Source organism: Acartia tonsa, chromosome 12 (genome assembly GCF_053477335.1).
Source record: "Acartia tonsa isolate MP-2025a chromosome 12, ASM5347733v1, whole genome shotgun sequence".
Lineage (NCBI taxonomy): Eukaryota > Metazoa > Arthropoda > Copepoda > Calanoida > Acartiidae > Acartia > Acartia tonsa.
In genome coordinates, this window is record NC_137271.1 from 33,365,448 (window position 1) to 33,509,626 (window position 144,179).

At 31.2% G+C, this 144,179-nt stretch overlaps 1 protein-coding gene across 1 annotated transcript; it reads left to right on the forward strand.

Moving 5' to 3' along the window:
- The first annotated feature begins 27,049 nt into the window (after positions 1–27,049).
- On the forward strand, positions 27,050–117,079 carry LOC145334600 (uncharacterized). The gene is made up of 13 exons (XM_080180119.1): positions 27,050–27,332; positions 63,950–64,021; positions 65,716–65,782; positions 85,399–85,475; positions 86,563–86,640; positions 90,075–90,381; positions 101,593–101,687; positions 102,019–102,136; positions 109,497–109,637; positions 113,201–113,298; positions 113,586–114,052; positions 114,561–114,803; positions 115,337–117,079. The coding sequence occupies exons 1-13, from the start codon at positions 27,271–27,273 to the stop codon at positions 115,672–115,674; spliced, it is 2,163 nt and encodes a 720-aa protein (XP_080036245.1). The 5' UTR covers positions 27,050–27,270; the 3' UTR covers positions 115,675–117,079.
- The last annotated feature ends 27,100 nt before the right edge of the window (positions 117,080–144,179 follow it).

Sequence of the window (144,179 nt, forward strand, 5' to 3'; positions counted from 1 at the left end):
ATTTTATAGTGTTGATAGTCTCTGGTAAAATAATTATTTTTAAAAAGGCTTTCTTTTTTTGAAATCACAACAAATATATAAAATTATCTTAGTGATTGTTAACTTTAGCCAATCCCCACCTAAGCTTTACACTACAAAGTTAAAATTAACATGTATAAATTGTAAAGATTTATAAATGGGTGCTGAAGGAAAGACAGATCTGGTATACTCTCTCTCTCTATATGTCTCTTTCATCTCTCTATCTCTTATCCCCATCTCTCTCTCCCCCTCTCTCTATCTTTTACCACCTTCTCTATCTTCCCCTCTCTATATCTCTATTCCCCTCTCTCTCTCCCCCTCACTATTTCTCTATTCCCCTCCCTCTCTATATCTCTCTACCCCTCTCTATACTCTCTTCCCCTCTCTCAATTTGCCCCACTTCCTTAAAATGGCCTAGTTGCCCCTACCCATCCCTATATGTGCTTTGATTCGAGCATGTAAGAGTTCGTATAAGAAATGTTACGAGTCGCCGTCGAGATCTCCTTTGACGCATTTTTAATTTGGGTTACTATTGTGCGACTTCGCTTCATACTCTGCTACGATATCGATGGCGACCTCGCATGCTACCTTTTGCTTGAAAGGACGATTTTCCAACGTTGTTCGCCAAAAAAATAGGTGTTGATTCATGGCGAACAGGATGCGAGGTAGCATAGGACTCGGTACACAAATTGAACGAGCTCGTAGGCGACTCTACGGAGAAATGTCTCGCTGGGTATAAGGGGTAATTTTTTGTATCATCATTGGGGATGTACAAAATTTCTTTGGTAAAAAGTTTATATTATACAAAATAAAATACTTCCTATAACCTGGTTTGTTATGTTCAGTGAAAAAAGGTTATAACCTAACTGTCTGGTTGGCGCGAAGCGCCAAAAAATTTTTTTTGGAGTATTTCTTGATCTTTTTTTTTGAAACTGGGATAGTTTTGCTTTTTGTAGGGTAGGGGGCAAAAAGGGGCATTTTTGTTGACCAGGGGGGGGCAAAATGGGGCATTTTTTAACATTTAGGGGGGGGCAGGGGGGGCGGTTGCTAGGGGGGGGCAGAGGGGGGCGTTTTGGTCGCTAGGGGGGGGCGATTGCCCCAAATGCCCCCTTCGGTTTGCACGCCACTGGTTGGTTCATTTATTGATTGTTTAAACAATTCAAGCACATATTGTAATCTACATAAGGAGTAATTCTATATATGTATCTCATGGGGGATGTACATTGTACATCAATTTATCGGTCATTGTCTTATCCTTTTAGATTCCTGCATCGGCATAGTTTTTTTTATAATTTCAAAAAATAGCAAATAAATAAAGGCATATCTATAACACAAAGCAGAATGATGTTTGTCCGTTGGTTTGGAGCTTAAGATCTCGCTAACTGTTGAACTGATTGTGCTTTGCAGTAGTATTTATTACTGGTTTCACCCGATGGTTTAAAGCTATATTTCGGGGGAGTGGGAAAACATCCTGAAAAAAATCTTTATCACTAAAAACAATTATTATGGTTGTGATCTTTATGCTGTTGTAATGAAATGCGGTTCTGACAATTTATTAATGTAATGCATATGTGGAAGTATATGCGCAACGACTATTACCCCCAATGAAGGAAATATGTACATTAGGTATTGGGGGAATTTAATATTTGAGTTTAAACATACTTAAGAACAAACCTCTGTCGGTCAGTCGATTGGTCATAATGAATTGTAAAACTTGAATAACATAATGATTGTCTGTATGTCCGTTATAATCTGGTAAAAGGCTGTACTTATAGTTCAACAAGTTTCCTATTGTCCAAGAGATGGTTTATGACGGGTTTTCTACCTCCAACCTTTTCATATTGACAAAATGGTATCATCTTCTTAGGATATTTTTTTCAATTTTGAAAATTTAAGTTCCCTTCCCCCCCCCCCTTTACAAAACTATATCTCTGGCCGCGGCGCTCGGCCCCATAGTCTATAACCTAACCTAAACTAGTTATCTTTCTCGGCCAGAGTTATAGTTTTGTCAGGAAGGGGGGGGGGGAGTACCAAAATTGAAAAAAAAAACATTTCCAAGAGAATAACGCCGACAAAATTGTCGAATAGACCACCTATATTGTAGAATAGCAACACTACTAAAAAGATAATTTCTGCAATTTATACAAGAATGCATCACAAAAATGTACAACTTTCACATCATATAAAAATGTTTGAACTTTTGAACTAATATATCAAGTTGTGTGTCCAATGAGATCTCGTAAACGGCTTGTGTTATGATTTTCATAGAAGCTTAGTATTGTTCCAGAGCAGGCAATCTTATGAGATTGGATCGGGGAGTATACATAAATCCTTCCCCCCAACCTCTCAGAAATATGACTTTTAGTAAAGGGGAGATGTAACCCCCTTCCTGTGCATAGTGAAAAACATTAAACATTTTTTGATGTGCATTCACTTCCGCACATGTTTCATATTATCAAATCATCAGAGCTGAATAATATAACAACAGCTAAACAGTCTCTTCCCCTTTTGCTTTACTTTATCCATTCAATGGATTTATTATTACTTGGATCTTACACCAGATTATTCTGTATTCTAATAAGGTGAAACTTGTAGCTTGCTAAAATAACTAACCTCCCATACCCTGCCCTCCTGGATGCACGAACTGACCAATAAATGTCAGGGAAAATAGTAATGATATTTTTTCCCTGTCATAATATCCACGTATATTATACATTCATTCATTCAACTCTCATTTATTCGCTATGGTAGCGTTTGGCGATTATGAAACGCTTAACGTATTTAATAATATGTGGAAGTTAATACACATATATTTTAGGGGGGGGGGGAGGGTCATTAAGGCGGCAAGGGAATATGTCATATTTAGAGGCATGTTACACATCAAAAAGGTCAATTTAATAATTCCTAATTGACTTATATTACACATTATATCTCTGGAATTTACTCAATTTGTCCCCAAATTTTTTTTGTGTGGTGGGGGGGATTTAAACTAGCGGCGGTTTTCCTCGTTTGAAATTTGGACAACAAACGATATTTTTCAGTGAAAACGTTTTGTTGATGCTTATGGTAAATTAGGTTAGGTTAAGTAATGGTTTGATTAGCCCTTGTGGGATAGTGCCTTGTAGGAGTGAATTTGTCAGCTAAAGAAAAATCATTTTGCCTTCAACTTATATAATTTTCATTTTTTCAATATTGAATTATTTCATTTTGTAATTGCATTATAATATTAAGATCTACTGCAGTTCACGGTAAAATATTGCTGGTAAGCAATATTTACAAAAATCTATGAATTTTAAAGGCTGCTAGCTGCCAAACGGCTAGTCGTACAGATCATACCCGCACACTATTTTAAGCGGCATAAGAAAGCCTGCAAATAATCTGAAATAGCCAAGATCCAATGATGCACAGGGAAAGCTTCACTGAATAAAAAACGCGTAAAATAGTTCTTTTTCGCGCATTTATCTGCACTGCGAGATAATTATGAATTATTGATTTATGGCTATTCCAGATTATTTGTAGGCCTTCTTATGCCGCTTAAAACATTGTGCGGGCATGATCTGTACGTTCAGCCGTTTGGAAGCTAGCAGCCTTTAAAATTCATAGATTTTTGGAAATATTGCTTACCAGCAATATTTTACCGTGAACTGCAGTAGATCCTATTATTGTATCCTAAAATTTAAAAAAAACAGTAAATTTTGTTTTATTTATATATTTTGCACTTGCTGAAATTATATCTTATCACATAACAAATCTAGGGAAAAGAAAGAGGTGTAGATCATTTTAAGCATCATTGCTATATCCTTCCCTGTTTACAACCGTTCATGATCATTTTTATAATTACAGTCCAGCTTAATAGTTTTTAACAAGGAGTAATTATAAAAACAATATTTTAGATCAGAGGTAGAAAAACGGTTTTTAAAGTCATTAATATTTCTATCTATCTAATATTTATTTCATTATCAAACAGCCTAATTTTCTATCTATTCTATCTATCTGATTAGCTGTTTAAAAGATCTTACTGGACACATACCCACAGTTAAACATTTTATTACTTTAACTCAGGGAGTGAGGGGACATAGGGTTATTTATTACAAAAGTCCCCAAAGTTTTATAATAACGTTTTCATATTCGTTGGCTTTTAATGAATTTTGATTGGTTGGTTCATTAAGTTGATTAACGTCTTGTAATGTACAGTAAGAGTAATTTTGTGTATTAATTTACATCAATTTATCGGCTATTGTCTTATCCCCTTAGATCCCTGGCATAAGCTACTTAAAAACTGCTCTTTAAAAGTTATTCTTTGATTAAACAGACATAAAGATATAAATATTAAATAGGTATTGTGTATAAATAAAACAAATGTAAATACATAATATCATTACACAAAGAATAATAAAGATGATAAAAAAGAAAAGACGTTTCTGCTTTTCAACAAATTTTTTAGTACTTTATGTTGAGTCGAAAATAGATAGATAGCTAACGTATATGAATGATAGATAGATATTTAGATACATCATAAGCTGGTTTTGGTAAGATCTCGGAAACTGCTGGTCTGAATTAAATGTACTTTTCAGAGAAGCTTTGCAAATGTCTTTAGGTGGTTTTAGGCTATTTTCCAGACCTCCTTCACCCTACCCTAAAGGCTAGTGGCGAAAACACCAGAAATATAGAGTAAATTGGAAAACCAGTTTTAAGATATTTTGACGGTTTGGTGGACACTCTTAAAACCTTAATGATGATAGCGTCACACATGAATGTTGATAGTTAATAAGATTATTGGTAAGGTAAACAGATTAACGGGCGGGTTCTAACAACATTTATGATTATACAGAGCATCACAATACTTTTGTGATACTGATGTTATAATATAACTAGTGGCTGTGCCCTTAGAATCTTGGGGCTCCGTATTCGGGGGGAAAGGAATGAGGGGAAAAAGAGACTAAAACCATACCAATAGCATAAAATTCCCTACAATATTTCCTTAACCAAAGTTAAGCTTTTCTGAAATGGAGAACTCAATAACTTAAGTTTCGGACAAAAAACTTTCTACTTTAAATAATAAGATATTCTGCGATATTACTTTCATGAAGCTGTCGGGTTCGACTCTGTACAAAAAAATGTTTCTTATTTCGTCCGTTGTACTAGATGGAACGGATGGACAAACGGTCGAAGTTAATTTTTAGATGTAATGGGAATCTTCACAAGAAATTTTGGGCTTTTTCTGCATTTGACCCAAAAAAATCAAGACTTTTTTATTATCCTAACGGACGAACATTTCGGTATTATAGAATAGTTTTTATACCTAACATACTGTAATTGTAATATAGAAAATTGACTTTAGGTACCATCAAAGAATAAAGACCCAAAGGAATAAAAAAGGCTATAGGGAAAAAATACAATTTTCATAAATTATTTATCTGTTATAATGTCTTTTTCATCTGTTTAGTTGCTCTATAACTCACAATTTCCGTATGTCCTTCTTATGGCCAGCTAGTTATCTATAATACAAAGTCGAAGATGTCTGTCTGTTTGTTTGTAGCGAAGGATCTCGCTAACCGCTGAACCGATTGGGTTCTCCTTTACAGGGTAGCTTGTCATAGATCCCGGGAAGGTTCATTACTATTTTCTTGGGGGGATTGGGGACACACCCAACCCCCCCAAAAAACGAAAAATACCCCCTCCCCCCCCCCAAACATTTTTTTTAAAATTTTTCTTTTAAATCTAAAATACGAAAAATTGGTTTGATTAAACCTCTTGGGGCAAAGCCCCTAGAGGCTATGGGGCGCTAGTGTAACATTATAAACTAAAAAAATAAAGGCTTTTAAAGATATTATCATATTAGTCACGATCGATAAGAAGCATTTATTTTGAAAGAAGTTTGAAAAAGGGTGAGGTGTTGTTTTTCATGTGTTAATGTTTTACCTTGGTATAGGTTATATTTTGAACAGGGTAGCCTGCAGGATTTGAGCACCGCAGGTTTAGGGTCCTTGGCTTAAAAAAACTAAATAATTTGAATCCTGTATTTTGTAAATCATAACTGGGGGTGTTAATCAAATTACATCCATTGTCTTATCCCTTAAGATCCCTGGTGTTTCTAATTCATAACTGCGTAATCAATGATTGATGTCATTCTTGTTTCTTGTATAATGACATGAGGTAACCTCTAAATTACTTGGGATATAATTAGTATCTTTTCTTGATGACGGGCAGATTCAGGGTCTGATTTTGCACAGTATACATTTTGTACATATGAGTGTTTATCAAATATTTAAAAAAGGTTTATATACTTAAATGTACAAAGACAATAGATTTGTAAAATTAAATCTGAATGAATTGATTAGAAGTATTATTTTAGTGACCTTTTACCTTGTACTTTCTTAACTTGCGTACATTTTCAGACATATGAATATCTGTCACACTTTTCTTATATTGGTGTGCCTGTTAGGTTTTTCTCAAGTTTAAAAAAAAGTTTATAAACTTAAATGTACAAAGACAATAGATTTGTAAAATTAAATCTTAATAAATTGATTAGAAGTATTATTTTAGTGACCTTTTACCTTGTACTTTCTTAACTTGCGTACATTTTCAGACATATGGATATCTGTCACACTTTTCTTATATTGGTGTGCCTTTACTTATGTCTAGTTATCACTTAAATGATCTAAATACTTAAAAGAATCAAAATCAATCATTCATCAAACATCAATCATCAATCAATTAAATATTAACTAAAACCATAAAATTTCGCCCGTTCGATTTGTTGTCTGCGTAGGTTGGATGTAATGCTTTGAGACCTGATATTAATATCTGGTTCAGATTTCTTAAAAACTGACGCGTCCCTTGAGGTATAATTAAATTTTAGGTTTTTGTTAATTATTTGCTATTTAGAGTCGTGCTATTTCAATATTTGTTGTGCAGATGTGATCGCGCTCTCCATAGGGTTATGTGTTAATTATTTAGATAGTGAAGGAGTAATTACCAGGGAGGAAGGGGACATTGGACTGTAAATTTTACTGGTACCCAACAGGTAATCTCATTCGTAGGCATATAAACATTGGGTACTTTTATTCTTGCTTGATTTGATGTCTCAAACTAGATGTCCCATTGTTTGAATTGTTAGCTGCGATTAAGGGGATAATTTTGTTCATTATAATTGTGGATGTACATCAATTTATTGTCCGCCGTCTTTTCCCTTAATATCCCGCGTAATTACAGATGTATTTTGTACAGAGGTTAATATTTTTCAGAAGCAAAGCTACTATATATAAGTCTTATTTGGTCATCATCCACACTGAGGCCGAGGACACTAGTTATCCTAAAAAGTAAACTGCACCCCTAGCATATAGTGAGGGAAGGCGGTACTTTTGAAAATAAAACTAAAAATTAAATTAGCCTTAACCCAACATGGGACCTACTTGAAGCTTTTACATTGTAAAGGAGAACCAAATCGGTTCAGTGGTTAGCGAGATGGCGTGGTACAGACGGACCCATTGCATTTAATTGTTTTACAAATAACTACTTTTCATGGATGCTATAATTAATGGCGTTAAATTTATGGTCAAAATTGAATCTAAAACAATCAAGGAACATTATTCCCCCCAAAAAAGTATATTGTTAAAATAATCCAATTTAGGGTTTCTTTATGGTCATCAAAAATACATTTCATATTTTTGGTGTTGAATAATTGAAGAGGGGAGATTTTCAGAGATAAGTAATTTTAGATGTACAGCTCTATAAAATTGGATGTCTGTCTGTATGTAGCTTAAGATCTCTTTTACCGGTTGACCGATATAGTTCTCCTTTACAGTGATCCTTTTTATTGGTCAGGGTGGAGGGATGACTAAAATATTTCCAAAGAAATTGCCCCTGAAAAAAGGCCCCTTCCTACATAATTTGTTTCACTTTTTCTAAATGGAGGGTTAACTTTTCCAAAGTGCGCCTAGAGGCCTCTAGGGGCTTAGCCACAAGATGACTAAATAGTTGCTGTCCTAAATTATTTGTAGAAACTACTATGTTATGATTTTATATCATTATCTGATAAACTTTATATTTAAAAAACCATTAGATATAAAAAATACAGCTCTATAAAATAATTTAATGATAATCATAATTCAAATTTTTTCCCTAATATATTTTAACCTAAAATCAAACATAATTTGGCCACAAAGTTGTATTTTTTCTTAATCTTTTATATAATTGTGTCTGGCTACTATGTAATTTAATAATAGCCTTTTTACTTTTGTAGCAAAGCTTCTCTCTAACTCACTTTATCTCTTCGTATGTCCGTCTGTTTGTATGTCTGACTTGCAAGTAATATGTGATTTACTCAGCTGTTATCAGACATAGACGGCTGATTTTTATGTAAAGATATTAATATCCAATACGCATCTTTTCATTAAATATCCTGTAGTGTTTTAGAGGACTTAGCTATCAAAGAAATTTTTAAATTTTTTTTTGAAGATTCAACTGATCAATGACTGTCAATAATTTTTGTTTGTTTATGGTATTTATGGATGTTGTAACTTGTCACCCATTTTTTTATGGCCATTGTCACTAACACGTTCTAATATTTTATAATTTTTACTAGCATTAAAAAAGTCTTTTCTTTCGTGGATTTTATGTACTTATGTTTGTGATAAATTGCATAAACACTTGATAATGGTTTGGCAATCAAAGGGTGTCAAATTCTTGATTTCCGTTCCGTCTTATATTTCTTGCATAGTAAAGCTGTTTGCTTAATTAGAATAAGTCGATTGTAGTAACCTTTATACTCTTAGGGGACGGGATACTCCACTAGGTTTAATTCAAGTGTATCTCTAAACTAAATCATTGATTGCAAAGCCTTTGTCTGGAAGTCCTCGCTTGTTCATGATAATAAGTTGCGCCTTGTTTTGGGCCACCTACTTTAACCTTTTTTGTCGCAGCTGTTTTCGTAACCATTTTCCAGCATGGCTTCGAAACCATTTAATATCTGCTGGAATACAACCGGTTCTCAGCCATATTGGGAAAAAAATCATGTAGGCATTGTATTACAGACTACTTTCCACGAATATTAAAATAAATATCATAAAATTCATAAAGGAAAGCTATCAGAATGCGCTATATTTGAACCCATGCTGCGCTACTTGACAACATAGTTTTCCTTGTTGTTTTTAAACTTGATCGATTTCAAAAACTTAAAATCTTGATCACATTCATTAGTGATAGCTAATCATTAGTTATATCGCTTGTTAGATTATTTGGAATATTGATATATATTCTATCAAACAAAACTTTAATTGACAAACTTATTTTAAAATAAATATTATCAATTAGCATTAAGAAAACTTTGTCATATTCAATATATAAACTAGTAGCTGCGCCCTTAGCATCTAGATGCTCTGGATTGGAAGGGAAAATCGGCCTAAAACCATCCCAAGACTTAAATTTAAATAAAAAGTCAAAGAAGGGCTAGCAAAATAACATTGAGCATCCTAAGACGTAAATCTGAAAAAAGAATAACCCAAAACCGTGAAGCTAACATAAAATAAAGAACCTAATCGGCTCAGTAGTTATTGAGATTTTAAGCTGCAGACAAAAAAAAACCTTAATACTTTGAATACTAGGATAAACCGTATAGGGTTTGATCTTTGAATAATTTGTTTTTCCAAATACTTCTCTCAATTCTGAATTAGTTATTAGGCTTCCGAAAAATAAAAAAATCGACATTTGCTATAATGCAGGTGACCAATAAGTTAGGGTTGTAGGGATAGGACAATGGACAAAAAAATTTCTTCCAAAAACTTTTATATTTGTAAATTTTACCTTTTTATATAGCTGGTATATTTAATGATAGAAGAATTATCCAATTCCTTCCTTTTATAAGCCATTAAAAGAAATAGAAAGTCGGTCAAAAGTTCACTTTTAGACTGAAAATATATTAATTTTTTACACATCTATAGTCTAATAGTTCAGTCTATTGTAATGCTTTTAGTCTTTTTATTTACTAAGTAATTTTCCCCTTCGTTTTACCACAAATTACTTTTCAACTATTTTCATATTCCCTATTTCTCTGATTTTAACCCTTTTATCGGGGGGGGGGGGGGGGGATTTCCTCTTTATTTATAACACAACAATAACTATATGAGCACGCCCCTTTTCCTCTAACTCTCCCCTTTCTTTCTTATTTGCCTTAACATCTGCATATATTGCAATATTTCTATTAGAGCTACTTTTATTTACTAAGTATATTTGCGATTACTTTTATTTAATGAAATCTTCCAATTTTTAACATTTACAAAACAGCCTGCTTTATTGCATCAAGATCCATGACAGATCTGTATAGGAAATAAACGTCTATAAATGAGCTCGAGTCTTCCAATGGTAAAGTGTTTAAAACTCATAGTGCTCAAATAATCCTCATTAAACTCTCATTGACCAAAGCGATAATAACTTTATCCTATTTGTTTATGGAATGAATTAAGTTTTTCACTTCATGTAGATATTTGAATTACATTGAAGTATTTAATCCTTATTTCATAAATAAAAAATATACGTTCATAATAGAGTAAATCTAAGAAAACTGTAATTTAAAAGAATTTGATTGTGGCAACACTTCCTTTGTGTTAAAATATTAAAACTAAAATTGTAAATATATTAACCCTTTGGTGATGGTAATGTGAAAAAAAATATAACTGAAAAAATCTTTTTAAAATCATTTAAATTAATAAATATTTACTTCTTTCTTTTAGATAGTAATGGCGGGGGAGGAAAATTGTTTTATTGAGAAATAGATATGTACTTATAGAAAACTAGCCAATAGCGATATAGTTATATTGAGCCAACTCTAGTGTACCTATATTACAATAAATCCTAAGTTTTCATTTCGTTTTTGTTGACAATTTTCTAAAACATAAAATACTCGATGTGATACATGTTTATTTTCAATACGGCTCAAAACGACTTTCATCCACCGGAAAATAATCGAATTTTGATGAAAACTGGAAGGTATCAACGTTTTTAAGCCTACAACAATTGAAAACAATATAGTTTGGTCAGTCTATTAATGTCTAATGTTATATTAGATTAATGTTTTCATTAGGTATAAAAGGTTTAGTAAACACGAATTTACATAGTAAACCTTCAAAACAGTAAATTTTTGGGGCAAAAATAACCAAAAAATAATAATAAATTTATTAGTATAGATGTATAATCCAGGCAACTATCTGGATCTGAACTATTATAGGGATACGGTTATGTTAATATTTCCATTACTACTAACTGATTATAGAGCCAATACAACATCGCCCAATGAGTCGAGTTATACATAACTCATGCCCTCTCTATTCTTTTACTTTGATCTTTTAGAAAAAAAAGCTTGCTTGCACGATCTTTGTCTTAAAGTCTTACTTGTTTATGTTAGTGTGTTTCGCACCGGTTTACGGGTCAAGAAATTTTTCCATATTTATTGTCAGGCGACTGATAATGCAGCAGTGGTTACTATTTATGAAAATCTTTAGTTGTAAATAGGTTGGACTCGAACCAATCACCAAAAAAACAAATTAGCTCTTTTCGCCCAATAGCAGAAACATAAAAACACTGTTATACATCTCATGTTTAAATATTTGATTCTCGTATTCCCGTCACTTGATAGCCTGATATCTAGTTGCCGAATGTGTACGCAGTTTCCTGGGTGTTTCCTCATCCTAGCTCAATATTTACTACTAGCTAAAAAAGCTTCAAACTTCAAAAAAAACAAATCAAAATTTAAAAAATTCAAATTTATAATGTATATTGTATAAATCGTTTACACATTCAAATTTTGATTTTTTTAAGGGAAGTTTGAAGATTTGTAGCTAGTAGTAAATATTGAGCGAGGATGAGGAAACACCCAGGAAACTGCGTACACATTCGGCAACTAGATATCAGGCTATCCGTCACTTACATTAGTGAGAACAAGAACATGGTATGTACAATTGTACATAGGAAGCGCAGCAGTTCATCATAATAAGTGATAATATAATGGACGACAAATTATTGTACAACCCCAATGATGCTGAACAAAATTACCCCTTTTATATATAAAATTATAAGTTGGACACTGCTTGTTTGTACCAACCAATCAAGTCTATATACTTGGAAAAGACACATTACAGCATAGAAATGTGATAAATATGTAATCTTAAATAAGTAAAGAGTAGTTTATGCGGTTGTAGCCTTTATAATAAAGTAAAGGATCTTGCTAACCGCTGAACCGATGTGGTTCTCCTTTACAATGTAGCTTCTCCTGGGTCATGGGAAGGTTCATAACTATTTTTTTTTAAAGCGAGGGGGGTACCAACACCTTGCCAAGATAAATCGCCCTCCACTCTCAAAAAAAGTTTTCTTTTGAAACTATAATTTTAAAAAAATTTGGGTCCAATTCAATCACCCCACCGCTTAACTGCTAATAACACATAATATGCATTTTTGATAATTTTTAAACTGATAATCTGCGGAAGTGAATGCACATTGCATGTCCATTATGATTTGACCGGAAAGAAAGTAGCAGCCTTTTGAAGTAAGCCATGGATCTTGAGGGATACGACAATAAACAGTAAACTGGATTAACAAAATTACCACATTGCATTGCAGATAACAATTTTAAAAAAAGCAAGATAAATAAAAGTCCCCAAAGTTTTAGGCCAAAAAATGAAAGAACGTGGATATAAAAATTTGGGTACCAGTATTACTTTTAGTCCAAAGTCTCCTCCCTGACTGGAATTAAGCGGAAGATAGGATTAGTCTAAAGCTATACATCAAATTAAGAATTTCACAAACATGATGAATTGAAAAATTAATATTCCAAAAATTGATAAAAGGAATAGCCAAATAAGGTTTTATAGAAACATATTTTCTTATTTGTCAACATTTCTCTATTTCTCAAATATGGAGGGGACAGTGAAATATATGTAAATTAACACGATCTCTCATTAGTTGGCTTTAATTTGGGAATTTAAATTTAATCTTGATTGGGTTGTACAACCATTCAAAGTAAGGGTAATTTAGTTTATTGGCAGTGGGGTGGGGGGGGGGGGGGGAGGAGGGTTGTACATCAATTTATCATTTATTGTCTTATCTCTAAAGATCCCTGAAATCATGGGAAAATATTTTTTCTCTCATATTTTGGCCATGTTCTGTTTCTGTTTATCCTAGAATTTGTCCAAAAGTCCTTAGCTTTTCCCATTTCCCCTTTAAATTCAAAGTCCAACCTTTATAACATAGATGGACAGATACATCTTATCTGAAAAAGAAACAGCAAAATAGTAAAAAATTTTGAATGAAATAGAAACATGGGATCTACTGCAGTTCACGGTAAAACATTGCTGGTAACGAATATTGCCAAAAATCTATGAATTTTAAAGGCTGCTAGCTGCCAAACGGCTGAACGTACATTAGGAAGGGGACATTGGTAAATTTATTACTCTAGTCTCCAAAGTTTTTTAATATGTTTTCTTATTCATTGGCATAACAACTTTGGGGAAATTATTGAATTTTTATTGGTTGGTTCATTAAGTGTACAAACGTTTTAACCACAGATTGTAATCTAAAGAAGGGGTAATATTTGTGTATTATCATTGGGGTTGTGTATCAATTATCGGCCATGGTATTATACCTTTAAATCCCTCCCTTTTAGCCTTTGGAGCAAACAAAACTTGAATCAATCTTATTATTTTGTCATCCGCGGAAAACTGTTTATATAACAATATATATAAACCTTTCTTTCCAGGACTTCATAATTTCAAGCCACACAGAATGAGTACACAAGGTTTTTTGGAAAAGATTTATAAATGGATTTCATCTCTTTCTCTGAATGTTGATTCCTATCCCTGCGGGGCTGGGGGATGGGCCCACCCCGGATGTATAACTAATTGGTTATAAGCATTTCCTTTCCCTTTCTCTATAATAAATAGGTTCAAACCAATTGACGTTTTATTGAAATACTAAGGGGTGCGCCTCTTTCATCTATGAGATCTGCATGAAAGAAGTATGGATACCAAAATATAGCTTAAAACCATCCAAAGACTTTAATCTAAAAATTAAATAGTCCAATACCATCCCAAAACTTATGTGAATCATCCATAAATAGAGACCTCAATCGGTTCACTAGTTATCAAAATCTTAAGCTACCGACAAAAGAAATTTAAGACTTTACATAATTGGAAAACCATTTTGTCTCAATAGTGATATTTGTAATAGTCAAAATATTTAATAAAATTACCTATACCCTGCATACTAAAGATACAAGAATCAAACCCACTGCTGTAATGTCATGCGATTGGCTTTAATAGATCAAGTACGAAAAGGTCCTATCAAAAGGCAGAGTAAGATCTATCGAATGCTCTTTTCAGCTCACGTGAAGAATCCCATCTTCATTTGAAGAAGACTTTATTTATGGAACCAAGGAACAGGCGTGGAATTCTTCACATGAGCCTTTGTTTTTCCTCACATTTTTACCTAATTTTGCATTAATCTTTTAATGTTTTTTTTTATGAAAGTTCATGAATTTTATAAAAAAAGAAGTATATTATACTGTTAATTTATATAAAAATGTTTGCAGCGTGTTATTACTGTGCTACTTATGAACAGTATTGCAATTGTTATTTCCCATATATTGGTCTGAAAGTCGGAAGTAAAAATTATAATTATTTTGCTTTTTGTCAATTTGCGGTTTTCCTATTTTGATCATTACGTGATTGATTGATTGGACAATATCTAGCAATGCTTCTCTATACACTATAGCTTAGTATTATATGTGTGTAATTTTTTATTCCAGTAAGACTTCTAAACCGATAATCATCCGCTGGATTAGAACCGGTTCTTAGCCATACGGAAAAATCAAATATTACATCGTATAACAGACAATTTTCCACGGAGACTAAAATAAAATTCATAAGATTGAAATCAGTTGTGTTAGCCCAGGACTCCGGCCCCTCTGGGGCTTACAAAACAGGTTTGAATCATATATTTTTTCATTTTAACACACGTGGAAAGCCTTTTATTTATTAAAAGGGGTAATTGTCATTAAAAGAAAAAGATGAACTATTTTTTTATTTATTGGAAAGTTAGAGGCAAATTAATTATCTATCGCATTGTATTACAGACAGCTTTCTGCGGATATTGATATGAAAAATTTGCCCGGTCTAACAAAACTAGTATTCAATTTTATGATTAGTTTTTTAATATATATTGTTAAAAATTGTCTGTAATACTATAGCTATAGATGATTTTCATTATGACTGATAACTGGTTCTAATGCAGCGGATATTAATAGGTTTCGAAGCCATATTTTAATAGTTATTTCTCGCATCGTAATATAAACGGCTTTCCGCGGATATAGAATGTTCAATCAAAGATTAAAACCAGTTTTTTAGCCCCGTGGTGCCGAAGGCACCGGCTAAAAAAACTAGTTTTAATCTTATGATTGTACATTTCTATACTCGTAGAAAACTGGATATAATACGATGCTAGACATAGTTTTTTCGTATTCATGAGAACCGGTTCCTATCCACCGGATTCGAATGAATACGAGCAAACTTATTCCTGAATGAGAAATATCTCCTCTTAAGCTAATAATAAAAAGAAATACGACAATCGCTAAGAGCAGTCAAGGAGTGGTCAAACATGCTATATAGTTATGGGAATCTATGCCTGAAAAATAGCAGTCCTCTATCTTTCATAGCCTATGAGAAAATCTATATTTTGTTATCTCACTCTTTCTGACAGGACGGACAGACCCTAGAGTATCTTGTTGTACTAATAATCAGGACGCAAAACGGTTTTATTTGAAATAGATATTCAATTATTATAAATTTGAGTAACCCATTTTCTGCTAGTTTATGAATTACAAATTAATGAAAAGTAGGAATAAATTAATAGCTAGGTAAAAAGCAAAAATTTAGTGGAGATGCTACTCTATAATTAGATACTTTACGTTCTGTGGCTTTCAAATACATTCTTTTTTTTAATCTAAAATTTACACAAGATTGATTTAGATTGTTTTAATTAGATTGTTAAAATTAGTAAAGAAATAAGGAAGAAATAAAAAAGTTCCTGAATTGGTCCTTAGGTGTCATCTATCTAAAACTAACCTAATCTTTTTCCAAAGATGCGTTAAAGAGTAGGCCTAGCTTACCATATTCTTGCTTCTATAATCAAAATAACATTATCCAACGGCTCTGCCACTAGCCATGTGGGAGTTTAATTTTTTAGAATGGGTAATTTTCTGAGGCTGTATTTGTCCATCATAATAGTTATAAACCTTCCTATGACCTACATTGTAAAGGAGAACCAAATCGGTTTTGCGGTTTTCTAGATACTTTGGTACACACACAGAGAGAGATGCTGTTACTTTTTTAAAAGGTTTGATTACCAATCCAATTTTTCTCTGAAATGAAAATGAGAGGAAGGTTTAATTGTATTTAAATCCTGTAATAATCTAAATCTTCACTAATACCTTTAATCATAATTCAATTAACAATAAAGAAATATTTCAACATATTTTATTACAATTAATATAAATAGATTTAAATTCTATTATATTTTGGAATTGTTCTAGATTGGTGTGAAACATTTCAAAGGTAAAAGTTTTCTACATTTATGATAAGTCTGTTTGTCTATCTGTACCTGCCCAAATTTGGGCTTGTTCTAGTCGTTCGTTTTGATGATTTCTGTAATGATAGTATAGATATGAAGTAAAGAGAGCTAATAATTTAATCTATTTTGGTCATACTTTGAGTTCAGACATATAAGTGATTGCAGAGACAATAAAGAACAATATATATTATACATATAATATAAAGTTGGTTCCCCCATCCTTCCCTAGCTTCTAGGGGATAGTTGGGGAAGGTCGAAAAGGGCCTAAAACCACCCCAAGATATTTATAAAGCTTCCCTGAAAAGTACAACCATTTCAGCATTTTTCGAATTCTTTTGCTTCAGACAAAAAAATTTCTACTTTATATAAGAACTTTGTATTATAGATAAGAATAGGATAGAATAACTGGTAATATCCTCTTAGAACAACTCTGGCCGCAGCGCTCGGCTTCCTAGCCGCAGCGCTTGGCCCCCTTGCCTGCATAGGCGCAGCGCTAAAAATTGGGAGGAGTCGAGATTTATTAACTCCTACTGCTCAATTTGTGTTCTCAGAAAAATGGGTCCTATTCACTAAAGATCTGTCTAATAATGATTTTGAACTAAAGGAGCAGGGGAGTAATGGTACAAGCCCTTCTCCCTTTGGGTATGATCCTCTTAGATTTTTTTTCAATTTTGGTTAATTATAAAAGAAAAATTATATTTCTGTTAACATTTTCTTTTAGCGTTGACAAACCTTAGCAAAATAGTATAAAACCTTTACAAGAAATATATTAAGCTTGCGGTAGCAGTTTCTGAGATATGAATGGACACGCAGACAAGAAACCTGGACAACCAAGTATAGTGTAGTGTAGAAACAACTTTCTGTGCACGCCACTGTAATTGGTTGTCTTCATTTTGTTTTGTGAATTCGGCCCCATCTTATTACATGGTGAAAAATAACAATTATGTGTATATGTGAATTTCTATTGATTGCTAGCTCCTATGTATTCATCAATTCGGTCTCTTTTTGATAATAGATTTATAGTATTATAGAATGGTATTAATTAGGAAAAAGGGTGAAACTGTGCACCCATAATACCCCCCCCCCCCCCCCATCACCACCATCTTTTTTTTAAAGGGAGGGGTTGGGGGTAGTTTTTTTCCAACACTTTTTTCAGTATAACATGACCTATGATAATATATATAAAAAAAAGAAACTACCGACTCCTCCTTATTTTTAGTTTATGTCAAAATTTTAGAATAGGAGGGGGTCTATGAGCGCTCAAAAGGTACTTTGTGTAAAATCGCCTTATACACTTGTTCTACTATTGCTTGAGGGTAAAAGTTGTATTTATAGTTGTATAATATTCTTAATATTTTGGGGGGTTGAGGGACTTCCTTTTCCTACTCTTTTCTTTGGATAAAAATCAATTATCTACATAATAAAGTAGCGTTTTAGGTATGTTCAGTAAGATCTCATAGTAAGTCAACCCCTAAGCCCAAATTTGGGCTTTCAATAGTAACTCTATTAGGACGGTAGCTCTATAATGTAATAATCATGTTAAATATTTATTAGGTTCGCTTTTTTATGGGTTTATGATCTTCATATTTTGAGCTGCGTAGCTACTCTTTAATTACAAGACCAACCGTTACTGTGCGATAAAACGTGAGCATATTATGATTAGACAATGAAACTTCCAATCAACCAAACGCGTAGGAAATTTTCCTGTTAGGTTAAAAAGAGGGTTACATTTTAATAACTCATTTAAGTTTATCATTTAGATTTTTCACCTTTCATTAATTCTTAATTATAAAGATAACAAGCAACTGCGCCCCTAGCCTCTACTTAGATTTTTTTGGGAAAAGTAATACCCTAGTCGGATGAATATGGAATATGTAGAAATACTGATAGGTAGAAATTTGCAGTCAATTTAGGTTGCTAATATGGACCTCATTATTGGTCAGCTTATTCATCCAGTAGGGGGGGAGGAGGGGATGGGCTAATAGGGGTGAATGTTTTGTCATGATATCTAGCTGCACATATCACTTTATTAGAGTACATGAAAATTTGGTACAACATCCAAGTTATATATATCCATTCCTAGTCTGTTCAGTCTAATTTATCGAACATATCAGAAAAACAATACATTTTCTATGTTTTTATGAATCCTTGTTTTTTTTCAATTTTCATGGTACACAATATAACGTGTGTCGGGATTAAATAAATCATTTTTTATATTGATTGTTAAATATTAATATATTACTTTTTGATCTGGATTTTTAATAGAACTGTATAAAGTTTATTAAAATAAACAAAATTACCCCTTGTGTGATTAAAATTATAGGTTGAAAAGTTTGGACATTTAAACCAACCGATCAAGATTTGATAAATTAACCAAACTCTTTAAGTCAAATTATGAGAGAATGTGTTTTTTTTTCTTATTTAATAATTTATTCCTTTAAGAACAAACTATACATAATTAAATCACATAGTCTTGAAATATTAATATATACAGTTAAAAAAAAATAGCACATAAATTGTTCATAACAAGAGATATAATAATATATTGTAAAAAAATTAACTAATTATATTTGGAGACAGTTTGAAAATCAAATACTAAAATATTTTGTGTTGTCTTTATATTTCAAAACAAAATTAATAAATTTTTCAATAAGATATGTTGATATTCCACCTTTATCTAATAATTTTGAACAAATTTGAGCTAAAAGCAATGTCTGAGAAAAATAATTGTTTTCATTCCATCTTGATAGACAAGGTTCTTTACTAATTTTTAGTGCCTTGTCTTTAGCTGCTAAAATGAGCATCGAAATTTGAGTAAAATCGTCACCTTTAAAGCATTCATAATAGATGTTAAAAAGAAAGAAATTTTCTTTAAGAAAATGAACTCAGGACTTTAAGTACCAGTATATACAATAATTTTCAAAGGGTTAAAAATCTATTTTTCATAACGGACATACAGACTCATTTGTTGGTTTTAACAAACAGTGTGTTTCAACAATTAACTTATAAATGGTTAAATTTTGTTTAGCATCATCCATTGGCATGGTCCTTAAGTTACCTAAAATTGTCTTTCTGTGGCCAATAAATTTTACATTTTTAAATAAATTACCAAATTAATATAAAGGGGTTTACAACGACAAAAAATCAATATTTTGTTGATTTTTCATGTAAAGTATTGTGATTCTAATGATTAATTATCCTATTGATTGTTTATGATGAATTTATATGGATAAGGCCAAGAAAAATAAAGTCAATGATTGCTGCCATTGTAGGGGAAGTATTTTAACGACGGACAGACCATAGTTAAAGAGTAGCTGCGCTTCTAAAATTATATATTAATCAAGTAAATTTGATTTTATTGTTATTTATCAATTCAATGATTATGATATTTTCCAAATTTCATTTTCGGCTTCTCTATTCTATAAAATAAATAATAAATAAAGTTTTTTTATAGTTCATCCCTTTTCATGAAGCTTCACATAGGTCCCAGTATGGTTTTAGGCTATAAATCTGGCCCTTTATCACCCTGATAATGTCCCTGAAACCCTAGATGCTAGGGGCGCAGCCTCTACTGACTTTAATATTTGTATATAAATAGCTTAATATGTAAAAAATGTATTATTTTATGCAAACATGACATAAATACTTTTGTATAAATAACATTCACCTGTACATTACATTATAAAACAAGGTTGAAAACATTTATTAAAAGCAAAGCTTTACAGGAATTAAAGAGCTATGGCGATGGCCGATAAATTGACATACATCCCCGTTGATGATAAACAAAATAACCTTTTTTGTAGAATACAATTGAAGTTTGAAACATTTATTATAATGAGTAATATTATCAATTTATCGCTCTTATTGTTGTCTGATCCCGTAAGATTCCTGATCGAAAATATAGGATACTAAAACTATTACACCTTTCTGTTATGATCACGCAATCTTTCTCTGGTTGTGAATGTAAATATTATGCAAGAAACCAAGAATGACAACATCCATTAAGTACCAAGGTTCACCAAAAAGAAGCATTTTATTAACTTTCCAAGAGAGGCTAAAACAAATAGATAGACAATTTGAGACATATATACATGCTCTTTTCATTTGTAATTGGAATTTTTAGTCATCTATTTATAGTAGCAGCCAAAATATCATATTTCATAGAAATTGAATTTACATCATAGACAAAGCGTGACAAATTAGCATGGGAATCTTCGAACAATAATTTTAGGCATCTATCTATGATAGCATCTGAAAAAATCAACTAATGTAAACTATAAAGTAGTCCTTAGATCCTAATATGTCAGGGAAGAAAATCAGCCATTTATCTCTAATAAAAGTCTTGTATGTCACATTTACTCCTAATTACAAACATACAGACATAAGAGTAGCTTCGCTACAAAAAAGGGTATGTGTGTGTATATGATCTTTTTATTTCTTCACCCCTTTCTTCTACTCTCGCTATAATTACAACTTATACACCCCCCCCCCCCTTCCCACCCCCGTCATCCCTTTTTATTAGGATACCTTCACTTCATAGGCACTTAGGTAACTGCCTACCAGGGATAAATATTCTAATTTTTAAAATAAGGAAAAAAATATAATAATATTTTTTTTAAAGCAATCATTAAGTTATTCATCATTATTCAATTTGTATTAGAAGCTGTCAAAAAAAAATATGAACATCCCCTTTTAATTTTACTTCCTTTTTCGCGGTGTTCCAATCTTTCTTTACCCATTTCGTTTCCCTCCTTTTTTTTACTGCTAGTCCCCCTTATTTAAGCAAACAAGGATGGAACATTCTTAATAGCGAAGCTCAACAAAAGATGGGACATCAATGTCGACAAATATGAACAAATTTAATGCTAATGTCATTTCTTTTAAAAGAGCCAAAAAACACTGTCTGTCTGCGTTGGTAAATTTTCTGAAATTACAATCCCTAAAGTGGACATACTTACTTTTAAGACGTAATCATTCAGATGCTTCGCTTTGGCAGTATGTATAATCATTACGGGAATCAAACTTTAAAAAATAAAATAAATAGTATAATTCTATCATGTCGAAATTGGATGTCAAAAATCTAAAAATCCATAGGGTCAAAGTAAATGCTTAAACTTACTGATTATGTTTTTAGAGTTCCAGGTGTAGAATATTACCTTTTTCACAGAGGAATCTTTAAAATCGAAAGAACAATTTTAACATTCATTTTTTACATCCCGAACAAAAGTTCCTTTCGTATGAACAGACGGACCTAAATATAGATTAGCTGCGCTGCTAAAAAAGGGAACGGAACATAGAGGGTGTAGTACCACCACCCGTCTTATCCCATTTGAACCCCCGCCTTCATTAATGCACGGGGTTTTTGATTGAGTATAAAGAAATTCTAAATTGTGTTGGATATGTTGAAACCGGTTTATGATAATAACAATAATAGAAGGGAATTCTCATTATTCGCTCTTTTTTTAAGTGCAACTACAAATCCTAGCGATTTTAAAAGACTAAAAATGATAAAAAGATTTTAGAATGAAATAAGCATAATATTTGAATTGTAAACCTATATATTTAATTACATCCAAGAAAAGCCACAAGGCAAATAAATTAAAGAGTAACTGCACTGTTGATCAAAAATTTTTTGGCTGGAAATCCATAGTTTGAAAATTATAGGACAATTCTAACATGCTTAAATTAATCAATTTATTGCATCATATTATAGACAGCTTTCCACGGTTATTTAGAATGAAAACATATACAAATAAAACCAGTTTTGTCGGCCCTGAGGTGCCTAAGGCCCGTGGTAAAAAAATTAGCATTAATTTTATGATTTTTATTTTAATAATTGTGGAAATTTGATTGTTATACCAATCTAAACATTATTTTTCAGTATTCCATAGAGCCGGTTCTAATCCAGCAGATATAAGTCGGTTTGGAAGCCATACTGGAATAGGTATTTATCTCATTGTATTATAGACAGCTTTCCGTGGTAATTTAGAATGAAAAAATATACAAATAAAACCAGTTTTGTGGGCCCTGAGGTGCCTAAGGCCCATGCTAAAAAATTTAACATTAATTTTGATTAATTAGCATTAATTTTATGATTTTTATTTTAATAATTGTGGAAATTTTACTGTAATACCAAGTTAAACATTATTTTTCAGTATTGCATAGAGCCGGTTCTAATCCAGCGGATATAAATCGGTTTGGAAGCCATACTGGAATAGGTATTTATCGCATTGTATTATAGACAGCTTTCCGCAGTTATTTAGAATAAAAAAATATACAAATAAAACCAGTGTTGTTTGCCCTGAGGTGCCTAAGACCAATGCTAAAAAATTAAACATTATTTTATGATTTCTATTTTAATAATTGGAAATTTGACTGTAAAACGAAGATAAACATGATTTTTCAGTATTGCTTAGAGCCAGTTCTAATCCATCGGATATAAATCAGTTTGAAGCCATACTCGAATAGTTACTGATGTGCCTAAGGCCCGTGGTAAAAAATTAACATTAATTTTATGATTTTTATTTTAATAATTGTGGAAATTTGACTGTAATACGAAGATAAACATGATTTTTCAGTATTGCTTAGAGCCAGTTCTAATCCATCAGATATAAATCAGTTTGAAGCCATACTGGAATAGTTATTTATTGCATTGTATTATAGACAGCTGTCTGCGGATATTAAAATGGAAAATTATAAGATTAAAACCAGTTTTGTGATAAAGGCCTGTGATTGAAAAAACTGATATTATTATCTATGATTTTTTTTTTAGTAATCGTGGGAAAATGTAGAAATTTGACCGTAATACGAAGCTAAACATGATTTTTCAGTATGGCTTAGAACCGGTTCTTATCCAGTGGATATAAATTGGTTTGGAAGTCATACTGGAATAGTTATTTATTGCATTGTATTGTAGACAGCTGTCCACGGATATTAAAATGGAAAATTATAAAATTAAAACCAGTTTTGTGGGCTCCAAATGGCCGAAGGCCTGTGCTAAAAAAACTGACATTATTCTTAAGGATTTTTATTTTAGTAATCATTAGAAAATGTCTGTAATACAATGCTATACATGACTTTTTCAGTATGGCTTAGAACAGGTTCTTATCCAGCGGATATAAATCGGTTTGGAGGCCATACTGGAATAGTTATTTATCACATCATATTATAGACAGCTGTCCACAGATATTAAAATAAAAATACAAGAGTTAAAAACTTAAAAACAAAGTGAAACGAAGCCATTAAATTACTTACAATATTTGTGCCAAATTGTCTGTAATATGATGCATTTCAGTATGACTGAGAACCAATTCTAATCTAGCGGATATAGCCATATAGGTTTATAAAACTTTGGGTACCAAATGTAATTTACAGTCCATTGTTTATTAAAGGTTATGAAACTTTGGGTACCAAGTGTAATTTACAGTCCAATGTTTACAAATGGTTATAAAACTTTGGGTACCAAATGTAATTTACAAACCAATTTTTACAAATGGTTATAAAATTTTGGGTATCAATTAGTCCTGATTTAATATTATTTGCCTTATTTATTATAGGTTTATTAATTGAGAGAAAATTGCCTGTAATATGATGCTTTTCAGTATGGCTGAGAACTGATTTTAATCTAGCGGATATTTATCGGTTGCAAAGCTGTACTGAAAAAATAAAAGATCCCTCATTCATGGTAATATTTACAAGGTAGAACATGTTGTATAGTTAGGTTGCTAATATGGACCTTATTTATTGGTAAGTGGTAAGGGGTTGGGGGCAGACCCACATGGCAGGATTTATGCTAGTTTTGATTTACTAGGTTTAAATTTTGGATCAATTATTTTTTTCCTGTAACAAAATTTACATTAACTTTTCGTGCAAAAATAAACCACTAAAAATAAAGAAAGGAGTCTGAAATTTTTGTGTAGATTCCTTAGGCAAATAAGAATCACAGTTCTATTATGCTTTGTGCCCGATTTTTACGTTTAAACCAATATAGTTATGTAATCTTTGTCCGACGTCCGTAGGTTTTTCGTTTAAATTTCGGATCAATTATTTTTTTTCTTTCACAAAAATAACGTTAACTTTTTGTGCAAAAAAAAACCCCACTTAAAATAAAGATAGGAGTCTGAAATTTTTTGTGTAGATTCTTTAGACAAATGAGAATCGCAGTTTTTTCATGCTTCATGATCGATTTTTACGTTTAAATCCCTTTAATTATGCAATCTTTGTCCGTAGGTACTACATTTAAAAAAGTCTTTTTTTATACTATTAAATAAAAAATGTTGATTGTCTTTGAGTTTCGTTAACTCGTTTGCCTTTCAATGTAGATCGATGAAATTTTAAACATAGCTAGTTAAAGTAGTTGGTAGTCTCTGTATAAAATTTCATTAATATCACATGAATACAAAAAAACTTATTACAATCGTAAAAAACGATACTAAAAACCATAACCCCAAATGAAAATAAAAAAAACATTTTTAAAATAAATTATTTAAGACTGTTCACGTTATCGTCAGCTAAGGGGTTAATACGAGCCCACTTATTGAAACCATTTTTAAGATTTTTCAAGAAAGCAAAAGTGTTCCCTATTTTCAGGCCATAACAGGGAGAGGGAAATGGCCACAAACCGGTTTCAACATATCCAACACAATTCAGAAATTCTTTATACTCAATCGGGTTTTTATTATGCTCCTATGTGCGGATGGGAGCTTTGCAAATCTTTACCCCATTCCCCTCCCTCTCTCTCTCTCTCTCTTTCCCCCACTCTGTCAATCTACGCCCCCTTTATCTCCCTCTTCTTCAAGCAGTGAACATGGAAATCATGGGTGGACGGCAAAATCACAAAATGAACTTTGATGAACATATTAATTTTGTCAATTTTGTAGGCTAGCTAAAATAGGATCAAAGTTATGAATTATTTAATAAGATATACAATTTCTATAAGTTAGAAAATCTCTTGCTAAAAATCTTCATAATAAAGATAGCAAGTAAAATTTGTCTGTTACTTCTAGCCGTGCTTTCAAATTTAATTTTAAGAAAATGGGAATATTTATTTTAAAAACATATTACTACATATTTTCATTTTGCTATTACTCAAATCCTAATCAATTTTATTCACAGTATTTTTGGCCTCTGTCAAATTTAAACTTTTGTCCTTTACGTCATGACATCATAGAAATATTTAAAATTACACCAGCGCCTTTGGCTTATAAGATAAATTTGAAGAATCCCTCAAATTAAGACCTATATCGGTCCAGTAATTAGCTAGAGCTTGATGTACAGATAAACATACATACTTTTTATGCAAAGATTTTGACAAAATAGCAATAAACAATTTTTGCATTAGTAACTCTGCTGGTATCAAATACACCGGTATCCTACCCCCGTCCCCCTCTACTATTTCACTCCACCCCCCCCCCCTCCAAACATGAAACTTCAGTTCCCATTTACTATAAACCTATACCTTTCACACCACCCGTCTCCCCCTCCCCCCTCACTCCCCTTAGTAAAGCCCCGCATTTCCGTCCGAATGAAAAATAAAAACGTAACTTGTGTTACTGTTCAGTAATAAATTATTCTATAGTATAAATAGAGTGTTATAATATTTTTTTGTGAATTTTCACGTTTTTGACCATTAAAGTGAAACTGATTGAAAAAAAGTCACTTGTAGTAGACATTTTATAAATCAAAAGTGATAAAAAATGTGAACTAATGATTTAAGTTGCATCAAAAACTATTTATGAATAAATCTTTGAAAATGTCAAAAAAAAAGCAGTGAAAAGACTTAATTAATATATAAAAGATATTTTTTAAATAAAAAATAAACCTACAAGCATATTTGACAAAGTTACATATAAATGCCAAGGCCCATTGAAAAATAAGCCTGAAAAGATATAAGCATACATATTTGTCCTTGAGACGAAAAACGGTGGTTTTTTCATCCTTATTCAAGCTGTGTGCTGTGCATCTTATCTGTTGTTGTTGTCTTAACTGTGGTTCTGCTGTGGTACAACAACAAAATAACAACATTTGCGGTTGAAACATTATCTTTTTTTCTTCCAGGGATTGTACATTTTTTCATCCTTAAGAAATTACAAAAATGTAAAATAAATAAAAATATGACTAATCTTAATATTCTTAGGTATCCTATTTGATAAAGGGATCAGTTCTTATTTGTTTGTGATGATCTCGAAACCACTGAACCGATTGAGTTCTTCATTTAAGGGACACTTTACACACAAGTATTGAGATGGTTTTATTCCATTTTTCAATTTCATTTTCTATCATGTATAGGTATAAGAGATGGATATAGGGTATTTTCATCTTTCCCCCTAAAATAGGTTCTAGAGGCTATGGTGTTGCCGTCAAGTAAATTTTTAGTTTCAAATCAAAAACACCATAAATTAGATTGAAAAAATGTACATTTTTTTGCAGACGAAAAAAAAACAAAGTTGCAAAAATAACTGAAATGCTCTGAAGCATTAAAAGTGATTTATAAAGAATAATAATAAATAAAAAATACTAAGAGTTATATATAGTTATATCAGATATATAAAAAGAAATATTATAAGTGATATGTAGAGAAAAAAAAAGATAAATATTATCATATTTGAACAGCTGGAAACAAAGTGAATAGAAAAAAATATGATGTCGAAAAAAGTGATTTTATTTTTGTGCTTTTTGCATTCTGCTTTTGCTGATATAAGGTAAGAATTTTATTTTATGTTTTCGCCATGTTTGCATTGTTTGGATTTTGCCCTACTTGTTAGATTTAATTTTGTATGTAAATATCATAAATTAATCATATTCGCAATTATTCAATAACTTTTAATCAGACAGGGTGTTCAAAAAAATGATAAATTATACATATAAATTTATTAGTTATAATACCTATTATATGAAACATGTTGTAGACCAAATATTATTTTAAATCAATCATTTCAAATGATTTATTTGCTAGATATATTGAAATTTAAAAATCAGCTAATAAACAAGCCAAAAATCCCTTTTATATGCCAATTTGTCTTTTATTGGTTTATTTTTTTGTAATACTTTTAAAATAAACAAATATGAAAACACGAAAAACAAATAAAACATGGCCTTATACGTAAAATTGAATATACATACTTACTAAAAGTATTGAATTGCTAGGTATTCCAAAAAAAACATATATTAGTAGTGCTGTTATTCAATAACTAGGTTCTATTCGTACGTCCCAAAACGTCAAAGTAAAGTATCCTATTATTTAAAGTAGCAGGGATTTTTTTTGAACTACTGAACCGAATGGGTTCTCTATTTTAGATAAGATTGACATAGGTCGTTTGATTGTTTAAGACTATTTTATTTTTAGTTCTTTTAGTCTTTTTCTGATCTTCAGTGTAAATTCCTTTTTTTATATTGAATATACTTTCTCTGTTATATAATCCCAAACCTTACAAAAATCTGCTTTTTAACCTATGTGCCTTAAATTCCGCCTTTTTATTACATTATCATATAATTTGAACCGCATTTTATTACAAAAGCACAAATTTATATGCTAGTGTTTCTTCTGGCAAATATAAAACACGACGCAAATGTGAAAATATGCGTAACTGAATAAACACCTAAAAGTTTCCATTTGAAAACTAGTAAAAAATTCATTGTTGACTTTTTGATTTAGCAAATCACGATGAATGTACGAAATTCAGGTTTTTTTTACTACCTCTTAACAAGCCATATAAAAATACATTACATTTCAAAGTGTAATATTTCAAATGAAAATATTATTTTTTACATTTTATTCACGATTTTTTAAATCTTGCCATATTTTAAAGATGTCTGTAGAGGATTTATAATTACTTGGATCTTACACTAGATTATCATGTACCCTAAAAAGTTAAAACTGTGAAATAACGACATCCTTCCACTTTACCCCAACTCCTCTCCTCCTACTGGATGAACGAACTTACCAATAAGTGATGTACATGTTAGCCATCTGATTGAATTGACGCGACTATAATGTCTGTCCACGTATAGTCTATATTTATTTTTTCAAAAGACATCATGTCAGTATTTACCACCTTTATTGTCGATATTTTATCAGTTGTTAGGCTGAAAAAACTAACCGTAAATTAAATTTAAATGGCATCTTTTGAAGACATTATTATTAGATATCTCTATTTCAATAACAATTAAACAATACATTTTAATTGTCATTCTTTTTAATTCATTTATAACTCTCATACTTTATTGACTTGAGTATTTTTCATTTAAACAAGGATGACAACATCCATTAAAGCGAAGCTCTAAAATTAGAAGGAAGGCGATAGAAACAAGAGTTTCAGAAGTGAATAAGTAGAAAATAAATGCAAATATCTAAATAAGATTTAACATACATTTGTTACAAAATTGCGTAAATACAGGTTACATTAAAGGGATAAACTTGATTTGATTATAAAGATGCCACGCTTATAATATTGTACCTTTTTGTCCTAGGAATCATTATTTCAAAAAATGATTAATAGGAAACCTATAGCATCTCAAAAGTTGTTCGAAATTCAATAATTATAAATCATCATCCAGTTATACTTAAGGACTTTCTGATAATGATTATGAAGTTGCTACGCGTTCAAATTGTATTATTCAAAGAATTTGTTCATGTAAAACCCTCAATAAAGAAAAACTTTGCTTTACAATTTTTTCCCCTTTGACTTTAAAATCCAAATTGAACAGAATTAGCAGAACTAATTGAATGATACTTATTTTGTCAAATTGAATTTACTTAAATCTAATTTAAATTAAAAATTCTTAATTAAACAAGAATAAGTAAGTTAGGATGATTAAAAGTCTTATATCAATAATTCTTCTATGATTTTAGAACACCTTTATTTATAGATAAATTAGTACAAAATAAAATTTTGTGATCTGGCTACAATAGTCGTTTCAGCGATGCTTCATTTTTTTAGAACTCACCTCAGAAATCATGATATACATATGTATAATTAAAAGAGAAGCTTCGCTGCTAAACTTATATAAAAACAAGGATGACAACATCCATAAAAGCGAAGCACTGAAACGGTAGGACAAATGGACATTAACAATTGTATAGTGTCAGAACTGAATAATCATAATATAAATTTATAAGAGTCAAAGCAAAATTGTAAGTAAATTTGTTGAAAAACTGCTTGATTTAGGATAATGTTTATGGACATACTTACATTTTTAGGACTTGATTATAGAGTTGCTTCGCTTATTACATTATACTTTGTTGTCCCAGGAATCAATATACCAAAAATCAGATCAATCGGATGATTAGATCACATAAAAATTTGTTGTTAAAAAAGTAAAAAAATCAACATGTTAAAAATGGACGTACGGACATTTTGGTGATTATTATAGAGTTGCTACGCTTTTTAAATCGTACCTAACTATTAAAGGAATCAACATACAAAATTTGAAATCGATAGGACAATTCTAACATGCCTAAATAAACGAAAAAAGCTATCCGTTACGGACGTACGGACGGACGGACGGACGTACGGACGGACCGACCCTAATTATAGAAAAGCATCGCTTTTAATAAATCCATAATTAGTGACTTTATGTTTACTTAGGGGAGCGTAAAATTAAGGTTGTGCATCCAAATCCGTACACTATTAATTCTTCAAGATCCTTATTTTATTTCTAGATAACGAATTGCCTCTATCTTTAGGGATCCAAAGGGATAAGACAAAGGTCGATAGATTAATATACATCCCCAATTATGATACACAAAATTACCTCTGAGTATATTAAAATTAGTGATTGAAACGTGTGAACAAACAAGTTAATGAAACAACCAGTCTAAATTCACTGAAGTCCCCAAAGTTGTTAGGCCAACCAATAAGAAAACGTTATTATCAAACTTGTTCCCTCTTTCTCTGCTCTTTCTTACTAACTCCAATTATTTGCTAATGTGTCTTTCTGAATAAATATGAAACGATGGAAATATGATAATATGCGAAAGTGAACGCACACCTAAATATTAAGTTAGGATGACAAATTAAAAATGAATCATTGCCGTCGTAAAAGTTTTGGAAAATACTGAGATTGACGTGACATGGCATTGAGCTGTAAATTACACTGGTACCCAAAGTTTTATCGCATTGGTTAGCCAAAATCATTGAGTACTTTTTCTTACAAATTCTTTTTTGATTTGTTCAAGGTAGCATTGTCTGAAGTTTTCAACCACCAATGATTTTAATTTGAATAGCTAATTGAGTAATGCTTTTATTTTGTTTTATCATCATTGTGGATGTATATCAATCTATCCGCCATTGTCTTATCCCTTAAGTTCCGAAGTGTCTAGAAAATTGAGTAATATGCCAATATTACAAAAAGAACAAAAATGTTTTCAAAGTCAAATATTGGTCGAATTAAGTCTCAAGTGTTTTTATACAAAGTTGTTTTAACTTTGTTGTTTCTTATTTGTTATAGATGTTTCACTCAAGGCCTAGGTAGATTAAATTCTGTAGATTAAAACTATTTGTTAAAAATTTTAATCCACTTTTTGGAAACACTGCAGTCAACACAATAACACCAAAAATAATTATTTATCGCATCGTATTTTAGACAGCTTTCCGCGGATATTAAAATGTAAAATTATAAGATTAGAACCAATTTTGTTAATTTTGTTTTATTATTTTTATTTTAATATTCGTTGAAAATTTTCTGTAATACGGTGTTATATTTGATGTTTCAGTATGTCTAAGAACCGGATACTAATCGGTTTCGAAGCTATTCTAGAAAAAAATATTTTATTTTAAGCCAAAGATTTAGCATAAAGCCAAAAGTTTTAATGCAATGAAGCATTGAAAAAGTAATCTGTCTAGAACTATTACAAACTTTTACTAAATCATAATTGCATTCCAATATGTGAAATAATTTTCGCATATTGCAAATCAGCAAAGTACTTTATATCGCAAAAAGAAGCAATCCTGTTATATAAAGTAAGTTATATTTGTTTGTCCATTGAAAAACACTTTACCATACAGGGAAAATTCATATTTATCACAGGATGGTTTTAGGCCATTTTAAAAGATATTAAGGTATAAGAAAACGAACTATAGATCTACTTCCCCAATTATTAACAAAATAACTGGAGTACCTTACCTAGTTGCTGGGGATACAGACGCTACAACTAAATAGCATGTTGCTCTGTTGTAATAAATTGCTATTAATTTATATTATGATTTAATTGTGATATATTTAACGGAAGTAATAACACACCACATTTTTTCTAAGTTAGAGACATTTTCTAAAAAAAAAAATAACGCCATGTTGATAATGTGTCAACCATGCACACTTTTATTTAGGCTTTATAATCGACACTATTACAATAACGTCATGTCGGTAATATGTCATCTTTAGACACTTTTTTACAGAACCTTTCACATTTTTCCAACAATAATTTTTATCTGCAGAAACGATAATTCAGTTTATCAAAAATAAGTATGCACATCAAATTCTGTACCATTGTCTTATCCCTTAAGATCCCTGATTATTATAATACTTAACCCTCTCCGTGTATTTGCATGGTTTTCTAATAAAAACTTAATAGACAAACTGTCCTTTTATTGTAGACAATAAAACAAGGATGACAATATCTTTAAAAAGAGACTCTTCAATAATACACAAACAACTATTGAGTGGCATCGTTTTTAAAATTGACAAATTGAAGAAAAAAAAACAGAATTTCTAATATATGGATGTATTTTTATAGGATGTTACATTTACAGAGATGCTTTACTTCGAGCATTGGACCTAATAGTTCTTGAATTAGCCATTCAAGTTAATGGGTCAAAGTATTGATTAAAAATTATAATAAAATTGAATTTGTAAATTGTAGCTAACTGTACCAGGAATCATCGTACAATGTTTAAAATTTCTAGGATGATTCAATAATTTGTGGATGTTGTCATCCTGGTTATGAATGACTTTTAGAAAATTAAAAATGTCTCCCGTTTTAATTAGACAGAATATTAACGGTTCGTTAATTTTACACAGAGATGTATATACCTTCCTACGGTGAAGTTACCAAAGTACCCTGCTAATGTATGTAGGATATACGTGGATATTATGAAAAATTGTTAGTCAATTTAGCTTGCTAACATGGACATAATTTATTGGTCAGTTTGGGATTAGATGGATGGGGGGATTGTTATTTTAGCCAGCTGCAGAGTACATAATAAGATAAAGATTATGATATAATAAATCCAATTACATAATATTTTATCAATGGTAATTTAACAACTATTTTTTTACTAGTATTTAGTGGTTTGTGTCAAAATTGGGTAGGGAGGGAAATAAATAGGCTAAAACCATCCAGTCACCTGTCTGAAGCATAAATCGAGATATCATCTGTTAAGTGAATTTTTAAGGATATTAACCCGTTTTTTTAGACTGCCACTACTGATAAAGTAACAGGTGCTTATTCTTTTTTTAATTTCTGTTTTCTTATCGGGCCTTTTCTATCCCTATCTGTCTAACTGTTGGAATGAAATCTAAAAGTGGAATTCTCATTAAATAACAAAAGGCCCGTTTCTATTTTATTTTGAGAATTACTTTATGGCCATAGGTAGTATCCTGCTTTTTTGTAGCGAAGCTACTCTATAACTGTGATACATTTATGGAGGTAACACTTAGGAGCCATTGGACTGTAAATTTTGTTTTACATATAATCTTGATTAGTTGGTTCAAACAAGCAGAGTTTAAACTTTCCAACAACAAAAAATTTAAATCTACAAAAGGGTTAATTTTGTTTATCATTCATCAATTTAACATTCACTGTCTTATCCCTCAAGATCCCTAGGTACTTCTGTAAGTCATACTGTCGAGAGTAATAGAAATAAAATGTCAACCTTACATACAGACATTTTCAAATTATAGAGATGCTGTTCTGTTAAAAATTGAATAAGGGAAAAATATTTAAATTTTTATCTCCCCCCTTTTTTCTTTTTCTTTTTGAAGTAAATAAATTTACAAATATTTTGAAAGTTTATTGAAATGTAACAAGATTTAGAATAGCATAGCTACTCTATGATTGTATATGCCTGTTTGCCATAGAAATAGTTCGCATTTATAGGATGTATTTTCCTTTTTTCATACCAAAAGTCAGCTATTTTTAAGCTAAATATATAGCTTTTAAACATCTGATTCATCAAGGACGTCCAAGGGGGGGGGGGTAAAGTGGTGATTACACCCCCCCCCCCATTTAAAATTTACCCCCACCTTAGGGGTGCCCCCAAACAATTCCCCCCCCCCAATAAAAAAGCTTGGACGCCCCTGTAATTATGCTTAAAATAATATTTTTGACAAAGTAATGTAATATGATTTTGCTGCACCTCATTTGAATATGACTTTCCTTGTTAGAATCTGAATTAGAATGTAAATATTTTCTCCTTATGAAAATATCGATACATAAAGAAATATGGCAACCGATGTAAAACTATTTTGCATACAAAGTTTTAAACACATTGCATTGGTATTATTTTCTTACCAATGCATTGTATTGTACTGTCTTTATACATTTTTGCGTATCTTGACCATTAATAATTTGATAATCAATTTTTCCATGTATATTGACACTATAACTACATGCACACTTTTTTTTTCATGAACTCGAAAGGGCAATTTTTTTTACTTAAAACGGCATAAGTTTTTTTGAAACTAGGTAATCTTGTTTAATTTTAATTTTTATGGTAAATGTATTTATATCCCTAAAGCAAAGTTGTCTAAGGCAGCAAAAAAGTGACTTGAATTTCAGACACTTTTAGTTCAGTAGTATTTTCAACTTTTTTTAGTGTTTTCATGATGTAACTAATATTCTATACACGACTTTTTGAGCTATTACAATCACCAAATAATAAATATAGAAGTTATAGATCGCTAATCATTTAATTAAAACAACATGGTCACAATGTAGGAATTATCAGATCATGTCTTGGGTTAGTAATTGTACACATTTTTGGTACAAACCGTTAGTTAGTTTTTTGATTTATCTATATAATAAGTAAGCTTTGGAAGAATGAAATAATCTTCTTCACTAGAAATTCCTTTTTAAGTTGTACTGATTTTTTTTTGTCTGATTGACCATCTAGATCAATAAATTTATTCCACAAACATAAGTTTTGTTTCAAATATATTTTAAAATCCTATCCTATGTAAATGATTGCATTACTATAACATCCTTAAAATTAATTTATAACTATAAAATAATTAAGAATATTTTGTCCCTGTTTTGAACGAACACATCACTGGCGAAGAAAATGAGAAATTACTGGGTGAAGTTAATTGACACATTGTGGGCGTACCTAGGCTGGGGGTGGAGCCTAAAGTCAGCGATCACCTCCTTACAACATTATGACAACAGACTCTTACTTACTGAAAACCTACTGTAATACTATAATGTAATGTTTTATGGAAATCGCCCCCAAAAGAAAAAGTAGGAGATAGTATAGGGAAAATATATATTTTTAGAGCAAAAAAAAGAATCTTATAAAGCGTCTAATACGACTCTATGAGTATTTCAGCTAATATAACGCAGTTAGATCAAAATTCGGTTATTTAATCAAAATATGAGTATGCAGTGTATAAACTTATTTTCCAATAATTTTAATCTACGGAAGGGTAATTTAGTACATAATATCCCATAAGTTCCCTATAGCCTGCATAATGGTCAATTTAGAGTTTATTTGTCTTTTGGCTAAAAATTGACTTTTGTTTTGTGGCGTCAAAAAATTTGATTTTTGAGGAGGGAGGGTAAAATTTGAGAACAACCGCGTTAAAGAAATTTAATATTGGGAAGAAAATTTTATATATTGCTTTTCTTATTTTTGATAGAAACAAAATTTTGAATATTGAAAATTCAGTAAAACTGTAATGTTGTTATTATATCAACAAAGAACTATGTTGTGGCTGCAAAATAATAGTATTTTTTTCAGTTTGGAAATATCTAAATGTAAGATGAAATTAGATCAGAAATCAAGACACACACATACAGATATATAGACAAGGGCAATTGTTACCATGAGTTTCGCAACAAAACAACTTTTAGATTATTTATTATTTCAATCTTAAGAATTTAAAGATTTTAAAGAAATACATATTAAAATTAATTTACAGTATGGCCTCGAAACCGGTTAATATCTGCAGGATAATAACCTTTTCTCGACTATGCTAAAAATCCATGTATGACATGGTATTACAGACACTTTTCCATGAACATTAATATAAAAAGCATAAGATTAACACCAGTTTGATAGCCAGGGCTTTCGGTCCTACAGGACTAACAAAACTAGTTTGAATTTTTTAAATTTTCATTTTAATATCCGCTGAAAGTTAATTGTAATACGATACGAATAATGATTATTACGAGATTAGAGACCAAACGGACCTACGGATTTAAAAAGCAGCTTCACTTCCAATATTTACCCCATCATATATGAGATCTAAAAATCTAGAATAAATAAGGGAAAATTGACTATTTTGTGTGTGTTTTCTACAGACTATAGTTAAAATATCATTATCTGGCCGTCTCTCAATCAATACCTATAATCAGAAAATACCAGGGAAGGAAGGGGATATAGGACCGTAATTTTTATTGGTACACAAAGTTTTTTAAACAGGGTCTCTTGTTAATTGGCCTTAAAATTATTATTTAATCGTGAATTGTTGGTTTTCAACTAAAAATTTTTATCTACAGAAGCGGTTAATTTTGTGTATCATCATTGGGCATGTAAATCACTTTGTCATCCATTGTCTTATCCCTTAATAACCCTGATTGAAACAGTTTAGGATATTTTTGCTATAATACTAAAACGCTAAAATCATGAAATTCCAATTAAGCCAACAAAAGAAAATTTTACCATTTTAGAAAATTTTATAGTGGGATGAATTTACTTAATTTATGAGCGAAGATACTCACCAAATGATTATCCGCTAGTTTTTTAAAACCGTTTGTCCGTTAAGATTTTGTTAACCATTGAACTGCATATATTAGGAAAGCTTTATATCTTTCTGGGAATTGATTTAGGCCATTTTAGTTTAAAATTGAAGTCTTGGGTTGGTTTTAGGCAATTCTAATACAGAGTCCTTAGATGCTAGGGGTGCAGCTATTTTTGGAATTTCATAATAAGTAGAAGTAGCCATTGATGACATATTAACGACATGTCATTATGACTAAATTCTGATTTTTTTTTAAAGTTTTACATTTTACATCACCATACATGATTTTACACAGAAATAACTGTTTATGAAATTTAGCAAAAATCCATTCAATTAAATAATATGAATACAGCCCTCCGGGCTTTCCTGAACTACTGTTATCCTTTCACACTTTCCTACGGGGCTCTGGGAATGGGTTAGGTAATCTAAAAAAAGGATTTATTTTTGGCCATGATAAAATGATTACTGGAAAGCTTGTTATTGGCATTAATTTCTATGTAAATAAAAGGTATCAAAAATCTTTGTATAAACTATTAGTTGTATATCAATGAAATGCTTTAAGTTTAAGATGTATCTAATTTTACAGTGTCCAAAGGCATAAAAACTACCTAATATAAAACCATCTCTGTACCATGTTAAAGCCTCATAAAATAAAGAACCCAATTGGTTCAATAGTTCGCTAAAACAACAAAAATTTACTACTTTATAGATCAGAATGTCAAGAATATATATGATTCTTAAAAAGTTAAAAGTTCTGATTTACATTTCATTTTGCATAAAAATTATCCCTAACCGTATCTGTGTCACTGTTTTGGTCAAGCTTTGATAAAATAATTGGTTAATTTTCAATACAGATTGTTCAAATTTTGCCATAAGGGTGTCCTATACTAGTGGGTGTTTTTACACTCCCCCAACTGTATTACAATTTCAAATTATTAGAACTCTGGAAGGAAAGAGAAATAGGACTGTAAATCATATTGGTACCAAAATATGTATTAACAAGTTTACTCATTTGCAAGTTTATGTTGATTTTTATTAACTCTTGGATTTGTAGGTACAAACTAGAAGTGTCCAATAATTTCCAACAACAATTTTAATCTACAGATGGGGACATTTTGTTCATTATAATTAGTAATGTACATAATTGAATCGTCTATTTTCTTATCCCTTAATATCCCTGGACTTACTATATCTACTGTGTCTTTTATAACATATGTAGCTCCAATAATTTGCGTAAGTGAATGCACACCGTTCCAGAAGGTTTTAATTTTGTCTGCGAAACTGTCAAATCTGCAAATTAATTATTTTGCAAAAATGGTTCATATCCGCAAAAAAAAGACATAGCAAAATAGAGCATCATGTAGGATGTTAAATTTTGGGAGTAAATATATGAAATCTTAAGGGATAAGACAATGGACGATTCATTAATGAAAGTCCCCAATGGTGACAAACAAAATCACTCCATCTGTATCAGAAATTATTGGTTTTGACACTTGTCAGCCAATTAAGATTTAATCAGAGTACCTACTACAATTTTTTTTCTTCATAAACTAACAAATAAAACTTTTACTTTGGATACCTTTTATAATTTCCAGTCCAATGTTACCTTACCTTTCTAGTAAAAGTAGTAAAAATTCATGTTATACCTAATCACCAAAAGAATCAAGCATTTAAAATAAACATACTTTTGTTGTGAAGTTACAATTCATTTTAACTAATTTTTTTTATCCTTTTCAGGTATGAAATACAAATTAGTTGCAATAAGATGACGTTTTTGAGATTTTAATAACAGGTGACATTGTAAAAACACACTAGAAGAGAGAGAGAGAGGAAGGCCCGCAGGGTAAAATGACACATACGGTGTTTTTCTCTCCAATAAACACATATACACTTTAATATTATGTTATAATTTGAGATTTTATACAGTAGGTTTGCTTTTAAATTTTCAACCAGTCAAAAATAAAAAAAAAACATTATAGGTATGGGTATTGCTTTGAAATAGCAAGGCTTTAAATTTGAAAAAAATATATAAAATTGAAGAAAAAGTTAAGACACTTCTTGCGGATTTTTAGACAGCTGGTTTTTAATTATTACAACAATTATTAAATATTTAGGTAATTTTACATCTTTTTATTATATCTGCATTCAAATCTTTTTGTATACATATATATACACTAGCGGCTTCGTCCCTAGCCTCTAGGGGCTTTGCCCCAAGAGGTGATCAAAAAAAAAAGATTTTGGCGAAATTCGTAAAAGGACCAAGGAAATCTTCAGCAAAAAAATGGGGGGGATTTTTTGTTTTTGTGGGGGTTGGGGGTGTCCTACCCCCCAAGAAAATAGCCTAAAACCATTACAGGATCAGAAGGTATATACCCTGAAGAGTAGAATCCGATCGGTTCAGTGGTTACCAAGATCTTAAGGGACGGACAGACAGACAGACAGACAGACGGACGGACAGATATCATTCTACATTGTATTATAGATATATGTTTCTTTTACAATAGAGAAGCTACCATATATTTTTCTATTTAGTTCATACGTCTTTTCGTCCATCTGAAAAAGTGATATAAAATAATACCTTTCTCATAACCATATTGATGAAATAAGAATCAAATAGTATAATCTGTTAGATAAGCATCTGAATTTTATTGTGAAGATTATTTTGACTATTCTTCAGCTCATTAATTTATCTTCCTTTGTCCTATATATGCACCCTTTAAATTTCTTATACCTTTAAGGATATGAAACATAGGACATAAGACGGAAGTCCAATGAAAGTTTATGTTTTTCAAATATCGCTAATTTTATTTGTTTTGAAGATAGCAATGTTTTTCTGTCTTAAAAACTAAAGTAACTTTACAAAGAGTCTAAGAAATGAGCCATGTGACGTCATAAAAGTGAGGAAGATGACAGAAAAAGTGGGAAAGAAAACCCCTAAAAGATAAACCCTCATTTTTATGACGTCACTTGGCTGATTTTTGAGACACTTTGTAAAGATACATGTCTCTTATGATCTCTTAGATTATGTACCAATAAATTAATCGACGTACTAACAATAAATAAAGGTTCTCATTGCTGATTTATTATTATTTTACAACCCTGTTTTTCCCTCTTAGACTGCACTAGTTTAAGCTGTATTGGAGGACAACTATGAAAGTTTTAATTACACCATGTTGGACAAATCCATATACACTACTCCTGTTAATCTGTAGTGCTTTTATTGTTTCAACATAGTTTCAGGCAATAATCTCATTCAAATATAAGGTTTTCTGTCTGAATCTAAAGATCTTGGAAAATACTGATCTGAAGCCTAATAAATGTCTTGGGGTGGTTTTAGGCTATTTTACTTACCCTAGAGGTTATAGGGGCGAATTAAATTCTACTTTTACATAAAGTAGAAAGTTTTTTCTCTTAACCGATAAAATTCTCCATGATAGGGAAGATTTACAAAGATATCGGGAGGAGTTTATAAAGTTTTTGGGTGGTTTCAAGAAGTTTTATCTCGTCTTTCGTGGATGCTAGGGTCACAACCAAGAGTATGTAACATATAAGCAAATACCACTTTTATTAAATAACATCCATATAGTCGACATTAACCGTTTGAGATTGTTAGTCAACAGTTTGGTTTAAGGTTAACAGAGTTATGTTACTGCCTAGAGTAATTTGTCACAGCAAAATAAGCAGTAACCCTTGTTATAATCTCACTGTTACATTACACAATGAAATTATCTTAGGTATCTCACTGTGTGTGAAAAAGAAGACCCTCTTTTATATAGGTTCACTTTGGATTAAAAATGGACAAAAAATGATAAATCGGAATATTCTTATGCTTAAGTAAAGCACTGTCAAGACAAAATTGTAGTCATAATGTCATTAAAATATCGTTACGGCGATAATATGTCATCGCCACTTTTATATAATGGACTAAAATTTTCCCTTCTGTAGATTAAATTTATTGGTTAAAAAGTTTTGACACTGCTAAGCTTAACCAACCAATTAAGGTTTAATAAAAGTAGTCAATGTTTTAATCAAGCAAATTAAGAATTGTAATAATTAAACTTTGGGTAACATAATAATAAATTATAGCTAAATGTCCCCTCCCTCCTGTATGGTGTAATAACAGAATAAAATGTATTTTATACCATCTAGAAGTAGGAGACAAATTGATAATAAGCCCCCCTTCCCATCATTTTTTAAGCAATACATAAAGAACTTTGTACTCCTTAATTTTTTTTTTTTGGGGGGGGGAGGGGGAAGAAAATATTTTTTTTTGCACATTCTCATGGCTATGTGCCACTTATATGGGAACTTTGATTTTGTTTTTATAATGAATTTACTGAATATCCTTAACACACACACAAACACACACACCACACTCACACAAACACACCGCGCCCACACTCACAGCCAAGCACACATCCTTATGATTAAAAGGAAATCAGAAAATCATTAACTATCCACCTATCTATTTATCTATCTATCTGTATAAATTAATTTTCCATTATAGTCCAGACTATAATTTTAAAATCATAAGAATGGCCAGTTGAATTCTTTAATCACGATTTTACCCCAAAATGAAACAATAAAAAGAAAAAAAGCTTTTACATTTTTTTGTTAATGATAATCATAATTTAAGCAAATTTATTGTTCTTCTGCATTTAAGATTACAATAATTTGAATCATTATTAATGGGAATCTTCACAAAAAAAGCAGCCTAAAAAATCACGTTTTCCTTTTAGTCTCTCTGACAAACGAACATATCTATAGAGTATCTTCGCTTCTAAAAAGAGTTTTAGCATGTCAAAAAAACAAGCAAAAAATAGGGAAATTTAACAAGGGTAGACCACACAAAACACTTTTTGTTTTAATTAACCAAAACTAACGCTTTGTTCTTTTTATGTTTTTTTTAGTAGCGCAGCTACTCTATAATCAAAGTATGTATGTTAGAAACACTTACGTAAAACTACGTTTTATATTCTGTTTTAATAGGTATAAAAATAGATAAAGAAATACAAAATGATAAAAATTCTAGTTATGCTGTAGAATACTAATATAGTATATTTTATAAATTACTGTCTTATTTTTCCCCGCTTTTTATGGATATAATTATCGTTGTTTTTTTAATTTGTATTTTTTAGTGTACATGTGTCTTTTGTTTAGGGTTTTATGGTGTATGTTTCTTTTTAATTAATGGGTTCTAGGCATATGGTTCTAACTTTTCCGCAAGCCCAAAAAATAATATTTTTAAACTTAACATTTTCTTTTATCATGCGACTGCGCCCCATAAGGTAAAGGGTGTGCAAAAAAATGCGGACTTTTTTAAAATTGAAATTGCGCGGCTTGTGTTAATAGTAGAAATATGTTATGCATATCGTTAGAACCGGTATGAACTCTAGTTTTTGGAAATATAAGAAAGGATCCTGTGCTACGTATAGTTTAGGAGCTACGTGGTGAAATGTCATTATTGCCTTAAAACTTGACTTGCGAGTATATCATTAAAGATTAAATTAAAGGGTATGCATATAAAAATACATACATTTTTAAAATTATAATTGCTCAGCTTTTGTTAATAGTAGAAAAACGTTATGCATACCATTAGAACCGCTATAAACTCTTCTACTATTAACACAAGCCGCGCAATTTCAATTTTAAAAAAGTCCGCATTTTTTTTGCACACCCTTTATATAGGTACGATTTCTCGAAAAGTGAATTGACCCTCCCACTAAATAGATAAAAATCTTTAAATGGACCAGTAAGAAACTTCGGACTAGTGCAGGTTACTCAGATCGTTCGGTACAGACACGCAGATAGACATCCTGTTACTTTAGTATATATAATATAGGAATCATTATAAGCAAAAATATTTCATTATGTTGCATTTTCTTTATAAAATCTAAGCAAAGTCTTTTAGTTAATTGTCTATATTATGATTATTTAGCTGGAGGCTATGTTTAATTAACACTTTCTTATGGTTTTTCTATGAATGAAAAACAACTCTAATAGGGGTGTTTAATATGATTGAGGGTTTATTCACTTCCGCAAATTATAACATCATCTTGATATTTTATCCTTATACTAAAGTAACATAATTTCTGTCTGTTTGTGTGTTTGTGTGTCTGTGTGTTTGTACCGAAGGATCTCGCTAACCGCTAAACCGATCGGGTTCTCCTTAACAGGGTATCTTCTCATAGGTCCCAGGAAGGTTTATAACTATTTTAGGGGAGGGTACCATCACCCTCCCAAGAGAAATCACAATATATCGAAATTTTTCTCTCTCGAATACGTACCATTGCATGGTATCGTAGAATCTTGATAGAGACTCCCACGTAACATTGCAAGGTATCATATTATTTAAAAAAAAAACATCTAAAGTGCCACTAGAGGCCTCTAGGGGCTTAGCCGCTAGTAATCGCATAAAGACACATAATGAAATGGACAAAAGATAGGGTGTTTAGAAGAGTGAAGGAGTAGTTATTTATCTCATCACATAAAGACAGCCTTCCACGGATATCAAAATGAAAAATTTAAGATTAAACCTGTTTTATTAGCCCCTAGTGGCCGAAGGCTCAGGCTATCAAAACTTGTATTAATGTTATGTTTTTTTTATTTTAATATTTATGGAAAATTGTCTGTAATACGATGTTATACATGATTTTTCATTATGGTTGAGAACCTATTCTAATCCAGCGGATAATAATCGGTTTTGAAGCCATTCTGGGGAAGGGAATATTATGATATTTTGTGCTGTTGTAATAATTTGCGTTTCATATTAGTTTCTTATGTGATACACAAGCGTAAGTTAATGCACACCAAATGTTTGTGTGGGGTAATATTTTTGAAAGTTAGAATTTATCAAAATTCCCTGAGGGTGTTTAAATACCCCCCTAATATCATCTTAGTTTAATTTCCCAAAACACTTATGATACACACCCGAGTTACTTTCATATCTTCAGGGGGAGGGATGGGACATTGGACTGTAAATAATACTGGTATCCAAAGTTTTATAAACACGTTCTCTATTCTTTGCCTTTAAAACTTTGGAGACCTTTATAACATCTTCAAACATTTAGTGTTCAAATTTAGGGGTAATTTTTTTATCATAAGTAGAGTGAAGCCCAATTTGTCCCTTGTAAGCCCAATTTGTATCCCTTGTTCCTGATAATAGCACTCATGGTGCAGTCATAAATGAAATAATTAACATTTAATGCCTTAATTTGAGATACCTTGATATTTCAAAATTTACAAACACATTTTGTAAAAATTAATTGAAAAACTAATTTAATTTCTAATGTCTTCAATATGGTATAAAATATGAGTGATAATATCGGTTATTTTTAATAGACAAAAGTAATCATAACTGACTTATTATCGATATGACATTACTTTCTAATACTTATATAATAACATTTTGAAATATCTGGAAGTTTTGAAATTTTGTACCACTCAAAAGAATGGTTTTAGCGCCTTAAGGCGGCAATCTTTGGGTTTACTCACGCCTATATTTTCACCAGCGGGGGGGGGGATATTCTGAAGAACAATTAGTATCTCAATATAAAGATGATATGCCTATAACATTGTGACTAATAGTCCCACGAATTGCTAATTCAAAAAACAAATTGTTAATTTGGTGTAGAAATAGCTAAAAAATTGAATTTTAAAAATGGACATACGGACTCTCTGGTAATGATTGTAGAGTTGCTACGCTTTCTAGACTACAAAATTTGTTAATAGAATTTCCATGTAAGGTTTAAATTTAAAATGACCATTCTAACATGTCTAAATTCCAAAGTTCTTTTTTTTTAAATCAACTTTTTTTTGTGAAAAATAATTACTTTCCCAAAACCATAAAACCATCATAAAAAAAACATCGCGTTATTTTCATTTAATTGTGATACTTTTAATGACACTTTGGTTGTTCTTAGTCATTTCTTTCAATATTACTACTAGCTGCAGCTATCCCCAGTAAAGATAAAGAAAATTGCTTCTTCTGTAGATTAAAATTTTGGTTGAAAAGTTTAAACACTTAAAGTTTTAATTAAGATTTGATAAAAGTACCCAAAGTTTTTAATGGAGGGAGGGGAGAGTTGAGATCCCTCCCCTTTGAACAAAACACTCTAAACATTAGAGTAAAACACTAGAGGTAGAAAGGGTTAAATGACTGTATCTCCCAATCGCAATCGTCTTGTGCAACCTTCCTATTGGGTCATTGAAAAGCAACCAATGGTATTGCTTAAATTAAAACAGCTAAGTAGCAGGAAATTATTTAGAAGCAGACGAAAGAGGTCTTTAAAAAATGAAGGGAGGTAGTTGTCTGTATATACATCTATACTATAGATCTGTTCTCTAAACCATGTCAGTAAGAAAGTTGTTCAGTAAGGATTTTTTTCCCTGGATTTTTTAAATTGTCCAAAAAATCTCATTACCATGCCATAGTGCGGCCCAATTAAAGTAATTCTTTTATACTGTTAATCTTTATTGTGGTCATTTAGATCATAGGAACAGACAGAGATAGGTTATCTAAAAGATAGGGGATATGGCACTTTTAAAAAACTTCACTTTAAAGTGGCAGTTTCTTCACCTTTTTATTATTTTTAATTTTCAGTAAAAAAAATGACTTAAACTGTATATCGATAAATTTAATTTTATAATGAATATCACTGTTTAAGCATTGTAGGGTGCATTTTTATTCTGTAATATTTTTTATACATTAAATTGATTTATTTATTATTTTTAGGTGAGTTTGGAATTCTATAATGCAAAGAAGAACGATATGTCCGTCCGTCTGTTTGTACGCCTAAAGCTTAAGATCTCTGTAACCGCTTAACTGATTATGCTTTACTCTTAATAGAATATAGCTACTGGTCCTGCGGTTTTAGAATTACAAAAATTACACATAAATAAAAAACAGAATGGCAAATCTACGATTTATAGAACACGCTTTGCGTGTTTAAAATGAACAACAAATGAAATTGCCTATAGGGCGTTGAAAACAAAATTACATAAAATTTAGAGTTAATTAAAAAATCAAACAAAAAGTATTGGTTGTCAGTAGGTTACTTTACTGGGTGGCTTGCATAGATCAACCAATCATAACATGTATATTCCCGTTGATGATAAACAAAATTACCTTTTCTGTAGATTAAAATTGTTGGTTGAATACTTTAGTCACTAATAGTTTGGAACCAATATTTAAATCACAAACAAATTAAATTTCTGGGCCAAAGATACGGGTTTATAAAACTTTGGGTACCAGTGTAATTTACAGTCCAATATCCCCTCCCTTCTCTGAAACTTATGAATACTTTTATTATTGTCAAAAATCTATATTTAATTTTTGTTGTAGATATAAGTAAAAAGTTTGTTTATTGATAAAATGATATTGTTTGATGAAGGCTCCTGATTGGTTTTAAATTGGTAATGGGGTGTTTCAACATACTAAGACTATTATTCCAACAACAGAATTATTCCACTTCCTATTACCATTTTCAAATTATAATTTTTAACGCGATTTTTCATTCGTTGGCTTGACAAAATTTGGGGACTTTTATTAAATCTTTATTGTGCTTTACAAACCGTCAGTGTCTTATCTTTTCCACAGTTAGTCAACAAAAGGGTTAATTTGTTTATCGTATTAAGGGTTCGTACATAAATCAATTGTCTATTTTCTTATCTAAGTAACGCTCTTGAACTAAAAGATACTAAACTGGTAAAAAATATCGATTCACAAAAAAAGTCCCATGACTTAATTGGTCTAAAATTTTTCATATTGTCAATACTGCCATGTTTATTTTGTTACTTTTCCTTGTAGTTCTGTTTAATTTGAGAGTAATAGGAAACACAAATTAGATGGGGGAGTAAAAAGCAACTTCCACCCCGCCCACCTCATTTTCTTCCTTGTTTTTTAAGAACAGTTTTTAAACACTTTTTCTATGGATATCTTTTTTTGTAAAATAGGCTTTTCATTCAATATATGCATGACAAAGTATTTCAAAACAGATCATTTTTATCACGTAACACCCTCAAAAAATAGCTTTTAAATATCTTTCCAATTTAAGGAAAATTATATAAAAAAAAATATGAAAATTTAGGAGTACATATAAATTAAGCCTTAAAATTAATACACAATACTTTATTTCACTTATTTGTCCGTCTTTTAAGGTTCTATTCTGTGAAATCAATTCCAGATTTGAATGTATTTTGTAAGACTGAGACTGTTTGTGGCTTGAAACTAGGCTCTGTAATAGGGACAGATATTCTTATAAAGAATGCATTACCTTATACAAATAATTATCTGCTTTCCATAAAAATGAAGGAATGGTTTAGACCCCCTTAAATATTCACATTAAAAACCCGTTATTATATTAAGAATTGAAGGGGGTCAAAAATGTTTTATATTTTTTATTTAAAATTTTGATTGCGCTTCGCACACTTCCTCTCAAAAGTTCTCTATGTTTACTACTTGAATCTTACACCAGATTTTCATGTTTTTAATAAAGTAAAACTTGCAGAGGGCTAAAATATCGGTTTCCCTCTTCTACCCCCTTTATCCTATTCTCTCACCTCGTACTGGATGGACGAACTGACCAATAAACGAGTTCCATGTTAGCAAGCAAGATTGATAAACAATTTTCTCATGTTATAATATCCAAATATATTGTACATTTAATATTAGAATACTTGTCCCTTACCATGATCTTGTTATTTGGCAAGGCGAAATGGAAACAATTACTAACATCTCAAAACTCAATGATATAAGGAATACAGGGCTAAATACTTTCATGTGGAAATAACATTTGTAAAGAAGAATATTTACCCTAAAATGGAATTTCATTAATAATGATTTTGTCTACTTTTGCTTAGCAAGTATTTCATTTTATCATCTAGTTTTTTAAAATATAATAAATTGTCCTGAAAAGAACATTTATTTTGGATTTATTTGCCCTGTAAAGAATTTGGGCCTATGAAATAGTTGGCATAAAAACAGCAAATAACAACAAGTATATCAAATATAACTCTGGCGGTTTCTAAATGTTTTTATCTGTCTAAATTACAGTTTAAAATATGTATTGGGAAGACTTTTTACTGTGTGTTTTAACTTTATAAATATCTATAAGAACCAGCATTCATCTGTACAATTTTAACTAAGAGATAGCCACTTAAACTATGGTGCTTTTATTAAATCAATGTGTTCTTGGAAGTAATGCCTATTTTTTTATATCATTTGGTTTAGAAATTTCAAACATGATAGCTTTATGAAATAAAAACACCTTACATTGACATCAAAGCTTTAAGGTACCCAATTTACTTGTTATGTCATGTTATGATACGCGCACATTCCTGAGATAATATGCTGCGGTATTTGCGCGCGAATTATGTACACAATGTTACGCGGTATTTGCGCGTGCATTTTTATCTATTTTTGTGCATTGTTGACTAAATACAATAAAGTCAATTGTGTAAATATAACCTTTGATTTTTATCATTTTGGAATTTAAAATTAAGTACTCTATAACTGTTTATGTCTGTCAATCGCTACTTCAATTCTACAAAATGACTGTAAAAGATAAGGATAGGGTCCCCAAGGTGTTAGGCATTTGGAGAACCCCCTTTCTTATTTTTATATTTTAACCCTTTTCAGAAATATTGTTATTGCTGCGCTACATGTATAATATTCCATGTTAAAATAACATTTGTTCATGTATAAAATGAATCTATCTATGTATAAGATGTGCTTCAAGCTATCATGTTAAATCCTGACTTTTTTTTGTATATTTACAATTATACGCATATACTTACAGAATAGGGACAACTATTAAAAAAATTTAAAAGAATAGAATACTGCATTTTATCTAGTGATCTTTCTTCAGGGATAAGACAATGGACGATGTCTCTCTCTTTCTCTATCTATCTCTCTCTCTCTCTACCTCTTTTATTCTCTTACTTTATCTCTCTTTCTCTCTCTCTACCTCTCTTATTCGAATTCTCTGTCTGTCTGTCTATCTCTCTCTCTACCTCTCTTTCTCTCTTTCTCTCTCTCTACCTCTCTTTCTCTCTCTCTACCCATCTTTCTCTCTCTTTTCTACCTCTCGCTTTTCTCTCTTTCTCTCTATTTCCCTGTCTATATCTCTTTCTTTCTACAGAAAACTTTGCGGATTTTAGACGTAATCGTCCTTGTTTCAGAGTACTTATTCCCTCATGCACACACACGCACACACACACAATCAAATTGTCATGTTTTGCAAAATATGATTCCGGCATATTACACATATATTATTTGTAACCCAACTAAACAGCAAATATTTATCCATAGCAGCATATTTGCTTAGTGATTTTTGAAAATGTTATAAGTTGCGGAAATGAAGGCACACCCGTGTTTAATCATATGGCATTCACCAAGTTGAACATTTTAAGAGAGAAGAAAAACAGGGGTGTAATCATCCAAAAATGCCTAGAACTAAGGGGACATTAAATTGTATATTGCATGGTCTCCAAAGTTTTATAACACATTCTCACATTCGTTGAGTTAAAACCTTTGAGGACTTGTAAATTTACAGTGCTTATCTTGATCTTGTGATCTTTTACCCCTTAAGTACCCTGAAAATAATGTACTGGCGCTCAGCAGTGCTTGTAGAGTGTTTTTACTTTGAAATAAAAACTTTAAAGGAAGGAAAAGGGGTGAAAAAATTGCATGATTATAAAACAAAAAGTAAGGTCTTAGGCAAGATTTTAAGTAATATTTTTTTTTTCAATTGTTCAATATTAACATAAAGGCCTTTTACACTCGAATATACGTTTTTAAAAGCCCAGCTTTTATACAGCTAGGTTTGTCCGTAAGTTTTATCTTAAAAAATTAGTAAAATATTCGAAGCCATAAAAAATATGGCAAAGATTTGTGCTTCTTTTCATGGCTGTAGACATACTGAAGATTGAAACTATTGGTTAAAAAAATTAGACACTTTTAACGAACCAATCAATTACACACAATTTTTTAGTGAAGGGATGATAAAAACTTTAGGTACCTGCTCAATGTACAGTCCCCTCCCTCCCTAAATTTAGTCAAGTATGTATTGAAATAGATATCCTAGCCCTAACCATAAGATCTAACTGTCAGATTAAAAAGCAAAGACAATCTATTTAATGTTTATTTCAGGAATTTTGCAGTTGTATACAATAAAATTAAAAAGACCACAACCCCATGATTTATTTCCCGTATACAAAAATAGTTGGATGTCTTTTTTATGTCCCTTAGAAAGTGGTATAATTTTGGGATTTTCAGTGATATGATAAATTGATTACCATTCTCAATGATTATAAACAAACTTTCCAAATATCTATCAGCTACTTGTTTGAACCAGCCAATCGAGATTTAACTCAAGTCTCAAAAAGTATTTCAGCCAAAGAATGAGAAACTAAGCATTAAATAAACATACAATTTCAATGGTTAATTCGACCAACAATTTTTTTTCTATATAGATCTACCCTTTTTTTTATCAATACATACTTACATGGACATGTAAAAAAAAGGCCTGTATTTCATCTTTCTGAATTACTGCAAATCTACTTTTTGCAACCAATCTTGCAATGTTAGTTATGTGCATATTTTGACCGTTAATTTAATATGTCTGCAACATTTTAAACAGGGAATTATTTCAGTCTGCTCTGGGACGCGGTGGGAGTAACACACAACATGTGTGCTTCTCTGACCGCTGCACACATTATTTGTGTCAATATTATTTGTTATTTGTGTGATAACAAAATCTTCGTGGATTCCTGATAGGTGCTTTGAAGATAGTGTTGGTAATCGGACACAGATGATTTCTGCCACCAAAAGAAGAAACAGTTTTCTGACTGCCTGCTTTTTTTCCTGCTACATCATCTCAAGCTTTTATTCAAATCTTTAGATTTCCTTTGTTTCCTTTCTTGGAAACATTGTTTGGTAACTTAACCCCATGACGCTTAACTTAGACGCCCGCCAGATGACCTACCTCCCCCCCCCCCCTCCTCCTCACCAACTGTCTCACCACCTCTCTCCCCTCCAAACTTCTGTCAACAACCCCTCCTCATAACTTCAACTACACCTACGTGCCTACAACATCTATAAACCCGCTAGAAATCCTTTGTGTGCTTTTATTATCTATTTTAGTGTGTGTGAAAGGGAAAATATTTTTCCTTTATTCTTGTGCAGATTCCCCCATATTTTATGGGGTATTTTCACCCGCAAAAGCCTAGGGGCGGGTTCGCTTATTACAGTGATACTTTCAAATCCTGGCAAGAACTCTTGTAGTCTTTTTATTATAAGACTACCTTACAATTTTGACTTTTCCTCAATTTTGTAAGTCCCCAAAAGAGCCCAGTAAACTTAAACTGGGACCCTCCACCTCCATAATCTACTCCTGCCCAAAATTCTTGCTATCAATCAAACCAACCAACTCTAACAAACTAAACTCAAACACCAAACCAATTTAAACATTATCAATTTAATTGTGTATTTAGTTTATTATGCTAGTTATTAATATTTTATATGTATAACAGCTAACCCTTAACCTACTAACACATATCTAATTTATTAATTTTTTTAGTTCGTATTTTACTTATTTTATCGTGTATGATTTTTTTCTGTAAGAATAAATCATTTCAACAACAAACAGGGAATTATTTTAATTATTAAGTACATTGCTAAATTTTTTCTTTATAATCAATATAATACTTCTCTATTGAAGGATGTTGTCATTCTTGTTTGAAATTTGGTATATTTATTTATTGAATAGTATTATAGACAGCTTTCCGCGGATATTAAAGCGAAAAGATTAAAACCAGCCCTGTTATCCCTGAGGGGCCGAAAGCTCGGGCTAATAATACGTGTATTAATTTTTCAATATGGCTTCGAAACCGCTTAATATATAATAATTATGATCTTTGATTTGATAATCATGGAAATTTGTCTGTAATACGATACTATACATGGCTTAGTTTGTCTCCAGATGACCTATCCCTGTGTGTGGTATCTAAATGTGATGATAGTGCTAATTTTAAAGTTTTATTCCTTTCCAAGTTTTACTAATTTTACTCCAATTTTAGTTAATCTCTGTCAAACTTGATGGAAGGGTGTGCATATCACATCCGCGTAGGTTTTTGTATAATTTAAATGGATGATTCAAGAAATAAACAGAAGAGAAAGGGGCATTTTGTTGTAAAAATATTCAATTATAAAGATTATCGTAAACATTATTGGATGTTTTCATCGGAGGATTTTTTTCTTCAATGTTTTACAATTCAAAGATTTTTTTTCACAATCTTTTTAGAAACATTGAAAAAAACCTGTAGAAACATTGATAAAACTGATTAGAAAATTTGAAAAAAAAACATTGAAAACTTAATCTTAATAGGAATCGCCAAATCTTTCTAGTGTTTGGAAAAAAAGTTAATATCCCACTGCTAACAAAAAAAACATTGATGATTTGGTATCGTGTTGCTTTTGCAGAACTAGATGCACACCCGATGGAAAACTTGTCAAAAAAAGTTCGCAAATAAAAAAAGAATTCCCTATCAGCAATGAATTGGGAAATATTTTGATTTTAACACAAGGATTATAATGAAATATACTTCAGTAAAATTTTCAACTGCGCCCCTAGCATCTATATTAAAAAATAGCCTAAAACCACACTGAGACTCGAAATAGCAATTTTTTATTTCTTGACCAAAGTAAGGATTCCTTAAATTGAAGATCTTTATCAGTTCAGTGGTTAGCGGGATCTCATCGGGCAAACAAAGAATCTTACAAGATTGTATATTAATATTGTTTTTGTATGTAACATTAATCAAACTATAAGGGACAATACAATGGATCATAAAGTGAAGTACACCTCTTCAAATTGATGGAAAAGTTTGGACACTGCTGGTTCGAACCAACCCATCTAGATCTCATAAAAGTACCCAAAGTTTTAAGCCAACGAATGTGTTTATAAAACTTTTGGTACCAAATGGTTTACAGTCAAATGCACCCTCCCTCCCGGATGACAACTGTTTACTTTTAGCATATTTGCCAAAAGAAAAATATTATTTTTAACAGTATAATTAAAATAAATTTCTCTATTTTGACAATTGAAATTGCAAAGTAAATATTATCAAAATGACATGTAAAATTTTGCTAAGAAAATTGAACTCCATAAATATATACTCTCCTTATTATTGCTTTTCATTATGGAAAATGTTGAGCTACCCTCCTCCAAAATAGTTATAAACCTTCCCTTGACCTACAAGAAGCTTCACTGTAATTATATCGGTCCACAACGGTAAGCGAGATCTTGAGGTACAGAAACCTAGACAGATAGTCAGACAAACATCATGTTACTTTTATATTAGGCTAGTTTAGGTAGTGAGTGGGGAGGAGTATTAGATTTTGATTGGATCATGCCTATATAAAAGCTATTTCTCATAAGTTATTTCTTGCTGCATCTTCTAAATTTCGTTCTTGATTTCATATTCATGTAAACATATAATATATGTTATTATTTATGAAGTTAAGTGTTAAGTTAAGCAAATTCTTTTGTGGGGTTCCGTCACTTTCACCAAAGGGTTATTTGACTGTCATCTTTGATATCTCGGTTAAGATTGAATAGGTTGAGTTTTAAATCTCAGGAAAGCTTACTGTAAGTCCTGGGCTTGTTTTATAAAAAGAAATGTAGACTGTCCTTAAAGTCTGTATCTTTTTTATCTTTTTTAATTTTTTAAGCTTAAATGAAAAAGATAGATATTTATTTCAACACAAGCATACAAAAAAATAGTATTGCATAAATTCACATAGTTTTTGGTACATTCATAACCTGGGTTGACCGTTGCTAAAGCTGAAAATACCAAAAAGAACTTTGTGGTTGACCTTTACTCCCTGCATTTAAAAAAACTTAAACTTGAGCAGGATTTAAGCAAAAGAATTCTGAGATCTTATTTAGAATACACACACACACATCCGTCCATTGTCTCATCCCTGAAAAGTAAACTATTAGCTAGAACTTGTATAGGAAGCATTTAAAAAAGTGTTCTATCACATTCGCATAAATATAAATGGCAAATATTTGATTCCGGTAATATCACATAAACAAAATGAAAATTAGCTCCACAATAGCTAATACAAAAGTTGTAGTTGTAATAATATTGCAGTTCTGAAAGTTTTATAATATAAAAAAAAAACTTTTTGGAGACTGAATTTAACACTCTTTGAACTTGGTTCTATAGTTCTTTAGTAACCTACTATAACAGAAGAATAGCAAGCTATATCAGATTGAAGGTATACTGTGATATGTTTTAATTAAAAATATCTGGAACCATATTCAAGTATGTGTACTTAGTTCTTAGCTAGCAATACTACTACTTAAGTAGTTTTGTTTGTTTATTGTTTATTTGTTTTGTTGTTGTTGAAATGATTTATTCTTACAGAAAAAAATCATACATGATAAAATAAGTAAAATACGAACTAAAAAAATTAATAAATTAGATATGTGTTAGTAGGTTAAGGGTTAGCTGTTATACATATAAAATATTAATAACTAGCATAATAAACCAAATACACAATTAAATTGATAATGTTTAAATTGGTTTGGTGTTTGAGTTTAGTTTGTTAGAGTTGGTTGGTTTGATGATAGCAAGCATTTTGGGCAGGAGTAGATTATGGAGGTGGAGGGTCCCAGTTTAAGTTTACTGGGCTCTTTTGGGGACTTACAAAATTGAGGAAAAGTCAAAATTGTAAGGTAGTCTTACAATAAAAAGACTACAAGAGTTCTTGCCAGGATTTGAAAGTATCACTGTAATAAGCGAACCCGCCCCTAGGCTTTTGCGGGAGAAAATACCCCATAAAATATGGGGGAATCTGCACAAGAATAACAGTTAGGGAGTTGAATCCATTTTTATAGAAGCAGAAATATAATCTATGATTATGGTTTGGACCCTCTAAAACTGTAATATACCCTTCCACTTTCCCCTCTCTTGGTGAAGATATCTTCAACGCCGATACGATTTTTGAAATATAAGATTCCACTTTTGTCTCTCTTGTTGAAGATATCTTCACCAAGAGAGGCAAAAGTGGAATCTTAAATTTCAAAAATCGTATCGGCGTTGAAGATATCTTCACCAAGAGAGGGGAAAGTGGAATCTTACATTTCAAAAATCGTATCGGCGTTGAAGATATCTTCACCAAGAGAAGGGAAAGTAGAATCTTACATTTCAAAAATCGTATCGGCGTTGAAGATATCTTCACCAAGAGAGGGGAAAGTGGAAAGGTAGATTACAGTTTTAGAGGGTCCAAACCATAATCATAGATTATATTTCTGCTTCTATAAAAATGGATTCAACTCCCTAACTGAATAAAGGAAAAATATTTTCCCTATCACACACACTAAAATAGATAATAAAAGCACACAAAGGATTTCTAGCGGGTTTATAGATGTTGTAGGCACGTAGGTGTAGTTGAAGTTATGAGGAGGGGTTGTTGACAGAAGTTTGGAGGGGAGAGAGGTGGTGAGACTGTTGGTGAGGAGGAGGGGGGGGGGGAGGTAGGTCATCTGGCGGGCGTCTAAGTTAAGCGTCATGGGGTTAAATTACCAAACAATATTTCCAAGAAAGGAAACAAAGGAAATCTAAAGATTTGAATAAAAGCTTGAGATGATGTAGCAGGAAAAAAAGCAGGCAGTCAGAAAACTGTTTCTTCTTTTGGTGGCAGAAATCATCTGTGTCCGATTACCAACACTATCTTCAAAGTACCTATCAGGAATCCACGAAGATTTTGTTATCACACAAATAACAAATAATATTGACACAAATAATGTGTGCAGCGGTCAGAGAAGCACACATGTTGTGTGTTACTCCCACCGCGTCCCAGAGCAGACTGACTACTTAAGTAGTAAGTGGGCAAATTGGATGGATGGATAGATAAATAGAAAGATGGATAGATTGATGGACTGATGTATGAATAGGTGGATAAATTTATAGATGAATAGAATGATAAATGGATAGATAGATAGTTATTGATAATTTTAGACTGTTAGATTGACATGCAAATTTAGATAGCTAGATCTTAGATAGATAGAAAGGCAGATGGATAGATAGATAGATATTTTGAAATCTACAGTCTAAATAATTGATAGATTGGTAGAAATTTTTACGATCTAGATGGCTCAGTATTTTAAAAATAGTGAGATAGTTATATACTTTGATAGATAGATAGATAGAAAGACAGTTGGATAGGTAGATAGATATTTATAATTCTAAAGTCTAAACAAATAGATTGATAGCTAGTTATTAGATTTGGATATATTATATTAAGTTAGATAGATAAATAGATAGATAGTTAAATAAGTACGTGATTATTAATTTGCTACTGACCCTATTTCATATAATTTAACTCGAAATTGACCTTCGATTACATATTTGACATGATATTATAATTAGAGCTTCAGGACAATGATTCTTTAATTCAAACTACAAACATTATCAGAATTTATTTTTACTGTAGAATCTCATATTTTCTCTAAATTGATCTTCTTGTATTGACCTAAAGAATATAATCATTATTAAGATAGAATATTCTGTTTTTCAGTATCAATCAACCCCCCCCCCCCCACCAAAAAAATATATATATAACATGTATTTTTGTCAATTGTCATATCCCCATCCCTGAATCACCAATAATTGAAAATCAGTATTTCATGTTAATAATATAAGAGAACAATGATAATTGTATTTAGATCATGTTCAACAAGAACAAACATGTCCAAACTTTGGGTACTTTTATTGAATTTTGTTTGGTTGATTCTAAACCTTTCAATTAGTAAGTTTAATCTACAGAAGGGGTAATTTTGTTTTTCATCATGGGGGTTGTACCTATATCAATTTTTTGTCCATTGTCTTATACCTTAAAATCCCCATACTATACCCTAATTATCACCTATATTATACCAACAGACATAGGTTCATTCAAAGAACTAACACAAAGACAATTGTATTATAGAAAAGCTACACTCCTAATATTAAGCAGGGAGGGAGGGGAGATTACACTGGTCCCAAAAGTTTTATGATCAAGTTTTCTCAATCGTTGGCTTAAAAACATTGGGGACTAAATTTTAATTGGTTGGTTAATTAAGTTGAGTGTTCGAACGTTTCAACCACTAATTGTAATCTACAGTAGTTTTAATTTTATGTATCATCATCGGGGATGTACATCAATTTATCGGCCATTGTCTTATCCCTTTAGATGCCTGATATTAAGTGTAGCATGACATAATTCTATTATAGAATCCTATTACTTTCTTAAAGATTAATAAAGATTAATAATTAGGGGTGGGGATATGTTTTCTATAGAAAGCATTCTAATATTTACGTGGATATCAAGCACATAATTATGTTTAATACTAAACTCATATATCTACCTTAGAACTTTCTTTAAAAATCATGTTTAAACTTTGGTTTTTTGTTGATATCATATCAGAAAAAAAATATTAATTTTGTTATTAAGAATAATTATCTCTATTTGGGAAAATGAGATATTATTGCTATTGTATTTACATTTACATGAAAGCTGGAATCTCATTAAATAGATATACCTATCTCTGATAGGTGGCCATACCTCTTAATTTTTTTTGTAAACCAAATAGTTTAGCATATTTTAATCTGAAATCTCAAGGGATAAGATAATGAATTGAGATCGAGAAATTTTATCTTTTTGTTGTCTAATTATTTGTTGAAAAATATCCAATCAAGAAAATAGAAAAAAAACAATTCCAACATCTGCGAAAATTTATTTTAAAACTTTTGGTACCACAATAGTTTACAATCAAATGTCACCTCCCTCCCTAATTTGTTTGGCTGCTTTACATTTAAAACGATCGGTTATGAAACAACGAATTTTCCTTAATGTAAAAATACTTCGCTTTTAAAAAGGTCAAACGTATTTATGCATATTTCAAACAAGTTATCCTTGATTTTTAGGTGCAATTTCACGTCTGCAAAAATTGTTTTCACAGGCCATCAGTTTTGTAATCAGATAACTAAAGTTTAGCTTAAACTGCCCCTTCATAGTAATGTTAGTCACATCATTAAATATTCCCTATATTTATTTGCTATTGTGTGAAGTTCACAGATTTTTAAAAATTTTGACGGATTTTATGGAACACCGGATTTTTAATCAAATACGAATACGCAAATTTCACTTAATAATATGCGTATTTACATAAGGGAGAGATATATTATCTTTAAAAAAAACTTTCTCATTTAAAAAAAAAATGTAGTTTCTTTTTATTAGTTTTCGCATTTTAAACTAGAATATAATATACATTTTCTTATTTATGAAATTAATCTAACCCCTATTAAATGGTCAAAAAGTGGGCCAGTTAACAGGCTGCATATTAACCATTGGACTTAAAAGCCTGGCGCTTTTAAGTCGTGTCTACTTCTGTTAGCAAAAGGACTTGTTTTTAATATTTATTCCGATGAAAAAATTGTCAAAAATATCAATACTTTAAATAAATCACTAGCAGATACGCACTTATTGACTTTAAGGGCACCTATTTTTAGGACAGTGGGAAATTTTTTTAAATGGCGTTTTTCTTATGAGGGTTAAAATACCCTCCACTAAAATAGAATTTAAAAAAATTTTACTTGGACTTATAAGATGCTTTACTGAAAAGGAGAGCCATAGCTGTCCAGCAGATCATATTTCAGTACAGACAGAGAAACAGACAACATCCTTTTACTTTTATGTAATGATTCCTTTAGTCACCAATAAAAAAACTACCTTAATCTCAATTTCTCTTTTTTGTAGGTATGTAACTTTTTCCTAATGTGAGGTTGAAAACACTCTTTTTACTTACATCGATCCTGGAGGGGAGAGAAAACAGCCTAAACCACCCCAATACTACAATCTAAATAAATGCTGACAGCAAAACTATTTTTTTAAGTTTTCGCGAAACGTCATCTCATTGGTGAACGCGTTGGTATGCGAAAAAAAAATTTGCAAAATATAATTGTGAAAAATGGTTTTGAAAAGGGATACGAGACTTTTTTCAACGCTTATCAGGGTTCATGGATGGTACAATGACTATTAAAATGATCTTTTCTAATTTCCATATTTTTTGTATGGTTTTACGTAATTTTGATGCTTGAAAATTTTTTAAAAAATATTAATTTACTCTACTTTATAAAAAACGCTGTTTATACCTAGTAACTTAATGGAAATTTGTAAAGCTAACCAGTGCAGTGCAGAAATAGTTACTTGTTACTTCATCTGTGTGTATCCTCATTCTATGCTTGAAACTAATTAATCTCCTAGTCCTTTTTCTTATACAGTTTGGAAATGATGGATCTATTCTATTGACTAACAAAACCTATTCACTTTTGTAAACCGAAGCTGCTGTAAACATCATTGATTTCTATAGATCATGAATAAGAAAACCTTACCGTATTTATCTTTTAAACAGTAAAAATATAGATTCCATTTTCAGTGTTATATTGCTTGTTAAAATCGACAAAAAGTAAACATAAATGTATTTTCTAACAGTATATTTTTATTTTCTCGTCAGAATTGTTAAAAATAGGTAGATTATTGGCCCAAAAAGTAAAAAAATTGAAAAGGGCTAATATTTTTTTTTTACTAGAAACTTAGCAAAATGTTTGAAGATTTTCTATTAATTGATTGACAGATTTTTTTGCAAAGTAAAATTTGAATAGTTTCAAGAAATTAGTTTAAATCATGGTCTATTGCTTATGTATGTTAAACTTTCATTGAAAATGAGGACTATTGGAAACATTGAATCATTTTCTCAAAACAGTGATGGTTGAATCTTAAATTTTATTCTATATAATAGTAAAAGAATATCTATATGTCTGGATGTTTACTAAAATCTGCTAAATTGCTGGACCAATTAACCAATTTTTCTAGAAAGTTTATTATTGGTCTAGAGAAGGTTTTAGTCTATTTTTAAAGGAGATATGTAACACCCTAAAGATATGACCCACACAAAAATGGGGACGGGGGGATACTAGTCTTTACTGTTATATAAATTGAATTTATTTAATTTTTCAGAAAATAAGTTCTTATCCTGAAAGTTTATTAAAGATTAAAAGTTATTTGTAAAATCTTCTTTAACTATTTCAAACTTTCACCCTCATCTATCCTATAACCTACATAATTTCAAATTGTAATTTTTTAAATTTTCTTAAAATAATTTTATAGGGGAGTTTATATAGTTGAAGGTCAGCAAGAAAAGGCCAAAAAACAAAAAATTGGCTTTAGTAAAATTTAATCATTTAATTTCAGTTACATTCAATTGATTAATAAATATTTCCTATCATACTAAAAGCAAACAGACGTTCTAAGTCACTTTTTCAATCACGATTGATTTTCTGCTCTTATCTTATTTTTAGATAGGTTTACTTATAGGATATTAATATTTTAAACTGTCAAGGAGAGATAATATGATTTTGAAAATAAATGTAGTAAAATTTAAACTAAACGCACTGAATAAAATAAACATCAAATTACTAGGACATATAGAATTTTATATGACATTCTAAAATGATTTGAAAATAAAATTAATATTAATCTATGTATGTATTTGTTTTGTTGAATCCTTATTCCTAAATGTATCATGTAGGGATAGCTGAATTCATTATTGAAAACACCTTTGAAACATTCTCAGGACAGTGTCAGTTATTTTGGCCTGCAGAAAAGATAGGACTAGACTTTTCATAATGAATTTAAGAATAAAAATAATAGTGGGAAGACCCCCCATCATTTTTTGGGAAAAAGAAGCCCCAAAGGCTTAAGTCCAAAAAATAAGATAAATACAATTTAAGGACATATTTAATTTTAAAACAAAATATTTTTCTGCTCTTTGGTCTAAAAACTAGCTTTTTAGGCAGCCTTGCTCTCAATAAATCATTTAGGCATCACTTTTGGCAAGGAGAGGGTTGATAGTTCTAAAAAAAAGTATCATCTCCCAGTAAATTAAAAATTTAGTTTCTTTAACTGGTTTCTTCACCCAAATTCGTATTATTAACTCTTTGATATTTGTAAGCGTTTTATGGTAGGATATTTGAGTTAAGATTTAGATAGGTTTTACAGAGTCTTTAGATTATTTTATCTGATTTATTATTTCTTTTGCAATAACTGCCCCTTTTCAAGTTATTTTTTATGTGTATTTACTTACGCAAAGTATTTCACATTCGCAAAAATCTGACAATAGCAAATTAATAAATGTTAGTGCTTAATGATGAGAGTGAAGTTTATGGTAACGATCAATTTGTCATTGAGGATTAGTGTAATAAACAAACCAATGCCCCGCCCCCCCCTTCCTGTCAGTTTGTGCTATGATAAAAATATGCTAATGCGCGGAAATATATCCACACCCTTCAGTTTTTGTACCTCGTTGTATATGAAATATTGATTTCAAGCTGAGTTTTTGGAAGTAATAATTCAAACTCAGCAATCTTAAGGGATAAGACAATTGATAAAAATTATGAGAAACAAAATTACCCCTTTTGTTGACTATGTTGTACCAAAAATCTAAATTTAATGAACTAAAAATAACGAATAAATGACCGTTTTTTATAAAACTTTGGGGACTAATATAATTTACAGTCCAATGTCCCATCCTCCCTGATTTATACACGGAAATGAAAAGTGTTCAGAATACATAATTAATTATAGAGTAGCTTCACAACAAATATAAGCTTATTTCTTAGTTCATAGAATCAGAAAATTGGTTGAACCTCAAAAATTTGAATTGTAAAAATATTTTTATTAGATTTGAATTAAAAATAATAGTGTGCATTTATTTCCGCCTAATATCAATTGCTTAGTGTTTCATTTCACAATGAGAAGCAAATACGAGGGAGTGAGGGGACATTGGGGTGTTTTTTACACTAGTCCCCAAACTTTTTTATAACGTTTTTTTACTCGTTGGCTTAAGATCTTTGAAAACTTTATTGAATTTTGCTTAATTTAGTTCAGTGTTCAAATGTTCCATAACTTTTTTTTATATAAAGAAGGGGTAATTTAGTATATCAACAGATGTGATGTAAATCAATTTCATGGCCAATTTCTTTTCCCCTTAGATCCCTGGATTCATTCGGGGGAAGTGATAGCACACTAGAGATAATATTTTGAATCAAAGTTACACGGGTCATTTAACATGAATATTATCATTCATGAACTTTTTTTGTTCAGTTCAAAAGGAAATAAATAGTTAGTGAACTTTTTTATTGTAAAAAGTAAAAACGATTTTTTAATGACATTGAACTCTCGCGACTATAGCGTAACAGATAGCGCATCCGCTCGTCGTTGGGCTGGTGATTGGTTCGAACCTTGTCCATATCAGAGGCAACTTGTTACCATGCACACTTAGAACTTACAGACAAAGGTCGTGTTATTACAGAGTTGGTTGTCTGCAATAGTTGGAATGTTATTGTCATGGGACCTAATGTACAGTTTTGAAACTACCTTGTTTTTAACCGTCCTCAAAGGTATAAATCTTAATTTGCATGATATTTACGTTGATAAAATGTCCATTATTCAATAAAAAAAAAGGTTAATTCTATTGTACTATTTTTTAGAAAATATTCTCTGTATGAGAAAAAAAGAAAAAAATCATGTTTAAATGTATTAATATCCTTTTTACCTTTGGTTAAGTTTTGAGGTTAAATTGCAGATATATATTTAAAGTAGCGGAGCTACTCTGTAACTTTTATATAATTTACTAGTAGCTGTTCCCCAAGCATCTAGAACAAAGGCAGGTGGTAAAAAAATAGCTTAAAACTATCCCTGGACCTTTGTAAGTTTCTCTAAAATTGAGAGCTCAATCTCTTCATTGGTTAGCAAACGGACAAAAAACTTTACTACTTTATATGATGTGATGTGTGTTTGCTACTCTTGGACGCCATTGTTCTGAGTTCTTTTTGCTAAATTTCCTCTATTGATCTGTGGTCGTGTTCCCATATGCTACAGGTTGCTCCAGGTTTTGGTGTACATTCACTTCCACATATGTAGACTACCATGAAATCTTTAGAGTTTTCTTTTATAAAAGTATCATGATCTTTGTCTGTGTGTGTGTGTACCAAAGGATCTCGCTAACAATTTAACCGATATGTTTTACTTACAATGTAACTTTTTGTAGGTTCTGGGAAGGTTTATAACTATTTTTCCCAAGAGATATCGACCCTAAAAAATGACAACCCCCAAAAATTAAACAAAATTTTAATTAAGTGTGGGGGGGAGGTCGATTGATCTTCCTTCCTCCACCTCTAGTGTCCCTTTTGTACTCCAGGGGCGTAGCCTATCCTAATTTTCTAAAATATGAAACCGTAAGTAGGTGTCGTGATATGTGAAAATGAACGTACACTGCTACAAGTGCTTTATTTTTTAAGGACAAGAAAAAGATAAAATTTTAAAAAAATACCTCCAATAGAAAATTTTTGGAATCTGTCTGTACTTTATGTCACGAATGAAAAAAAAAGTATTTATAAAACTTAAGGTACTTATATAATTTACAGTTTAATGTTTTCTCCCTCTCTGGTTCTTCAAAGCATCTTAATTCAAATACTTTTTTTCCTTCCTTGGAAATAATATGGTCATCTAATAAACATTACGTGTGTAATGGCTTGTTTAAAACATTAAAAATGTCTACACGGTTTTAATTGATATTCCACCACGCTGTCTGTCTGTTTGGTTGTATGTATTTCTGTAACGCTTAGTTTTTTTAAATACCTTTGTTGTTTCTGTTTAGGGAGGGTGGTGACACTGGATTGAAAAAAAAAACTATTAAAATACCCAGAGTTTAATAAATTTGCTTTTTCATTTGTTGGCTGAAACTTAGGTTGGTCCCATCTAGCAGTGTCTAAACTTTTCAAACATCAATGTTAAAGAGACGGGGTAATTTTGTGAATCATCATAGGGGGCAACATATAGTAAAATTGACGACCTCTCCATCCCAAAATATCAAACTATTGGGTTTTCCTTTTCAGCTAAGTTGGTTTTAGGCTCTTTTTATTAGATAAGGGCTATGGGCGAATATGCAAATTTACTTAAGAATTTTTAAGGTTTAAACTTTTAAGCCTTTGGAAACATCGCACCTTATGCGGTGATTCTTCGTATTTTTCACAGTAACTTTTCTCCTATTGTCTAGCCCCTACGGGGGGCTCTAACCCTGCGGGGCCAATTACCTAACCCTGTGGGGCAATCACCTAACCCAATTAACCTAACCTAACCTAAAATAACCTATAAAAAGCACTTTTAAAAATGCGACGAATCGCCCCTTCTGGGGCGATGTTACGAAAGGGACTATTCCCGAAAAATCAACTAATATTTTTTTAATTTCAGGATTTTGTCAACAGACCCTGTGTACAATGGGACCATTATCAAGGAAGGAGATTCTACAACTTTAACATGCAGGTATTGTCATTAAATCATGCATTTTATAATTGGTTGTCAGGCGCGGTACTCTCTTGGAGGGAGGGGACAATGAGAGAAACATACAAAATATAAAGTACTTTGAAAGGCTGAAAAGCTTTACTTCAGCAAGACTATACTAAAGATTTTTAGGGATTTTGATAAATCTACAACCTTTCTCCGCCGTATTTACCATCTACATAATAAAGACATTATTTATACTTAAGAAATGGGTGGATGATTATTTTTTCATCCGTTTATATGAAAATGAAAAGTGATTGCACTTATTTGCCGAAAAGTTCACATAATCAGTTCATATTGTTCCAGAGACTAAAATATTCTTAGATTTCTAATAAATAATAATCAGTCAATATTGTTCCATGGACTGAACATATTCCTAGATTTCCAATAAATAATAATCAGCTCATATTGTTACAAAGACTAAAATATTCCATAGATATCTATAAAAATCTTTAAAAAAGGACAAGAAATCATAGATTTTACATATTTGAAAATAAACAGATTATATTGATGCATAAAATACAACAAATTGGAATGTAATGTTAATTCGTTTGCTTAAAATCTTTGGCTCTCTAATTAAGTACTATTCAAAGCCTTAATGTCCATACTTTTCCAAAAAATATGTTAACTACAAGGGACAGACATCCTATTGCTTGATGATTTCTAATCTATGATTTGGCAGAAATGTAAAGTTATGAGAATTTCTCACACTTCCAATCTGGGCTGAAATTATGAAATAATTTTCTCTTGTATCTTTCTATCAGTTATTATCTTTCTTAATTCTGGCTATTCTTCTATCTATTATCTATCTTGAAATTTATATATCTCTGACATGTTTTTACAAGAATAAAGAGGAGGAATTTGTCCTTAAAAAGTTATTTTTTCTCCATTTTTGGGCAAGTTAAAAATTGTATACACTGCGTTATCAAAATGGATGTAAGATTTACGTGGATGTATTGACAATATGTCGTTCATTTAGCTTTCTAAAATAGTCCTCATTTATTGGTCAGTTCATCCATTAGGAAGTGAAGGGGTGAAAGTGGGTGGATGAAGGTTATCGTTATTTTAGCCAGCTGCGAGCATCACTTTATCATAGTTCTTTATAAAAATCTAAAGCAACATCCAAGTAAAGATATATTGGTTGTTATCATTTAAAAATATAATCATCTAAAATGGCGGAAAAGTTGTCCAAAGATAATATCTTGTTTTTATTCTCTTTGACAGCAATATTTTCCTATTTATTTTCCAATAAACATTTCCCCTTGCATGGTGAATGTTGAAATAAAATGTTGAATGGTCTGTTAAACCATATAAAATGATTATCATTGAAATTTGCCAAGAATTTTTCGTTGGTTAAGAATCAAGGATACAGGAATAGGACAAGTAATAGGATGTGTGTTTGTCCGTCTTTCTATGTGTCTGTCTGTGTATACCAAAGATCTTAGCTACCGCTGAAGTAGAGCTTCATATAAGTCCTGGAAAGTTTTTCAACTATTTTATGATATCGCTTAGAAAAAAATGATATCCGCCCAAATATTTTTGTTGTCTTTTTAAAATTTGAGGGTCGCCTTCCCCTTTCCTTCAAGTGCCCCTAGAGACATCAAGGGGGGGTACCCACTAGTTATTGATAAAGTTAAACTCAATTATTTGATATGATCTGTTATTTCATATTTCAGAACGGACAAGAAATGGTTCTTCTGCCTGTGGACGTCTCCAGGTGGCAGCAGGCAATGTGCCATACAGGTATAATTCTTTTCTTCTTCCCAGTGCAATGCTCGGCAGCTACGCGTCAGCCGCGACAATGCCTCCAATCAAATCGCGTTTGAATGATTTGAATTTAAAAAAAAGAGTGATTCCCACAATTTGATGAAGTTTAGAATTCTATTGATTTGTTGTTCCCTAACTTTTTTTTACAATATCTCATTCGTTGGCTTAAAAATTTTGGGAACAATCTCTTTTGGGTTGTCCATTAGTGGTGGTATAGGTAAATTAATATTAATTTATTGCTCATTGTCTTATCCTCCAAAGTATTAATATATAATATATTTTCTTAAAAATAAATATGTGTTATTTTATGTATTTATTAGCTCATAGTTATTATATGAAAGAGAGAAAGATGTTCATTAATTCAAGCACTATAGCCCCTGAAAAGAATTGATTTTTAAAAAGATTAAATTGCAATGAAGCAGTAAATGTAATTTTTAATGAAATAAAAGATTTCATTTTGACCTTCAACTAATTGCATAGTGTCCATAGAAAAAGGGATGAGTCCAAACATAAAAATGTGCTATTTTTGCATTCTATTGTTTTTCTCTTAAGTGTGGGGTATTAAAACAGCATCTTTCTGTTAAAAATGATCAATATTTACTTTAAATCTTTTTTTCTAAAGAAAATTACAGGGAAAAAAACAAATTCCTAATTATAAGAAGCTGCGCTATTTTATTTGATTTGCTGTTTTTCTAATTTTCTAAATGTTTATATAATTTTACATTAATTTTACTACAAGAGTAAACGCTTCGATGATTTTTATGTGAGCAATCAAATCCTTATATGAACACATTCGCATCAGGGATCTAATGGGACAAGACAATGGCCGATAAATTGATGTACTTCCCAAATGATGATTCTCAAAGTTACCCTTTTTGTAGATAACAAATTGTGGTTAAATTGTTTGAACAATCAACTTAATGAACCAACCAATAAAAATTAAATTAAGTCCTCCTCAAAGCTTTGTAACCAACTAATAAAAAAATGTTATAATAAAACTTTGGGGACTGGTTAAATAAACAGCCCAATGTCCCCTCCCTTTCTGAGAAAACATGCTGTTGTAATAATATGCTGTTTTCACGAGTTTTAATGTGATACACAAGGGGAAATGATTGCGCACCTGGTAGAATTATTATACATTATGAAATCATAATTTGACTCCCATGGATATATTTCAGTGAAACATAGTTTTGCTATTAACTTTTCCGTCATTCAAATTATAAATACTAGCAGTTTTTTATTTAGGGGAGATTCAATAGTTTTTTTTTTAGTGTTTTAGATAACATTTTTCTTAATACTACCTTGCCCTCCGTTTTGAATTTTCTCACATTACTAGCCTATCTATACACAATACACATAGGGGCGGGGCCGAATTATAGCAACAAAGATAAAGTAATCGATAGAATATACAGTTTTGAAGTAAGGGAGATACAATAGTTTTTTTAGTGTTTTAGAAAACAATTTTCTCAATACTGCCTTGCCCACCGTCCTGAATTTTCTCACATTACTAGTCGATCTATGCGCAAAGGGGCGGGGTCGAAGCGTAGCTTTATAGATAAAAATATCGATAATATACACAGTCAGTGACGCCGTTTTGAGATTACAATGAATAAGGACAAGCATATTTGACAAAAACAGAAAAGACGAAGATGATACATAAATTTTTTCGAGTAAAAAAATAAAATCTTATGAAAATATTTTTATGTTAAATATTAATTAAACCTTGTAGATTTAAATGGCAGGGTTTCATTTTGTTTTTTAGAAGGTGTTAAGTTCGAATCTATATCAGACCTAGTCATACTAGAGATGTAAAAATGATATCTACTGCGCTTGTGTTTGATACGTGACACTAAAAAAAGAGTACGGGGAATGTCTTAGCTCGTAAACAAGCTCAATGCTCTTTTGTGTACCGTTAGGTCGTGCAATCAAATGGACAATCAATTTAAGTCAAAAGGTGCTCTCGCCTTTGTAGATAATAGGTGATAAATGGTCTGTTAGTCGGACATAACCTAATTATAGAGTAGCTGCGATATTGATGCAATGAGATATCTAGATACCATTTGGTTTTAATGGTTTTATCTGTAATTAGTTGTTACTATTGTTTAGTTTTGTGTCCAAACAAGCTTAACCTATTAAAGCCTTTTTTATTTATCTTTTAAAAATGTTTTAAATTTCGCCTCTAAAAAGATTTTATAATTTTATACCTATAAAAGCAGATAAATCAAAAAACAAAATTAAGGATTTATTTTATTTTCAAGTCTATAGATGGTTTTTAAGTAATATTTTTCTGAAAGGTCAATTTTCTTTTACCTATCCTTTTCAAGTTTAGTTTCCAAAATGAATGATTTCTAAAAGAATTTAAAATATGTTAAAAACAAGAACATTCATTATTCATAATAGATGTAGCTTGACTAATTCTACAAAAATGTTTACATCATTCAAAGGGTGTGCATCCAATGCCGCACTTGTATCACATTATTGTCAAATTTTTACAACAGCACAAACTTTCCGATTCTTTTTGCTACAAAGTCCTAATTAGGCACCTTCTCTAATTTGTTATTGTGAATTTTGCGAATGTGACGCACATTGCAGATGTTGTAATATGCGGAAATCAAGGCACACCCATTCAAAATTGTTGAAAATTGGCAAAAGTTTTAGGGTGATTCCTAGGAATTAAGGCATATGAACATAACATAAGATTTGTAGGTTGTACTTTGCCTTATCTGTACTGTAAATATATGGAATTGATGAATATAGAACCCGTCCCCTAAAGGTGATCAATCCATTCAATAATTTCCAGGTGTAAGCAGAATTGTTTATGCACTACAGCCAATAACAATTAGTAGCTACGCTTCTATATGACTAGATTTTCTGTCCTGACGTCACTACATCAAAAAATATTAAGTAGAATTGCATTCTTTGCTTACAATGTTTATTTTAAGCATTAATTCTTACTTTTTCATTATAAACTTTGTAATTTAGATAATTTTGACTGTTTTGAAAAAAATATACTATAACAAATGGGGAGGGATGGTTTTAAACTAATTATGTATTATAAGAGAAGGGTTTAATTAAATTTGCCTTATTAGGGCCGATTTAACAAAAGGGGGTGTGGACATTCAAAATATTTTTTTTTTAAATAATAAGAAACTTTCACAATAAAGAAAGATTTTTAGGGAAGGATAAAGTAAAATATCCCCCCCTCCCATAAACATAACGAGAAGAATGGTCTTTAGTTTAATATAAATGCTATTGTCCATTCCCTCCCTATATTAATCTAATTATTCCTATTCATTAAAAACAATAGAAACATGTTAATTACTTAGATTGCTTCAACAGGAGCAAAAGGGGTTTTAAATAACTATGTATTCTTTAGATATTAGAAAATAATGAAAACCTTGTTTTATAGTTTTAATTAGGTTGGTTTAGGGTTAGGAAAGCAACATAATGCTAGTAACCCCTTAGAATTAAAATTCTCCATAGGGGATAGCTTGGAGTAATAATGAAAACGAATATAAAAAAGGGTTTAAGTCATTCTAATTATTATTTAGATTCAGCAATAATAAGTAATTTGCCTTTAAGGCTTTGTAATAATTATTATCATTTGCTTAGATTACTTAAATTTGGGTGGGATAGAACAATGACAATGAAATTATTATACAACCCTTGTTATTCATCAATGATTACCAGTTATTGGGTCTTACTGTAAATGTAAATTACATCCCATTGTTTTTAGCATTTTTATGATCGAAGCTTTTTTTATAGATTACTATGCCCGTCTGTCCTAAGGGGTGAGATAGACGATTGATTATTTTACGATTTCACTTTCATTTAAGCATCAGTTTATTTGTCCTTCGGCTGCGCCTCTAGTATATAGGGTCTTTGTATTAGAAAGGGAAATGGATCAAAATAGGCTAGAACCATGCAAAGACTTTAATTTCAAATAAATTATAGCCTAAAATCATCCAAAATTCCCTGAACTGAAAAATTAAAATGGGCATCAATATCTTAATGAACAGACAAAAAAATCTGCATTACTTCATAGAATAGAATTCTTTAGTAGTAATGATGAGTTTCGCTACTTATTTATGTTTTCAACCAAGTTCAATATTGATTATAATCCAAAATTGACATTGCTGTACAAAATTACATATTAGGTACAAAGTCAAATAATCTAAAATAATAATATATATTATTTTGTAAGGGAAAGGTTTAAGTATGAAGAAAAAAAAACATTGGCATTTATTTTGATACAGTTTTTATGCTCCTATTTTAGACGTATGGCAGTGATATCAATAGTAGGAGGAAAGCCTTGGCATATAAACAGGGGCAACTGCCAACTCTTACAATTAAAAGTAAGAACTTAAAAACAAAAGTCATGCAATTAAAGAGATGGCCGTGATATGAAATTATGACCAAAAACAACCCCAAAATACTAAATATTATGAGTCTTATTTTAATAAGATAACAGCATAGAATACGATTATTATAATCCCCATATTTTACATTTTATTTGATAGAAAAAAAGTCGCTTTCCTTGATTTTATTTATTTTGTATGATTTTGTTAATTTTATTTTTGAAGGGATGAACGGATATGAGTCACACAGAGACATCCTTTTTAAAAATCAAATCATACACCCTGTCAAAACTGCAGGGATCCTAAGGGATAGGGCAATGGACGACAATTTATTACATATCCCAAATTGTGATAAATAGCGTTACCTCTCTCTGTATATTAATTGCTGAAATGTTTGGACACAGATAGTTGAACCAACTAATTATGGGAACTTATGGGATAAGCCATTGGACTATAGATTAATGTACATTGTACATCCCTAATGGTGATAAACAAAGTTACCCCTTCTGTAGATTATTGGTTAAAACTTGAACACAGCATGTTGGAACCAACTAATAATAATCGATTAAAAGTCAGGGATCTTAAGGGATAAGATATTAGACTACATAATATTTATATATTAATTTACACCCGCAATTATGATAAATCTAAATTTCCTCTTATGTAGATCATTTGTTGAAAAGTTTTAACCAACCAATCAAGATGAAGGTTTTAAGCCAATATGTGTATAAAACTTTGGGTACCAGCATAACAGTCCAATGTCACCTTTCTTCATAATATTCTGTTAAATAGGTTAAAAAATATTGTCTATGCATCGGATGTAGTCATCCTTGTTTGTTTTTATTTTTTAAGTGGCAAACACTGATGAAAATAATTAAAAAACTATTTTCCCAAATTTCCACTACTAAATGCCATGTGTAAAATTGAAACAAAAGAAAAAATGAATGTCTAATAATAGTGTAAACTATATATTTATGGTTGAATTACTTTTAGGTTCGTAACATCTCTACAAGAGTTATCTTATCTTATTTTCATCTTGAAGAACTTTGCAAAGATAGCGTTTTCTTATTCGTGCAGTTTGGGGACCTTAGTAAATTTTGATTGGTTGATTCTGCATATCGGGTGTTCAAACGTTTCAACTCGAATAATTACATTACTAGTTATAAGCATCGAAATCTAGACATTTATGGACATTTTTATTCTTGTTGTATTTTCTAATTGTTCTAGGCCCTGAGGCCACCGATAAAAGGCCATAAATGAAAGCCTAAGAGGCAAATAGAAAAACTGGACGATTACGTACATAAGCAGCGAAGCTTTAGTCCTAGTTTACATTAATAAACTAAAAGGGTTGTTTTATAAATAAAAACAATGTTATAAGCATTGATTAGAGTAAGGACATTACACATAATTAAACTTATCTAAATATGGCTTTTAGAGAAGCTTCGCTACATAAAAAATGTTCTTTTGTTTTGTCTTTTCCCCTCTCAGTTGCAGCTAAAAAATACACTCACAAAGTATTTTAGCATTCCAGCTAAAAAAAATATTTTCAGTTTTTACTTTATCAGTTAAGTACTTAATTTCCTGTCAAATATCCTAAAAAAACAAGTACAACGTTGTTTTTAAGTAGCGTAGCAATAACATGCTTAGGAAGCAGTGTATAGTGCCTATAAAAATGGTAGGCCAGTATACATTTATATTTACTAATGCAAGTAAAGTGTATAAAAGCCTATCATTGTTTATTAGTATTGTATGACGTCATTTTTTATAGGTACTATAAGCTGCTTCTCATACAAGAAGTAATAAAAGTATTTAGTTCTTTGTCTCTCAAACGGACGAACTTACGTAACATTGTCCTACAATAAGGTAGAGCTTTTTTGCCAAAAAATAATGCTTTTGAATATCTATAAATTTCACCAATTTGTTTTATCTCTAATCTATGTTCAGTAATTTTTAAAAACAAGTGTTTTTGCAGATATGTAGTCTAGATAGAATAGTGAGAAAATTCATGGAAGTTTACTAATATGTTTTCACTTCTTTGGATAGAGTTTTTAAAAAAATAAAATGCCTATGATTTCATTGTAGATGCTTATTGATCAGCTAAATTTTTACAATATTATTCAGATATCTATCTTTAATTCCAGCTGAGAAAAAATGCATTTCCCCTAAGGATGGACGTATTTACAAAGTGAGTTTTAGAGAATCTTCGTTTTTAAAATTCTTAGAATGGGTGAGGTCATTGGAATGCTATTTTGGTTTGAGTCTTTAAAATCTACCTATGAAACTTTGGATCATGGAAAGAAAACAAAGTCATTCCTAATTAGGACAGAAGTCACTGGAAATTGATCTAAGGAAGGCTACTTATGTCCTTCATCTAACAAAATCTAACTTAAGGGAGGTGACTTATGTCCTTTGTCTGACAAATTCTTACATCAGGAAGGCTGCTTATGTCCTTCATCTTGCAAAAAATAGCAAATTCTTGCAAAACATAGCAAATTCTTGGAAAACTTAGCTTTTCTGTCCTTCACATAGCTAATTCTTGCAAAACATAGCAAATTCTTACAAAACATAGCAAATTCTTGCAAAACATAGCAAATTCTTACAAAACATAGCAAATTCTTGCAAAACATAGCAAATTCTTGGAAAACTTAGCTTTTCTGTCCTTCACATAGCTAATTCTTGCAAAACATAGCAAATTCTTACAAAACATAGCAAATTCTTGCAAAACATAGCAAATTCTTACAAAACATACCAAATTCTTGCAAAACATAGCAAATTCTTGCAAAACATAGCAAATTCTTGCAAAACATAGCAAATTCTTACAAAACATAGCAAATTCTTACAAAACATAGCAAATTCTTGCAAAACATTGCAAATTCTTACAAAACATAGCAAATTCTTGCAAAACATAGCAAATTCTTACAAAACATAGCAAATTCTTGCAAAACATAGCAAATTCTTGCAAAACATAGCAAATTCTTACAAAACATAGCAAATTCTTGCAAAACATTGCAAATTCTTACAAAACATAGCAAATTCTTGCAAAACATAGCAAATTCTTACAAAACATAGCAAATTCTTGCAAAACATAGCAAAATCTTACAAAACATAGCAAATTCTTGGAAAACTTAGCATTTCTGTCCTTCACATAGCTAATTCTTGCAAAACATAGCAAATTCTTACAAAACATAGCAAATTCTTGCAGAACATTGCAAATTCTTACAAAACATAGCAAATTCTTGCAAAACATAGCAAATTCTTGGAAAACTTAGCTTTTCTGTCCTTCACATAGCTAATTCTTGCAAAACATAGCAAATTCTTACAAACCATAGCAAATTCTTGCAAAACATAGCAAATTCTTACAAAACATAGCAAATTCTTGCAAAACATTGCAAAGTCTTACAAAACATAGCAAATTCTTACAAAACATAGCAAATTCTTGCAAAACATAGCAAATTCTTGCAAAACATTGCAAATTCTTACAAAACATAGCAAATTCTTGCAAAACATAGCAAATTCTTGCAAAACATAGCAAATTCTTGCAAAACATAGCAAATTCTTGCAAAACATAGCAAATTCTTGCAAAACATAGCAAATTCTTACAAAACATAGCAAATTCTTGCAAAACATAGCAAATTCTTACAAAACATAGCAAATTCTTGCAAAACATAGCAAATTCTTACAAAACATAGCAAATTCTTGCAAAACATAGCAAATTCTTGGAAAACTTAGCTTTTCTGTCCTTCACATAGCTAATTCTTGCAAAACATAGCAAATTCTTACAAAACATAGCAAATTCTTGCAAAACATAGCAAATTCTTACAAAACATAGCAAATTCTTGCAAAACATTGCAAATTCTTACAAAACATAGCAAATTCTTGCAAAACATAGCAAATTCTTGCAAAACATAGCAAATTCTTGCAAAACATTGCAAATTCTTACAAAACATAGCAAATTCTTGCAAAACATAGCAAATTCTTACAAAACAAAGCAAATTCTTGCAAAACATAGCAAATTCTTGCAAAACATAGCAAATTCTTGCAAAACATAGCAAATTCTTGCAAAACATTGCAAATTCTTGCAAAACATAGCAAATTCTTGCAAAACATAGCAAATTCTTGCAAAACATAGCAAATTCTTGCAAAACATAGCAAATTCTTGCAAAACATAGCAAATTCTTACAAAACATAGCAAATTCTTGCAAAACATAGCAAATTCTTGCAAAACATAGCAAATTCTTACAAAACATAGCAAATTCTTGCAAAACATAGCAAATTCTTGCAAAACATTGCAAATTCTTACAAAACATAGCAAATTCTTGCAAAACATAGCAAATTCTTGCAAAACATTGCAAATTCTTACAAAACATAGCAAATTCTTGCAAAACATAGCAAATTCTTGCAAAACATAGCAAATTCTTACAAAACATAGCAAATTCTTGCAAAACATTGCAAATTCTTACAAAACATAGCAAATTCTTGCAAAACATAGCAAATTCTTGCAAAACATAGCAAATTCTTGCAAAACATAGCAAATTCTTGCAAAACATAGCTTTTCTGTCCTTCACATAGCTAATTCTTGCAAAACATAGCAAATTCTTACAAAACATAGCAAATTCTTGCAAAACATAGCAAATTCTTGCAAAACATTGCAAATTCTTACAAAACATAGCAAATTCTTGCAAAACATAGCAAATTCTTACAAAACATAGCAAATTCTTGCAAAACATAGCAAATTCTTGCAAAACATAGCAAATTCTTACAAAACATAGCAAATTCTTGCAAAACATTGCAAATTCTTACAAAACATAGCAAATTCTTGCAAAACATAGCAAATTCTTACAAAACATAGCAAATTCTTGCAAAACATAGCAAAATCTTACAAAACATAGCAAATTCTTGGAAAACTTAGCATTTCTGTCCTTCACATAGCTAATTCTTGCAAAACATAGCAAATTCTTACAAAACATAGCAAATTCTTGCAGAACATTGCAAATTCTTACAAAACATAGCAAATTCTTGCAAAACATAGCAAATTCTTGGAAAACTTAGCTTTTCTGTCCTTCACATAGCTAATTCTTGCAAAACATAGCAAATTCTTACAAACCATAGCAAATTCTTGCAAAACATAGCAAATTCTTACAAAACATAGCAAATTCTTGCAAAACATTGCAAAGTCTTACAAAACATAGCAAATTCTTGCAAAACATAGCAAATTCTTACAAAACATAGCAAATTCTTGCAAAACATAGCAAATTCTTGCAAAACATAGCAAATTCTTGCAAAACATAGCAAATTCTTACAAAACATAGCAAATTCTTGCAAAACATAGCAAATTCTTGCAAAACATAGCAAATTCTTGCAAAACATAGCAAATTCTTACAAAACATAGCAAATTCTTACAAAACATAGCAAATTCTTGCAAAACATTGCAAATTCTTACAACACATAGCAAATTCTTGCAAAACATAGCAAATTCTTGCAAAACATAGCAAATTCTTGCAAAACATAGCAAATTCTTGCAAAACATAGCAAATTCTTGCAAAACATAGCAAATTCTTGCAAAACATTGCAAATTCTTGCAAAACATAGCAAATTCTTACAACACATAGCAAATTCTTGCAAAACATAGCAAATTCTTGCAAAACATAGCAAATTCTTGCAAAACATAGCAAATTCTTGCAAAACATAGCAAATTCTTGCAAAACATAGCAAATTCTTGCAAAACATAGCAAATTCTTGCAAAACATAGCAAATTCTTGCAAAACATAGCAAATTCTTGCAAAACATAGCAAATTCTTGCAAAACATAGCAAATTCTTGCAAAAAATAGCAAATTCTTGCAAAAAATAGCAAATTCTTGCAAAACATAGCAAATTCTTACAAAACATAGCAAATTCTTGCAAAACATAGCAAATTCTTGCAAAACATAGCAAATTCTTGCAAAACATAGCAAATTCTTGCAAAACATAGCAAATTCTTGCAAAACATAGCAAATTCTTGCAAAAAATAGCAAATTCTTGCAAAACATAGCAAATTCTTACAAAACATAGCAAATTCTTGCAAAACATAGCAAATTCTTGCAAAACATAGCAAATTCTTACAAAACATAGCAAATTCTTGCAAAACATAGCAAATTCTTGGAAAACTTAGCTTTTCTGTCCTTCACATAGCTAATTCTTGCAAAACATAGCAAATTCTTACAAAACATAGCAAATTCTTGCAAAACATAGCAAATTCTTACAAAACATAGCAAATTCTTGCAAAACATAGCAAATTCTTACAAAACATAGCAAATTCTTGCAAAACATAGCAAATTCTTACAAAACATAGCAAATTCTTGCAAAACATAGCAAATTCTTGGAAAACTTAGCTTTTCTGTCCTTCACATAGCTAATTCTTGCAAAACATAGCAAATTCTTACAAAACATAGCAAATTCTTGCAAAACATAGCAAATTCTTACAAAACATAGCAAATTCTTGCAAAACATTGCAAATTCTTACAAAACATAGCAAATTCTTGCAAAACATAGCAAATTCTTGCAAAACATAGCAAATTCTTGCAAAACATTGCAAATTCTTACAAAACATAGCAAATTCTTGCAAAACATAGCAAATTCTTACAAAACAAAGCAAATTCTTGCAAAACATAGCAAATTCTTGCAAAACATAGCAAATTCTTGCAAAACATAGCAAATTCTTGCAAAACATTGCAAATTCTTGCAAAACATAGCAAATTCTTGCAAAACATAGCAAATTCTTGCAAAACATAGCAAATTCTTGCAAAACATAGCAAATTCTTGCAAAACATAGCAAATTCTTACAAAACATAGCAAATTCTTGCAAAACATAGCAAATTCTTGCAAAACATAGCAAATTCTTACAAAACATAGCAAATTCTTGCAAAACATAGCAAATTCTTGCAAAACATTGCAAATTCTTACAAAACATAGCAAATTCTTGCAAAACATAGCAAATTCTTGCAAAACATTGCAAATTCTTACAAAACATAGCAAATTCTTACAAAACATTGCAAATTCTTGCAAAACATAGCAAATTCTTGCAAAACATAGCAAATTCTTGCAAAACATAGCAAATTCTTGCAAAACATAGCAAATTCTTGCAAAACATAGCAAATTCTTACAAAACATAGCAAATTCTTGCAAAACATAGCAAATTCTTACAAAACATAGCAAATTCTTACAAAACATAGCAAATTCTTGCAAAACATTGCAAATTCTTACAAAACATAGCAAATTCTTGCAAAACATAGCAAATTCTTGCAAAACATTGCAAATTCTTACAAAACATAGCAAATTCTTGCAAAACATAGCAAATTCTTGCAAAACATTGCAAATTCTTACAAAACATAGCAAATTCTTACAAAACATTGCAAATTCTTGCAAAACATAGCAAATTCTTGCAAAACATAGCAAATTCTTGCAAAACATAGCAAATTCTTGCAAAACATAGCAAATTCTTGCAAAACATAGCAAATTCTTACAAAACATAGCAAATTCTTGCAAAACATAGCAAATTCTTACAAAACATAGCAAATTCTTACAAAACATAGCAAATTCTTGCAAAACATTGCAAATTCTTACAAAACATAGCAAATTCTTGCAAAACATAGCAAAATCTTACAAAACATAGCAAATTCTTGCAAAACATGGCAAATTCTTGCAAAACATAGCAAATTCTTACAAAACATAGCAAATTCTTACAAAACATAGCAAATTCTTGCAAAACATAGCAAATTCTTGCAAAACATTGCAAATTCTTACAAAACATAGCAAATTCTTACAAAACAAAGCAAATTCTTGCAAAACATAGCAAATTCTTACAAAACATAGCAAATTCTTGCAAAACATTGCAAATTCTTACAAAACATAGCAAATTCTTGCAAAACATAGCAAATTCTTACAAAACATAGCAAATTCTTGCAAAACATTGCAAATTCTTACAAAACATTGCAAATTCTTGGAAAACTTAGCTTTTCTGTCCTTCACATAGCAAATTCTTGCAAAACATAGCAAATTCTTACAAAACATAGCAAATTCTTGCAAAACATAGCAAATTCTTACAAAACATAGCAAATTCTTGCAAAACATAGCAAATTCTTACAAAACATAGCAAATTCTTGCAAAACATAGCAAATTCTTACAAAACTTAGCAAATTCTTACAAAACATAGCAAATTCTTACACAACATAGCAAATTCTTGCAAAACATAGCAAACTCTTGCAATAAGAGTCCCAAACTCAAAAACAAATTTTCAGCGCGATCCGACCATCGGTTCTTGAGATATGGTGACCTGGTGTACTTGGTATCGACTGTAAGATTTGGGAAATGGTTCGAATCCTTAGTAAATTTGGCTAAGTCCAAAAATATTTTGACACTTTGTCAAATTTTTGAAGAAAAAATACCCAGGTGACACCAAGCGTACCTACTGAGAGGACACCAGGTCAAAAAATTTTTGGACTTAGCCAAATTTACTAAGGATTCGAACCATTTCCCAAATCTTACCGTCGGTACCAAGGACACCAGGTCACCGTATCTCAAGAACCGGTGGTCGGATCGCGCTGAAAATTTGTTTTTGAGTTTGGGACCCCTATTGCAAGAATTTGCTATGTTTTGAAAGAATTTGCTACATTTTGTAAGAATTTGCTATGTTTTGTAAGAATTTGCTATGTTTTGTAAGAATTTGCTATGTTTTGTAAGAATTTGCTATGTTTTGCAAGAATTAGCTATGTGAAGGACAGAAAAGCTAAGTTTTCCAAGAATTTGCTATGTTTTGTAAGAATTTGCTATGTATTGTAAGAATTTGCTATGTTTTGCAAGAATTTGCTATGTTTTGTAAGAATTTGCTATGTTTTGCAAGAATTAGCTATGTGAAGGACAGAAAAGCTAAGTTTTCCAAGAATTTGCTATGTTTTGCAAGAATTTGCTATGTTTTGTAAGAATTTGCTATGTTTTGTAAGAATTTGCTATGTTTTGTAAGAATTTGCAATGTTTTGCAAGAATTTGCAATGTTTTGCAAGAATTTGCTATGTTTTGTAAGAATTTGCTATGTTTTGCAATAATTTGCTATGTTTTGTAAGAATTTGCTATGTTTTGCAAGAATTTGCTATGTTTTGTAAGAATTTGCAATGTTTTGCAAGAATTTGCTATGTTTTGCAAGAATTTGCTATGTTTTGCAAGAATTTGCTATGTTTTGCAAGAATTTGCTATGTTTTGTAAGAATTTGCAATGTTTTGCAAGAATTTGCTATGTTTTGCAAGAATTTGCTATGTTTTGTAAGAATTTGCTATGTTTTGTAAGAATTTGCAATGTTTTGCAAGAATTTGCTATGTTTTGTAAGAATTTGCTATGTTTTGCAAGAATTTGCTATGTTTTGCAAGAATTTGCTTTGTTTTGTAAGAATTTGCTATGTTTTGCAAGAATTTGCTATGTTTTGTAAGAATTTGCTATGTTTTGCAAGAATTTGCTATGTTTTGCAAGAATTTGCTATGTTTTGTAAGAATTTGCTATGTTTTGCAAGAATTTGCTATGTTTTGTAAGAATTTGCAATGTTTTGCAAGAATTTGCTATGTTTTGTAAGAATTTGCTATGTTTTGCAAGAATTTGCTATGTTTTGTAAGAATTTGCTATGTTTTGCAAGAATTAGCTATGTGAAGGACAGAAAAGCTAAGTTTTCTAAGAATTTGCTATGTTTTGCAAGAATTTGCTATGTTTTGTAAGAATTTGCTATGTTTTGCAAGAATTTGCTATGTTTTGCAAGAATTTGCTATGTTTTGTAAGAATTTGCTATGTTTTGCAAGAATTTGCTATTTTTTGCAAGAATTTGCTATGTTTTGCAAGAATTTGCTATGTTTTGCAAGAATTTGCTATGTTTTGCAAGAATTTGCTATGTTTTGCAAGAATTTGCTATGTTTTGCAAGAATTTGCTATGTTTAGCAAGAATTTGCAATGTTTTGCAAGAATTTGCTATGTTTTGTAAGAATTTGCTATGTTTTGTAAGAATTTGCTATGTTTTGTAAGAATTTGCTATGTTTTGCAAGAATTTGCTATGTTTTGTAAGAATTTGCTATGTTTTGCAAGAATTAGCTATGTGAAGGACAGAAAAGCTAAGTTTTCCAAGAATTTGCTATGTTTTGCAAGAATTTGCTATGTTTTGTAAGAATTTGCTATGTTTTGCAAGAATTTGCTATGTTTTGCAAGAATTTGCTATGTTTTGTAAGAATTTGCTATGTTTTGCAAGAATTTGCTATTTTTTGCAAGAATTTGCTATGTTTTGCAAGAATTTGCTATGTTTTGCAAGAATTTGCTATGTTTTGCAAGAATTAGCTATGTGAAGGACAGAAAAGCTAAGTTTTCCAAGAATTTGCTATGTTTTGCAAGAATTTGCTATGTTTTGCAAGAATTTGCTATGTTTTGCAAGAATTTGCTATGTTTTGCAATAATTTGCTATGTTTTGAAAGAATTTGCTATGTTTTGCAAGAATTTGCTATGTTTTGCAAGAATTTGCTATGTTTTGCAAGAATTTGCTATGTTTTGCAAGAATTTGCTATGTTTTGTAAGAATTTGCTATGTTTTGCAAGAATTAGCTATGTGAAGGACAGAAAAGCTAAGTTTTTCAAGAATTTGCTATGTTTTGCAAGAATTTGCTATGTTTTGCAAGAATTTGCTATGTTTTGCAAGAATTTGCTATGTTTTGCAATAATTTGCTATGTTTTGAAAGAATTTGCTAAGTTTTGCAAGAATTTGCTATGTTTTGCAAGAATTTGCTATGTTTTGCAAGAATTTGCTATGTTTTGCAAGAATTTGCTATGTTTTGCAAGAATTTGCTATGTTTTGTAAGAATTTGCTATGTTTTGCAAGAATTAGCTATTTGAAGGACAGAATAGCTAAGTTTTCCAAGAATTTGCTATGTTTTGCAAGAATTTGCTATGTTTTGCAAGAATTTGCTATGTTTTGCAAGAATTTGCTATTTTTTGCAAGAATTTGCTATGTTTTGCAAGAATTTGCTATGTTTTGCAAGAATTTGCTATGTTTTGTAAGAATTTGCAATGTTTTGCAAGAATTTGCTATGTTTTGTAAGAATTTGCTATGTTTTGTAAGAATTTGCTATGTTTTGTAAGAATTTGCTATGTTTTGCAAAAATTTGCTATGTTTTGCAAGAATTTGCTATGTTTTGCAAGAATTTGGTATGTTTTGTAAGAATTTGCTATGTTTTGCAAGAATTTGCTATGTTTTGCAAGAATTTGCTATGTTTTGCAAGAATTAGCTATGTGAAGGACAGAAAAGCTAAGTTTTCCAAGAATTTGCTATGTTTTGTAAGAATTTGCTATGTTTTGCAAGAATTAGCTATGTGAAGGACAGAAAAGCTAAGTTTTCCAAGAATTTGCTATGTTTTGCAAGAATTTGCTATGTTTTGCAAGAATTTGCTATGTTTTGCAAGAATTTGCTATGTTTTGCAAGAATTTGCTATGTTTTGCAAGTATTTGCTATGTTTTGCAAGAGTTTGCTATGTTTTGCAAGAATTTGCTATGTTTTGCAAGAATTTGCTATGTTTTGCAAGAATTTGCTATGTTTTGTAAGAATTTGCAATGTTTTGCAAGAATTTGCTATGTTTTGTAAGAATTTGCTATGTTTTGCAAGAATTAGCTATGTGAAGGACAGAAAAGCTAAGTTTTCCAAGAATTTGCTATGTTTTGCAAGAATTTGCTATGTTTTGAAAGAATTTGCTAAGTTTTGCAAGAATTTGCTATGCTTTGCAAGAATTTGCTATGTTTTGTAAGAATTTGCTATGTTTTGCAAGAATTTGCTATGTTTTGTAAGAATTTGCAATGTTTTGTAAGAATTTGCTATGTTTTGTAAGAATTTGCTATGTTTTGCAAGAATTTGCTATGTTTTGCAAGAATTTGCTATGTTTTGCAAGAATTTGCTATGTTTTGTAAGAATTTGCAATGTTTTGCAAGAATTTGCTATGTTTTTTAAGAATTTGCTATGTTTTGCAAGAATTAGCTATGTGAAGGACAGAAAAGCTAAGTTTTCCAAGAATTTGCTATGTTTTGCAAGAATTTGCTATGTGATGGACCAAAAACCAATTTTATGCAAGATTTTGCTATGTGAAGGATCAAAAAGCTAGGTTTTTTGAGGTGAAGGAAGGCTACTTATGTCCTCAATCTTGCAAAATCTTTGTTAAGGGAGGCATGTTATGCCCTTCATCTAACAAATTCTCACTTGAGGAAGGCTACTTATGTCCTTCCTAGGAAGGTGACTTCTGTCCTAATTTAGGAATGACTTTGTTTTCTTTCCATGATCCGAAACTTTTTGTGTTTTGTGTATTTTTTCATAATTGTTCCAAAAAGTCAACTTTGATGTTAACGAAACATATAGAGACAAAAATTGATATTTAAAACCGCCCTAGAACAATAGACAAAGGAAAGAAGTAGAAATTGCTTTCTATCATCAAAACTTATTTTTTATTTCGTGCATTTTTTTTATATGCGAAGCTTCTCTGTTTATTATTGTAGATTACACAAACATACACAGACATTTTTGTACATAAATTGTCAGTTAATGCTATTCTAATAATGATTTAATTTAGTGTGTTTATAATGAATAGAGTCCATTGTTCTTAAGGGATAAGACAATAGACGATTAATTGGTGTACGTCCCCAATGATTATAAACAAAATGAACTAATCTGAAGATTAGTTTATTGGTTGATAAGTTTAGACACTGATAGTTAGTGCAACCCAATCAAGATTTCAGAAGGGTACTCAAAGTCATTAAGCCAACTTAAAACAAAACTTTGGGAACCAATATAATTTACAGTCAAATGTCCCAATATCTAACATCAACGATTACATCAATGTATATTTGAAAATTTTTAATGGTTGTTGCCAACCTTGTTTAATAATTTGTTTAATTTTTCATATTTATTATTTGGTTCATTGCTTTTTGTACAATTTGTTATATAATTAAGAATTTAAATCCTTGTTCAAAATTGAAAAAAAATATTTCTAAGAGGAGAGCGCAGTAATTTTGTGTATTAACATTGTGTACATAAAATTATTGGCCATTGTCTTATCCCTTTAGATCTCGGCTTTTCATGCTATTTAAAGGAAATAATTTATTTGATTGGTATATTTGTTGCTAAAATTACATCTCCTATATCAAATACAAGGGATAAGAGATATTTTATGTGATATTTCATCACTATTAAAAATTGGTAATTGTTAATGTTGAACATAAAGTCCATGTAAAATTTGGTCCCTATATAGGATCATGTTAATTATTGGGTATTCATTATCAGTAGCTTTGCCCCTAACATCTACAGGCTCTGAATTTGAAGTGGGAGAAATGTAGCAGAAATATAGCCTAAAACCATACAGGGAGCAAAATGAAGAATCCCTAGTGGATGTCCCATAGAGTAGTGGTTAGCGCACTACGCTGTGGTTGGGAAAATCTGAGTCAAGACCCCTCATAGATATTGCACTTGGATGACAAATGCCGTTGCAATTTGTCAGAATATAACCACACAACCTTCCCTGAGATGCTCTTAGGTTGTAAGGAGGGAGATTTGTAGGAAGTTAGGATCCTACCTATCAAGCAACTGTAATCGTGCTTTCCCTCGTCCATGCTCCTCATTCATATGAGAGTGCCATCAATTAGGGTGGCTTAATATGGAACACCTACCAAAACTCTAGGCCAGGGTGATGTAATAATTGAGTAGCTTCCACGAGAATTGCGGGTCAGCTTGTAATGTAACATAGAATACACTCAGCTGTGCGCGAAGCTTACCAATCTATAATTGGCCAAAGGATTCTCACCTCCAATCTCCTCGTGCATCTGAATCCTAACTTCAGAGAATCAAGGCTACATACATACATACAAGAATCCCTAGAATTTGATTCAGTGGAACGGTTTGCGTGATCTTAACAAACAAACAAAAAAACCTTCTACTTTATATAATAGGATGAATTGCATTGAATATTATACCTTATTATATTATGTTTATCTAATTTAAATCATATAAGGTAAAGTAATCATCAATTGAACTATCCTTGTATTCTATTTGCAAAATATTGCCAATTGTAGAAATTTGAGATGCAATTATTTACGTTTGCTATTTCAGTTATTTACAGTACATATACAAATTCCTAGGATTTAAATTTATTTTACAGTATAGCTTCGAAACCGATTAATATTCGCTGGATTAGAACCGTTTCTCAGCCGTAGCATCGTATTTTAGACAATTTTCCACGAATATTAAAATAAAAGTCATAAAATTGAAATATTCTTTAATATTTTGATAGCCCGAACCTTCAGCAATCTTATAATTTTTTATTTTTAAATCTGCAGAAAGCTAAGCTGTCTATTAAAGACTCCTTAAAGCAAACTTACAAGATGGCTGCCTTTATTTTACCACTGTGTATGATTTACTCGGCTGCTATCCGAGATAGTAGCTGATTTTGTGAAGATACTCCATGATTTGCTTTTTCTGCCTGTCTTTTCATTAGGGTATAAGGAAATCTAACAATATATGATAAATTAATTACACATCCTAATAAAAAAAATGTTTAAAATTATAGATGGAAGGATATAGATAATGTTACATGTTAAACAAACCAATCATAAGTAAATAATACCCCTCCCCCCCCCCCCTTCTCATCAGTCAAAGTTTTAAGCTAACGAATTACAAAACTATTTTTCACGTTTTGAGGAATGAGGGCAGTATCTTTTACAGTCCAATCCCCCTCGTCTCTCTCGATTTTTACATAAAATCATATATAATGAAAGATCATTAAATAACCGCTAATTATATTTACTTCCTTTATTATAATGCTAAAAATACATTACATTATGGCCAAAAGATGATTTCAATAAATAACAAGGATGATTAAACACGTCATAAACATGGTGTTGATATACAATTACATTAGTCTTGTCGGTTCAATGCTATTTTATAAATACTAATAGCTTCGCCCAAAGATTGAGCGCTACTCTATTTGTTGAAAAGTTTAGACAGTACTTATTATTATTAATGGCACAAAAGATCAAAAACCTCGACCAAAAAAAAATTAGTTTTTTTATCATCATTGAAAATTGTCTTAAATACGATACGATACATGATTTTTCAGTATGGCTAAGAACAAGTTTAAATTTAGCACAAAATAATCATATTTAGAGCCAAACAGGAAAAAATATTAAATGTTGTTATTATTTTAGGAAAATACACCGAAGCAAGTATGTAAAGGGGATCCTAGGATAACAGTTTCCGGTCAAAATACAACCTGCAGTCTCAGGTTAGTAATATTTCTAAAGTGAACAAACTATGAGACAGCGCAAAATGGCACCAAAAAATGACGTCATATAATAAAGTTGTCCAATGAGAGGCCAGTATACATTATAATTGAACAATGGTAAAATATATACTCGCCTCTCATTGGTTATTTTATCGTATGACGTCATTTTTTGGTGCCATTTTGCGCTGTCTCACAAATTACCAGTCTTCTTCTTAAAATACCAGCGTATTATTGGATGTCTTAATTTCCAGCTAAAATGAACCAATCACATGTCTTGATCTCAAAATACCTGCGTATTATTGGATCGCTTAATTTGCCACTAAGATGAACCAATCACGTTTCTTCTTGTCCAAATACCAGTGTATTATTGGATTGCTTAATTTGTTACTAAAATGAACCAATCACGTTTCTTCTTGTCCAAATACCATTGTATTATTGGATCGCTTAATTTGTTACTAAAATGAACCAATCACATGTCTTCTTATCAAAATACCAGCGTATAATTGGATAGCTTAATTTCCAGCTAAAATGAACCAATCACATGTCTTCTTATCAAAATACCAGCGTATAATTGGATAGCTTAATTTCCAGCTAAAATGAACCAATCACATGTCTTCTTATCAAAACACCAACGTATAATTGGATATCTTAATTTCAGCTAAAACAAACCAATCACATGTATTCTTATCAAAATACCAGCGTATAATTGGATAGCTTAATTTCCAGCTAAAATTAACCAATCACATGTCTTCTTATGAAAATACCAGCGTATAATTGGATAGCTTAATTTCCAGCTAAAATAAACCAATCACATGTCTTCTTTTTAAAATACCAGCGTATAATTGGATGTCTTAATTTCCAGCTAAAATGAACCAATCACACTTCTTCTTATCAAAATACCAACGTATTATTGGATCGCGTAATTTGCCACTAAAATAAACCAATCACGTTTATTCTTGTCCAAATACCAGTGTATTATTGGATGCCTTAATTTACCGCTATAGCGCAGTAAAATAAACCAATCACATGTCTCTCTCTCTCTTTTTTCACATTCTATTGTTTTCATTATATTAAATTTCAATTTTAGAATATCAGATGTGAATGTAGAAGACTGGGGCACTTGGACGTGTGTAGTTCATGATGATATTGACTTTTCATCCGTCAGGTATGGTCATTTAGAGTAGTTGCGCTTCGAACAAAATCAGTATTTTCTTAATGGACTTAATGGACTTTTTAGTAACGATTATATCGTATCTAACTATTATATGAATCAGCATGCAAAGTTTGAAATTGATAGAACAATTCTAACATGTCTAAATTAACGAAAAGAATTAACCAATACTGGCGGTAGGACGTACGAACGGACCGGTCATAATTATACAAAAGCTTCGCTTTTAAAAATGGACAAACATGAGTTATTGAGTAGCTGCGTTACTTTAAATTAAACAGTACTTATACACTTCAAACATTTATGTACTAAAAGGTTTCAAAATATATTGTAAAAAGTTTACAATAAACTATTCAAATAGGTTTCTTATATTCTTTAAGAAGAAAAATTAAAATGCTTTATCAGGGAAGACGGGATAAGTCATCAACTACAAACTTTTGATTGCTTGGTTTAAATTAGCAGTTACAAATCCCTTTTTATCTATAATTCTAATCTATCGAATATGTAAATTTGCCTATTTTCCTTGGGGATGTAAATTAATGTCCATTGTCTTATCCCTAAAGATCTCTCATACTCCTGATGTTTAACTAAAAACAACTAATTCGTGCCTTTTCCTATCTTCTTCTAATAAGTGGAGGGGTGATTCAAAATAGTAAAAATTTGAATTAGCTATTTCATTCATTTTATATATGAAACAATATGATAACAACATTACTTTCATAACCATAAATCATGCGGGATAAAACAATTGACAATAAATTAATATTAAGTCTTTGGATAAAACTTTAAAAGTTTGAAAAATGCTAGTCTTTTTATACAACTTTGCGTAACAATTTATAAAAAAAGTATACAACATGGCCTGTGTGTTTTTAAGAATGCATGTTCCTCTCCCCGCGACAAATGCTTAGCTCACGATTGTGTCAAAACTTCGTAACATCTTTTCTTTGATTGTTTTTATCCTTTGGTTTTATGAATAAATATTTATACCTATTTTATACAAGGATCACTATATGTTCATGGGAAGCAAAGCAATAGATAGTTAGTTTAAAATAGTCAATAAATCACTGAATAGGATATTTGTGGAAAATAACTTATTTTTAAAGTTAGGATTTAATTCCAAAACTCTTCATTTATATAATAGGAAGAGAGCATTGGAATGTTTATTACACTAGTCCCCAAAGTCTAATAATTATGTTTTCTTATTCAATGGCTTAAAAACCTTGAGAGTCTAAACATTTCAACCACTAACTGTAGTATACAGAAGGGGGAATTTTGTGTATCATCTACCATTGTCGTGTCCATTTAGATCCCTGGATATCATATAGTAGACAGAAACCATCATTTATTTAAAGATAACCATTTTAATTAACTTATTTAATTTATCTTCCATCAACATATCCCTTAATTCTTTTTACTAAAAATCTCATGTTCTTTTGTGTTTTCAATTACGGCTAAAAATTAAATATGATTTGACTTTTTATTCCTTATTGTCGTGTTCCTTTTGTGTCCTATAATTGGATATTTAAAGCAAATTGCAGCCTTTTTTTAAAGAAAAACTTAGCTACTCTTAAAATATATATGTTGGTGTGTAGCAACAAAAATATCAAATAGAACAGTAAACTGTCATACAGAAATTATACAGAAAATCTTTAAGTGCAAGTTGTTGTGTACTGTGTAGGTTGCATATTTGTTTGTATGTATATTGTCTGCAGGGATCTTAAGGGATAAGACAATAAATGGTAAATTGATTTACACCTAATTTTATAGGTTGAAAAGTTTGTAAATTTACAACCTCTTCAGGAATAATGAGAATTTTAATAAGGGAACAGCATAATTTACAGTCCAATGTCCCCTCCCTCCTTGGTTAAATAAGAATTACATACGCAGAAACTATATTATTAACTATTCCTGATTGACCGTCAGAAAGGCCTTACAGTTGAGCATATCTATAGAGTAGCTGCGCTACTAACAACAACTATCAACATGTCAATCTTGTATGTAATAACAGAAAACTTACCTAATCTTGGAGATCAAAAAAGTATTAATATCACCAGCAGATTGCAGTAGGCAAAGATGAAGAAATGGTGTTCCTTCACTTTCGCAAATGTATCACAATATTAAATCATCAGATCCGCATTTAAATACAAGAGCATAAACTGCCCTTTACCCTTTGCATGAAGCTTTTTATAGTGACGTAATACTGGCCTACCATTGGTCAATTAAAATGTATACTGGCCTGCCATTGGTAATTTAGTCTGTGTATTGGCCTATCATTGGTCATTTCTATTGTATAACGTCATTTTTTATAGGCACTATAAACAGCTTGGTTGAGTCCCTCTTATTATTAAAACTCACCCCTTATAAATTTGCTATTATGTCTTTTGCGAATATAAATTGCTCTTATGCGGAAGTGAAAGCACTCCAAAAACTGCACATTTTTTGCAAATATCAGAGTCAATATCATTAGAAGAATGATAAAAATTGGTTCTGAATATCCATGTACGTCTTGAGAATTATCAAGATTATTCTCAGTCAAATACAACACATACAATACATAGAAAACAGAAGTTAGCTTTACATTAAAATGTAATAGGAAATAGTTTTTCTAATTCTAAAGTGTTAGACATTCTAAATGAAAAACTCTGTTTTACAAACAATTTACTTTTGCTTGTGTGCAAAATTTTAGGTTTAATCAAAAACCACGAAATTTAAAACAGCCATAGAATCAACAAACTTAAAATTAAGGTTAAATTTATCTTGATTTTAGCTATGGGCAATTTTTAGGTTAGCAATAGGTTTAATTTAAAGAATTACTACTAGAATATTATATCTACCATAAGTTTCTAGCTATTTGAACAATGACACTATTATTTTGTAAAAACATATTATCGCGGACGGTTATCATTTTTTCTGCAGATTTGTTATGCAAATTTACAGTTGGCAGTGCCATTTTCAGGCTAAAGTGATTCTGAACTTGCAATGTAACGGGGGGCTAGAATTTTAATGTCATTTTTAAAAGCGAAGATTTTCTTTAATGAGGGTCGGTCCGTCCGTCCGTAACGTTCATTTGGAAAGGTTGGAACTGTCCTATCGTTTTTTAAACTTTGCAAGATGGTTCCTATAACAGTTAGGTATTACCTAGAAGGCGCAGCAACTCTATAATCGTAAACAGAAAGTCCATATGTCCATTTATAACATGTTAGTTTTTTACTTTTTTGACAACAATTTTACATGTGATGTAATTATCTTATTCGTCTGATTTTTAGAATACTGATATCCAGGACAACAAAGTACAATGTTATAAGAAAATTATCTCTATAATCAAGCTCCTAAATAGTATCATGTAATTAAGCAGTTTTGCAACATTCGTTTACAAATTTGTTTATACTTATGCATTTATATTCTGCATATTCAGCTTTGTTTTATTCTAGACATCATATGTCGATCTATGTTGGACGAGAGGGCGAAATAAGCATGACCTCGCCTAGCTTGACCGCTCAGGCCGATCCAGACGCCCCGCCCACCATCAGCCTCACAGAGGGGGAGGAGACAACGGTCCACTGCAACGTGAAAGCCGCCTTCCCCACGCCGATTTTCACTTGGGAGGGCGTGGCGGCGGCTGGCGGTGGAGGCGAAGAGGGCTGGTTTGATGAGGGGCAGATACGAGTGCGGAAGTATGCCAAGACGTATGCAGATAACGGGCGCGGATTGTCGGGAAATATCACTGTAGTTCAACAGGTAAGCATTTGTTACAATGGAAATATTCCCAAATAAACCTTTTAATTTATGTTAAAGACCAAAATTTCTTTAGTTTGAAACGCCCTTCATAAATTATATAAAAGGAATTTAAGATATTTAATAAATAAACAACAGTTCTTGGAGTGAAACTATTCTGCACATGTTTTAGAAGTCAGTATTTTTTTCTTGGATGATTGTCATTCTGATTTGTGTTTAAGTGAATCTAATTTTAAGCATTTAAAATGTTATAAAATACCGGTAAAAAGCGGTCAATTAATTATTTTGTTACCTATCTCAAGGGGCAATCAATTGATGTACTCCCCAAAAAAGATGGACATAGTTATTATCATTCAAAGTTTGGACACTTCTAGTTTTTACCAAAAAAAAACGAAAAGTATTCGGCAAACGAATAAGACAATTTATTTATTAAACTTTGGGTACAAGTATTATATACAATCTAATGGCCCTCCCCTCCCTCCCAAATAACGCTATTCTCATAATAAGTTCCAATTATTTTACTCTATTGTTAATAACATTATAGAGCTTCGATTTTGTTGGATTAGCTCGTTCCGTTCAACCGTTATTTAATGTTATACATCTTATATGAAAAGATTAATAGGCTATTATGATCTATTAGGATATTTTTCCCATAGAGTAATTTATTAAAGAGTAATTATATTTTTTTCTCCCTACTAAAGAAGTTAAAAATATGTCATTGTGACTTTTAATATCTTAAAAACCTCTGAACCGATATGTGCACCATTTAAAATGAATTTTCGCTTATGTACTGTTTAAATAGTTTTGTGATCATTCTTTTAATAGTTAATCTATGGTTATTATAAAATGATTTAAATTTATTTGGGTGGAGTAGGTGTTAGGTAAAGAGGTTTTTTATACAGGGATAAAGGATGTTTTTTTTATTTAGATTTTCATGTATTCCATGAAGTATAAATGAAAGTATTGAGATGTCTGTTTGTATGTATATGTAAAATTTTACATATCTTAGCCGTTAGTAGTTCATTTGGTCTTTAATGTCTTTAATTTATAGATGAAGGTACATTTTGAGGATTTTTTAAATTCAAAAGTTGCAACTTTTCTTAAAAACTAGTAAACACAAAATATAACGGAAGATATATGATCATTGGAAACAAGAAAAAAAAATATTTTTTTATTCATAATCCCTGATAATTTCAATGTTGGGCAAAATTCCTGCAAATCAAAGATCCCGCCCATTTTTTTATCCCGCTCCCTCCCAGTAGGGGGGGGGGGGGGGTTAAAAGATGGAGAAATTAGAGATGGGTTCTTTAAAAAGAAAAAGATGTAAGTAAGGATTATTTTGGAGTGTTTTAAGGCAGGGACGATTAATAAGTAGTTCGTACCCCTAAAGATTTTTTTCTTTTTGTATTTTGTGCAGAAGATAGTGTTTTAGATTGTAGAGTTGTTTACTATGTTTTTTAAAAAGAATAAATGTTTATGTCCTAGTGTTTTTAATCCAGGGCCCGCCCATGTAAATTTACACCCTTAGGGGCAATTTTGAAACCCTTCTCCACCACCCCACCCACTATGTGGCTAATACTAAATAAAAAAACTGTTGAATAACATTGTTTTGACCAAAAATACAGGGAATAGAAAATGAAAGATAAATTAATCTTCCAAATATTATTAAATTCTTAGAAAATTTCTTTAAAATAACAAAATAATGTTTTTTTATATTCTAAATAGAATTTATTTAAAGAATTGTAATATTTAATCTTCAAACAGTTTAAAATTCTTTTGAAGAATTCAACACAAACCTATTGGTATGCGTTCACTTCCACATATTTTCACTTCAGGAATAGTTATTTATCGCATCTTATTAAAGATAGCTTTTTGGGGATATTAAAATAAAAAATTATAAGATTAAAAACAGCCCAAAGGGACCGAAGGCCCGGGCTAACAAAGCTGGTATTAATCTTGTGATTTTTATTATATTGTCTATAATACGATGCTGTATATAATTTTTCGATATGGCTGAGAATGGGTTCAAATCTAGCGTAAATCAAACGGTTTCGAAAAAATACATAATAGCAAATAAATAAGAGGGAATGTCTGTCTTAATAATGAGAACAAAGCGCGCAAATTGTAATAATATGCTATTCTAATAATGATTTGATAATGGTATACAAAAAGTGCGAAAGTGAATGCACAAATCAAAAGTATCAAACAGAGAAAATATTTAAATAAAAATTGGGTTTATTATTATTGTAAATAAATGAATATATTTCATTTAAATTTAAAAAAAATACGACTTAGAACCGGCAAATTCTAGACAATGATGAAGAAAAAGTAAACAGGGTCTAAAACTTCTTTTAGGTGTCAAATAGTTTTTTTTTAATAGCGAAGCTACTCTTTATTTGTTAGTTTATGTATACAAGAAAAAATGATATTTAACATGCTATTAGGAAGGTGTAAAAAAAAGTTTTTAAAAAGGGATCACAATTCTCTTTCTACTCTTTTAAACTAAAAGCACCAAAATTGACAAATTCATGTTAATTAACTCTCTGTAAACTTTGATTATTATTGATTAAAAGTTTGGACACTACTAATGTTTGAACCAATTAAGATTTAATCAAAATATAAGAAAAGCTTCACTACCTTTGCACATAATCTGTATTGTCTCTATTTTGGTGTTATATATAAACATGCTGTGCTTTTCAAGTTCGCTTGGATTAACAACAAGTATGTATAGTTTAAAAAGTTATCTTGTAAAGCAGCAAATGAGAAAATAGCCTAAATCCATTCCAAAGTTTAGTTTAAGATATATAAAATGAGGGTTTTTAGATTTTATCAAAAATAAGTTTTTTGTATAAGAGTAACTGATAAAATAATTTTTAGATTTTTTCGTTTGAACACTTTTTTGGATGATGCTTTTCTTACTACTACTGCATAGTCTAATCAGTGTGAGAATTTTCACACAATATTCTAGTTGGGCATTAGAATTTCATTTTCATGTGTTTCTTCCAAAATTTAATAAGGCTACAAAGATGGTTAATCTAATTTTAGAACTTTTTTTACCTGCTACATTTAAATTGGGCGAAAAATAATCGCGTCCCTTATCCAATCCCTGAATTTTAGAACTAAGTATTATATTGAAAACTAAAGTATCTGGATGTATGTGCGTTCGTTAATTAACTTATTTTTAAACCTAGCCCCCTTCCGTAATGGAGCGATGAATATTTTAATAGTTATTTCTCGCTAATAGTATTATAAACGGCTTTCCGCGGACATAGAATGTACAATCATGAGATTAAAACTAGTTTTTTTTAGCCCCGAGGTGCCGAAGGCACCGGCTAAAAAAACTGGTTTTAATCTTATGATTGTACATTTTATATTCGTAGAAAGCTGGATATAATACGATGCTAGACATTTTTTTGTATGGATGAGAACCGGTTCCTATCCACCGGATTCGAATGAATACGAGAAAATAAAATACTAGGATCTCCTCTGTAGTAAACAACAGCCTACTCATTTTTCTCACTTTATATTCAATTCTTCATCAGAGAGTTCTTTCAAATTCAACCTTTCAGGATAATTGCTCAACACGGAATAAATTTCTAAAATTGCATTTTTAGTAGCTTAGCTACTCTATAATAGTGTGTTGTAAGTACGTTGTGGTTTATCGTACTTACAATTAAAGCCTATCAAACATATGACCATTGTAACAATATTATATGTCTATTATATTGTATGGATCAAAAGTTATTATGGCTGATGATATGTTATTGGAATAAAGGTACTAAGAAAGAGAGGGAATGTCTGATTGAGCCAATAGGAGAATCGCATCGGAATTTACATTGGATCTCATTGGTTGAAATTGTGTACACATTTTGCTACAAAGGCATGTTTTTTTTCATATCATACATACATAAAAGTCAGCTGTAAACAGTATATTTTCTTAATAGAAAGCTTTGCGGAATCAGAATTAATTGCCCAAAAATTTCGTTTAAATTTGAAAGCTTAGTAACGAGGTGGATTCTTAAAAAAAAAGTTAGGCTGGCTACTCGCTGGTGAGGCAAAATTATTTTTGTAAAAAATCCTCCAAAATCGAATAAAAAAATTTACAAAAATTAAGTAAAATCTTAAAGGGTTATTAACATATGATTTTGTTTAATTTTTTGTAGATTTTTAATGTGCTTTTGGATGATTTTTCACAAAAATAATTTTGCCTCACTATCGAGTAGCGAGTCTATAATTTCTTAAGAATCCACATCAGCTTGAGTCGAAAGTAAACAATACTTTTGTCTGCTAGAAATGTTCCTTCTTAGATTTGACGAAAAAAGGGTTCAGAATATGCTTCTATTCTTCTATTTCTATTGTTATTGGCTTGCTGCATTACGTTGATTTGATGACAGCAAAATAGTATAACAAAGCTATATGTTATTAGAAAAGTCCTAAATTGTTTACATCTAAAGCTTGTACAACTACATATAAGGTGTACATCAACTTACCATCCAATAATTTTAATCGCATATTATTAAAACAGCACAAAATACACTACCCCTGTGCTTCCACTTATCATCAAACAACCAATTGTTTTGCCAAATTGTATCTTTTGGTGAAAATTAAACAACTAGAATGTGATAATAGGCGTAAGTAATTGCACACCATACTCTAAATATAACAATATACTTTGATGGAAGGAATTTTAAACCTACTACACAGGTCTTATTAATAGAGTTTCTTAGACAGACCAAATTCCTATAGCAACGCCACTCTGTACGTCCATCAGTTTTCCAAGTATTTTAGATTCTATTATTTGAAGAAAATAGAATATTTAGAAAATCTACAAATTTGATTCTCAATAATACCTCAATTAATGAGTAGCTTTGGTACTAAAAGAACATATATACTTTTACCCCTTAAATCTCCTTTTATATCAGCGCTATAATGTAAGCTATTGTAGTTATGCCTATATTCTATTTATTTAACAAAGTTTCAATTCAAAACTTTCAATAGACGGATTAACCTAGGTGTTATATATTGATAGATTTATACCGAAAAGTGATAGATAGATAGATAGATAGATAGATAGATAGATAGATAGATAGATAGATAGATAGATAGATAGATAGATAGATAGATAGATAGATAGATAGATAGATAGATAGATAGATAGATAGATAGATAGATAGATGAAAAAAAGCTTTCCCCTAGTTCAAAATTCTATATATTTTGATACAGAGTTTCTATTGGTTATGACAATAAAGATCAATTGAAACCTTCAATTAAGATAAACATAATTGCCCTTTCTGAAGATTAAAATTATTAGTGAAAAAGTTTGAATATTGTTGTTTTGTACAAAGTTCCTAAAGTACATAGCATAAGAATTTAGAGGTGGGGGGGGGGGGAGGGGTTACTAGTAGATAAATAAAGATTCTACCAATAATTATTAATAAAACCTAACAATACATGAATTAAAGAAAATATGACTATAAATGATTTTCTCATTATAAGGTCTAGCCATTTCTGATATTACATTATCTGGTTTATTTTTATATATGTAAAGCATCTTCATATGTACTTGTAATTAATAGATCTTCCTAATGATAAGACAATAGACGATAAATTGATGTACAAACCTAATTGTTATAAACAAAATTTCCCCCTTCTGTAGATTAAAATTATTCATGGGAATGATTGTTCAACCCCACCAAGTCCCCAAATTATTTTTGTCATCTAACGCAAACTTTGGGTACCAGTATAATTCACACAAACATTACAGGATTGAAACAATGAGAAAAAATCACGAGCAATGTTTATTTCTGAATGATAGATATTAGTGTGCATTCAATTCCGCACTAGCAAAGTATCTTAATATCATATCATTATTACACAGGGAGGGAGGGGACATTAGGCTATTTATTACACTAGTACCCAAAGTTATATAAAAACGTTTTCTTATTCGTTGGCTAAAAAAATTTGAGGATTTTTTTTGTCATTGGGGATGTAATTGTACATCAATTTATCGGCCATTGTCTCATACCTTTAGATCCATGATTTGTGATTATTACAGTACAAAATGGCTATTGTTTTACTCGTATCAATAATACTAGAAGATTATCTGGTACTAGCGGATACGCCCCCTAAAGGATTCTAGGATTTCTCTTGAGAGTGTCGTAATAACCTCTCCAAAAATAGTTATAAACCTTCACCGGACCTATGCGAAGCTACCCAGAAAAAGAGAACCATATAGGTTCAGATGTTTGCTAGACCTTCGTTACAAACAGACAGACTGACAGACAGACATCATGTTACGTAAGGATTGTGTGTTTTTTGACCATGAAACTCCATATGAATGGTATATTATGCGGAATTTAATGCACACTAATAGATGCTCTGAAATTTAACACCTCTCTATTCTTCAACAACTTAGTTTTTTTTAGATTATCCACCAAACAATTTACAAATATGTTAAAACACATACTGCTGCTATGTTAAGAGTGTGTCTATCAAAGTAGGATTATGTGTTGTTACTATGCTATGCCAGTAGCATGACAATAATATATCTTATCATATTAAATAGTAACATTTTACTAACCACTGAACCGATTGAGTACTTTATTTTAGGGAAGCTTCACAAAGGTCTTGGAGGGTTTGTTTTATTTCTAAATTTTAGTCTTAGGGTGGTTTCAGGCTATTATATTTCCCCCTTTTTTTGTTGGTAAATAGTAAGTGCAAATAAAAAATATGTGTGACGCCAAGAAAATGGCCATGCAATCAAAGGGTTGTTTGCCTTGTAAATTGAATGTATGTCAACCAGATTTAAAAAAAAAAAATTCAGTGGTTCTTTACAATCGAAAAAAAGTTTTAAAAGATCGTATTTATAGATTATTCATTTGAATTATATTTTTTTTGGATTTGTGTATTTTATTTCATTGGATTTAGGTAATCAATAGGGGCGTTAGTGTTCTATTTAAAATCTATTCTAACAATGTAATAATATGCAAGGATCTAAATTGATCATTGGTTGAAAAGTGTGGACGCTACTAGATAGAACCAAACAAACAAGATTTATTAAAAGAAACTAAATTTTTATGCCAACCAATGAATTATCTGTATTTGATAGGAATGTTTTTTTTTTTGGGGGGGGGGGTTTAAAGTGGTATACATCCTTCTATTTGAGAATAAAAACACATGTTATTACAGTTCAATTTTTAGGAAACCCCCCACCTAAATTATTCCATATTGCGACAATTTTTGAGCAGCGATTATACTCTACAATAGAGTATATAGAGTTCTGTTGGGCAAACAAGACTCAGAGATCTTAAGGGATAAGACAATTGGCGATTAATTGCACAATACACCCCCAATTAGGATAAACAAAACTACCTCTATTGTAGATTAAGATAATTAGTTGAATTGTTTGGAAAAAAGCAGTTGGACAATGACTTATTTTTACTTTTAATCAATGTATAGAATATTTTTAAGGCTTCGCTAGTTTCGGACATTTTTTCGTCCTTGTTGTAATCCCTGGAATCTTTGCAGTTCTTTCCTGGGAAAATATTTTACTATTTTTCTTGTAATTTTTTACAATTTTTTAACACTTCAAAATCATAAAGCAAATTAACTTTAAAAATGTCTAAATATGTTGATATGTTGTTATAATAACAGCACAAAAGTTTTACATTGCACCATCCAGAAAAAGAGAGGACAATGGGCTGTTTATTACACCAGTCCCCAAAGTTTTAAAATAACATCAATTTTGATTGGTTGTTTCATTAAGTTTAGTGTTCAAACGTTTCATCCACTAATTTTAATCTACAGAAGGGTTTATTTTGTGTATCATCATTGGGGATGTACATCAATTTAGTGGCAATTATCTTATCCCTTTAGATCCCTGGCTACCATGTGAAACTTTAGCAAGATAAATTAGCAAAAAGGGGAAAGAAAAAAAACTTACGTGAGCAAATAATGATTTAAATTATATGGCTATAAAACATAATAAAGTATGCTATAAAGTACTAAAGAACCATGGTAATTTATTAAGCTATTACTTATAATAAAGGTATTGATAAATAAATAAAAATGATGTGGACTTTTTTGCTAAATAATTCAGTTACATTCCTCTGATATTGACCAGTTACCTACCAAAAACAAAAATTTAGAAATATAAATTAAAATTGACGGATTGATAAATTTGTTATCAATTCTCACTTCCCAATTATATAGCCTAGAAATATATTGAAAGGAATTTTTCTCGCCTAAAATAACTTAACCCTTACAGCTCGGGCCCCAATTCCCACCTTAATAGATCGGGGGGGGGGGGGGGGCTCCAAGAGCCCCCCCCCTCTATCTCGGCTCCTGTTACAGATAAAGACGTAAAATTTTTTTCTGGTGGTTCATGTGTATTTTTAGAGAAAATTACTTTTTCTAGTCATAGCGGCCAGGCCGCTCCTTAGCCGCTTTTTAGCGGCCAGCCGATAAATTTTAAAACAGCTGTAGAGCGGCCAATTTTGCAGCTAGGATGACCAAATTTTAGGATGAACTTTTATTTTTCATAAAAAAAAAAATACTTTTTCTGATCATCGCCGAAAAACGGCAAATAACGGAAACCGCCATTTTCGGCGGTTACGGCGGTAAAACGGCGGTTGGCGGCGCCAATTAATATTTTTATCTGTTTGTTGTTGCTCAAGGATTTACCAAAAAAAATTATAGGTCTCTAGCTGTAATAGAAGCCACGATATTCATGATATATGTCTGTAGTAAAAGCCAGACAAAAATCGGTCACAAAGTCGGTCAGGGAGCGGTCAAACGGTCATAACACCACTTTTATCAGAAGGTCATTGATATCTAAGTATTCACCAAAAAAATTTTAGGTTTCTACCTTATACACAAAAGTCATAATGTAGAAATTAAGATTTACTTAGATTTTTTTTCTAAATTTGGTGCTACCCAACCGACTTTGACCGGACACCACGACCGACACAGACCAGATATCCTAATAAAATCAACTCTTGCCGACGTATAATTACTAAACTTAAAAAGTCATGAAGTCACAGCACTCCATCTTACCTACAAAAAAAATGAGATTGAAAAAAACTAGAGGGGGGGGCTCTTGGAGCCCCCCCCCCCCCCCGATCTGTAAGGGTTAATGCCAGCATGTATAGTAAAATTGTATCGGTCCTGCTATTTTTGAGATCTTTTGAAAGCAATTGCTGTTACTTTAACCCCTGATCAATACATCAAAATTATTTCATCAAAGGCGAAGGTTATCAAACGAATAAAGGAAGTATCTTATTGATATTAAATACAGGGATCTAAAGGGATAAGACAATACCAGTAAAGTGATGTATTCGCAATGATAATACTTAATGAACTAACAAACAAAATTTAAAAGTCCCCAAAGTTGTTCAACCAACGAATAAGAATACATTAGTTTGAAACTTTGGGCACTAGTGTAATAAACAGCCCATTGTCATTATTCAATATCCAATTCAAAGATTAAACACTAGATACTTGAAATCTATATCTACATTTGAAGATTTAAATGTTAGATGTTAAAAAGATACAATAACAGCAAAGTCAAACTAATAATCATTGAAAAAGGGAGTCACCCCCCCCCCTTACCTATAAAGAAATACGCCCCCATGACAATATGATGATTAGTATTTCCGATTAATTTTCCCAATCCTTTAGAAGGTCAGGTTTAATAATGAAGAAAAAGACATTGTTTTATGTGCAATGCAAAAGTGTTCCTTTTTTATAGCAAGGTTTTTTTTATAAATATTTTGTCAGTATACCCTTTCTAATGTTGCGTCGACAAACAAATAAAATTTTATTGTCCTAAACATAACCTATTATTTAAAGTATTATTTTTCAGTTTTTAGAAGCTTAACATAGGTACTGGGTTGTTTTAGGATAATTTACTGGCCTTTCTTCCCTAGATAATAGGGACAAACCGCTCGCTAGTAAATGACGCTATACTAATGACTTTATTAATTGCAATGTCGACATATTCATGGTCATAACTGACTGTATAAATTCCATAATCTTGCTATCTATAAGGCACTCCATTATGATATATCATATTTCACAAGAGATCATTAAATTATCTAAATTTTTATTAGCGAAGCTATTATATAATAAGTTATTATCTCTGTTTTTTTTCCATCAGTCATTAACGCAAAATACTTCCATATTTCTCACTCTCTCTCTTCTTATCTTGCTTTATATAACACTCTCTCTTTCTCTATCTCTCTTCATCTTTCATCCTATATTTTCTCTTATGATTTTATGCCGATCTGTTTAACTGATTTTCAATGAGCTTTGCTAATGATTACCGTAATCGTCCTTATTTTTCTTGACCTTGACTCGAATAGGGAATGTCTTAGCTCATATACAGACACAAATAAATCTACCATGTTCAATCAAGAATTTTTAAGAGAAAATTTATGCAATCAAGGGGTTATTTGTCTTTAATATTAAGAACGACTAGAGAGACAAAACCATTATTATATATTTCTGCAAGGAAGCTTCTTTTGTCCTGTGTTTTGTTTAGTTATTAAAAAAGACAAAAAGGGCTAACGAGTAGCTAAAACAAATTAGAATTGACACGTAAAGAAGTAAAAGTATTAAAATTATGGAAAAAAGTAAAACTTAAGAAATTGTTGAATTTCCGTTTCCGGTACCTAAGGAGAAAGGGGTTAGTTTTTATAATTATTTTTATTCAACTAGCGGCTGCGTCCCTAACATTGAAGGGAGGGGCAACAGTAAAATAGCCATACCTAGACTTAAATCTAAGAATAATTTTTTAAAATACAATCATACCAAGAGTAAAATGAAAAATAAAAAGGCTTAAACTTGAATCTAAAAATAAAATGGCCTAAAACGAAAGTACAGAATTCAATGAACAATAAAAAACCAAGCACCTTAAACACTTTACATAATGAAATATTGTAACATAAAAGAAATAAAACATATATCTTAAAAACTGATTTCAAAGAAAACATTAAAAAAGCACCCCACCTGGTTAAAAATAGATTCAACAGTCACAAAAAGAGTTAAACAGGAAGGGCGTTTTGTAGTCTTAGTAAAATGTCATTTTTAAAGTTTTGAATTTTATTGAACGGGTTTAGGTTAGTGCTTTAGCATTTATTCACATTTTATGTGTTATTACTGTATACCAGTCTACTGTTCTTTTTTATTATAATTTTAACCTAATTTTATTTTCAGGGCCAGCATGCCTATTTGGAGGAGGGGAAAATAGTGAACAGCGTTTCATCCATAGTTTATAGAGCCAATATAAACGATACAAACTCTACAATAAGGTAGGTCCATTTATTATTATATCTGTGTATCTTTGCTATCATTTTATACATAAATTTATTTATTTGTTTTTTTCTATCTATTTTATCTAGTTATTTTTTCTATATTTCCATCTTCCTGGACGCTTTGCAATTTTACAACCAGAAAAAAAAAAACTAGCTGTTTTTTTTCTCAAATATGTAAACCTGTTACTGTGGTTAAATACATACATCCATTATTTTTTATATCCAGTGTTAAAAATTCAAGCCTTAATTTTATTTTCAGTGGCAAAATTACATCCATTAATGCTATGTTTACTGATCAAAATATTTTAATTATTTTTTTTTTTTTTAGGTGTACTGTACGTCAGGAGGACGAGACTGGTAAAATATTGTACAGCTACTCAGATTTTATTCGGATTCATGTGAACGCCATGCCTCCCCCTCTGCCTGTCATCAGCTATGCGGAAAAGGTTGGTAACTTTTTAAAACTTGTACCATAGGGTTGTGCAAGGCAGAGAGCTGGGGGATAATGGACTGTTTATCATGCTAGTCCCCAAAGTTTTATAATGACGTTTTAATTTGTTGACTTAACAACTTTGTGGACTTTTAATAAATTATGTTAGGTCATTGTCTATTCCTTTAGATATCTAGGTGCAAGGTGGTGGTGTTGGTACCCTCTAAATCATCTCCCCCCCCCCCCCCTGATTAAATGCCCTTTCAGAAAGTACCAACCTCCTTAGTTATAAAGTTTAAAGGGTTGTCAAAATTTTGGATGTGCTACGCGCACCCACTCAGCAAATAATGTTAAAGCATCTAATACCAGAGATATGCTATCTAAGGAAAATTCGATTGTCTGTTTTGAATTTTCAATAGCGGTATTTTTTTTGTCAATATAGGCAGAACATAAAAACAATATATTGGTCTCAAATATAATTTGTGAAGGATAAACATTTTTATTCTAGTGCCATATCTCTGTCATTAGATATAAAAAGAAGATTTATAAAAAGCTTTATTACTAATCTTTTTAAAATGATTTAGACCACATTTTCTAAATGAAAAGTCATAACCCATGACTTTTTATTTTTTTTCCATACAGATTCCACTTTTTTCATTTCAAGGCCTAAACAAACATTTATATGGAAAAAATGTTTTTATATATATACTGAAGCTATTTTTGGAAACCGCCGAATTTATAAAACAACTCCTTAAGAGTTTATAATACCCCCCAAATAGACTCAAAAGTTCAGTATATCATATTTGATTCTAATTCTATTAGCTTATTGGCTTCATGATTAGATATCTTGCAGTTTAAACTTTAATATAATGAATTATAATATACAGTTTTCTGTTCGTCAATTTAATTTCAGTTTGTATAAACTTTTATTTATATTTGGTGTGCGTACACTTGCGCATAGTGTTTCATTTTTTAAAAATAGACACCATAGCAACATAGACGTCCAAGGGAGGGGGGGGGGTAAAGGGGTAATTATCCCCCCCCCCCAAGTGAATTTAGATTTTCAAATTTTACCCCCCCCCCCCCAAATAAAAAAGCTTACCTCAATGATATAAAGATTACCCCCCCCCAAAAAAATTTTATTTTAAAAATTTTACCCCCCCCCAAAAAAATTTTATTTTCAAAATTTTACCCCCCCCCAAAAAAATTTTATTTTCAAAATTTTACCCCCCCCCCCCCCAAATGAAAAAGCTTGGACGCCCCTGCATAGCAATGAAATAAGTTGGAGTGTTGAATGATACAATTAAACTAAGGAGAAGGAACAGTTTTTGCTGTTGTAATAATATTCAGTTATAATAATTTTATATTGAGTGGAAGTGTACGCACACTTTTAGATTTACAGGACATGATACTTTACTTTTTATTTCATTTCATTGACATTACATTTGTACAAATACATAAATGGTGGTATGTCATATTTTCCACAAAAATATACAAATCACCCTAATCGCACATTATTATTACACTACAAAATACATTACTTCATTTTGTGGCATCTACCTTTTAGGATAGTTGGTATTGGACAGAGAAATAGCCTAAAATGGAATAGAAAACTATTTCTAACTTATTTCTGCGATCTTTAGACCTGAATAATAAAATCATGCTGTTTTGTATCATACTAGTAAATTCGTCTCTTGCATTTAAGACTTATCAAAATAGCATAAAAAAAACCATCCCTTTACCTATGTAAGCTTATATAAGATCGGTTCATTGGTTAGCGAGTTCTAATCTACACTAGAAAGAAATAGGATTGTATCTTCTAGCGGATGTGATAAAAAGCGGAATTGATAACACATTAACATTTGTACGAATAAAAAAATTAAATTAGCTAGATTTTGACAAATTTACATATTACATACTTGAATTATACAAAACAAGTATAAATATAAAAATAAATAGGAAGGGAGGGGACAATGGGAAATAAATTAATCTAGAGTTTTTCCCGTTATATGTTTACCTAGGGATATTAAGACAACAATGATAGGATTTTCTTTCTGTAAATAAATATTAGGTATTGGTTGAAATGTTTGAGCACTTAGTTAAAAGTACCCAAAATTCATGGGCCAAAGAATTAGATAAAGTGGTTGTTATCTTTGGGTACTCTAGTATAACATACAGTCTTTTGTCCCATCCCTCCCTGTAATTCAAGTATCAAATTGGTAGGCAATAGATTTATTGTCCAATGACCTATCCCCCCAAATCCTGAATTAATTTGACCCACTTCTTTCTAATAACACGCACAAGAAGTTAGGGATTAGTGGTTTTAAAAAACAAGGACGTTGTCATCAATAGAAAATTTTAGATAAAACTTTTAAAATGTAGGGATATCCTTATACAAAAAGTAACAGGATCTCTGTCTGTTTGTACCAAAAGATCTCTGTAACCGCTGAACCGATATGGTTCTCCTTTACCGTGTATCTTCTCATAGGTCCTTGGAAGGTTTATAACTATTTTGGGTGAGGGTACCACCATCCCCGTAAAATAATAGAGATAATCATAATTTTATTTGTAAAATAAACCTTTGAAAATTATTTAGAAAAAAACTGCTAAACCATTTACTTTAGAGGTTAAAAAATTAAATTCATATCCCACTTTAAAAACTATTAAAAAGACTGACATACAAAACAAATTGTATGATAGGTAGGTAGCTGCGCTAAGATATTGTGGTATCATTTCCCTCGGAAACCCTCAAGTCCCCAAGTCATTGGTTTTAAGTCTTATTCAGAGATAGGGTTATTTTTTCGAAAAAAAAACTTATATTTACAGCGAAGGATGGTACATTGTTTTATAAAGTTTCATAACCACATTTTCTTATTCTTATTTCTTATTTCTACAGAAGACGTAACCCTAAACGATAAAGGTGCGGCAAGGGGAACGACTGTTAAGGGTTAATTTTGTTTTCCATGATTGGGAGGAGGTTGATTTCTCGCCAAATTTTCTAATCTCTGTATTTTTACTTGATTGTACATATATTTTACTTTTTAGAGAAATTTTCCTTTTTTTGATTTTAATAATCCTTTACTCGACTTTTTTTCTAAACTAGATTTAAATTAGCTCCTCGAAAAGTAATATTTCTCGTAACTTCCTTGTTTAATTATACATTTTGAAATTTAATAACATCGATTATTCATAATTGAACGTACTTTATAACGATGTTCGCCTATAAAATGATTTATTAAATAATATTGACAGTTTTTGACATTATAATATATTCTATAATCATAAAAAATAGTTAGCTATCAGGGATCTAAAACAATGGCCGATAAATTGATCTTCATCCCCAATAATGACTCAAAAAATTAACCTTTCTATAGATTGCAATTAGTTTTTAAAACGTTAGTACACTCAACTTAATGAATCAACCAATCAAAGTCCCCAAAGTTGTTTAGCCAACTAATAAGAAAACGTCATTGGAAAATTTTGATGACTAGTGTAATAAACAGCCCAATGTCCCTTCCCTCTCTGGCTCACAATATTAAATGACGTACATACGTACTCTAGTTTTAGATTAGCTGCGCTATAAAACTGCTAAATTGATATTTTAAAACCAAATTTTAAATAAATAACCTAAAATTTTGACACTCAAATGTAAAACAAAACTACAGTTATTACTAAGGATATGTATTCTGAAGAATTTAAACGTTATGGCCATTTTAAAGACCTTAATCAACATAAAGACCTTAACCATTGATGTTAATTTACTTAATTCTACAAGAGACAAAATTAATTGATATAACTTGCTAAATTGAACTAAGTTTTTGTCTTAGAATATTTTAATTTTATTAGAAATAAATATAGAAAATTTGATTCTTTCTTTGATTTTAAGTATACAATAAATTTTATATGTTTAATCCGCTTTTTCCGGATTAAAAAATGTAAACTCCATACACAGTTCTATTGTTAGTACCTAACTTTTAGTTTAGTGTCAATGCCGCATATGTATCACAATTGAAAGTTATTAGAACCGCATATTATTACAATAGCACAATCTGCTCCTTCCCATTTGCGTCATTTTCCTCACTAACAACTATCGTAATCTACTAAATATTTGACCTTTTGCGTATTTAAAATTTCATACGCAAGTTATTGCACACCCCTTTTATTATATATTTGTAAGTGCGAATGGATATATTATTACTTGCATTTAACAACAGATTTTCATGTTTTTTAATAAAGTGAAACACGTAGTGGGCTAAAGTAATGATTTCTCACCTAACACCTCCTTGACCTCAACCTCTCCTCTCCTACTGGATGAACGAACTGACCAATAAATGGCAGGGGAAATAGCAACCTAAATTGATGAAGCAATTTTCAGTTGTATTACAAAAGTTTAAAAGAATATTAAGTAAAAAAATAGTACGGTCCTTTTTTGATTAGTACTTAAAATAGGATTAGATTAGATTTTATTGTTCATTTTAATACCATTATATTATTTAAAAAGGTCATAAATGTGACTATTAAGTATTATTATATTAAAAGAAATATTAAGTTTTAAAAGTCCCGTAAAAAGAAAATAATTGATATATATACACATACAGGTTGTTATAGTGGGAGAAAAAGCCATGTTTTTTTTCAATTTTAGAGCATTAACATTATTTTAATTGAATACCGGATATGCCTTTTTTATTACCTATTACATTTTCTGGTTAGGGTTCTATATTGTCCTCAAATTATAGCATGAAACCAACATATAATCCCCTTAAAATGGTATAAGCTGATATTGATAGCAGTTATTGAATCCTTTTGCTTTAGACAGACTGAAATCAATTAAGGGGACTCTTATTGAATTTTTATTGGTGGATTCATTGTCCAAACGTTTCAACCACTAATTGTAATCTACGGAAGGGGTGATTTTGTGTATCATCAATTTTATCATTGTGTATTGAGGATACCCATTATCGGACATTGTCCTATCCCTTTAGATCCTTGGTAAGTATGAAACGCTATGTGCTTGTGACAATATGTAGAACTGAATGCACACCCAAATATGATATGATCGTTATTTCTAACCATGAAACTAAAATGAAATATAGGAAATGTAAATCTAAACTTAGTTGACTTAATTATCACTTGTTACAAGTTTCATGTTGGGATATGAATTCCGTTTAAAAAGTAGTAAATATTTTTTTTAAGATTTCAATAACTACTTATTCGATTGGGTTCTCTATATGAGGCCCTATGGTAGTTTTAGGCTATTTTATTTTCAGTTTTAAATCATGGTATGGTTTCAAGCTATATTTTACAGCTCCTCTCTGTTCCTTTGAATACAACTCCCCTAGGTGCTAGAGGCGTAATCGCTAGTAATATTAAATAGTATTAAAATGGCCATGAACAGGAAGGGTGGGGCTTTTAGACAAAATATCATAATAGCCCACAAAGTTTTATCAGCTAGTTCATCTGTTGGCTTAAAAACTTTGAAGACTTTAGCAGTGTACGAACTTTTATACCAATAATCTTAACCTATCAGAGGGAAATTTTGTTTATCGTAATTGGAGGTCATTTTATCGTTAATAGTATCAAGATAGCATTATTCTAATCAAATAAAAATATGGTTTTTAATTTATTTAAATTAGTTTATTTGTATGTTATGTTGTTTTTTATCAGGGATAAGACAATGGCCGATAAATTGATATACATCCCCCATGATGATACACAAAATTACTAGTTCTATAGATCACAATTAGTGTTTGAAACGTTTGGACACTCGTTTGGATACCAATTAATCAAAACTCAATAAAAGTCCCCCAACGTTGTTAAGCTAAGGAATTAGAAAACGCTATTATAAAACTTTGGGGACTAAGCAGCCTATTGTCCACTTCCTTACTGGGTTTTATAACATTTTGTATTGCATATCTCTGTGTCTGAAGTTTCCTGTTAATTTTTACAGGAAATACCCTTCAACCAACATTTTATTGGGAGCGTGGCTTCTCTATACATAAATGAAAATTACAGGATATTTATCTGTATGTTTGTCTGCATCGAAGGATCTCGCTAACCACCGATATGGTTCTCCATTATTATGGTTCTTTATTTGTCCAGGGAAGGTTTACTAGTTTGAGGTTACTGTTACCCTCCCAAGAGAATTCGCACTTCCTTTTCTCCTTCTTTCTAAAACTAAAATTTGAAAGGGAAGGTTCGACACACCCTCCCCCCAGCAAACCCTCCTAAGTGCCCCTAGTAAATAATTGATAATATGATAATACATATAGTTATTAGAATAACGTCATGTCACTAATATGTCAGTCAATGCCCAGTTAGAACTTCCAATTCTTTGTAATGTTAATCTTTGATTCTTTGCCCTGTTAAGGATAGCACGTACTTGTTACAAGAAGCTTTGTTTGTAGGGTAACCTTTTGTTTATTTATTTGGTCTTTTTAAAATTTGTTTATCACTTGTTTGTTAGTATAAGTATTCAGGGATCTAAAGGGATGAGACAATGGCCGATAAATTGATGTCCATCACCAATGATGATACACAAAATTAACTCTTCTGTAGATTAAAATTAGTGGTTGAAACGTTTAATCACTAAACTTAATGAATCAACCAATCAAAATTCACTAAAGTTCCTTAAGTTGTTAAGCCAACGAGAAAGAAAACGTTTATTTTTCAACTGATTATATCATAGTTGTAAAGTAGCTACGCTATTAAATTGAAAATAAAAATTTTGCATTAGAAGAAAGACCAAAAATGTACTAAATGACGTAATAAATTAAAATTTACCATATTAGGTGTTCTATTGAACAGCAATCCATTTTAGAAACATCAAAGCTATGGTGTTGTTACTTTTACGCAAAATTAATTTTAAAATGGCAAAATATTAAAACACACAAACTGCTCATGCTTTTTTTTCTTTCTACTAAAATAAGACACTTTGTGCATAACTAACATTGTTTCAATTATAATGTATGAATCTATTCCCTCTATATAAACTACTGCTGCTATGTCATGAACGTGATATTAAAAATGGTGGCATTGGGAATGTCTTGACCCATTCAAAGGCACCTCACATTGCCGTGAACAGTTGGAAATTTTAAACAAAGGTATTGCTATCATAGGGTTAGTTATCTGTTGAGTGTTCCTTACATATTAACCATTTAGTTATCCTTTTCTGTTGGACCATGGACTGAAAATTGATATGGCTTACCAAAGGTAAACAACCACCCGTTGAATACAATTATTTGTTGACACGTTTGAACACTACTAGTTCATAAACCAACCAATCAAATTTGACAATAATACCCAAAGATTCAGGCCAATATTAATCTTTCTCTCCAGGTAATTCAAGAGATAAAATGCTAAATTATATTTTATTTTAGGTTGGAATCGTATCAGGAAGCATCCTGGCCTGCCTATTTTTATTACTGCTGTGCGTGCTACTCACCATGTTCATGTGCAGGCGGGAGAATCATAGGAAGGGGGCGGGCAGGACATCCCCAGATAGTGATGACCATTATCAGGTATATAGATAGATAGATAGATAGACAGACGGGAGAATCATAGGAAGGGGGCGGGCAGGACATCCCCAGACAGTGATGATCATTATCATGTATATAGATAGATGGATAGATAGATAGATAGATAGTTACATAGATACTTAGATAGATAGACAGACGGGAGAATCATAGAAAGGGGGCGGGCAGGACATCCCCAGACAGTGATGATCATTATCAGGTATATAGATAGATGGATAGATAGATAGTTACATAGATACTTAGATATATAGATAGACAGACGGGAGAATCATAGGAAGGGGGCGGGTAGGACATCCCCAGATAGTGATGATCATTATCATGTATATAGATAGATAGATAGATAGTTACATAGATACATAGATAGATAAATAGACGGGAGAATCGGATCATGGAAAGAAAACAAAGTCATTCCTTAATTAGGACAGAAGTCACCTTCCTAGGAAGGACATAAGTAGCTTCCCTTATGTGAGAATTTGTTAGATGAAGGGCATAACTTGTCTCCCTTAACAAAGATTTTGCAAGATGAAGGACATAAGTAGCCTCCCTTCACCACACAAAACCTAGCTTTTTGGTCCTTCACATAGCAAAATCTTGCATAAAATAGTTTATCTGTCCTTCACATAGCAAATTCTTGCAAAACATAGCATTTATGTCCTTCACATAGCAAATTCTTGCAAAACATAGCAAATTCTTGCAAATCATAGCAAATTCTTGCAAAACATAGCATTTATGTCCTTCACATAGCAAATTCTTGCAAAACATAGCAAATTCTTGCAAAACATAGCATTTATGTCCTTCAAATAGCAAATTCTTGGAAAACATAGCATTTATGTCCTTCACATAGCAAATTCTTGCAAAACATAGCAAATTCTTGCAAAACATAGCATTTATGTCCTTCACATAGCAAATTCTTGCAAAACATAGCAAATTCTTGCAAAACATAGCAAATTCTTGCAAAACATAGCAAATTCTTGCAAAACATAGCATTTATGTCCTTCACATAGCAAATTCTTGCAAAACATAGCAAATTCTTGCAAAACATAGCAAATTCTTGCAAAACATAGCAAATTCTTGCAAAACATGGCAAATTCTTGCAAAACATAGCATTTATGTCCTTCACATAGCAAATTCTTGCAAAACATAGCATTTATGTCCTTCACATAGCAAATTCTTGCAAAACATAGCAAATTCTTGGAAAACTTAGCATTTATGTCCTTAACATAGCATTTTGGTCCTTCACATAGCAAAATCTCACAAAACATAGGTTTTTCTGACCTTTTTCTACCAGGAGATCAGAACTAAATCAGAACACACATAACAAGAGTTTTACATAATTTAACTCTGCATAAATTATGATAATTCATTATTATTACCCCTCCCCCCCCCCCCTATTTAAAATTTACCCCTGCATAAATTATGATAATTCTTTATTATTACCCCTCCCCCCCCCTATTTAAAATTTACCTCTGCATAAATTATGATAATTTATGCTGAGTTAAATGTACTGTTTGAACTTCTATCTAACAGGATATGAGAACTGGGAGGTTGTGACACAAAAGAGGCCAGCTATGGTGCCATGTAGGAAAAGTGGCATTGCATTCTAGGGCCTAAAAGGCGTCATAGCTGGCCCCTTTTCAGTCCATCATATGACATGGGAAGGAGGTTGAGGAGCATTTTATGCAGTCTAAATTCCCAAGAATGCAATGCCACTTTTCCTACATGGCACCACCTCCCATGTCATATGATGGACACAAAAGAGGCCAGCTATGACGCCTTTTAGGAAAAGTGGCATAGCATAGTGGAATTTAGGCTGCATAAAATGCTCCTCAACCTCCTTCCCATGTCATATGATGGACTGGAAAGGGGCCAATTGAATAATTGTTAATCTGAATGTACTATGTAAACACTCTTGTTATGTGTGTTCTGATTAAGTTCTCATATCCTGTTAGATAGAAGTTCAAACAGTACATTTAACTCAGCATAAATTATCTTAATTTATGCAGGGGTAAATTTTAAATAGGGGGGGGGAGGGGTAATAATAAAGAATTATCATAATTTATGCAGGGGTAAATTTTAAATAGGGGGGGGGAGGGGTAATAATAATGAATTATCATAATTTATGCAGAGTTAAATTATGTAAAACTCTTGTTATGTGTGTTTTGATTTAGTTCTGATCTCCTGGTAGAAAAAGGTCAGTAAAACCTATGTTTTGTGAGATTTTGCTATGTGAAGGACCAAAATGCTATGTTAAGGACAGTTTTCCAAGAATTTGCTATGTTTTGCAAGAATTTGCTATGTTTGCAAGAATTTGCTATGTTTTGCAAGAATTTGCTATGTGAAGGACATAAATGCTATGTTTTGCAAGAATTTGCTATGTTTTGCAAGAATTTGCTATGTGAAGGACATAATTGCTATGTTTTGCAAGAATTTGCTATGTTTTGCAAGAATTTGCTATGTGAAGGACATAAATGCTATGTTTTGCAAGAATTTGCTATGTTTTGCAAGAATTTGCTATGTTTTGCAAGAATTTGCTATGTGAAGAACATAAATGCTATGTTTTGCAAGAATTTGCTATGTGAAGAACATAAATGCTATGTTTTGCAAGAATTTGCTATGTTTTGCAAGAATTTGCTATGTGAAGGACATAAATGCTATGTTTTGCAAGAATTTGCTATGTTTTGCAAGAATTTGCTATGTGAAGGACATAAATGCTATGTTTTGCAAGAATTTGCTATGTTTTGCAAGAATTTGCTATGTGAAGAACATAAATGCTATGTTTTGCAAGAATTTGCTATGTTTTGCAAGAATTTGCTATGTGAAGGACATAAATGCTATGTTTTGCAAGAATTTGCTATGTTTTGCAAGAATTTGCTATGTTTTGCAAGAATTTGCTATGTGAAGGACATAAATGCTATGTTTTGCAAGAATTTGCTATGTTTTGCAAGAATTTGCTATGTGAAGGACATAAATGCTATGTTTTGCAAGAATTTTCTATGTGAATGACAGAAATGCTATGTTTTGTGAGGTTTTGCTATGTGAAGGACAGAAAAGCTAAGTTTTGCAACTTGAAGGACATAAGCAGCCTTCCTAATGTAAGAATTTGTCAGACAAAGGACATAAGTCACCTCCCTTAAGTTAGATTTTGTTAGATGAAGGACATAAGTAGCCTTCCTTAGACCAATTTTCAGTGACTTCTGTCCTAATTAGGAATGACTTTGTTTTCTTTCCATGATCCGGAGAATCATAGGAAGATAGTGATGACCATTATCAGGTATACAGACAGACAGACAGAAAATAAATTTATCTGATAGATAGATAGACAAAGACAGATAGATAGATAGACAGAGAGAAAGATAGACGGATATATAGATAAATAGATTTAATACCCTAAATCGGCTGTCAGGGACAATAATTAAACTATTCATTTCAATATTACGAGCGACAAAATAAAAATTTTCAAAATTGAAGAAAAAAATTCTAAGAGGATAATACCTTAAATAGATTTAATTTAACATAGAGAGATGGAAACATAAATTAAATTTGTTAAGGTTCGCTCTGTATGGTCAACTCGGAACTCTAAGAAAACAGCGCCAGTTATTGAATTTGGAGGCTCACCTGATAGCTATGGATTCAGCATTGGGGCAAGGTAAGATTTAACTAGATTTTTCTCTAGAGACTTAAATCAGACTTTTGGTCAAGTTCGAATGAAGAAGAAAAAGTTTTAGAAAACTTAAAACATTGGTATGACCAAATTGTAAGATCACTAAAATGCAGAATAAAATTTTTTCGAGATTTTTAGCTTCAGACAAAAAAAATAACTAACTAATTTATATTATGAGATTTGGGAAATATATTTGACAATGTATAACACTTATGGATTGTTTGATAAATATTTGTATAAAAAAACCTTTCCAATTATATTCTTCTTTATAGGTATGCAAGTCGCGGGGCAGGAGCGGGTAACTACGCGACCCCGGAGGCCATGCTCTACCACCAGAAGCACCAGAACACCTCAAGCTCGGCGGACGGCAGTATGTTCGAGGGCAGCGACGATTCGGCGGCCGACCTGTCGGGCGGCAAACTTAGCCAGCGCACGGCCAAGCTGAGCGGCGAGAGTGGTGTAACAATGCTGCCCCCACACGCCATTACGTCCCATGTTTACCCCGACTTTAACAATCAAACCTCCTCAAAACGTTCATCGGCGTCGTACGAGACAGAAAGATCACTGGCCGAGATTGAGAGTGGCTCCATCACGTTTCACCAACCGCCGTCGGTTATTAGCAGCCACGACGGGACTCTTAATATTGGGGGTGGCGGGATGAAAAATGCCCCCTCCCTGCACGAGACACATTTTAGTGTGGAGGGATCAGATAGCCCCCTCACCATTTTACACCCCCCAGGTAATTTTTTTTTGAAGTTTAGATATCAAAATTTTTTACCAAATGACAATTTACTTTACTATTTTTCAAGACAAATATTTATTTCTATTATACTTACTAGCGGCTTCGCCCCTAGAGGTGATAAAAAAAATTAAGGTGAAATTCGTTAAAGGACCAAGGAGATCTTCAGCAAAAAAAAAATGGGGGGGGGATTTTTTGGTTTTTTTTTGGGTCTGGGGTGTCCCACCCCCCAAGAAAATAGCTTAAAACCACCACAGGACCAATAGGTATATACCCTGAAGAGTAGAATCCGGACGGTTCAGTGTGGTTACCGAGATCTTAAGGGACAGACAGACGGACAGACAGACATCGTTCTACTTTGTATTATAGATAAATAGTATAATGTTTTATAATTGTAAAAATTCAAAAAGGGATATATCAATTTGTGCTGTTGTAATATGCTTTTTATATACTCTGACAATATGAGATATATATAAATTTTAACTATTTAAACTTGTTTATTTTTAAGGTTTGATGTTTTCAAGGCCAAGTACAGTTGAGCCATTCCATGTTGACCAGAACAGGAAAATCTCTGCCTCCAGGTCCGAGGGGGGCTACCACAGGATGCAGCCCTACACCCTCTCAACCTCGTACTACAGCCAGAACCCTGCGGGAGCTGGGAACTCTAGCAGCCGGCCAGCTTCCACCCTGGGTGTGAACCTGGTGCCAGATTGGAGGCAACCACAACGGCTGTCTACACCAACCTGCCCAGGTAAATTATATATTTTAAGAAGAGCAGCTACCCTATATCTACAGTTTGTCAAACCTTATCTCCTACACTAATCTACTTTCTCAGAACTAAGCAGCTTACAGTGCCTAATTAAAATGACGTCATACAATACAAATGACCAATTATAGGCCAGTATACATTTTACCATTGGTCAATGATAATGTATACTGGTCTATCATTGGTCATTTGTATTGTATGATGTCATTTTTTATTAGGCACTATAAGTTGCTAGTCTCAGAAGTCCCCACTATTGTAATATTTTACACTGTAAATTTTTTTTTTAGGTTTGATATTAACATAAGAATCTTTTATTCTATGCTATATAGTCAAAATAACCTTTAAGTCCCTTTCTCTTTATCTAGCTTCTATGCAGTTTCTCTAATGTCTCAAGCTTTTTGCTCTGCTTACTTAATACATTGAACATGATTTTTTTATATTGTAGTTTATTGCTATTTCTATAAAGAAGTAAATAATTTTGATGAATTGTATATGATGTAATTCATAATTTGTTTTAGGTTCTTTGATGGGTGGGGATAGATCAACCAGTTCTGTATTCCGTTGTCCCCACGACTGCTTCCTATTAGACGAAGAAAAATGCTCCCTTAGTTCACATTCCACCAATAGCAGCAGCGGACACCACTCCCACTGTAGTACAATCAATCAATCAATAGACATTAACCAATCACAGGACAGCGCGGGCAACGCGTCTACAAAAACGACATTTAGCCAACAGCTGATGCTTGCCACGTCAACGCCAGCCAATGTGACACAAACATCAGCTGATATTTCACAAGAACTTCACCAAGTTGTAAATAATATCCACCAAACTTTTGGTGCGAATTTAATGGAATAAACACATCTGCCAAAAAAAATATTTTTAAAAGTTTCCAAAAGTGATCAATGATACTGCCAAAGCCAAATATTTTATAAAAAATAAAGGCTCCAAAGTTAATACAAACACTAAAATGGCAAAATTATGGCCTTTTTGCAAGGCAGAAGTGTGTTAATACCAGTTATTCATCCAACCAAATCATATTTTGTAGTGCAAGCAAAATAACTTTGATTCTTACACTTTTAAAAACTTCAGTAGAATATTAAGTTTCTACCCATGCTAACCTGGTATATAGTGTTGTGATTATATAAGACTTTTGAACCATGCCAGGCTAAAAGAAAATGTGCAAAAAAGTGTGCATGTGCCAATTTCAAAGTGGAGTAACGTTCTCTCTCTAACACATACAAACATTAACACATATGTATACTCTTGTCAAGTGTCAAAAATTTGCAAAAAAAATGACCATGTATAATGCAAAAATAGGGACTAGTTTCATGAAGAAATAAAATAATAAATAAACTTATACCATGTTTTTTTGAATATTTGTTTCTTTCAATGTTTTTTAACCCTCTAAAACGTCTTTCTGGATGTTGTAATAGTGAGTAGTAATCTGTATTATTCAAAGTGACTTAACTCAACTTAAAAAAGAGTTACGGCACTAAAATTTGGCATTGCAGTCGTTTTAATGAGTTATAATGTGGAACTATGAAGAAACGGCGGCGAAACTGCCGCTCTCGCCGAAAACTGCCGTTTATATCATTGAAACTTGTAATATTTCAAACATTACTGTTAAAAAAAATAAGAAGTGTTAATATAAGGGAAATTTTATATAAAAAAATAAGTTTATCTCTTATAATTCAAAATTGTCTGATTTGGCAAGATAAGACAAAAAGGATTTTAACGGTTTTCGGCGGAAATCGGCACATTGAACCTCTTTAAATCAACTGCCATGCCAAATTTTAGTTCTGTAACTCTTTTTTTTTAAGTTGAATTCCTTTGACTCTTCGTTTTGGTTTTTAAAAGTGTCACACCCGCCTCCCCCCTTTAATGGATAGTTTTTTTTACAGTGCAGTGTACATGTCTATGCATTTTTACAACTAATTTAATTACTTTTTTAAAAGCTTTAATGAAGTCACTAGTTGAATAAATTAAATTAATTTATTAATGCTAAATTAGTCCATTAATTCAAGCCCTATACCTCACATTCAAGTATAGTTAAAATTTAATTTAAAATACTTTACAGCTAAATTTTAGAAAATTAAGAAAAGCTATTAGGAAAAAGGTTTAAATGTAAAAATATGTATAATAGAAAAATACCAAATTTATTTATTATTATCATTGTGTTACCATTAAGTTAAATTTTGTAATGTGATTTTTATATTTACTTTTTTTGTGTTTTCTATGAAAAAATAAATTTTTGATTTATTGTAATTTTCTTCTTTGAAGCGAAGCTTTCTATTATATTGGAATTAGTAGTAGCTACTCTATATATCTTAATGTCTGTACGTTCGTTAGTCCGTAAATCTTTAGAGAATATGAAATATGAAGGATTTTCTAGGGGGTGGGTTATTTTTAAGGGAATGAAAAAGGGAAAGGCAGTTTTCTTCAATTAATGACCATGTATAAGGGGCTTGAATTATCCTGTCCACTCCAATCTGATAGAATTAGACAATTGCCGATGAACTCAATGATGATACACAAAATTACCCATTCTGTAGATTACAATTAGTCGTTGAAATGTTGGTCACTCAACCTAACGAGGCAACCAATAAAAATTCCATGAAAGTCCCCAACATTATTAAGCCAATGAATAAGAAAACGTTATAATAAAACTTTGGGGGATAGTGTAATAAACCTCCCATTGTCCCCTCTCTCTATTGCATTATTGTCCTTGTTAAAAGCTTCAAAACCCAGACAAAATATTTGCACTTTCACTTGTCAAAAATTCAGGGATCTCAAGGGATAGTACTATGGACGATAAAGCCCCCCCGGTGACTAAAATCAAAATATTGGTGAATACCCCCCCAAAAAAGTTTTAAAACTAAACAGTCAAGTATTAGTTATAATTAATCAAGATACAATACTACCCCAAAATTAGGGTTTAAGACATTCTGATGGCAGTATAATTTAAATTTCATTGTCCACTCCCTCCCTGTAAAAAAAAAATTGCACAGAGTTACAATACACAGTCTGAAATGTGATGTCAATGCCTGCTAAAATTCTAAAGTTTTTTTTGAAAAAATGAAAAAGGTAATATTTTTCTATTTCGATTAAGAAATATTAACTAAAAATAAAACAAGCAAGATTTAAAAAGCCACGTTCAAACAAAACAGGTACAAATTTGTCAGAAGTAGCGCATAAACACCAATCTATAATAAAAAAAATGTAAACTTAATGCATAAAATATCAGTGCAGTAAATTTATGATCTTTATTTGGCGCTCTGTACTAGATCTACCAAATTAAGACGATGCATTAATCTTTGTTAAAATTATTTTTAAGAAAAGACGTACGATCGGACGTTTCACTTAAATCCTTATAGTTGTCATAAACCATTTTAAAATTGTTAGAACAAATTATAGATAAGAGAACATATCATAAATACATAGAGAAGTATGATTGAGTGAGGGATGCAAAACTTTATATGACAAGCTGCGCGTGTCTATAAACAGTGGTAATTTTGACCTATATCTTTTTATACATGTTGAAAATTAAAATAAATTTGCATGCATTGACTAAATTTTGAAGAAAAGAATAAAATATCAGGAAAGGAAGGTACAATACAAGTTTCAAAACTCTTATTTAAAAAAAAACACCAAATACAGTCCACCCACAAGAGACTATATTTTTTTCGGGGGGAAGTGGGGGTGTAAGATTTATCGTCCATTGTTCTATCCCTCAATCCCTGCTATAACATGCATTTAAATATGCTTATAAAAATGTTAGGAAGCCATATTATAGACAAATCTTTACATTTTAAGATGCGAAGCTTTTGTATTAGTCGGTCTTGATCAACTAATCGGAGCCCAACCCTTTTCTGTCCAAACACCCTGGGTGTTAGCTTAATTAACACCCAAAAAGACAACCATTTCTGATTGTACGACCTTTGTCTTATGAAGTCGCAACTGTGTATGGAAATGAGTTGTGCCTGTTTTGGGCAAACGCTCAGACTCTTATTGTCGCGCTCGTTACACAGCAGCAGTAGGGACCATTTTCAACGTCTTTGTATTGAGCCACAGTCGTGGGGAAATAAGTTAATTTTGTATCGAATATTTCAACATGACATATAATAAGGTTAGGAGTTTATTCAAAAAAAAATATTTTATCAACATATTTTAAAAGCTAATGCAGGCTAGGTTGAGATAGAATTAGAAAAAGATGCTCCCCTCGTTTGATTATATAGCTCCCTTACTATTGAATGTTATAGTTCTTGTTACATTAAAAGTACTAAAACTGACAACAACAAAAAACTGATCGGCCTTAAATATTAAAATAATGTGTTGATTACCAAATGTCAGTCATTATTACTTTTATAAACATAAGTCGACACATAAACAATTTTGGGTTAATTTGTTTGGAAGAGAGGAAAGTGTAAATTTTAAGTTTGTCTTATAAGAAATTGTAATGATGAGGTGCATAATTAAATTATAGTTGACGGTTATTTTGACTTAAACTCTAATTATAGAGTGGTAGCGCTACCAAAAATGATTTTTTTAGTGTGTGTATCTTGGATTTGCAACTGTTTATAATAGGGTTATGCAGATATTCGATAAATGTAGAAATATTGAAATAGTACTTTTTTCCATAGGCGTACAGAATGGTGGTGCAATTGGGTGTCAACACCACCATAGAATGATATTGGGAACGCCTCCAATTTTCTTTTTTATCCCTAAAGGTCTCAAATTTTTCTTCCGTCTTGGCGGACAAGGAGTTGCCAAAATTCCGGTAAATCCAGATACTTTTTTATAGGTGCTTTAATTTATTAAAAGATTAATTGACATTGATTATATATAAGCGTATATGAAAGCGATTTTTTTACTTATTGAAGGTCACAAACAGCTTTTTTTGTGAATATATCAAGATAGTACTTCTATAACTTTAAAGCTGTTTAAATATGGACATTAATAGAAGCTTTATCTTTTCTTTTGGTAAATAAAGGTTAATAACGGTTTGACACTACTAAATTAAATTTGCAGTCATAATTTCGCCATAGTACTACATATAAGTTGAAATAGACACACATTAGAATTAAAGCGAAGCCCTACCATGCCAATTTTCACACTTTTTATATAGATCAGCATACTCTAATAATGGATGTTGAATATACGTGGATAATATGACAGAGGAAAAATTGTCACCAATTTAGGTTATTATTTCCCTTGTCATTTATTGGCCAGATCATTATTCCAGTTGGACAGGAGATAATTGTTGTTTTAGCCCGCTACAAGTTTACTTTATTAGATTACATGATAATCTTGTGTAGGTTCCAAGCAATATTAAATCCATAACTCTAATCTAGGGAATGGCAGCTGTTCCTGTCTGTAAGGCTAGCAGAAATAGTGCACGTTATCTTTTCATTGGTCAATAAAATCTATATCAATCAATCAACTGTTGCATCAATTATCCTAACGAATTAAAATTTTGATAAAGATATTCTCAAGACATTTCATTTGCAGATCTTTTTCAAAATTTTTAGCTTGTTAGATGTTTTCATCTTTTTTTCGGGTACCCCTTTGCTCGCATTACAGTTTTGCTGGTTAGAAAGCGGCCAAATAACCCTAAAACATAAAAATATACATATAAATTAGTTATGATTTCAAAATTGTTATTATAAATTTATCGCATTGTATTTTAGACAGCTTTCTCCGGATTTCAAAATTAAGTATTAAATGATTAAAACCAGTTTTGTTAATATCTTTTTTATGATAGTAAAGTTGAAGTCTAGGGATGAAACCATTATACTAGTTTTTTTTTATACTAGCGGCTACGCCCCTAGAAGCCTCTAGGGGCACTGGTAGGAGGGGGAAAAGTTGACCTTATCACTTTTTAAATTTGAGTTTAAAAAGAATTTTAAAAATATTTTTTTTGGGGGGAGGGAAGTGAAGACACCCTCTCCAAAAATAGTTTAAAACCTTACCAGGATCTATAAGAAGCTTCACTTTAAAGGGGAACAATATCAGTTTAGCAGTTAGCGAGATCCTTCGGGACAGACAAAAAACGCTTACTACTTTATATAATAGGATTGTTACAAATGAATAGACAGACAGACCTTCTGAATAATTTAGATTAAAACTACAATCTTCAGGCTGTAAAAACATGAATTTTTTATTTTTTTTCTATATGCACCATTCAACACAAGGAGAATTTAAGAAGTATTTTCAGTACAAATAGAATTTTCAGGATTGTTAAGATAAATGAATAATTATAAAAACTAAATCATTAAATTTTTAGGTATAAAAAATAAAACGTATTTTGATGACTATTTTAGGTTAGGTTGGTTAAGTAGAGGCTTAAAGAGTTAATGCTGGGATAGTACCCCATAGGCATAGGGCCCTGCAGGGTTATAGGAGTCTCCAGTATGACCTAAAAATATTGCAAGTTTTTTCTTAAAATCTTTTAAATAAATGTTTCAGTGGTTAAGAAATAGGTTTTTAAGGAAAGCAGCTTCTTAACTCAACATATAATAAGAAATCTATTTTTTAAATGTTCTAAATTCTGTCAAAATAAAAGGAAGAAATAGTCAAATTCCTAAATATCAGCCAGAATAACTAAAAGGCTAAAAGTACGAAGTACAATTCTGAATCCTAAAGATATACAATAGACATGACTAAAAATTCAGTAACCTAATATTTCGTTTGAATAAAATAACATATCAAACTTGAATTTCTTAATTCTTTTTGCATAATTTTCTGTTACTCCTTTTCTTATTTTTAATATGATCATGAATTATATTTTCTTTTCAGATTAGCTTCATATTTGTTAGGGATGGTTTTAGGCTATTTCCAGAACCTCAAATTTATTAAGAGCAAATACCTTAAGCCAATTTTTGATTTATATCTTTACTGAATTAAAAGAATTTTTTATATGATTGTTTCATAACCTAATAAAATAAGGAGAGTGGCTGAGATAACAATTAATGCCAGAAAAAATATACCCCCTTATTTTCAGTTATTCTTAAACTATGGAGGAGGAATTCTGTGCTCGAAATTTGTGGGGAATCGGCTTAATTTTTTTGTTTTCTGATTATCAAAACATCATCAATCTTTCTTTCTTTTTTCTTTTTCTTTATGTTTATTTACTTTGTTTCCTCTGCAATAAACAAAATTGTCCTTGTTTTAAACAAAACTTTACAGATAGACTCTTTGCCTCTCATACTGTCCCCTCAAAAATATTGATATGAATTTGTGATGTCAGGCAAATTTTGTGTCCGATTTTGTACATATTCTGTTCATTATTTCTAGTTGTATAACTATTAAAAAAAAATTTTATTTACAAAAATTTTAAAAATAAACAAATCTTTAATCATTAAAAGGTTTGAAAAGGGGTCCAACTTTTAAGGTTAGAGAAATTATTTGTTTACAGAAGCAGTATTACAGTGGTTAATTTCCATTGTAGTTTTAAACTTAGGTACATTCTCAGACTACATGGTATCTGTCACTGAATTTGTAGCTCAATCTAGAAAAGTGATAAATATTCAGAAATATTCAGAAGTTTAAAAAAACACACTCTTCTTAGATTTAAGGGGGTTGTGGAAAAATATGAGTTCTTCGTGTATTATTTTATCAATGAAAAGGACACCCATAAAGATCACATCCTTCTGGTAAAACCATTGATTTTTTCAACATATATATTGATCTCATCTTATTCATATTTTACATTCTAGTAGAGTGTTATTTATTATTTATTTAGAAAAGCTATCCCCATCCCTTTATATGTATCTGAATAAAATTCTATTGGATTTCCATAATACAAGATTAACTTAGATTTTATATTGAATATTTAATCTTATTATTCCTGCCCCCTACTTTAACTTGGATGCAATGAGGGACAAAAAAAGTGTAAAGAGTCGAGAAAAAAAAAATTGGTAATTTTTTTTCTTTAATAGTATTTTTTAGGCCAACCTAGATAAGGTTATATTGGGCACTGGGTAGCCCTGCAGGGTTAAGGTTTCCCGAAAGATTAAAACATAGAAATAAATTCACACCCTTACTTTCAATTTATTTTAAAAATAAAGGGGAGGGGGAGTAGTGTTCAATGTTTATTATTCTACTTCTATATTATCATTTTTTTTAACATTTAACTTTTTTTCTTAAAAATTTTAATATCATGTTATTGCTTCGTTTTTGTCTTTGACAAAATCGTATTGAAATTGATTTAGATTTTTTAATTTAAAATTTTGCTAAAATGAAAGCTCACCAATAGTCCAACAGCTTGTATGTTATTGGAAGAATTTCTGTTGATGACCAGTAAATTAAGGTTCAAATTTTGTGCAGAACAATACCTCTCAAGGTTTTTTCTTCTATTCAAAACAAAGTGATTTTATATAGAAACAATTATATTTCAATTTAGCTTTTAGAAGCACTGTTTTTGTGATTGCTTACTTGCCCTTGTACTTTTTAAACATGAGTACATTTTCGGAATACTTGGTATCTGTCGCTTATATTCCTTTTATTTTCAATAGAGCATACTTTCAATATGTATGGAATTTTTTGATGTTTCCCCTTATTGTATACATAGGGTTGGTCTGTCCGTCTTCCAAACTTCGTCCGCAATTAACTGGTAGCTCTTATAATTAATTTTTACGTACTAGTATCGGTTTATCAATTAAAAGCTTGCATGGTGATTCCTGTAACGGTAAGGTTCAATTTAGGAAGCGTGGTTACACTATAATCAATACCATATCAAATTGAGAGTCCTAAAATCTGAGTACTTTAATATATAACAGGCAAAACCAATCATTACTTTTAGAAACCTGTATCTAAAATATAACTCTTTTCTTATAATGACATTTTTATTTTAAACCATCTAAAGGGATAAGACAATTGATGTATTTTCGTTATACACGATAATTCTTCGAACCTATCATCCAAGGTTTAAAAAGCACCCAAAGTTTTCAGGTCTGTGAATGTGCGAACGATTTTGTCAAGATTTACTAACAAAATTTCTCGTATTCATTCGAATCGGTTCTCATCCATACGAAAAAACTATGTCTAGCATCGTATTATATCCAGCTTTCTACGAATATAAAAATGTACAATCATAAGATTAAAACCAGTTTTTTTAGCCGGTGCCTTCAGCACCTCGGGGCTAAAAAACTAGTTTTATTCTTATAATTGTACATTCCATATCCGCGGAAAGCCGTTTACAATACGATGCGAGAAATAACTATTAAATAATTCAAGCACTCGAGGTTTATGTATATTATTTTTTTTAACAGTCTAAATATTTTTATAAACATTTATACAACGATCTTTCTTCTTATCTTTCCGTTGTTAAGTGCGCCACTAGCATTTAGGTGCTTTGTATTCATAGGGGTAATAAAGCTTAAAACCATTCCTATGCTTAAATCTACAAATAATAGCCAAAAACCATTTAACGGCCTATGTGAAGCTTACCTAAAGAGGAGAACTCCATCAATGTAGTAAATATTGAAATCTTCAGCTACAGACAAAAAACAACTTATCATATCATATCACTAACGGCTACGCTCCTAAAGGCCTCTAGGGGCACTTGCAGGGAGGGGATCTGTTAATTTTGACAACCCATTTTTTGTATTTTAGATTTTTAAAAGAGTAAAAACAAATTTAGTGACACTGTGGCACTGTGATTCATCTATATCCCAATCTTTTCCTAAGAAATAACAAATAAAAATAAGCAGAATATCACACATAAAATAAATTAAACAGTCATTGTCATCTCCCTATATCCCTACTTAAAATGAAAATATATTTGTAAAAGCACAAATGGTACTTTTTAATGTGTGTGTGTAATCAAGTAAAAAATTTTGAATAAAATTTGAACATTATTTTCATATCTAGAAATCTAAGGGATAAGACATTGGACGATAAATTGAGGAAAAATTTCCTTTAAATAACTTTTTTAATAATCCTGCATTGCCTCTTAGTACTTACCTCAAAGGATTATGGATTGCACACTACAGAGTTAGAGATTCAGAGGGTTAGAGAGTACATCAATCCTTCAAAAATAGCCTAAAACACGCTGAAGATTCATATTAAGTTCAGACATTTGCGAGATCTTACAAGATATACACAAATTGGCACACAACAAATTATTTTGTCATATAGAATCTGAATGTGTGTTTGTAATATATAACAAATAAGACTTAGAAATTAGGGTTTAGGCTATTTTGCTGTCTAGTGACAAGAGTCCGGAGGCACAACCATTTCAAAGCAATATAGCATTTGATATGACAATTATTATTTTTCTTTGTTATAATATTGTTTTAAATGGTGTGCTTTAACATCCACTAATGTATCATATCTTGAAATCTTACGGGATAAGACAATGGACAACAAAATAATGTACATCCCCAAATATGATAAACAAACTTACAACCTTTGTGGATTAAAGGTATTTGATTGAAAAGTTTTACATTGTCATTTTCAACAAACCAATCAAGATTTAATAAAAAGTACCAGAAGTTTTAGGCCAACAAATGAAAGAACGTGAGTATAGAACTATGGGATCTACTGCAGTTCACGGTAAAATATTGCTGGTAAGCAATATTTCTAAAAATCTAGGAATTTTAAAGGCTGCTAGCTGCCTAACGGCTAAACGTACAGATCATGCCCGCACACTGTTTTAAGCGACATAAGAAGGACTACAAATAATCTGGAATAGCCATAAATCAATAATGCATAATCATCTCGCAGTGCAGAGAAATGCGCGAAAAAGATCTATTTTACGCGTTTTTTCTTCATTGAAGCTTACCCTGTGCATAACTGGATCTTGGCTATTCCAGAATATTTGTAGGCCTTCTTATGCCACTTAAAATGGTGTGCGGGTATGATCTGTACGATCAGCTGTTTGGCAGCTAGCAGCCTTTACAATTCCTAGATTTTTAAAAATATTGCTTACCAGCAATATTCAACCGTGAACTGCAGTAGATCCGAACTATGGGTACAATAATTTACAGTCCAATATGTATCAAATGAAACTTACTAATTCCTTTCGTGCTACTCACACTTTTTTATTTACTGTTGTGGCCATATGCAAATATGGGGAAAGCGAAAAGTGTCATAAAAATAAGTATAATGGGGAAGGATGAGAGGAGAAGTGGTAAAAGAAACCCTTAAAAAGATATGGTCCATGGATAATAGACATATTTTTATGACGTCAAACATGACACATTCCTCTGTCCCCAAATATGAACCACTTTGTAGATATGCCAATATGCAGAAGTAATGGAACACCTTGCTAAATGCATATAACCATGAAAAAATTAATCTTATTTCCTCTCTCGTCAAGGATAGAAGGATAAGCAATGAAGATCACGTCAAATACTGATACAAAATTACCAGGGAGGAACGGGGACATTGGGCTGTTTATTGCTGTTTAGTCCCCAAAGTTTTATAAAAACGTTTTCTCTTTTGTTGGCTTAAAAATTTTAGAAATTTTCATTAAATTTTGATTGGTTGGTTTATTAAGTTTAGTTACCAATATTTTCAACCACTTAATTGTAATCTATAGAAGGGGTGATTTTGTGTATCTTTTCTGATGATGTACATTAATCCCATTGTCTTATCCCTTAAGATTTCTGCACGTGCACAATTACCCATACAAAGAGTCCCTGAAAACAATTTAGTTATATTGTTCCAGAGATATCAATGGCCAAAGTCTTTTAAATTTCCAGAATATAAACTTATCCTTATTTCTTGATTTCCTGTTAATGAAACTAAAATTTGAAATCAGTGCTAAACAAAGTAAATTTTAAATTCATAATAGATATCAATAATTGGATAGCTTATTACAAGAAAAAAAATATTTTAATTTCCTATTTTCAGTAAAGCTTTTCTAGAAATAGGTTCGGCCCGTACGTATGGCCTCAGAGATAGCTCCTATCGTTTATTTAGACAATTTAAAATTGACCTGTCGGTTTCAAACTTGTATTTTGATTCATGTAACAATTAGGTACAAATAAGAATGTGCAGTAATTCTACAATCGTTACAAAAAGTATATACGTCTATTTAACACATGCCGATTTTTTCTCACTTTTTAGACAACAATTTTGAACGACATCATAATCATGTTTATCTAATTTCTGGTACAATGATTCCTAGGACAACAAGTTATGATATTTTAAATAAAGCATCTCTATAGTCAAGTCCTAAAAATGTAAGTATGGGGAGGGGGAGGCTCAACCCTAGAGGGTATTGTTAAATCCAGAGTTCTACAAAATCTGTTATCTGTATATGCAAAGGGTTTAAAATTTGGACATATATATAATTTCTTATATTCAAGGCTTCTTTGTGGTTTTCTTATTTTTATAAGCGTCGCGCAATTTGTTGTATAATTTCAAAGATACAAAAATGCATTGGTTATTAGTGGTATATTGATAAAAAATTAGCTTTAGAATTTATAATATTTAGACTGTATAATAATATACTGTTCTATTCTTAAGGGCTTTGCCACATGTTTAGTTTACATGTTAGTTGTGGATTAGTAAAGAAAGAAAGTTTTTAGTAGCAATCAGCCGCTATTTTAGTCAGCTACAACTGCAAATTACCTGTTCTGTAAATTTTGTATCGCTGGTGACTTGTAGATGTCCAAAACCTGGTAGCAGATACCCAGTAGTCCGAGAATGTACACACGTTTTTAAAAGTGCAAGCGTGAATAAAAACCATAAAATAATGCTTCAAAAAGTTCAATTAATATTTGGAGTTAAAAAATTTAATTTGTACATTTCAGTAAATATCTAAACCATCCTAAAATATATAAAAATCAAGCAACCACCATATGTAAAGAGTATGTAGCGTACAAAATCAGACCCTTAACTTCCCTATGAACCACTGACGATGATAGCTATTTATCGCATCGTATTTACGACAATTTTCTGCGGATATTAAAATTAAAAGTTATATGATTAAATTCAGTTTTGTTAGTCCCGAGGAGCAGGGCTACATTTCTGATGATTTTTATTTTAATCTTTGAAGGAAATTGTCTGTAATAAGATGCTATACACGGTGTTTCAGAAAAAACTGCGTTTTCCGTTTTTCTGACATAACCAGGAGGAATACAGAAAAAACGATTATATGTCCTTATTCTCTGTAAAAAAGTACATCAAATTTATAACAGGTGTTTTTCATTATCTCTAAAAATACGGCCTCTATGATAGGTACATAGTTTCCAAAAATGCTTTATGTAAAAATGTTGTGCAAGAAAAATTGAAATAACTCTTCTATTATGTATAAAAAAATTGTAGAATTTAAATATTAATTTAGAAAAAGGTATAAGAAAAGTACCTTAATGAGTTTTAAAGGTGAAATGCTTTTTAGCTCCTTACAAAAGCATTTTTAAGAAACTGCAATTTGTCATTTTTTCACATTTCTTGATTGTGATGCATTTGCAGTAAAAGAATCTTCTTTAATAACGTAGGTTATAGTAAAAAGAAAAAAACTCCTTTTTATTTGACAAAAAAATCTCTAAAGACAAAAAAGTTATTGAAGTTTGAATTTTTTTATTAAAGCATCTAATTACAAATTATGGATAAATTATGAGTTTATATCTTAACCTGTCAATCAAATTAAAGGATTATAGGAATAAATGAGGGGTGGGGATTTACAAACATGAGCAATTTTTAAGGTCATGTTTCTTAAGTATACAAAAAGAAAAACTGAATATTTGTTTTCAGTGAGGGAATTTTAAATGAATTTTTTTTGTGTAATTGGTAGAAAATTGTATTGGCCATATTAAGATGTTGTTTTCAAGTAAATAAATTTTTGAAAACCAACCTTAAGGCACAAAATTCTACCAGAAAAAAGCATCATACGCATCTTTTGAAATATTTATGCTTTAAAATGCGCCGTTATTTTCAGAGATATTAAAAAACACCTGGAACAATTTTGATGCATATTTTTATAGATAATATTGACATATAATTATTTTTTTTGTACTCCTAATGGTTGTTTCCCAAATTTGGAAAACGCAGTTTTTTTTTAAACGCCCTGTATATGATTTTTCAGTATGGCTGAGAACTGGGTGTAATCAAGCGGATATTAATCGGTTTCGATGCCATACTGGAAACTGTATAAACATTGCACAAAAAAAGCCCTGAGCGCTAAGTGTGATTATGGCTTCTAGTAAATATTTCCATTTACTTGTAGGTATATAATCATAGATGCACAACTAATTATGAGAAACTTGCATTTTTCACAGGGTTCACTCTACAGGAATAGGTTAACAGAAGATAATTTATGATTATTCTCTATTATTTTCAGGGAGGAGGGACAAATCTAACTTTAAATTATGTTGCTTGATAAAGTTTATGATTTTTTCATTCATTGACTTATACACTTTGGGGACTTTTTAAAACAAAAAGCTAGTATTGTGCAAACTTTTCCACCAACAATTTTAAGCAATAACAGAGTTAATTTTGCTTACCATGATTAGGTGTGTACATAAATTCGCCCATTTTTATTTAAAAGCCAAAGTTTGTTTATATTATTGAAATTTTCATTGCCAAAATTTAAGGTTTGAAATTGATAAGATAATTCAAGCATTCCTAAATTGAAGATAAGAGCTATATGTTGCATAAGGACGTACGGCAAACCTTAAATGAAAAAAGCTACGCTTTTGCAAATACTAATTGCAAAGCAGAATACTTAAAAAAAAACCTAATTATAAGGTAAATTTTAAACAAAGAGACGTGTGATTGGTCTATTTTATCGGGGAAGTTGTGTTGAAACATGAAATACAACTCTAATTAATAATTTTTGTAGCTGGATAAAGTGTCTAAAAAAACAGCCATGTGACGTCATATAAATGAGGTAGATGAGAGGAGAAGTGGGAAAGAAAACCCCTAAAAAAGAGATCGATAATCACTCATTTTTATGACGTCACAAGGCTGATTTATTGACACTTTGTCGAGCCACTTTTTTAATAAAAGTAACCGTACACAAAAAAAAATAATGATTTAATAAAAAAAATGATTAGGGACAACAACATTGAATATTAAATGTTATTAAAGAAATGGGCAAATCTCTAAAATCGACCAATAAACTGCAACTCATCCCCTAAATCAAGTGTTTAGCCCTTGCGGGCTATATATGTCATATTCCAAACTTTATTTGCTAAATATTTAACCCAGCTTACATTTTTACATCAAACTCTATAATTGCTTTTTTGTTCCCAGCCCTAATAAATATAGATAGTCTAGATGATCAATTGCTTATTTGGACCAGTTATAACAATCTGACAAAATTACTTATTAGAAAGTTTACACATTTTGGAATAAATTCATAGTGTACATGTATAACAAGATAACTACCTTCCTCCCCTCTTTTCATTTTGGTAAGAAAAGATTTTATTGATATAATAAGTCAGTTATAAGCAGTTAACTTAGGATAAAGTTTTGCCAAACGAAAATTTTATTGTTCAAAAATTTTGATAATCATATTATGGGATTGATCACACATGACTTATTATACAAACAAAAACCTTCGTATGCTAGAATTTTCGGGTATAGTCCATTTCATGACATCGCCTCTTAAGAGGCGTTTCGTCGTATTTTCACAGTAACTTTTGATTAGTTATTTTAAGTTAGGTAAATGTTAATGATAGACGCGCAGGGGCTACAAATATGAGAAAAATTACGACGAAACGCTCCTTGAAACGCGATGTTACGAAACAATACCCGAAATTTCTAATCAGGTTTGACGGAATATTGTGTCTGATTGACCATCTAGGGTAATACATCTTTACAGCCCTGATATAAAATGTAATGCTTGGTAGATTTAGAAACAAAAGTAAAAATGTAAAAAGAGTAAGAATTGCAACTCTGAAAGTTAGCAAAAAAACATGGAGTGTTCGTTCAATTAAGCAAATTGTTGATACTAAAGTAGTATTTGTGTACCACTTTATACCATTAACTTCTCTTTATTTTACTTTATTGCTATTATTTGATTAGTTTGACAAGATGAATACATATACTTCCCATTTTTGCATCCCTTTATTAAATTCTTTTGTACATTGTTGTACCCCATTGTTAAAACCTTTGCTTCTCCGAAAAAAAGACCTTTTAAACTCTCATTTTATCTCACTTCCCCCGCCCCATCCTCAAGCTTGGGCGTCCTACATATTGTGCACCCACTTGTTACATCTTGTGCACCTCCTGTAGAAATCATGTGCACCCCTTATATTAGATCTTGTGTAATCCATTGTCAAACCCTGTAAACGTGGCTGATACTAAACCACAATTTGCTTGCTGTTTTGTAGGAGTGAAAGCATTAGAAATGGTTTCTGATTTACAGATGAATAATTTTGTTTAATAAAGCCACAATCCCTAATATTTTTATACATGCAATTCCCTTGAGTTTGTGGGTTTGTTACTTAAAATATCGGAGATGCTTACCGAAATTGCGAAGATTATTAGTTTTGTTTTAATTTTAAAAGCGAAGCTTTTCTATAATTAGGGCCAGTCCGTACTTGGGTCTTTAAGTATGTTAGAATTTTCCTTTTATTATAAAATTGGCAAATTACTGTTAATTAGTTTATAAATAGAAAGTCCGTATGTCCAATTTTAGTTAATTAACCAACATTTTAAAATAATTATCCAATTTTTGGAGTATTGATTCCTTGGAATGTTATAAAGAAAGAGTCCTAAAATGTATGTATTTAGCCTAAAAATTCGAGTCATCGGTATTGTTCTAATTTTCCTCTAAGATTAAAGACTTTAGTAAAACTAATAGCCAAATATTCATAATTTTCTTAATGAGCTTGTAAAATCAAATTGTAATTTTTTCTATTTTCTATTTCACAGTAAATTTGAATATACTTAATTTGCATAAGTTGTTGATTTTTTTTGTATTGATCATTTCCGGCTATAGATAATGATACAAATCATATTCAATGAATTAACTTGTGTATTATACCAAAATTAAGATTTTAATCAGCATGTAATTGACGATAAATGATACTTTTAGAGGCGCGGCTTGTAGCTTCACCCCTAGCCTCTAATTCAATTAAATACGTCTAAGTATAAAGGAGTTATAACCTCCCAAAATATCTAAATGTATACATATATTCCCCCCCCCAAAAAAAAACCCTTTAATTTTAAAAAATCTTCGGTTGAATTTTGGACATTATACAAAATAGTTGTATTTTACCACTTACCCGAATTTGGTACCCTAATAAAAACTTTTTGGTAATGTCGGTTTGTGACATTGCCTCTTCAGGGGCGTTTCGTCGTATTTGACAGTAGCTTTTAATAGGTTATTTTATGTTAGGTTAGGAAAATGTTAACTAATTGCCCGACAGAGGCTAGAAATAGGAGAAAATCTACTGTGAAAATACGATGAAACGCCCTTAAGAGGCAATACCGACAATACTTAAACTTTTTTGCCTTCAACCTTCTATAAGGATTTAAATCTTCTGCCGCGAGGCTAGATGTGCAGCTAATAGTTTGATATTAAACACTAAAGCAAGAACAATAAAAGAACAATTTCTTCCAATTGTGTTTATATGTAAAAATGACATATTTGTCTATAAGCGAAGTTAGTCAAAATAAAGTAGAAATAAAATAAGAGTTCTTGAAGTGGAAAAAAAGAGTAAAATAGTTTTCAAAATAGAAGTAACAATCTAAGAACATTAAAGTAAAGAAAGGTATGAAGTAGAAATAAAGAAAACATACAATTTTAGCAGGTATAGCAAATAAATTATTACATATTTGTTAAATAAAACATTTAATTTTAAGAAAATATTATCATTATGAGATGATGTATTAAAATAAGTAAGAATATGTATACTTTGAATAATACTTACTTACAAGAATGACAACATTTGTAAATAGCAAAGTACATGCATTATAACAAGTTATAAGTAAGTTATTTATCGAATCGTATTATATACATCTTTCCGCGGACATGAAAATCAAAAGTTTTAAGATTAAAACCAGTTTTGTTACCCCTGATAAGCCGAAGGCCCAGGCTAACGGCATTGGTATCAATCTTATAATTTTGATATTAGTGGAAAATTATCTGTAAAATGTCTGTTATACATGATTTTTCAGTATGACTGAACCAACGGATATTAATCGGTTTCCAAACCATACTGGAAAATAATCACAAACAAACGGGTTAAGTAAATGGTTCCTGGAAAATCGATTCTATCAGATGAAAAATTTGTTGTCCGTTAAAGCTTCACATACAGATTGACGGACCAAGTGATTAAAAAATCATAAATTCAGCCGTCTATTTCAATAAATAACCTATCAAGAAACATTAAGAAGAATTTCAATCTATAATACAAAGTAGAACGATGTCTGTCTGTCTATTTGTTTGTCTGTCTGTTTGTTTGTAGCGAAGGATCTTGCTAACCGCTGAACCAATCGGGTTCTCCTTTACAGGGTAGCTTCTCAGAGGTCCCGGGAAGGTTTCTAACTATTTTCTTGGGGTGGGGGGTGGGGGGGGGGGGGGGGTTACACCCCGAACCCCTCCAAAAAATGAAAAATACCCCACCCAAAAAATTTTTTTTCTTTATAAAACTAAAATTAAAATAGTGGGGTCGACTACCCCCCCCCCCAAAAAAAATTTTTTTTTCTTCATTTTAAAAAAATCTAAAATACGAAAAATTGGTTTGATTAAACCTCTTGGGGCAAAGCCCCTAGAGACTAGGGGAGAAGACGCTTGTGTCTTACAAAGTATCTACGATAGCTTCCTGTTCAATACCATTTACTCCACTAACAGACAGACAAAGTGAGTTATAGAGCAACATCGCTTCCTAAAACTATGAAATTCTGCTGGTAGTTTCATATATCTTTATTGCCTTTCTATGACATTTTCAACAACATAACACCAGTGTTCTAGTAGCGTAGCAAATCTGTAAGTGTTTCGTCTGTCTGTATGTCAATTAGTATTTATTTTTAAAATAATTCACTTTCCCTTAAACTTTCCATCCCTTTCCTTTCCATTGATTAACTTCTCTTCCCCAATCCTTTTCTTTACTTCAGTTTTTTGGGTGATATTTTTGGGTGATATCATCCTTGTTTTACTAAGTGCGAGAAAAAAATATTAGAATAAATAGTTTTTTTGAGTTCACTCTTGTTTTAACGCAGCTATTCTTTATCTAGTATAACCTTAAAGAAATTTATTAAACGTTAAAAGTTTTTAACGATTTTAAAGTATAGATTTAAAAAAGCTATGTATGTGACGAATTTCAATGATGATGCGATTACTTTCAAATATGATAAATAAAATTACCCTATTGAAGATCATAATCATTTGTGGAAAAGTTTGCTCATAGCTAGTATGTACAACTCAACTAAGATTTAGAAAAGATTGATAGTACCATTTATTTTCATTAAAAACCTTTTAAAAAAGTTATTACAGCGCTCCGCATCAAAAAATTGAGGAAGTTATTTGAAATTGTATGTCAATGCAGGTCTTCTAGGATTAACACGGAATTATAAATCTGAATATCAATTTAAAGGCAATAGATATGTTAATCTTGTTATAAGAATCCTTATTTATCTATTTGTATTATTAATTATACAGAGGCGTGCGTGAGGATGGCGTAGAAATCCCCTTAAACAAGAGGTGTTCAATAGTAAAATTTACACCAGTTTGGATGCTTAACATTTTTGGTTGAAAAGAGGGATTGCTATATTTTGGTCAGGAATAGACTTTCAAAAATCTTTAAAATTTTATATAAAAAAAAGGTTTATTTATCTGACTCTTAAACCGCCAGCTGAAACCTGTCTGCAAAGCCCTGAATTAGAAATAAATTTTGAACCCTGAACTGGCCCATCATTTGTTAAATTTGGAGGATTGGAGTATTTTTTGCACCCCCCGAAAAAAAATGTTATTCAAGTGCCTAGTATATTGTATAACTAATTAAGGTATTATAAATATGTTTAATCTTCTATACATAAAGAGACAGGTATCTGTTTTCTAACAAATCAAACAAACATAAACTTATACATAGACTTCAGGGATCTAAAGGAATAAGGCAATGATCGATAAATTGATTTAAATCCCCAATGTTAATACACAAAATTACCCGTTATGTAGATAACCAACCAATCATTAAAAGTCCCCAAAGTTGTTAAGCTAACAAATAAGAAAACGTCATTGTTAAACTTTGGGGACTAGTGTAATGAACAGTCATTGTCCCCTCTCTCTCTGCATAGACCTACTATTCTAAATAGGATGTCTGATTTGGTTCTCCTTTACAGTGAAGCTTCATCCTGTGCAGGTTTTTTTTGTCTATTTTGAGAGGGCGGTTCCATGAGAAATCGCCACTAGAAAAATGTTACCCTCAACCCCCCCCCCTCTCCCCCGAAAAACGTTTTCCTGTCTAGAACTAAAATTAAAAGTGGTGTTTCGTCCCCCAAGCCACAACATAGATCCTTTACTAAAAAAGTGTCATACAGATATACAACAAAAAGAGCTCTGCCTTTATGAAAAAATATATATATTTTTATTTCAGTTTATTTGTCCTAGTAAAAAGTCAAACATCTAAAGTGTAGCTTATAATAAGAATTAATTCAGTAAATAGCACAGTAAAAGAAAATCTATATTCCGTGGTTGCCAAAAAAAACTGCCTTTCTTTGTTTTATGAAAAGAAGAATCTCTCTTGGATACTAATGTATAGACTAAATACTGTATCAACTGCTAATTAGCCTCGGATAGTCTTGATGACAGGATACACCACGAGATCTTGTTTTAGTGTACCTCTAAACCAAACTTACTTAATAGTCAACCTCCTTCAGGCAACTAACCAATTGATTGCACGGACTTTGTCCTAGAAGTCTTAATTGTGCATGGTAATAATGTGCGCCTGTTTTTGGCCAGGGCCTTCCCTATAATCTAATTATTTGTGCCTTGCACCTGGCAGCAGCAGGAACCATTTTTATGATTTTCAGATATGATGCTGTGTCAGGCACAGCTTCCTATCATCAACAACAAGCGGATGCGTTACTTGTTTTGCCACACACAGGCGCGGGTCAAATAGCAGATGCGTACGACTTTGCATAGTTAGGCTTTAAAGACAAAGTTGGTGCAAGAAAAGGACCAATTTCCTGCATTAGTGGGGATTTAGTTAAAATCTTTCAATCCCCGAAGTATGGACATCTATGGGTAATACCCCCACCTCAAACATTTTAAAAGCATTTGATTTTTATCCACTTCCCAAGAAACACATAAAACAAGGATGACAACATCTATTAAAGCGAAGCACTGAAACGGTAGGACAAACGGACATTAACACTTGTACAGTGTCAGAACTGAATAATCATAATATAAATGTATAAGAGTCAAAGCAAAATTGTAAGTAAATTTGTTGAAAAACTGCTTGATTCAGGATAATGTTTATGGACATACTAACATTTTTAGGACTTGATTATAGAGTTGCTTCGCTGATTACATTATACTTTGTTGTCCCAGGAATCAATATACCAAAAATCAGATCAATCAGATGATTAGATCACATAAAAATTTGTTGTTAAAAAAGTAAACAAAATCAACATGTTTAAAATGGACGTATGGACATTTTGGTGATGATTATAGAGTTGCTACACTTTCTAAATCGTACCTAACTATTAAAGGAATCACCATGCAAAATTTGAAATTGATAGGACAATTGTGACATGCCTAAATTAACAAAAAAAAACTATCCGTTACGGACGGACGTACGGACGGACGGACCGACCCTTATTATAGAAAAGCTTTGCTTTAAAAAATTTACACTTCATGCAATAGTTCCATGATATTTGCACTATATAACTGAAAACCCCAAAAATTTGAGAAACCCCCCTCCTTTAAAAATTTCATTTTCATTGAAGTTGTAACGCACACCTTCTGTGACATACTGACTAACATACACTAATTATAGAGTAGCTGCACTACAAAAGAATACCAATTTGGCGACCCCGACTCTGCCTAGTTATTTCTAAAGGATAAAAAGATTAAAGATAGGGTTTCATTTCAGAATCTAATCCTATTTAAGATGCATACTAGCAGTAACTGAATATATATAACAACCAGGGACACAGGGATTGGAAGGAAATTGTGAAATTCCCCTCCCCCAATCCCTGAGTGTGATTGAAAAGTTGGAAAGAGCAGAGCTTTTATGTTATCTATCTGTAATAGCAACCTAGTAAATCATACTTTTTCATTTTTCTCGCATAGAGTTTTCAAGGAATCGGGGATAGGATAATGCATATGAAAGTAAATGCGTTGGTTTCGATTGAGGGTTAGGTGTTTTACAAAGAAATTTATTTTATTTTTAGGGACTGGTTTTTCGGCTACATACAAGTGCAGGTGGGCATGAATTTATTTAGGGAAAAGATTGGACATTACAGACCAACATGTAAAATTGTAAAAAAGTTTTGATTCTAAGTATTATTTTATACCCTACTTTATTATTACCTAGATACTATTGGCTTCGCATCAGCTTCACCTTAGTATCTTTAGTCCTTTTACACGAAGAGAGAGGGAGAATGATGAAAGGAAACAAAAAAATATTTCCAAGAATTATGTTTAAAAAATAAGACATTATGGATAAAAATATTTAATATATATAATAAGATTTAAGTTTATTGCAAATTGTCTTCCCCTTTCAAAAAAATAAACTCTCTAATCAACTATCAATCAATCTAAATTTTACATTGATATTAATACACCTCCTAAATATTTAAGGAGAATAGAGGACTAAACTAACTTTATGTTGAATAAAAAATTCAACTGATTAAAAAAACAATTGGCTTAGAACCATTGCGCAAACTAGCAAACAAGTTACGCACACCCCAAAAAAATATTAGAGTAATCTATCTATCTATTAATCAATCTATCTATGTTTTTGGCAATGTATGAGGCATCTAATATGTTTTCAATTAGTGGTCTAGTGTTGTACTAATGGCGGTGTGCCTTTACTTCCACATATAATCCCACAAGAATAGTAATTATAATAATTTTAATTTATCATATATGTTTTGTTATATGCTTCACATATAAGAAAATAATTTTTCTACACGCTATAATCAAAACTTTTTCCTTAGAAATGAGATTACATGAAGATGAAACATTATGCGAATACAATTGAAGAATATATGCCCTTTTGTATCAGAATAACCAATGAGAGGCCAGTATACATTTTCCATTGGTCAATTAAAGTGTATACTGGCCTCTTATTGGTCAAATTTATTGTATGACGTCATTCTTTAGTGCTAATTTACGCTGTTTTACTATTGGCAGATTTTGATAATAGGTATCTAGATTAATATTATAATGTGTGTAAGAGAGGTAACACTACTAATGGCAGATATATATTTGTAATCTTTCATTTTGGCTTACACATTTATTTTGCAGTTATATGGAGCGCTGATTCTCTATATTTAGATCGTTTCCGTTCGTCCATAACGTCCATCCACAGATGTTGATCACAAAGAATATGTAATATAATTGATTGAATGCAAGATGCTTTATCTTAGGACGCGATGTTAGAGATGCTTCGCTCATAGCATTGTTCCATATCGTCGCAGGAAACATGTTTTTGTTTTATGGAAAAGGATAAAAAACATATTTTTGTTGATTAGTGTAGGTTAGGTAATTGTTTGGGAAAGCCCCGTAGGGATAGTATCCCCTACGCATGGGGACTTTTTATAGAGAAGTGTTGCTGTTAAAATTAATGAAATGAGGGGAGGTATAGAATATATAGAACAGCTTTTCCCACTGAAGGAAGGACAGACACGACCACCAGTACAGTAGCTTCGATACTAAAGATGTATTTATTTGCCTTTTTCGTTATTATGAAAACTTTTTCTAAGTTCATCATTAATACCAAATAAAAAACTTTAGAACTATACTTGACATCTGTTAGCATTTTTTCTCTTTAAGAAGATTTAATTTTTTTTTTGTTAAATTTTAATTATTTACCTTAAAAATTTTTTTTGCATATTATATTTACATATAAAATTAGTTTCAATAGAATAACCAAAAGTACCCTTTATGTATTTAGATTAGACGATAAGATAATTAATGAGTTGTATACCCTAAAAGAATCAATAAAAGTTTTAAACGATGAATGAAAGAATGCGTTTTTAAAACTTTTGAGACAAGTATAATTTTTAGTCTCTTGTCCTCTCTCTCTTTCTTGATAATTCATGAGTTTTAAAATGACTTCCATAATAAAGTTCAGTAGGAAAGGTATTAATTAACTCCTTTTAAAAAGTAAAGCTCTTCTTTTATATTTAGGGAACGTACGTCAATTTTTCTTACCGTCCTTAACAAAAAGCTAATATCATTACAATTACATTACTATCAAGGACATCTAAGCATTTTTTGGGGGTGGAGGGGGACAAAATCTCTATGAGTTGGATAATTTACATAGAGGTTTTTAGCAAAAAAATTTCGAGGTGTCTCACAAATCTTTACCTTAAAAATATTCTTTTAAAATGGTTATTCCTTATTCCCAATATTTGTGATAATATTCCCCCCAAACCAAAAAGCATCCCCCTAACATAACCTTTTACATATTCACCACTACTAAAGGTTGCGGCTTCCTTAGTCTCTTCAGTAGTTTTTAATTTACTTTTGAGAAAATATTTTATCAACATACTCATAGTAACAGGATGTCTATCTGCGTGTCTGTACAAAAATTTCTTATTCGTTGGCTTAACCACTTTTGGGACTTTTTAAAATTTTGATTTGTTGGGGTTTTAAAAGCTATTGATCCATCTTAACCCAATTAGTTTGATCACCAGGTGGGGTAGGTGAAAGTGGTGGGGATATCTGAGAACGTGGAGGAGGAAGGCTAGGTGGTAAGCCCTCCTCAACTCTATTCTGCACTGGATTCTGGTTAGTCATTGTAAGCATTAAAAATTTAAGCTGAGACCAGACTCAAAGATATCCATGGAGTAAAATAGGGGATATAATAAGAGATCGGAATTATCATCGCAATAGTTTTAAAAGCTATTGATCCATCTCAACCCAATTCGATTTGTTGGTTCATTTATTTGAGTGTCAAAACGTTTCAACAGAAGGGGTAATTTTTAAATGCCATCATTGGGGATGTACATCAAATTGTAGGTAATTGTCTTATCCCTTTAGATACCTGACAAAAATCTCAACTGGAACAAAATAACTCTTATTTGCAGTGTAGATTCTTACCAGTGAAGCTTTACATTTTCGTAGAAATGGTACCGCCAATCTCTATAATATCTAGTTCAAACCTAACCTCAACTAAACCTCTCCTAATCAAAATCACGTGTTTTACAAAAAAAAATAGTTTATGGTTCATATCCAATATGTGGAAAACCACCAAATGAATTAATAACCACGAAAGAAAGGCTGACTTTTTTTTCTTATATAGAGATACTTTTTTTCCAAAATCACTTATAAACCTATTTTGCCAGCAAAACATGACTAATAAACTAGCCTTAAAAAAGCTTTGAACCATGCAAAGAAAAAAGGAAAAGGGAAGATTCTTGAAAGTAGCGTAATCAGGGGAGCAATTTTAAGACAACAAAGTAGACAAAGATTAAAAATATTTTCATAAACTATTTTTTTTTAGCTAAACAAAGAGAAATTGTATTTAATCAGTCTGTGGTATGAGAGATACCAATACTGCCATAAAATTAAAGAAGAAAATTACCTAACCTAACCTAAAATAACATATTTAAAGTAACTGAAAATACGAAGAAACGCCCCTCAAGTGGCGATGTCACGAAAGAGTCTATAGCTGTAATTTTTGTCCGCATCCCCAGTAAAAAAAATGTTCCCCTCCACCTAAGATAACTTTTCTGTATACGCCAGCATGGATTAAGACACAACTTGACGTATTTAAGAACACTCATAGAGCATAGAACAAACTTTTTTTTGTAGTGAAGCAACTCTGCAATTTTAAATGTCTGTCTGTCTGTCAGACAGCTAATTGTCAGACAGCTAAACATTCTATAACTCATGTAATGTTTCTCAATCTTATTCTGAAAGAAATGTGGATAGTTTTATTTAACGTTATTAACTCGGCTTCTTCTTGACATATTTTCTTGAAGATTCTTTGGAAGATCCTTCCATCTGAATGGTTATTCTGCTATTTTAAAAAGATTTTGCACTTTGTTATCCTTGTTTTAATACAAACATAATGTTTCCTTTACTTATTAGTTTGTCATAAAAGAAAAAAAAATATTATATAAAAGACGAAAATGGCAGTTTGCTTATTGTTTTATTTTTTATTGACAACAATTACAGCATATTGTTTTTCACTTGGTTCCTTTTCTTCAAATATACATAACATTATCCGGTTAGAATTATCTTCATTTGCAAATTTAAGCAATTTTTTCAACTTTGGCTATAATAAAAATTAGTTGTGGCTGACATAATATGGATATATGATTACTGATTATTCTAATAAAGTTATAACAAAAATGGCTTTTTATGATTATTATATAAACAAAAAAATAACAAAGAAAATTATTAGCATTTTCCTATGATTGCAATAGGACGCAACGTATCCCCCCCCATGCCTATTCACGTTGTTATTAATATCAAGCTTGAAGCAATACTGATCAAAATTCATAACCTCACATACAAGTGACAGGATATCTACAGTTTCTGTGTATGTCTGTCTACCTATGTGCGTGTGTGAGTGTGTAATGTGTTACTCACCGCTGAACTGATATAGTTCTCCCCTGCACTGAAGCTTCTTATAGGTCCAGGGAAGGTTTTTACCATTTTTGAAGGAGAGCTTTTATGCAAGCTACTTTCAAAATAACAATTTCTACCAAGACACTTTTTTTTGAATATTAAAAGACATAAATATTCCATCTATTATAAACAAATTATACAAAGAAAAAAGTTTAACATGTTTATTTAAGAATAAAAAAGCACATACTTACATGAGCACGTGAATGAATGAAAACATTTTTAGTGGCGGGGCTTTTCTACAAAGAAAGCGTAGTAACTTTACAATCGTTACCAGAATGTCCATACTTCCATTTTAAACATGTTGATTCATAATATTTGACAACAGTTTTTGTTCGATATATTTCATCTGACTTTTGAAATATTGATTCCTAGGACAACAAAGCTCAATGATATAAGCAAAACATCTCTCTAATCCAGTGCTACAAATGTATGTCTTTAGTTAGTCAGTATCATATATTAAAGATATTTGCAAGAAAGTTAACTACAATTTTGTTTCGACTTATATATTCATATTTTGCTTATTCAGTTCTGGCACTCTACAAGTTTTGATATACGTTCTAGAGATTTTATGGATGTTGTCATCCTTGTTTGAAATAGATTTAAAAAAGAAAATATTGCTAATGATTTATTTCATGCTAAAATATGTGTTCATCTGTTATTCATTAACTTTTTGATTATTAAAAGTGGGCATTTTCTACATTTATCGTGATTCTGTTCTTTAGGAATCATAGAGGTTACGATATTATACTGGACATACATAAAGCCAGACGGACATCTTGATACTTTGTAATATAAAATTCAGTAATGCGAGTGATTTCTTGAGCTTTACATCTAAGAATGTTGTCATCCTTGATATTTTTAAATTTTTCTTTGTCATAAATTGTTGTTATTTTAAACTAATAGATATGATATATTAATTTAAATCTAGATATATCATTCTCTCTTACTGGCTATCTCACTATATCTATCTATCCATCTATCTACCTATCGCTATCTCTCTCTCTCTCTCTCTCTCTTTCTCTTTCTTGTCTGTTTATCTCTATTTCTTCAAGAATTTATTAAAAGTTTAGAAAAATAAGAATAATAAATTTCAATATTAACAGGATTAAAAGTATTTCCCTTCCTTAATTAGAGAAGGAAGGATATTTCCAGGTACAAGGGACCAGAAATCTGGCAAACAGGATGCTTGGGCCGAGCAATCAATCATCTTTCCCTTATTTGTCCAAAACCAAGTTAACCCGATTTCACCCTTACAATTCCTAAAACATAGCTTGTTAAAATGGAAAATATAGCTGGAATCACAAAAAGATACGTAGCTATTGTTTTCTCTTAAAATGGATTACCAATAGATGACACATTACAAACTTTCCCGATTTTGTATTACTTTTGAGGAACATGATTCCAGTTACGTCATATTTTTCTTTCCCGAAAAAGGGAAGGGGGGAAGAAAAAAAGGGAAGGGGGGAAGAAAAAAGAGATGGGAGAAAAGGGGGTTTTCCCCATCTCTTTTGAAGAGATTTTCTTCCCCCCTTCCCTTTATCGGGAAAGAAAAATATGACGTAACTGGAATCATGTTCCTCAAAAGTAATACAAAATCGGGAAAGTTTGTAATGTGTCCAATAGATATATTACTCTAGTTGGACAATAAGATAAAATAATCTATTAAGGATTTTCTAAATTGTCCAAAATATCATTTGAAAAAGTTTTTTTATCCTTTTTAGATAAAACATGTCATTATCCAAGCTTTGAATGTAAAACAATTAAGAAAAACTAATTCATTTTTGATACTTTATGCTAAAAGTTATCAAATTTCTAAATAATTTTTGAGGGAAAAGAGGGGATTTTTAGGTAAAGCATAACTTCTGCAGAAAAAACTTTTTCTCTCCATATTATTTAAAAGATCTCAATTCCCATAATCGCACATTCTGCAGTATGTCTGTCTGTTTGTCTGTATATTCGCTAAGATCTCGGTCACGGCTTGAAAACTATTCAATTGGGTCAAGGAAGGTTTTAGGCTTTATGTTTGTGGAGGTGGGTTACACAAAAAGCCCCTCCACCCCCCCCCCCCCCCAAGTATAATTTAATTTTTTTCTGAAGACTAGGACAAAGTTACTAGTCCTTATATTATTATATAAAGAAGGAATAGATGAGGGGGGTGGGGAGTGGACTCGAACCTTCAAAGTTGTGTAACTAAAATTTAAGGTGATTGGGCGACCTAATTTTAAAGAGAAACTTTTAAATACTATAATTTTGCTTCTGTAAAATATTTTGCAGTTATGACAACAAATTTTGGCGTAGAGGATAGCACACCAAATATGAGAATGATGATGTTAAAAAGTTGAAAAGTATTACCGACCATACGGCGAAACAAGGATAAATTTTGTCCATATGTAACACTTTGCGTAAAAAGTACAGTATACTGAAATACCATTATTCAAAAAAAAACATTTGTGCTTTTATCTATCATCCATCGTTTTATTACTAAATCCTTCCGTTTAAATACAATTCAAACATATTTGTTACCTATGATCTCCATAACGGCTTTGGAGATGCGATCCCCAATTTTCAAATTCTTTGAACGTACGAATAAGACATTTACAGAAATGCTTCGCATCCAGACTATCTACCTATGTTTGATATAAAGTTAACA

Bases quoted from the DNA above. Each gene is read 5' to 3' on its own strand.
- LOC145334600 (XM_080180119.1), top strand. From the start codon at position 27,271: ATGATGTCGAAAAAAGTGATTTTATTTTTGTGCTTTTTGCATTCTGCT. The intron at 64,022-65,715 runs GTATTGTCATTA...TTCATATTTCAG, and splicing joins TCTACAACTTTAACATGCAG to AACGGACAAGAAATGGTTCT. The intron at 102,137-109,496 runs GTTGGTAACTTT...ATTTTATTTTAG, and splicing joins TCATCAGCTATGCGGAAAAG to GTTGGAATCGTATCAGGAAG.